Genomic DNA, 129,834 nt, shown 5'->3' with positions numbered 1-129,834 from the left:
TATGTATTACTGGAATATATATTTATCTTGTAAAGGCAATTTTTTCATGATTGAGTCCATTTAAGGCAGAGTATAGATCTACCTTAATATTCTCTTAAAACCATTTTTTCCCAATTCGAAAGAGAGTATTATATAGGTGTCCCTATAGCTATACCTAACACAGTACATTTTTGCCTTTACAATAACATGCGTGTATTCTCTTCTAGACATTGTGAAGACGTCCTAACTTAACAGGTTTCATTTTTTACATAACACTTCCTGACTGCTTCAACGCCCCAGACCTCGATCAGCGCACGCTCTACCCGTGAAACTGCGAAGACAACATTAGACTAGCCACACAAACACCGCTTGGTAATCAATACAAATAAAGCATCAATCTAATTAAAATAAAATATGAATTGGATCCAAATTCTCAATTTTAATTACATTTTTGGGGCTTTGAATATCTGAGAGAGAGGTAAACAAAACACAATGCATATTTTAAGGGAGCTAATATAATACCAAAATGTAGATAACAAGTAAAACGCAGTTTTGGGGTATACGCCACCCCTGTCGTATATGTGTGGCCTTACTCTACAACGTATATTAAATTTTGATCTAACCACAAGGGCTAAGCCCGTTTTATGGTATCACAGAGTTCGGGCCCAAAACGGGCTTAGCCCCTGTGGATCTAACATGCAATTAGAGAGTAATTTTGATGATACTGAAATTCATATGTACCGTAATAAAAGGAATGTGTCAGTTATAAGCGAAGAAACCAGCACTTGACGAAGAAATTAAAAACAAACACCCTAGTTTAATTACTGGTAAAATTTGTTGGGTATAGGTAATTGTAAGCTGATAAGCAGATTGCATGCCCTGGAGTAGAGACATTACAATTTTGGCATCCTGTATTCGACGCGTTGAACATATACATGTACACACAGGGTCTTCTCCCCCATGTGTTGTTTTGAGAACACGTGCAGCAGGGACCCAACAGGTATATAGAATGTAGGACAGAAAGTCCCAGGACAAAAAGTCACAGACAAAAAAGTCACGGACAAAATGACCATGGACAAAAAGTCACAATAAGAAATTTTATGAAAGTAGGACAAAATGTCACAGGACAAAAAGTCACAGGACAAAATGTCACAGGACAAAAAGTCACAGTTTATAAGAAAATAAAATGTATTGATTTTTCAAATATATTTGAAAACATCGTTCTTTTTGTAAAGTTTAAGAAAATATATATGCAAAATTTATATTTTCTATGAGATTTTGATAATCATAAAATTGTTATTCCTTTTATCATATTTATTGTAAAATATTATTTTGATTTTTAAAAGGAGATTAAATAAAACAAGCTTTATGATCATTTGGTTTAGTATACTACATATTAATGCTTGTCAAAACAAAATCTGATGGCAGAATTATGGTTAGTTTCCTTTCACTCCAACTTATTGTCAAAACAAGAAGTAAGTGAACTGTCATTTAATAATTGCTATATAAACAAGTTAATGATTTTCCCTTTCTTATTATCTAATAATGAACATCTAATAATGAACTGAAAGTGCTAAATGTGGCAAAACAAACACCAATAAGAATGATGACATGTATTCCCTTCTACCTCCCATCCTCTGTAAGAAATGTCTGGTGACTGAACAACAGCTTTAATGAGCATTTTTGTGACGTTTTGTCCTGAGACGTTTTGTCTTGTGACTTTTTGTCCTACGGATTTTGTGACTTTTTGTCCTGTGACTGTATGTCCGTATACATTCGATTGAAATGAGAAAACAAAAATCTTTCTTTTAGCATAATATAAAATTTACATTTTTTAAATTCTTAAAACATACAAAATAATATTTTGTTATTAATAAAGTTTTGAACCAACTCTCGAAAGTCTGCACAAACGGCATTAAAACAGACAGAACATATTAATCTTGCACTCGTATACGGTCATTTCTAGATCTATTTGTATTATTTTTTCACTGTAAAAATATTAGGACACAGGTCCTAATCCTTATCATTAAATGTAGCATAAATATACTATTTAAAAACAAAATTAAATGCTGGTTTTTTGTTTTGTTTTGGGGGCTTTTTTTTCAGAAAAAAAAAATGGAGGTGCATTAAATATGCTAAATCCTAAGGATATCTGGTTTTAGTAGGTCCCTGATTTTATTTTTCATTTTTTCTAAAATGATTTATTTAATATACCGGTATGTAATGCGAGATAGTTGTCCATAAGCAAGCCGTGCTCATTTTTTGCCGACGAATGAAATAGCTATCGTACAGTTAGTTTTTCCTAACAGGTAAATAACGGTACTTCACACCGCGGCGGTGTAAATCTGCCCCGCGATGAAATCCCGCGGAGGGGATAGCGCGGGAAGGATTAACATACCGCGGGGGGAGCGCGGTCTAATACGGGATCCGCGATGGCCGTACTGTAAATGAGCTCACCAGAAAGCTTCTTAACTTCACATCACATAGGGTCAAAATAATCTTTGAAGAGTCCACACAAGGACTATGCAGACAAGGTAGGGGAGCCCACGGAACATCATTGTCCGCCCTCAGTTTGGGGCTGTAGGGGTACCACTTGGGGTCTTCCGGGAATGGGGCCACTTTTCAGACCTTAATATGGGTGGTCAAATGAAACAAAACTGATGAGTAGATAACTATGTAGCCAAATATAGACCCCTAAAAGGGGTAATGTAGTCTGAAAGTTCTTGATATTTATCTCAAATAGGCCTAGGGTGATAATGACGGAAAACAACAACTCAATTTTTGAAGAGTCCACAAAAGAAGTGTAGATACAAGGGAGACTATCATTCCTTGCCCTCAAATAATTTTGCATGAATCGCTGTCTCCTGGGGTACTGATCTCTGTCTCCTGGGGTACTGATCTCTGTCTCCTGGGGTACTGATCTCTGTCTCCTGTCTCCTGGGGTACTGATCACTGTCTCCTGGGGTACTGATCTCTGTCTCCTGGGGTACTGATCTCTGTCTCCTGTCTCCTGGGGTACTGATCTCTGTCTCCTGGGGTACTGATCTCTGTCTCCTGTCTCCTGGGGTACTGATCTCTCTCTCCTGGGGTACTGATCTCTGTCTCCTGGGGTACTGATCTCTGTCTCCTGGGGTACTGATCACTGTCTCCTGTCTCCTGGGGTACTGATCACTGTCTCCTGGGGTACTGATCTCTGTCTCCTGTCTTCTGGGGTACTGATCTCTGTCTCCTGGGGTACTGATCACTGTCTCCTGTCTCCTGGGGTACTGATCTCTGTCTCCTGTCTCCTGGGGTACTGATCTCTGTCTCCTGTCTCCTGGGGTACTGATCTCTGTCTCCTGTCTCCTGGGGTACTGATCACTGTCTCCTGGGGTACTGATCACTGTCTCCTGGGGTACTGATCTCTGTCTCCTGTCTCCTGGGGTACTGATCTCTGTCTCCTGTCTCCTGGGGTACTGATCTCTGTCTCCTGGGGTACTGATCACTGTCTCCTGGGGTACTGATCACTGCCTCCTGGGGTACTGATCTATGTCTCCTGGGGTACTGATCACTGCCTCCTGGGGTACTGATCTCTGTCTCCTGTCTCCTGGGGTACTGATCTCTGTCTCCTGTCTCCTGGGGTACTGATCTCTGTCTCCTGTCTCCTGGGGTACTGATCTCTGTCTCCTGGGGTACTGATCACTGTCTCCTGGGGTACTGATCACTGCCTCCTGGGGTACTGATCTCTGTCTCCTGGGGTACTGATCACTGCCTCCTGGGGTACTGATCTCTGTTTCCTGGGGTACTGATCTCTGTCTCCTGGGGTACTGATCTCTGTCTCCTGGGGTACTGATCTCTGTCTCCTGGGGTACTGATCTCTGTCTCCTGTCTCCTGGGGTACTGATCTCTGTCTCCTGGGGTACTGATCTCTGTCTCCTGGGGTACTGATCTCTGTCTCCTGTCTCCTGGGGTACTGATCTCTGTCTCCTGTCTCCTGGGGTACTGATCACTGTCTCCTGTCTCCTGGGGTACTGATCACTGTCTCCTGGGGTACTGATCTCTGTCTCCTGGGGTACTGATCTCTGTCTCCTGGGGTACTGATCTCTGTCTCCTGTCTCCTGGGGTACTGATCACTGTCTCCTGGGGTACTGATCTCTGTCTCCTGGGGTACTGATCTCTGTCTCCTGTCTCCTGGGGTACTGATCACTGTCTCCTGTCTCCCGGGGGACTGATCTCTGTCTCCTGGGGTACTGATCACTGTCTCCTGGGGTACTGATCACTGTCTTCTGTCTCCTGGGGTACTGATCACTGTCTCCTGGGGTACTGATCACTGTCTCCTGTGGTACTGATCTCTGTCTCCTGGGGTACTGATCTCTGTCTCCTGGGGTACTGATCACTGTCTCCTGGGGTATTGATCTCTGTCTCCTGGGGTACTGATCTCTGTCTCCTGTCTCCTGGGGTACTGATCACTGTCTCCTGTCTCCTGGGGGACTGATCTCTGTCTCCTGGGGTACTGATCACTGTCTCCTGGGGTACTGATCACTGTCTTCTGTCTCCTGGGGTACTGATCACTGTCTCCTGGGGTACTGATCTCTGTCTCCTGGGGTACTGATCTCTGTCTCCTTGGGTACTGACCACTGTCTCCTGGGGTACTGATCTCTGTCTCCTGTCTCCTGGGGTACTGATCACTGTCTCCTGTCTCCTGGGGTACTGATTTCTGTCTCCTGGGGTACTGATTTCTGTCTCCTGGGGTACTGATCTCTGTCTCCTGGGGTACTGATCACTGTCTCCTGGGGTACTGATCGCTGTCTCCTGGGGTACTGATCTCTGTCTCCTGTCTCCTGGGGTACTGATCACTGTCTCCTGGGGTACTGATCTCTGTCTCCTGGGGTACTGATCTCTGTCTCCTGGGGTACTGATATCTGTCTCCTGTCTCCTGGGGTACTGATCACTGTCTCCTGGGGTACTGATCTCTGTCTCCTGGGGTACTGATCTCTGTCTCCTGTCTCCTGGGGTACTGATCTCTGTCTCCTGTCTCCTGGGGTACTGATCACTGTCTCCTGGGGTACTGATCTCTGTCTCCTGGGGTACTGATCTCTGTCTCCTGTCTCCTGGGGTACTGATCACTGTCTCCTGGGGTACTGATCTCTGTCTCCTGTCTCCTGGGGTACTGATCTCTGTCTCCTGTCTCCTGGGGTACTGATCTCTGTCTCCTGGGGTAATGATTGCTGTCTCCTAGACTACTATTTTTGTCCAGTCCCTTAATCAAGATGACACTTCAAATGCTTAAATTTCATGCTGCGATATATTTTTCATCGGCGCATAGATTTGTTCAGTGTGTTTACTTGTAGTGTATTTTAAACCTATCAAATGGCCATGAAAAGTACGCCTAAAGAAAATTATCTAGTATCATTAATATTGTACAACTGCTAGTTGTGAACGTGGCCAAAACACAGGGAACTAAAAAAGAGACATCACGTTTCATTACATCTATCTATCTATCTACCTACCTATCTACCTATCTATCTACCTATCTGTCTGTCTGTCTGTCTGTCTGTCTGTCTGTTTGTCTGTCTATCTATCTATCTATCTATATATCAGTCTGTCTATTTATCAATCAATCTATCTATCTATCTATCCATCTATCTATCTCTGGTGTGTCCAGGGGTCCGTGTTTGCCCAACTATCTATTTTGTATTGCTTGTAGGAGTTATGAGATTGATCACTGTTCGTTATCTTCACCTTGCCTCTATCTATCTATCTATCTATCTATCTATCTATCTATCTATCTATCTATCCATCCATATATCTATCTATCTATCATTCTATCTATCTTTCTATCTATCTATCTATCTGTCTGTCTATCTATCTAATATTTGTCTATCTATCTATCTATATATCTATCTATCTATCTAATATTTGTCTATCTATCTATATGTCTATCTATTTAATATTTGTCTCTCTCTCTCTCTCTCTCTCTCTCTCTCTCTCTCTCTCTCTCTCTCTCTCTCTATCAATCAATCTATCTATCTATCATTCTATCTATCATTCTATCTATCTATAATAATAATAATATCCTTTATTTATACAGGATTGCACAATTAGTTGTATAAACTAGTTTACATTGTGGTCCTGTCTATAACACATATACATCTATCTATCTATCTATCTATCTATCTATCTATCTATCTATCTATCTATCTATCTATCTATCTATCTATCTATCTATCTGTCTGTCTGTCTGTCTGTCTGTCTGTCTGTCTGTCTGTCTGTCTGTCTATCTATCTATCTATCTATATATATGTCTATCTATTTAATATTTCTCTCTCTCTCTCTCTCTCTCTCTCTCTCTCTCTCTCTCTCTCTTTCAATCTATCTATCTATCATTCTATCTATCTATCTATTTATCTCTCTCTCTCTCTCTCTCTCTCTCTCTCTCTCTCTCTCTCTCTCTCTCTCTCTCTCTCTCTCTCTCTCTCTCTCTCTCTCTCTATCTATCATTCTATCTATCTATCTATTTATCTATCTATCTATCTATCTATCTATCTATCTATTTATATATCTATATATATCTCTCTATCCATCTATCTATCTATCTATCAATATATTTGTTTATCTTTCTATCTATCTATCTTTCTATCTATCTGTCTGTCTGTCTGTCCGTCTGTCCGTCCGTCCGTCCGTCCGTCTGTCTGTCTATCTATCTATCTATCTATCTATCCATATATCTCTCTCTATCTATCTATCTGTCTGTCTGTCTGTCTGTCTATCTATCTATCTATCTATCTATCTATCTATCTATCTATCTATCTATCTATCTATCTATCTATCTATCTATCTGTCTATCTATCTAATATTTGTCTATCTATCTATCTATCTATCTGTCTATCTATCTAATATTTGTCTATCTATCTATCTATCTGTCTATCTATTTAATATTTGTCTATATATCTATCTATCTATCTTTCTTTCACCCATCACTTCATCCGTCCAGAAGTGTAAGTAAGTAGGTAGGCAGGGAAACCTTATGAATAGGTGGATAAGAACTTAAATTGCAATTGAGCTCAATCATTAATAATCTTTTATCATCACTATATGAAAAGTGAAGGTCGAACTTTCAGGTGAACTCGGTTACCCTCATGGGACAATGATATCCCTTTTTTGGTTTAATGGCTTCGTCTATGTTGTATTAAATCACTTGAGCAGATCAGTTTAAGTTGATCACTTGATATCTAATAGTTGTAGAGATCTCTAGAATGACCCAACTCTAAGGAGGCCCCAGGTGGTACCCCTACAGCCCCAAACACTAGGTCAGAAAATGATAGCCCTAGGGGTCCCATACCTTGCCTCCACATTCTATGTGTTGACCCTTCAAATATTGAGATTGTATTAACCTCTATTACAGAGATGTGAAAAGTGGCCCCACCACCGGGAAGCCCCAGGTGGACTCCCTACAGCTCCAAACTGAGGGCTTGGAATGATAGTCTTACCTTGCATTTATACTCCTTTCGTGGGGACCCGGGTTAGGTAGGCCCTCAGTACCCCTTGCTTGTCGTCAGAGGCGACTTAATGGGGCGGTCCTTTCGATGAGACCGGAAAAACCGAGGACCCGTGTCACAGCAGGTATGGTGCGATAAATATCCCTCTCTACTCAAAGGCCGCAAGTGCCGAGCTTAGGCCTATATTTTGCAGCCCTTCACCGGTAATGGTGACCTCTCCACATGAGTGAAAAATTCTCGAGTGGGACATTAAACAATGTACAACCAACCAACCTTTCGTGGACTCTTCAAAGATTAAGTTTCTGTTAACCTCCGTTATGACCCTATGTGCTGTAAAATTACCAATGTTTAGATGAGCTCAATTGCCCTCAAAGGCCTATATAACCCCAACCTTTTTAGGGTAATATACGTTTGACTACAATGTTCTCTATCCTTTTACCAGTTTTTATTCATGGCTGCTAGCTTCTACAGACTTATTGACTGCTAGCTTCTACAGACTTATTGACTGCTAGCTTCTACAGACTTATTGACTGCTGGTTATTGACTGCTAGCTTCTACAGACTTATTGACTGCTGGTTATTGACTGCTAGCTTCTACAGACTTATTGACTGCTAGCTTCTACAAACTTATTGACTGCTAGCTTCTACAGACTTATTGACTACTGGTTATTGACTGCTAGCTTCTACAGACTTATTGACTGCTAGCTTCTACAGACTTGTTGACTGCTGGTTAGTGACTGCTAGCTTCTACAGACTTATTGACTGCTAGCTTCTACAGACTTGTTGACTACTGGTTATTGACTGCTAGCTTCTACAGACTTATTGACTGCTAGCTTCTACAGACTTATTGACTGCTGGTTAGTGACTGCTAGCTTCCGCCTGGTTTTTTGCGACAGGGGCGATGGCGAATTTTAGCGCATGACGTCTGATGAAATAGACCGATCATGATGGAAAATGACAAGAGATTGGGTACCAGGGTTTCACACGCTGATGAAGAGCGGTTGTTAATGGGAAACGAATGAGAAAATGTAACCACAAACGAAGACAAATCATGGAAAAGCCTAGCCGACGGAACTCCTGACACCATAACGATCATTTCCAAATTAAACAATTCACTGTATTTAACCCTGATTGTAAAACTAACGGAAAAATACAAATATATTTGCATATCATCGAAGATTACACGGGTGTGCTTTTTGTAAAAAGCATGAGCCTAATTTAACTAGTATTACACTATAAATTATCTGTATCCAATCAAACACTCTGTACATTATCACATACACATTATCTATATCCAATCAAACACTCTGTACATTAACTATGAAGCCTAAGCCTAATTTTACTGGCATCGATCTTCAATACAATGGCTTGTTTCGGAAAAAAATAAGTGTGGCCAAATTCATCGACAGCGGACTTCTGGAAAAAAGGAGGGGGGGGAGAAAAATGAGCTTAAAAGTCTTACTACAGCAGAAAGGAAAAGCGGGCTGTCACAGAACGAATAGAAAAGACGAATGAACGTGAAAAACACAAAAATTCTTCAGTGACAGGGGTTCTTTACAACACATCCATTTCAGTAGAAAAATCTCGCCGGGTCTCAGGTAGATGCGTTAAACTCTCGGGAGCAGCGTGATTAGATCCCACTTGGAAGTACATGTACCTGATTTACCCTCTACTTAACACTAATAGAGAATATATCCGGAACACGTTAGTAGGGGTGTTAATTCGTACTACAAAGGATAGCAAAGGAAAACAGTCACCGAAAGAATAGAAAAAGACGAGAGAACACGAGAAATACACAAAACGCTTACGCTGCCACTTACAAATGCCATTTATCCGGATTTACACAGGGATAAGGACACACTCTATAATCTCTGTTTTCATACAGCTCATTCTCAAGTCGTTAAAATTCAGAGGGGGGGGGGGGGTCAGTTTAATAAAAGAGTTGTTTGTTTTCGCGTCCTTCGTTGGTTTTCCGTGAATTAAAAAATATGTTTTCTGAAATTTTACAAATACCCCCCTCCCCAAATATTAGATCAATCATTTCCCTTATGGTATTAAACATGGATTAAACGAACAGGAATGGTGTCATTTGGTATGTGTGTTGTATTCATTACTATAAATACACCAAGTAGGAGTTCTATACAGAATCATGATCAGCAGAAGTCCACGTAGACAGTCGTCTGACATCCGTAACGAGTTAACGCGAAACAAATTAACTCTTCATCCGTAACGAGTTAACGCGAAACAAATTAACTCTTCATCCGTAACGAGGTAACGCGAAACAAATTAACTCTTCATCCGTAACGAGGTAACGCGAAACAAATTAACTCTTCATCCGTAACGAGTTAACGCGAAACAAATTAACTCTTCATCCGTAACGAGGTAACACGAAACAAATTAACTCTTCATCCGTAACGCGTTAACGCGAAACAAATTAACTCTTCATCCGTAACGCGTTAACGCGAAACAAATTAACTCTTCATCCGTAACGCGTTAACGCGAAACAAATTAACTCTTCATCCGTAACGAGTTAACGCGAAACAAATTAACTCTTCATCCGTAACGAGTTAACGCGAAACAAATTAACTCTTCATCCGTAACGAGTTAACGCGAAACAAATTAACTCTTCATCCGTAGATTTTACGAGAGTGAAATTTTGAATTTAGATCGCTAGAAGACGAATGTTTAAATATCTAGTATGGATTTTGAGGTATAATGAGGTTGAGGGTTAATCATTAATGGCTTCCTTGAATTTGGAACCATTTTCAGAGAATCGTTGTTACATCAGTTTTCTTTATGACGTCATACAATGTTGTAAATGTTTCCAAGAACGTCTGTAAAATATCGCATACAAATTAACTGTATCGAATCAAACACTCTGTAAATTAACTGTATCGAATCAATGTATCGATGCCATGTCCTTCCCCTTCATCAGTAAACATACGTCATCCACATACAGTCAAACCTCGTTATCTCCAACTCAATGGAACCCAGAAAAAACTTCAAGATATCCGAGGATTCTAGATATCGAGGGTAAAATACCTAAATAATAAGTTGTTACTTCCGAATCACTTCTACACACGAGATTTATCACTCTTCGTCATCTTCATGTTTCATCCATGGTATTCGAGATACCGAAGTTCAATTACAGTAAGAAACCATTAACACAAACTGTTTCATTAATCTATCGCCTGTTTACAGTAAGAAACCATTAACACAAACTGTTTCATTAATCTATCGCCTGTTTACAGTAAGAAACCATTAACACAAACTGTTTCATTAATCTATCGCCTGTTTACAGTAAGAAACCATTAACACAAACTATTTCATTAATCTATCGCCTGTTTACAGTAAGAAACCATTAACACAAACTATTTCATTAATCTATCGCCTGTTTACAGTAAGAAACCATTAACACAAACTATTTCATTAATCTATCGCCTGTTTACAGTAAGAAACCATTAACACAAACTATTTCATTAATCTATCGCCTGTTTACAGTAAGAAACCATTAACACAAACTATTTCATTAATCTATCGCCTGTTTACAGTAAGAAACCATTAACACAAACTATTTCATTAATCTATCGCCTGTTTACAGTAAGAAACCATTAACACAAACTATTTCATTAATCTATCGCCTGTTTACAGTAAGAAACCATTAACACAAACTATTTCATTAATCTATCGCCTGTTTACAGTAAGAAACCATTAACACAAACTATTTCATTAATCTATCGCCTGTTTACAGTAAGAAACCATTAACACAAACTATTTCATTAATTTATCGCCTGTTTACAGTAAGAAACCATTAACACAAACTATTTCATTAATCTATCGCCTGTTTACGAGTCAAATGTTGTTTAGTTTTTTGTGATAAAAATGTTAGCGCGGTTTACTATATAACTGTGATACAAGGCACAATTATTCATCACTGTCCTCTTTATTACTATAGGTAAAGGTATATATCTTTAAAACTTTGCACAAAAACTAAAATAGTACTTACCATGTGGCTTATTGATTAATAACATGTTTGAATTATCATAACCAAGAAAATAAACACAAAAACATTGTTACGAGTTCATTCTTTTAACCTGTTCAGTGAATCACAGAGTTTTTAGCATTTTATGTGAGGGATACAGATAGGGGACATTTTATGTGAGGGATACAGATAGGAGACATTTTATGTGAGGGATACAGATAGGGGACATTTTATGTGAGGGATACAGATAGGGATATAGATAAGGGACATTTTATGTGAGGGATACAGATAGGGGACATTTTATGTGAGGGATACAGATAGGGGACATTTTATGTGAGGGATACAGACAGGAGACATTTTATGTGAGGGATACAGATAGGGGACATTTTATGTGAGGGATACAGACAGGAGACATTTTATGTGAGGGATACAGATAGGAGACATTTTATGTGAGGGATACAGACAGGAGACATTTTATGTGAGGGATACAGATAGGGGACATTTTATGTGAGGGATACAGACAGGAGACATTTTATGTGAGGGATACAGATAGGGGACATTTTATGTGAGGGATACAGACAGGAGACATTTTATATACTTTCCCCAAGTGTTCGTTATCATGGAATCATTAGAATTTGTGGTGGCTCAATTTTCGTGGAATTCGTGGGTACCCCTCACCCACAATTTACATCCTCAACGAATAAAGACAACTAGTATACAAGAATCTTACAAATATATAAATCCACGAAATTACGTCCCCACGAACCCGTAAAAATTCAGCAATCCACGAAAATTGCCCCCCACGAATTTAATGATTCTACAGTATGTTTCGCTAGCCAAATGCAAAATAATTTTACCGTTCTGCTTACCTAAGCTAAATTTTAATATTCGGCAGCAGTATAAAACAAGATGTGTTCTTGAAATACAAATGCCCCCGAAAATCCCCAAATTTATGAAAATTTTTATATAATATATAATTATTACATACGAAAGGTGAAGAAAACGAACGGTGATGAATATAAAATTTTGAAAACTGGCCAATGCTTAAACTTCTAGGGTTATCTGTGTAGAACCGTGTGGAATGTCTGGGTGTATCTGAGAAATTTTACAGAACCATATTTCATTTCATTTCATTTTATTCAGGTATGAAATATCACAGAATATCATGATTGTAAATTTAAAATAACAAATTGAAACCAGGGGCGGATCCAGGAATTGCGGATAGGGGACGCCACTTTATGAGGCAGGGGGTCTGGGGGCCGCCTTGAGGCCCCCAGTGGGTCCAGGGCAAAGCCAGAAGATCTCCTGAATTTTACAGATTTTATAGGGCTTGGAAAAAATGCAAGTTCTCTAAATAAAATTAATTCAATAAATCAAAAGATTTTGTCATTTATTTCTCAGAGAGTGAAAGAAATTATTGCTTTTTTATCGTTTACATTTTTCTAAACAGGATACCATGATTTACCTTAGATTTGAAAATCTTAGGGGGAGGGCACCGACTGCGCCCCCCTTAAATCCACCACTGGAAACCTGGGATAATCTATAGCACTATGCAGTTATAACAAGTGACTGTATGAATAACATGCCATATGTCTTATGATGATATAATAACCTTAGGATAACCCATAAAAGCTTAAATTAACTTAATTCCAATGGGGTCCTTAAACTTCTATGTATACATGTACATGTATATGAGTAATTTCACAGAACTATATTTAACTTCTATGTATATGTGAGTAATTTTACAGAGCTATATTAAACTTCTATGTATATCGTGAGTAATTTCACCGAGCTATATTAAACTTCTATGTATATGTGAGTAATTTTACAGAGCTATATTAAACTGCTGTGGCTATCTGAGAAATTTTGCAGAGCCATGTCAAATTTCTATGTATATCGGAGTAGTATTACAGAACTATATTAAACTTCTATGGCTATCTGAGTAATTTTACAGCGCTATATTAAACTTCCAGGTATATCTGAGTAATTTTACAGCGCTATATTAAACTTCTAGGTATATCTGAGTAATTTTACAGAACTATATTAAACTTCTATGTATATCGAGTAATTTTACAGAATTATATTAAACTTCTATGTATATCTGAGTAATTTTACAAAACTATATAAAACTTCTATGTACAGTATATCTGAGTAATTTTACAGAACCATATTAAACTTCTATGGCTATCTGAGTAATTGTACAGAGCTATATTAAACTTCTATGTATATCTGAGTAATTTTACAGAGCTATATTAAACTTCTATGTATATCTGAGTAATTTTACAGAGCTATATTAAACTGCTATGTATATCTGAGTAATTTTACAGAACTATATTAAACTTCTATGTATATCTGAGTAATTTTACAGAGCTATATTGAACTTCTATGGCTATGTGATTAATTTTACAGAGCTATATTAAACTTCTATGGCTATCTGAGTAATTTTACAGAGCTATATTAAACTTCTATGGCTATCTGAGTAATTTTACAGAGCTATATTAAACTTCTATGTATATCGAGTAATTTTACAGAACTATATTAAACTTCTATGTATATCGGAGTAATTTTACAGAGCTATATTGAACTTCTATGTATATCTGAGTAATTTTACAGAGCTATATTAAACTTCTATGGCTATGTGATTAATTTTACAGAGCTATATTAAACCTATGGCTGTGCGAGTAATTTTACAGAGCTATATTAAACTTCTATCCATATCTGAGTAATTTTACAGAGCTATATTAAACTTCTAGGTATATCTGAGTAATTTTACAGAACTATATTAAACTTCTATGTATATATGAGTGATTTTACAGAGGTATGTCAAACTTCTATAGCTATTTGAATAATTTCCCCTCTTTGGAACCCCCTTTGATGTTAAGTACCATTATCATAAATATGCATTTATTTCCAGTTTTCTCTTGTTTGACTCTTCAAATGTGGGACATGTGGGAAAGTTTTCATGTGCTGGTAATTGTGTTTGCAATTTTGTAATATTCTGGATAATTTTAAAAATCAATATTTGCAGAGTGGTACGAATTGGCATCATTAGTGCTGAACTTTGTTGTGTGGAATGTCACTTCGTTATGTGGAGTGTCGCTCTGTGATCATCTGAATTTTTGCTCATTGTTTATAATAATTATGAAGCATTTCAAGGTCATACGCGACGTTGCTAAATGATATGTAATTGTTCGTGATATTTCAGATACAGCCTGTCTGGAGGCCCGTGTTACCAGCTCTGATTTAGAGTTAGCGTATTCTGATAGTTCGTGATCTGTTTTAGAGTTAGCGTATTCTGATAGTCCCTGATCTGTTTTTAGTTAATGTATTTTGATAATTCCTGGTCTGTTTTAGATTTATTGTATTCTGATAGTTCGTGAGCTGTTTTAGAGTTAACGTGTTTCAATAATTCCTGATCTGTTTTAGAGTTAGTGTGTTTTAATATTTCCTGGTCATGAAAAAGGTCTGTTTTAGAGTTAGCGTATTCTGATAGTTCCTGATCTGTTTTAGAGTTAGCGTATTCTGATAGTCCCTGATCTGATTGAGAGTTAGTATATTTTGATGTTTCATTGTCGTGAAGCATATTTAAAGCCAGCTCTTCTGAGTTGATAATGATAAGTTACTGTAACAAATGAAGAGAGAGAAGGAGATCAATCAGGGGTCGGCCCATGGACCACATCGCTCACCCGAGTCACCTTGGTCCATATCAGAAGATTTTCCATATCTATTTGCATGTAAATCCGTTGTCCCTATTATGGCCCCAAACCTACCCCTGGAAGCCATGGTTTTTGCAAACTTGAATCTACACTATGTCAGAAAGCTTTCATGTAAATGTGAACTTCTTTGGTCCAATGGTTCTTGAGAAGAAGATTTTTAAAGATTTTCCCTATATATTTGTATGTAAGACTTTGATCCCCTATTGTGGCCCCATTCTACCCCAGGGGGGCATGCTTTTAACAAACCTGAATCTGCACTATATCAGAAAGCTTTCATATAAATCTCAGCTTCTCTGCCTTAGTGGTTCTGGGAATAAGATTTTTCCTATATATTTGTATGTAAAACTTTGACCCCCTATTGTGGCCCCATCCGACCCCCGGGGGCCATGATCTTAACAATTTCTAATCTGCACTATATCAGGAAGCTTTCATATAAACCTCAGCTTTTCTGGCTCAGTGGTTCTTGAGAAGAAGATTTTAAAAGATTCTTCCTATAAATTTGTATGTAAAACTTTGATGCCCCCCTTGAGGCCCCATCCAATCCCCGGGGTCCATGATTTTAACAAACTTGAATCTGCACTATATCAAAAAATAACAACAACAAAAAACCGAGAAAAAAAAAAACAAACAACAAAAAAAAAACTTTGACCCCCTATTGTGGCCCTATCCGATCCCCGGTGCCCATGATTTTAACAATTTAGAATCTGTACTATATCAGGAAGCTTTCATATAAATCTCAGCTTTTCTGGCTCAGTGGTTCTTGGGAAGAAGATTTTAAAAGATTTTTCCTATATATTTGTATGTAAACCTTTGACCCCTATTGTGGCCCCATCCGACCCCCGGGGGCCATGATTTTAACAATTTAGAATCTGTACTATATCAGGAAGCTTTCATATAAATCTCAGCTTTTCTGGCTCAGTGGTTCTTGAGAAGAAGATATAAATATTTTTCCTATATATTTGTATGTAAAACTTTGACCCCCTATTGTAGCCCCATCCGACCCCCGGGGGCCATGCTTTTAACAATTTAGAATCTGCACTATATCAGGCAGCTTTCATATAAATCTCAGCATTTCTGGCTCAGTGGTTCTTGAGAAGAAGATTCTAAAATATTTTTCCTATATACAACTGTATTTGTATGTAAAACTTTGACCCCCCCTGTTATGGCCCCATCCGACCCCCGGGGGCCATGATTTTAACAATTTAGAATTTGCACTATATCAGGCAGCTGTCATATAAATCTCAGCTTTTCTGGCTCAGTGGTTCTTGGGAAGAAGATTTTTAAAGATTTTTCCTATATATTTGTATGTAAAACTTTGACCCCCTATTGTAGCCCCATCCAACCCCCGGGGCCATGATTTTAACAATTTAGAATCTGCACTATATCAGGCAGCATTCATATAAATCTCAGTTTTTCTGGCTCATTGGTTCTTGGGAAGAAGATTTTTAAAGATTTTCCTATATATTTGTATGTAAAACTTTGACCCCCTATTGTGGCCCCATCCGACCCCGGGGGTCATGATTTTAACAATTTAGAATTTGCACTATGTCAGGAAGCTTTCATATAAATCTCAGCTTTTCTGGCTCAGTGGTTCTTGAGAAGATTTTAAAATATTTTTCCTATATATTTGTATGTAAAACTTTGACCCCCCTGTTATGGCCCCATCCGACCCCCAGGGGCCATGATTTTAACAATTTTATAATCTGCACTACCTAATAAAGCTTATCTATAAAATTCATCTTTTCTGGCCCAGTGGTTCTTGAGAAGAATATTTTTTAATGGACCCTACCCTATTTTTACCTTTTCCTGATTATCTCCCCTTGGAAGGTGGCCTGGCCCTTTATTTTAATCATTTAGAATTCCCTTTACCTAAGGATGTTTTGTGCCAACTTTGGTTGAAATTGGCCCAGTGGTTTTTGAGAAGTCAAAAATGTTAAAAGTTTACAGACGGACGGACGCCGGAATACGGGTGATCAGAATAGCTCACTTGAGCTTTTAGCTCAGGTGACAGGTGAGCTAAAAAAAAAACCCTGAAAGAAATCAAATTGATCATTGGGACAGTTCAGCCAAAGTACCATTCTAATTAAAGTTAGATCATTTGATCCGCTCCCCTAGCGATGTACGTAGAAAGTTAGATCCCTGGATCTGTGAAAAGTTGGATCCTTTGATCCGCTCCCATAGAGATATACGTGAAAAGTTAGATCCTTTGATCCGTGAAAAGTTAGATCCTTTGATCCGCTCCCCTAGCGATATGTATGAAAAGTTAGATCCTTTGATCCGCTCCCCTAGCGATACACGTGAATAGTTAGATCCTTTGATCCGCTCCCCTAGCGATATACGTGATATTATGCAATTTGGTATTATTGATTTTATCATGTAGAAAGTATAGCTAGAATAACCAATTAAATAACCTTAAAAGCCTTAAAAACCCCAGTCTATCCCCCGTCCCCTTAAAACCCTAGAACCCCCAGTCTATCCTCCGTCCCTTAGAATCCCCAGTCTATCCCCCACCCCCTAGAACCCCCAGTCTATCCCCCCACCCCCTAGAACCCCCAGTCTATCCCCCACCCCCTAGAACCCCCAGTCTATCCCCCGTCCCCTAGAATCCCCAGTCTATCCCCCACCCCCTAGAACCTCCAGTCTATCCCCCACCCCCTAGAACCTCCAGTCTATCCCCCGTCCCCTAGAACCTCCAGTCTATCTCCCGTCCCCTAGAACCCCCAGTCTATCCCCCGTCCCCTTTAATAACCCCCAGTCTATCCCCCACCCCCTAGAACCTCCAGTCTATCCCCCACCCCCTAGAATCCCCAGTCTATCCCCGTCCCCTAGAATCCCCAGTCTATCCCCCACCCCCTAGAATCCCCAGTCTATCCCCCACCCCCTAGAACCCCCAGTCTATCCCCCACCCCCTAGAACCCCCAGTCTATCCCCCACCCCCTAGAACCCCCAGTCTATCCTCCGTCCCCTAGAACCCCCAGTCTATCCCCCACCCCCTAGAACCCCCAGTCTATCCCCGTCCCCTTAAAACCCTAGAACCCCCAGTCTATCCCCCGTCCCCTTTAAATATATTCTGGATCCGCCGCTGGAATAAACCCCACTTCCCAATACCACTCCTCTACATCTACCAACACCACTCCTCTACATCTACATTTGTAGCTGCGCTCTAACGTATTATTCATTTGTTCCGTATTATATATTTACTTCCGGATTAAAAAGTTACTCACCCACATCTCAATATTGCTGGAAATATTGCTGTTTTATCCCTTCCTCTAAATCTGATACACTCTGTCTGTAAAAGTCTGACATGAAATATTTTATTCTTTCCTCTAAATCTGATACACTCTGTCTGTAAAAGTCTGACATGAAATATTTTATTCTTTCCTCTAAATCTGATACACTCTTCTCTGTAAAAGTCTGACATGAAATATTTTATTCTTTCCTCTAAATCTGATACACTCTTCTCTGTAAAAGTCTGACATGAAATATTTTATTCCTTTTCTTATAATCTGTGATCTATATCTGTGTATATACATGTATAAGTAAGGAATTTTTTCTCTCGAATTTTGGGCTTAGAATACAAAATTCCTATACATATTAGTCATAAATCATAAATGAGTGATTATCCAGAAGATAGATAAAGAAATAAAATTTACAAGTTCATGATAAATCAATTTTACTTAATAATGAACAGCTATATATGTAATTGGCAAATTTTTCAACTATATTCTCACTCATTCTCAATATAAGAGCTCAAACACCAAAAAGATTTGTTAAAAATAAAAGTTAAAAATATGAATGATACTATTATGCATAATGAAAATAAAATGTCTATAGATTTTGTCTCAAATTTTCTTTTTATCAAATCTAAATATATGAAATAATGCCAAAGTATTAAAAAAAAAAGAGGCTAATTTCATTTCAAGTATGCAAGAAAAATGTACGTTACCGTCGCTGTATCAACAAAATAGGTCTATGATTAAGAGTTTTATTGAAGAAAATTATATTTTTGGGGTTGTGTTTTAACATCAGTGAATACACCAACCTATTTTAACAAAATGATTTTTCTGAATGTAAGCGTTCAAGTATTTCCCCCCTCTTAAAATAATGGTGAATTATCGTTCAGATAAAAAGAAATATATTTTCGATATAATACTTTTATCGGTTCTTCTCATTGTGTTTGTACCGATCAGTTTGGAATACACCTGTCTTTTTATAAATGGTGAGTGTTTAACGTCTACACAATTAGCTTTTATTTTGTAATAATTAACAAATTTTACATATAGTTTGGCAATTTATATACCTGATATAAATGTAACGTATATTTCATGATTATTGTCAGTAAGAAAAACTCAAAGCATCATTAATTTTTGATTCAATATATCTGTAAACACTAGTTAATGAAAGCAAACATGTTCAAAACTACCGCAAACCCAAAAGACTAAAATGTGAAATGTCTACCGCAAACCCAAAACTACCGCAAACCCCCAAAAACTACCGCAAACCCAAAACTACTGCAAACCCAAAAGAATATACTTAAAATGTGAAATGTGATTTGGTAACGTACATTTCCAATTTTCAATAACACACAAATAAACGTCAATAAATCAACTGTAAAGAAATAAAAATCAGTTTGAAGAAATGTTTTCAGACAGTGTTAAGAAACCATAACGTTGATAGTAATATTTCGGTGATTTTTCTTTTTCAAAATTGAATGTTTGGAAACGTACATTTCGAAAAATTTAACGAAGAAAGTTAAAGCACAACGTGTGGACATTGCATGTGGAAGCACGATTTTCGTTGTCAGTAGAAGACAAGATTTTCTCTCATATCTACGTATGTAAGACACAGATATTCTATGAAAGACGTACAACTTATCTTTCATATCCCGTGATGTAATAATCAATACACAACTAGCCTGCAACTTCGCAAAACTCCTGTACAAAAAATGACAGATTGTAATGTCTCTGATATCTCCAGGTGTACAAAATGTATGTGACCAGACACAAAAATGCGCATTCCTTGAACAACTACCGCAGACTCAACAATAGTCACAAATTCCTCATATCGAAAATGCTGTCATCCGGTGCATTATGCCAGTTCACAGAAACCCAGCCCACACGGTCTACTAGTTCCAGGCCTCCACATTCACTCTGTCAACGTCTACTGTCCCTATATGTGTCTCAGGTGAAACAGGTGCCTCCAATGTCCATGAAAACGAAAGTCTAGCCATGCCCATATCCACCAACAAAAACCACTCGGAATCTCTCTTCACACACTCGTCATTAAATAACTGCTCGATTAATATCAATATCAATGCTCCTTTAAGAAGAAAGCGTGCAGTTGTGGATTCAGAGTCTGATTAGGTCTGTCAAAATGTTTCGCGCTGATGGACTGCCGAATGACGTCACTTATAACCTCTGATTTATTGATTTATTGTGTAGGCCTACTTATTCAAAGAGGAATAACTCTAATACAATTCACTTACACACTCGTCGGCCGATTTTTGTCAGCAACGTAGTTGCTTAAAAAAAGGTCGTAGAATTCGATTCTGGTGTCGCTAGGCACAAGGAAAACGGAAATCTTCTAGAAATATGAGAGAAAAATACTCTCTGAGTTGCCATGAAATATTAAGGTGATTCCACCCTAGGGTTTGCAAAAAAGCGGTAAAACCCTCGGCTAAGCCTCGGGTTTCACAGATTTTTTGCAACCCTCGGGTGGAATCACCTTATATTTCATGGCTACTCATAAGAGAGTCTTATAATCTTTTTCAAATACATGACTGAAGTCATGAGAAATGTCAACACCTCACAATTTTTGTTTTTCCTAGAATTTTATTAAGTAGCATTTTCTGTTCACAAAAATACCAATTCTATGCTGATATCACGTTATTTAACGTTTTCAAAATGACAATATTTGGGACACATCTGTAAAATTAATAGCAAAATCAACGTAACAAATTTGTAGGGTCATATGACGTCAAGTATTATGCTAACAATATTGCGTGCTAAGAAATCAATACGGAATATCGGGACCATTATTTCGCCTTCGATTCCGTCCTGGTTTTAATATTTAGTATGTTCAACGAGATCACGTTTTCTTCGTTAATTTGGGCAACTTTTCAGTAAACGAGCACATGTTACTTATGTACTAACAGAGATAGTGAATTCAGGCACATTTTCGCCCGTTTTTTAAAGTTGAGAGGTTGGAAACAAACGAAGAAAAAAAAAGTGCCGTTATATTGATATGAAAAATCTTAGTTAGCAAGAAAAGCAGTTTTGCTCAAACACGGAAATCGTAAAAAAAAAAAAGGGGGGGGGTATTCTTCAGTTCATGAGTTGAACTCATTGATCTAACCTTACATTTCCACTACCGTTCACCGCTACTATATCAAGTGACCAGCTAATGAATCGATCTTTGCATGTACTAATAACAAACTTTAATGTTGTATGTGATGATTTAACGCGATCTCAGAAGGGGGGGGGGGGCAGAAGTGTGTGGGGGAGGGGGGGGGCAGAAGTGTGTGGGGGAGGGGGGGGGCTACATGTTGCTGCATGTATATGTACGCTTCTGAAATAATTTACTGTGATTAATTATATCATTTCATAGTAGTCGGTTGTTTTAACGACTCAAGAAAATTTCATAAGGTAAACATCTAAGTGCATACGGTGTAGGAAATCGACTTTTTCTTTTATTTTATCTGCTACAAACATCAGAAATTTAATCCAATAACTCATGTTTTATTACAAGTACATTCACTTGCAACATTCTGAAAAATAATCTTTAAACCAGGCATATATTTTTATATCAGAAATGAGTCGTCTTCAGCCATCATATACAAGAGTTGCCCAAGTGACGCATAATTTTCGTAACTTCTTTTTCTGAAGAGTTCCAAAAATTTTCTAGTTCCGATATCCCGTATTACTGTCATATATAATCACTTAAAACACAAATATCTGATCTTGTATTGTTGGAAAAAGAAACATTTTATAGAAATGGTAAACATTTCAATTTCCAACAATCTGAACACCTGGTATTTATTCATTTACCATTCCGGATTAAGTTCACATTTACAAAGTCATTTTACATGGCCCTTGATTGGTGAATAAACTAGTCTGTATATGTGTATAACCCACTTTCAACACAAATATACATGAGTGAATGAATAAATGTTTGGTTAAAAAGTAATAATTTCAATCTTATTTATTACAATTTGTTTTGATTGGACAAAAATAAAGCTGAACAAGAGTTTACACATCAACAAATCCGAAAACGCGATGTATTCATACACGCCTGGAAACAAATAACATAGTGCGGGGAAACTATTCAAAATTTTGCAATTGTTAATAAAGTGAATGAATTGGAATTATAAGAATCAAACATTCTGTTTCATCCTATAACCAAATAAATATAGTCCAGTGACAATACCTATTGGCAATCTCCTACAGGATAAATCAACAGCTGATTTACGTCACAACGTCATGAGCCTTTCGTCATCAGCAGACGTCTCTTTGACAAAAACTACAGCGGGGTCCAAATTTACAACAAAAATAAAAATGGAGGTACGTTGAAATGCCCGACAGATGACAAAAATTCTCGGAAACAAAAGTATTCCAGTCCCACTACAGGAACGTTTTGTCAAATATGAGTACGCGGTGCTTTTGACTGTTCCACTGTTTTTAACAGGTTTGAAAGAGAATAATTGTCCTAGATATAAGCTATATATATGTGATCCATATGGGTGCCGCCATTTATTTTTTCATTACCTGCTTCAACAGTTATTCGTGTTTTATTTTGAATGCCAATAATAGAAGACTCTGACGTGCAATTCGTAATTTAAACACTCAGATTGTTCAAAGTGAATAGTACAATTATCATTGTTCAGCTGTTGAGGTACAGAAACGTCATGTGAATAAAAAACAACATTCAGACTGAAATGTTGTTATATACAAGTTAAGAAAACGTCATGTGAATAAAAAAAAACAGCATTCAGACTGAAATGTTGTTATGTACAAGTTAAGAAAACGTCATGTGAATAAAAAAAACAGCATTCAGACTGAAATGTTGTTATGTACAAGTTAAGAAAACGTCATGTGAATAAAAAACAACATTCAGACTGAAATGTTGTTATGTACAGGTTAAGAAAACGTCATGTGAATAAAAAACAGCATTCAGACTGAAATGTTGTTATGTACAGGTTAAGAAAACGTCATGTGAATAAAAAACAACATTCAGACTGAAATGTTGTTATGTACAAGTTAAGAAAACGTCATGTGAATAAAAAACAGCATTCAGACTGAAATGTTGTTATGTACAAGTTAAGAAAACGTCATGTGAATAAAAAACAGCATTCAGACTGAAATGTTGTTATGTACAAGTTAAGAAAACGTCATGTGAATAAAAAACAGCATTCAGACTGAAATGTTGTTATGTACAAGTTAAGAAAACGTCATGTGAATAAAAAACAGCATTCAGACTGAAATGTTGTTATGTACAAGTTAAGAAAACGTCATGTGAATAAAAAACAGCATTCAGACTGAAATGTTGTTATGTACAAGTTAAGAAAACGTCATGTGAATAAAAAACAGCATTCAGACTGAAATGTTGTTATGTACAAGTTAAGAAAACGTCATGTGAATAAAAAACAACATTCAGACTGAAATGTTGTTATGTACAAGTTAAGAAAACGTCATGTGAAAAAAAAAAAAACAACATTCAGACTGAAATGTTGTTATGTACAAGTTAAGAAAACGTCATGTGAATAAAAAAAACAGCATTCAGACTGAAATGTTGTTATGTACAAATTAAGAAAACGTCATGTGAATAAAAAAAAAACAGCATTCAGACTGAAATGTTGTTATGTACAAGTTAAGAAAACGTCATGTGAATAAAAAACAACATTCAGACTGAAATGTTGTTATGTACAAGTTACGAAAACGTCATGTGAATAAAAACAACAACATTCAGACTGAAATGTTGTAATGTACAAGTTAAGAAAACGTCATGTGAATAAAAAACAACATTCAGACTGAAATGCAGCAGAGTCACATAAGGTGTGGTGATTTGAATGTCTTTTGAAGCGTCTGAAGGAAGGTTTTACTTTGGTATGTGAGTGTTCCTTCAGAAATGTCCATCAGACGTTTATATATAGCCAGTTCTTCTCCTCTGAGACAGCCACCACGCTGCATCGAATAGATTATGTGATTAAAAAACATTCAAAATGAAATACAGCATATGGTGTTGTAATTTGAATGTTTCTTAAAGTGTTTGAAATTTTCTTTACTTTAATCTGTGTTTGTACCTTCAAAAATTTCCTTTTTTAAAAATACCGTTTAATAGTCAGTTTTCCCTCCTTTGAGATAGTGGCCACTTCACATTCAAGAAAAAGCGGCGATTTCAATGTAAGGAAGACAGACCCACCCTTCTCTCATATGATTATAGGTACAATGTTTTACAATATGACATGCAGCATAACTACCACTCATTCAGTAGTAAACAGAAATAAATGTCGGCTGTGTGTGATGATGTGCTGCTCACGCTTCCCATTTTTATTCAATTTGTGAGGAAAATGATAAAAGTTTACATCTGCACCTGTGCATTTAAAGAGATTGTTTAGATAATAACTCTTTTTACGTTTTGTAGACCTTGACCAATATAATCATTCAAGACAACATGACTTATGACAGATCTACATATGTACCCCTCACAGACAGAATTATGACTTGTGACAGATCTACAGAGGCACCACTCACAGACAGAATTATGACTTGTGACAGATCTACATATGTACCTCTCACAGACAGAGTTGTATTTTGTGACGGATCTACAGAGGCACCCCTCACAGACAGAATTGTATTTTGTGAAACCACATCTGTTCATGGATGCTGGCAAAAGAACATACAGTACTGCAGGTAGTGACAATCTGTATTTAGAGTACTGTAGGTAGCGACAGTCTGTATTTTTCACTGTATCAGAAGATGACGCGCGGAAATGAAAGGACATGTTTCGGTTTTCAACCTTTGTTGTCATGTGACCTGGAAACCGGGCCGTTAAGTTTCATTTGTGTTACTGAATATACAACACCTGCTGAACATACCGATATCACGCACAACGAGAACATCTACACAATGACCCCCAATTTTTCTCGGAATATACACAATTTTTTTTTTATTACTTTAAATGTCGATGTTAATTTGTGTTTAATAATTTAACATACATAAAACAGTGCAGTTTTCAGGTCCTACACATAAAACTTCCACAAAATAATTAGTAACTGTATTATCATCATTTGACCTCAAATGTTTGTCTCAAATTAAATTGAAATGCTGAATTATTAGAAATCTAATTTAACAGTTCCATATGAGAATTACCGGTGTGATACCTTTACACATTAGACGATCGATCCCGATGCCGGCTTATTTTGTAGAATATTGACTATACCTTTATGTATGCAGAATGTGCATTGATACAGTAGTTCATATTGTTTTTTAATTATTTTTACTACTACCCCTCCCCCAACCCTTTCAAATTTTCTGTTCCAAACTCGGCTATATCGTACTCGTTTACCAGTTAGTTAACTGAAAAGACCGTTAGATACATGTACAAAATAATAAATGTATGAGCAGTATTCATTATAAATGTACAAAATAATTGAAAACAGCAAAGCAACAACCAAATAATACAGGCACCTAGCATTGGGAGGGGAGTTACTTAATTACATTAACTTCCAAGTGCCATTGAGCATAAACATGATAAGAATGGGAACAATTTATACAGTAAATTTTAAATATATTAAAGATGATTATAAATATAGCTCTTAGCTCATGTTTATTGTTTACCTGTATATAGTTCCGACTTTAAATAAAAATTACTTACTTACTTACTTACTTTTCATACTTACATCTCTTTTGAGACGCAGCTGCATGTAACAGTTGAATAATCCAAAATTTTAAACTCCCACTTCTGACTTGCTATGCATATTGAATTTATCAACCACCTGTGAGTAATTGAATTTATCAACCACCTGTGAGTAATTGAATTTATCAACCACCTGTGAGTAATTGAATTTATCAACCACCTGTGAGTAATTGAATTTATCAACCACCTGTGAGTAATTGAATTTATCAACCACCTGTGAGTAATTGAATTTATCAACCACCTGTGAGTAATTGAATTTATCAACCACCTGTGAGTAATTGAATTTATCAACCACCTGTGAGTAATTGAATTTATCAACCACCTGTGAGTAATTGAATTTGACGACTCACCTGACCTTTGTTTCAATGTAATTATAAAACAACTCGCCTGACCTTTGTTTCAATGTAATTATAAAACAACTCGCCTGACCTTTGTTTCAATGTAATTATAAAACAACTCGCCTGACCTTTGTTTCAATGTAATTATAAAACAACTCGCCTGACCTTTGTTTCAATGTAATTATAAAACAACTCGCCTGACCTTTGTTTCAATGTAATTATAAAACAACTCGCCTGACCTTTGTTTCAATGTAATTATAAAACAACTCGCCTGACCTTTGTTTCAATGTAATTATAAAACAACTCGCCTGACCTTTGTTTCAATGTAATTATAAAACAACTCGCCTGACCTTTGTTTCAATGTAATTATAAAACAACTCGCCTGACCTTTGTTTCAATGTAATTATAAAACAACTCGCCTGACCTTTGTTTCAATGTAATTATAAAACTGGCTGGGTTTTACGTTCCTATCCTATACTATTATAAGAAAACTTTTATCCAGTCTTCTAATGCAACACTCATGAATTAAGTCATACATGTGAGATTGAATTAAAAGTTTGAGCTTAGGATTTTAAAACTAAATAAATAATCATACACCCGCTTAAATTCAAAGAATAGAAAAAAAACAAAACAAAAAACTTGCTGATGTTTTGTTCTTAACAACAAATATAAATGGATACAATCATCCAATCAGCATGGACAAAGAATGTCCTCTAACTATTTCATAACCTGTCTCTTAAATTCAGCATTCTTTAATGTTATGCAATCAAATATCTTGCAACACAACCACAGCGGCAACATCAAGATAGAAAGTTTACAAACGTGGAACCAACGTTAGCCCAACGTAATGCTCCTCTAGTTCGCACTTCAACTGTTGGGTCAACATTGGACCAACGTAATCACCCCAACTTGAAACACTTATATATAAAAGAACTCGTGCTAAAGAGAGAGAGAGAGAGAGAGAGAGAGAGAGAGAGAGAGAGAGAGAGAGAGAGAGAGAGAGAGAGAGAGAGAGAAACACTTGATATATAACAGAACTCACGCTAACATCGGGCCAACGTACTATTAACAGCTTAATTAAACATCTTTGTTAAAGATGCATTACAAACGTTGGACCAACATTGGGCCAACTTCAGAATCCCTACATCTTCGGAAAATAAAGTAAATAAGAGTTGATTTACGTTGGACCAGCGTTGGGCTAACATAGAAATCCCAACATGGTTGATAAGATTGGCATGGTAACATTGGCCCAATGTTGGTCCAACGTTGTCTACCCCACGCCTACCATACAACCATTTACCAATGTTGTCTATACCCCACGCCTACCATACAACCATTTACCAATGTTGTCTATACCCCGCGCCTACCATACAACCATTTACCAATGTTGTCTATACCCCACGCCTACCATACAACCATTTACCAATGTTGTCTATACCCCACGCCTACCATACAACCATTTACCAATGTTGGCTCAACGTAGTCATGCTATCTGTAGCGTAAATTAAATTCACTGTACTGTACTTCACAACCCAGTGGCGGATCTAGAGGGGGGTGTTACGGGGGTTGCACCCCCTTTGGATTCGCTAGAGAGAGAGAGAGAGAGAGAGAGAGAGAGAGAGAGAGAGAGAGAGAGAGAGAGAGAGAGAATGACTATAGCGTTATTAAAATCCTAGGCGATGGAAATTGTTTATACAATTGTGCGTCAACATTTCTATCAGGTGATGATAATTCAAATTATCTTTTATATAGTTTGTATCTGTAATATTTCATTTTATTTATTTAAAAAAAAATGAATTACTGAAAGTAAATCGGAATGCATTTTAAAACAGGATTCGTTTTAAAATCAACAGTGGCAGATTTACGTCTGATAACAATAACATTAATCCAAATTTGAATTTAGAAATACACATTAAGTTGTTGTTTAACTATGTTAAAGTATGTTATAACAACTCTCATTTCAGTGGCTTATTTAAGGGAGGCGCAGCCTGCGCCCCCCCCCCTAAAATTTTCATATTCAAGGTAAATCGTGGTATATTGTTTAGACAAATGTAGTAAACGATAAAAGGAGCAATAATTTCTTCCACTCCCGGAGAAATGAATGACAAAAATTGAAAATCTTTTTGATTTCTTGAATTACTTCATTAGGAGAACTTAATTTTTTCCAAAAACCCTTAAAATTTGCGTCATTTTACTAATTTCACCTTATTAAGAATGATAGAAAATAGTAAAAATGACTTAAATATGAGACATATTTTAAGCCCTATAAAATCTGTAAAATCCAGGAGCTTCCGGGGGCTTCGCCCCCTGCATGGGCCCCCACCAGGGCTTCGCCCTGGACCCACTGGGGGCCTCAAGGTGGTCCCCAAACCCTCTGCCTCATAAAGTGGCGCCCCTGTAACAGCAATTCCTAGATCCGCCCCTGCATTTCCTCTTCAACCCCCCCCCCCTTTGAAAAATTTCTAGATCCACGCCTGCAACCCCACCCCCTCCATCCCCAAACACCCACCCACACCACACCCATACCTTGCTTTCATTAATACACTTTTCTGCTATTTATTTGTTATTTACTTATGTTCTGTCAAAATACAAGCTTTGTCTTATTGATTTGTTGCTCTACTTATGATCGAATTCAAACATCACGAAATATATTTTGTACACCTTACCCAAGGACACGCAACCGGAAGTCTGTACAATTTAGCGCGCTCTTTCAAAACAATGTTGGATGATGGGTTGTGTAGCTATAGAATACGTGGTTTCCTTTAGTTCTCAGGTAAAGTGCACGTTTTAGAGGAAGGTCTTTGTAGCTTGATGGAAAACGCATTTTGATATACATTAAATCAGTAATTGGTAAATTATGGTGTGACATTAATCAGGTTGGGAACATTTCCCCAAATCTACAGATATATTGACGGTGTGCAGTGCTACCGTTTAGGCGAGCGGAGCTTCATGTATGTACATATTTGTAATGTTCATGCTTTGATCAGGTTCAATTTAAACAACGTTTATTTGCCAAATACTCATTACATGAATTTCCCCCAGGGTTTTATGTTAAAAATCATTAAAACATGTATACATGAATGTGATTGAAATATTTTTATGCTATATATACAATTTATTTCTACTGCCTCCACTATGACTGGCTTAACCATTGATACATGACCTGGTCTGCTGTATGCTCTCAGCCTCTACTTTCCTTTTTTCTAGTAAGTTTGTAAAACTATATTTATAAACAGCACTGCCTTTATTTCAATATAATGAAAATTTAAAAATGAATTGATAAATTCAACTATTGGGCATGTATATGCCCCCCCCCCCCCCCCCCCCCCCCCCACACACACACACACACACATATGCGAACCTATCTTTAAAAAGAATGAAATTCATATGACAATCCCCTTGTAGCAATGGTATGTTTCAAAAGAGAAAACTAGAACAGTTTTTATAATATTGTACATAATCCTAGTTTTAACACAATGATGAAATATTTCAGCATTCACATATAATCATTGAATAAAATTGCAACATAATTGCAGTGTGCGAAAGTAACTTTCAGGTCCTATTGACTTTCGGTCCATAGTCCAGTGATCGCGAAATGTTGAAATGTTTTACAGGACATTCGGTCTGGTAAACACAGGAACATTACCGGACCGAATCACATTTTACCAGACCGAAAAAAAGTAATATTATTTTTATATCAAAATATGAAAGACTGGTCATTGGATTTTCGTTTAAAAGGTTTACCGGGGACTGCATTACTGTTTCATTTTAATTGGAACATGTTACAGCTTTTGTATGTTTTTTTTTTTAAATAAACGGAACTGGAAGTCGAAACGTAGCAGCAATTTTTTTCTACCCACTGGTACCGGTACCCATTCAATTGGGAAAAATAGCGTCAAAATCGAACAAATTGGGAATTTTCTACCAATGTATAGGCAAATGATTTCAACTAAAAGAAAAGAAAAAAGACAACAGAACAAGAAGTATTCATCTCTTTACAAACTTTTTTACAGTAATATTTGTTGTTGTGAGACATAAGGAATCGTCGTAGTTCTACAAAACACACTGCCATGATCTGTACTTTCGATTTAATACCGGAAGTGAACATTTTAGTTAACTTGTACAACATTTCATCTCAACATTGCAGGGTTGGGCGGTTAAAACAACCAGCGGTTTTAACCGTCCCGGTCAATACTCCCTAAGTGGTCAATACTGGTCAATTGAGATTTAAACTGTCCATTTTCCAATTTTTGTATATTTTTTGCAAAGATAAATTAAGCCTTTTCATTATGATATATGGATCAATTGGTTATCAATAATTTTCATTAGATAATTAGATGTAATTTCATAAGTTTAATATATTTGGTTTGCTGAAACTGTGACCATAATATCTTCAGAACTATAAAAGAGGGTCACATATAGCAAAACTAGACAATAGGATCTTCTTATACATGTACCTGGACAGATTAAGAATAACAGGACATTAAATAAACACAGTGATTTGATATGAATTGGGTGACTGATGCTGTAGATAAACAATGTGTTGCAATGTACAGAGCAGGACATGTACCTGAGCACAGGAAACAGAGTTGACATTTGTTAATTAGCATACTCTGGGACCAGAGAGGACCAGAATACATGTTATTGTTTATGAAAACATCACCAGCACACCCCCTAAAATGTTTATTTAACAGTTAAATGAAGATTTGAAAAAATAGGTAGTTCTTGATAAACTAAAGAATTTGAACAGAAATAGAAAACACTTCCCCCATCATACTATCTATGGCTTCAACAAAACATTTTGGAATTTCTATGATATTGTTGAGGACAACAACAAGACCACAGCAAGATGTAAAGACTGCAATGCTGTTGTCAGTGCCAAAGTAATACGGCCACGAAACAGTTTTTAATTTTTACAATAAACTTTTATATCTTCCCCTATTTGATTGAGTCATTTACATTATTTATTTAATATTATGACTTACAAGTATATTATAAACTGATAGTGCATGTTATGAATTACAATATTTACCATAATGGCCACTGAAACATTTAAAATAACCAACAACACAGACTATAATGACCAAACAATTTTCAATCAACCAGTATTGACCACTATTGACCGGTTTTAACCAGTATTGACCACCGGCCCGGTCAATACTCATATTGACCACTTTTTTGCCAACCCTGCAACATTGGGAAAAATCAACGGGTTTTGGCATTGGGAATGGCACCGTTTATCGGAACCAGTTATATAAGGAAAAAACCGTTGCATAGTTTCTGAAACCGTTGCCGGAAAATCACCGGACATTCGGACCGGAAATATAATGAAGTTTACCGGACCGAGAGTCAAATTACCGGACATATCCGTCGGTCCGACGACATTTCGCTTTTATTGATAGTCATTTCATTTCCTTTTGACCACAACAAATTTCTGTAGACCGAAATTTAACATACAATATTCATTGTAATCATGGGCTTGTCACGAAATTTTTCTCTTATTAAAATTTGACATCATCTATTCTACAAAATTTACAATTAAATGTAAATATAGAATAGAGAGGGTCAACCTTTGTTGTTATTAGAAAATAAATAATGGACACAAATTCAATTCAAATATAATTTGTTCATAGTTTAATTATATTCTTTTTCAATTTCATGCACAAGCCTTTCAATTAGAATTTCATTTTCTTTTGTTCCAGCTCAGTTTCACTGTCTGATTCTTCATCTAAGTCACTTCTGCTACGTCGTTTCGTTTTCTCATTATTTTCTTCGACTTTAGCCTTGCTGGAACTTGTACTGACCACTTTCCGTTTGATTCCAGGGTGTGCACCGATTGCTTTTCAGAAATGTTTAATAAGCGGCGGATAACCAGTTTTTATACGCCCGTCTTAAGACGGGACGTATTATGGTATGGCGTTCATGTCCGTCTGTCCGTCCGTCTGTTAGCTTTTTCGTGTCCGACCCGTAAGTTAAATACAAGGCCTAGAATCATCAGACTTTGTCTGTAGATACATCTTGGGTAGAAGGTGTGTCGCACATTAAAACCAGGTCACTGTGACTTTTCATTAAGAAGATATCTGTCTGTCCATCCGTCTGTTAGCTTTTTCGTGTCCGACCCGTAACTTTATACGCCCGTCTTAAGACGGGACGTATTATGGTATGGCGTTCATGTCCGTCTGTCCGTCCGTCTGTTAGCTTTTTCGTGTCCGACCCGTAAGTTAAATACTACAAGGCCTAGAATCATCAAACTTTGTCTGTAGATACATCTTGGGTAGAAGGTGTGTCGCACATTAAAACCAGGTCACTGTGACTTTTCATTAAGAAGATATCTGTCCGTCCATCCGTCTGTTAGCTTTTTCGTGTCCGACCCGTAAGTTAAATACTACAAGGGCTAGAATCATCAAACTTTGTCTGTAGATACATCTTGGGTAGAAGGTGTGTCGCACATTAAAACCAGGTCACTGTGACTTTTCATTAAGAAGATATAGCCATATATGGCAAAAACTTGTCCGGCTCATAACTTGAAAACTATTAGACCTAGAATCACCAAAATTGGTCAACTAATGCATCTTAGGTAGAAGGTGTGTCGCATCCTACTTTAAGGTCACTGTGACATTTAATTAAGGTGATATAAAAAAAATGTTTTAATGGGTACAATCTATACTGTTAACAATATGTGACGGGCGTATCATGTGCCGTGGCGGTGCACTTTATTTTACTAAGAATTCCTATAGACAAGTCGGTCTATAGCTATTTCGATCATTACAGACCGACTCGATTTTCTATAGACATTGTCTATCGGTCCATGGTTAATTTATTCCAGCCCCTCTCCTTGTTGTGAGGATACATTAATTAAGATGATTCACAAAACTAGAATTAATTAATGATTTTTCAGTCACTAATAGCAAGTGGTATGGTTGGTTTACATGAGGGAGAGGAAGGGGGGTGTCATCGTGGTTTGCATTACCGGACACGTTAAAATGAAATGGATTTAAGCACTTATTATTTTTAGGAGTGGGAAAGAAACCAAAGATTTTTTAAAAAATGTTTTCAATCCGACTGAATTCCATCGATTTTTTGCAATTTCTTAAATAGCACTAATTCAGTACCTTTGATCCCTCACATATTCTAACAATTTTTAAAAAGTTAGTCTCCCTTTTTATGCCCCCGAGATCGAAGATCGGGGGGCATATATATTGTTTTTGTCCTGTCTGTCATTCTGTCTGAAACTTTAACCTTGCTAATGACTTTTGAACAGTAAGTGATAAAGCTTTGATATTTCACATGATTATTGCTTGTGACAAGACCTTTCCGTGGGTACCAACATTTTTGACCCCTTGACCTTGGAGTTTGGCCTACTTTTTGAAAACTTTAACCTTGCTAATAACTTTTGAACAATAAGAGATAGAGCTTTGATATTTCTTATGAGTATTCCTTGTGACAAGACCTTTCCGTGGGTACCAACATTTTTGACCCTGTGACGTTGACCTTGGAGTTTGACCTACTTTTTGAAAAGTTTATCCTTGCTAATAACTTTTGAACAGTAAGAGAGAGAGCTTTGATATTTCACATGAGTATTCCTTGTTACAAGACCTTTTTTTTTTTAAATAACACCTGTTTATAAATGATAATATTTACATGGTTCGTGGAATTTGACCTCTGTAATTGAAAGTCATGGAATTTGACCTCTGTCATGGAAAGTCAGGGTTGTGTTCTAGATGCAGAAAATTTATTTGGGACGCAAGTTTGTGAGTCCCGTGGACAGTGATGGTCACTGACTCCGAGTGAAAATCATAATTTTAAGAAGCCCTGATATTGTGTAATAATTGAAACTCGTAATAGGAAAAAATGTTAGTACGCTCTAGTGAACCGAAATAATACCATTGAGTTCACAGTGTCCCAATCTGACTTGTTTGTTTAGCGTCAGTCAATATTAGGTGCGAATTAAAATATAATATTCAGTTATTTACTCTAGACTCATCTTCAATAATTTCTAGTGACAACCCTATAACGATATTGGCGCCTAATCCTGAACTACTAAAACCGTGTTGGTTTTAATCTATCATAAAAGTGCTTGACTCATAGTAATTTCCGTTGCTGTAAGCGTATAGGTGTAAATGAATAAGATAGTGCTACAGATTATGGCACATGTACCGGTATACAGTCGGATGAGTCATGCCTGGGAAATGTGTTTATTCTTCTGAGTGGGAGCGTAAGTTTAAAGTGGGTCAGTGCTGTAAAGAGTAGTATGGCAAACATGGGGGTGAGGGCACTGACTTCACATCAACAATCAACGAAACCTGTAGGACTAAAACATGGGGGTGAGGGCACTGACTTCACATCGACAATCAACGAAACCTGTAGGCCTAAAACATGGGGGTGGGGGCACTAACTTCACATCGACGATCAACGAAACCTGTAGGCCTAAAACTTCAGAGAGAAATGGATCAATGACAGGGCTCGAAATTATGCCCGTCAGTCCGTGACTGGTTAAAAGTCTGGCTGACTGACTGACATTTGTTTTAGTCAGTCCGTGACGGGTTAAAAGTCTGGCTGACTGACTGACATTTGTTTTAGTCAGTCCGATGAGACTGACCAGTTACTTTTCTAAAGCATCATTTTGGAAAATATACATATGAAATTTACACATTTGGGCTAATCAATTTGCAACAACTTTTGAAGTGATATCTTTTAGTTTGAAAAATTCATGGACACAAAGCTTTGAGTGATGTAACGCTCCTTGACAGTGCATTTTGGATCCTATTGTTTTACTCCTTCTTGAGAATATTCACTCGCATGGAGACGTAATGAATTAGGGCTGGGACGATTCAGGGTTAGCTCAATTCGGTTCGGTTTCGATTCAGAACAGCACGGTTCGGTTATATTCGATTCAGTTCATGTTAGGTCCAATTTATCTAATGACACCACAAATTAACAATTTTAATGAGTAGAATATTTGATTTCATTCAAGTTATATAACTATATGTCGTCATTTGTAAACATATCTATTCATAATGGCATTTTATAACTTTGATAAAAAAAAGAAAACACTGACAGTCTATTAAAATTTCTTATATTAATGTGCTACATAAGTTTTGGATTTTTAAATAAATCTATAGTGAATCTAAAATGCATATGATATTGTTTTCATTGATATGCAAAAATTCAACAATTCTATCAATTGAGAGTCTTTGAAAATCTCTCCTTTATTGATTTACTTCTCTCATATTACCTGTCAAATCTGTTTCATTATCTACGATGTTGATTTTACTCCACCACTGACAGAAATGCTATATGTCATGTAGAGATAAACTGCAATGACCTTACAGACCGTATTCTGTTGGTATCTGAGTGGTGAAAATGCTAACTCTCAACACAGTAGTGATTTAAATCTCTGTTGCATAAAAAACCACATGTTTTCAACATTAATTTCATAGTCTATACAGGGTTTGACATTTACTTTTTTGAGCACTAGACCAGTCGGGCTACTTCAAATGATTTTTGCTAGACCTGACCTTAAATCCACTAGCCCCGACCAACTTTCCAGAAACTGATAGTTTCTCCATATTTTTAAAAATGTACTTAATTGAAATGACAAATATTAATTAAAGGGAACGTAGGGTATAAAAAAATATTTTCACATTTCAAACACTAAATATTTAGTAATTAAGTCCACTGGTTATTTCCATTTGATTGTAATCTGTTGTGTAGAAATCGACTATTAAATATAGCTACACATCATCTGCTGGAGGCTGCCATTTTGCAAGATAAAGTTATCGCTCTTTAAGATATTTCCCACAATCCCATCTGTTTATGACGTATACGGGGCAATTGCCTCTCGGTGAAAGCATCTGATCATGTTTGACTGCAAAGGATATCAATATGAGCCTGATTATAATGAAGAGGAATTATTAGCAGCTTCAAATGAAAACACTAGTGCATTGGGATAAATTGATGAAAATGACACTCTTAATTCTTAAACTTTTAATTTTGAATTCTTTATACAGGATTGTTCATTATCTTCACATTCTTCACTTGAACATTCCTTAGCACATATGATGGACAATGACTGGGCAATTCTATCTGTATATGTTGCAAAAAGTTGATTTATTCTTCAATATGGATTGAGAGTGGGATATTTTTGTCACTATTCATGTCTTCATTGAGCTGAAAATATAAAAATGAAATCAAACCATTACTTTATAACTTTAGTAATGAATTTTCATGAAAGTGCATGTACATTACATGTATTTCACACAACAAAGAGTTTATTTTTCATAGTAGTTTTCTCTCTTTCTGATTTATTAGTACATCTGTTTACAAGAGAATCTAACAATGTGAACCTGTATACAGCACAAATCAGTTGATTATCACTACACCCCTGCAGTAATTACCACATATTAATGTCAAGAATTGAAAGATTAACTGCAAAGGGGGAATTCAAATGACCTTGGTTGTAAAACTTTGTTAATCATTTAATAGAGAAGTGCATCAAATTACCTGTTTCCTTAGATGCTGATAGTCCAGGTTGGTCAATAGGTTCTGCATATGAGTTTTCATTGGTTTCCAAAAGAAAATGGATTAGCTGAAAAATGACTAATTAATTATATATACTTACTTCATATATACTATACTTCATATATACTATACTTCATATATACTATACAGGGGTCGAAATTAACTTTTTCTACCACAGGTTAATTTTAGCCTGTGGGTAAAAAATCCACGGGCTAAAATGTAAACCTACAAGCTAAAATAAAAATAATAAAGCAGTGCTCTTTTTATATATATATTTTTTTAAATCAATGATTTTCCCTATCATTACTGAGCCTAGTGGGTCAACAGGCATCCTTTGGACAAGACACTAAGTTACGTAAGTCATATGGTGCAATATTTAGGTCTCTTGATTATCGCACCTCTAGCAGTCTAATCCACAACTTATTTACCGCAGGTCTAGATCCAGTCTTCCACTTTCATGCCATATCAGGGTTGTCACTAGTGATTTTTTAAAGGGAATACAGGACTCATGGTTTTATAAGCAGCACGATCACGAGTCCTATGAACTTTTTTTGATAATCAACTACGTGGTGAGCAATGCACTCATGTCATCACTACAACCCAACCTCAATGTGACAATAAATTTAGATAGGACATTCTCATGATTCTGATAAAAATAACTACCGGAAGACTTGGTAAAACACACAGGCACCTGAAGTATGGATATTACTACCCCCCCCCCTTTCATAATTTTTTTTTTTGGTGGCAATAATTTCTCTGAAATGTATGAATTCCCAGTCTATCTCATCCCTCTTTCGATTCATGTAATCGTTTCACGCTTTTTGTAAGCTTTAAAGATTGGCCTTCTACCGGTATAATAAAATACACAAGGTAAGAAACAAAAATTTGTAAACAAACAGGGGGTCCCCGTTTCCGGGCACATTTTCCAAGTAATTACAGCGTTACCTAAGGAATTTTGGCGAGCGGCAGGTCGGGGAGATGTCATACTACAAGTCTCTTCAACTCAAAACCCATCTCATCTCTTTTATTTGACACAATCTTGCGTGCATTGATCGGACAGGGCTTCATCTCTTCCACTGGCAGCCAAAAAGGAGGTCACAGAGTACGAATTTATAACGTGTCGTGTGATTGGTCCGCGAATAATCCCGAGACCCTTCGGATGATCCCGAGACTAAGCAATGTCTTTGCGAACCAATCACACGGCGCGTACAACAAATTCGTACTCTGTGACCTCCTTTTTGGCTGCCAGTGGAAGAGATGAAGCCCTGTCCGATCAATGCACGCAAGATTGTGTCAAATAAAAGAGATGAGATGGGTTTTGAGTTGAAGAGACTTGTAGTATGACATCTCCCCGACCTGCCGCTCGTCAAAATTCCTTAGGTAATGCTGTAATTACTTGGAAAATGTGCCCGGAAACGGGGACCCCCTGTTTGTTTACAAATTTTTGTTTCTTACCTTGTGTATTTTATTATACCGGTAGAAGGCCAATCTTTAAAGCTTACAAAAAGCGTGAAACGATTACATGAATCGAAAGAGGGATGAGATAGACTGGGAATTCATACATTTCAGAGAAATTATTGCCACCAAAAAAAAAAAATTATGAAAGGGGGGGGGGGGGTAGTAATATCCATACTTCAGGTTCCTGTGGTAAAACATAGACTCCGATATTTTTTTTTTAGATAAATGAATAACAAAAACATCATACTTGGAAATATTCAATTTAATCCCCCCAATAGGTGAACAGGACTCGTGGCACATGTCGATATGCGATGTCCGACCTCTAAAGCATTTGTTTGACTCCGAGTTTCTTAAAAAATCATAAAAGAAAAATCCGGATAGAAACGGTTGTTGAAATCGGTAGTTCATGTAAGTGTTTGTATGATTCAAGTTAAAGAAAAGCGAATAGCGCATAACCGTATAAAACGGATACGATACGATCATAGTTTGTAAGTCACCACTCGCTAAGATTTTCGAGTGTCCGTGAATTTTACTCACTATTTTTCAAATGTACTCGCATTTTGCGAGTATTTCTCGCTAATTTCGAGCCCTGACTATACTTCATTTGTTTACTTGTACATTTTCAATTTCTTTAAAAACAATAGTATAATACAAAATGTGCTAGTGCTGTGATGATTTTTGAAAGTATTACATGTATCCTGCTTTTCCTCATCTTTTTCAGCTATTTTCTCTTATTTCTTAGGCTTGCTGTCATCAAATATTTTAGTTACTGCATCTTCTTTTTAATAGGTTTTGGTGTGTATCCCAATATCTTAACTTAAATAGATATTAATTTAACTTTGAATATTTAAAAAGCAGTGTTTACCCATCCCTTCATATTTAGCCTGTACAAAATGTTCACTGGATAAGGATAGATTAAATTAGAAAATTATTATATAAGTAAAAGTTTGTTGTAAATAAACTCTGGTTATACAAATTAAGAATTATTAGTATTTACTGAGTAAAAAGCAAATATAACTGGTACTTACCCTGATATCCTCTTTAAAAGACTCTTTCTCAAACTGCTGTTCAAAAACAAAAGATTCACTTCCAAGGTTATGTATCCAATTATTGCACAATGTTCATAGTTTTGGGGGGAGATCAGGGATGCTAAAAGGTAGATACATGTATTCCTTTTTCTTTGACCACAGTGCAAAATTTCGCTTGAACTCCAGATATTTAGATTATAGATACTCTGTAACCCATTTAGTGCTATAGGCACAGCATTACCGCATACACGTCATCAGCCGCCATGATAAGAGATTCTCCCATTCAGCTCAGTTTTCAGTGTAAATGACAGATTAAATCTTGTTATCAGCAGCAATTATTTTTTCTATGCTAGATTTTGTTGTCTGCATGGTACCAGTTTTCACATATCAAAATTTGATTTTTGACCCTACGTTCCCTTTAAGTTTGCATGAACTAAAACGTACTTAATTGTCTCCAAAAAAAGAGCTTGAGTCTCGTCATTCAATTTAATGCTTTCATTTTCAAACACATTTTCTGTTTCTTTAAATTCTACCCGGCATGGAAATTCTCTAGTCCATTTGAAATCTCAACCGTTTTTTTAATCTCTATTTCCTCCCAGCCTTTTACTTTTTTTCTCTTGGGACATTTTTCCTTGAGGACGAGAAGTCGTATTTGAATATAGAGACATTCCCGCACATATGTCAACACCGAAAAATGGCTGTTTACGACGTAATTTATTAATTTGATAAACACTTTCTTATATGTAAAACTTATACGGTACCAATTTTGATGCACCAGATGCGCATTTCGACAAATAATGTCTCTTCAGTGATGCTCAACCGAAATTTTTGAAATCCAAAATAACTATGAAGTTTTGATTCAAATAAACTGGGTTGTTTTTTTAAAAATGAAAATAAATTCATCTAAAACATAACTTTACACACATTAACATCGAGTAGATGTCGTAAAACATCACTTCCGACCGCGACTTATTTATTAGAACTAAAAATAGAGATTGTGTCATCATGCCGTTCAAAATTGCTCGCAAACTCTAGTTATTCTTTTTTAGTTAAGAATAAAATATCTTATGGTTTAAAGTAAAGTTTCTTGCTTATTTTTTCAACACGACCAGTCAGACTAGTAAATCGACATTTTACCTGACCGGACCTATCATTTAGTAGACTCAGTCGGTCGGACGTGCCTTAGTGTCAAACCCTGTCTATACAATGTATACGTCGTCCCCAACTTAGCTAGTAGCTTATATCAAGCATGACATTTTTATCATTGTATGCTGTATCCGATATTTCTTGTTTTGGTGTAAGTAAAATCTAAACCGAACCAAAATCCGGAATTTGTAATCGGTGCATTGAATCGAATGGTATGAATCGCAGTGCACCGAAATTTATACATAGTGAAACTTAAAAGTAAAGAAATACTTTTGACCCTCGAGTGTAATATGTAAGCAACATTCATTTCATAGTCTATACAATGTATACGTCGTCCCCAACTTAGCTAGTAGCTTATATCAAGCATGACATTTTTACTGGTGTATGCTGTATGCGATATCTGGTAGCTTATATCAAGCATGACATTTTTACCGGTGTATGCTGGATCCAATATCGCAGCAGTTACAGACCCTGAAACGTGCTACTACACCTTAAAAACGAACCGAACCGTTCCGTGCAAGAAACGAACCGTACCGTTTAAGAAACGTACCGTACCGTGCAAAAAACGAACCGTACCGTTCAAGAAGCGTACCGTACCGTGCAAGAAACGAACCGTACCGTTCAAGAAACGAACCGTACCGTTCAGAAAGCGTGCAGGATAATATTATGCAAACCCCGCCCCCAAAAGCCCAAAAGCGTACCGTACCGTGCAGAAAGCGTGCAATTTCTGTCACGTGACCCACTTTTTCAGCCACAGTATATTATTTTCACAATGGCGCCCGATGGGAAAGGAGGTCGTAGACTATCGCTGGCTATTCGAAGCATTATCCTCAAACATCACGAAGCTGGGTTATCAACTGTGAAAATCACCGAGATGCTTAAAACATCTTTGATATTCTTTTTTTTTTTAAATTACTTTCCGTAAATGTCACATTGTTTCAGTGCATATATGTGTGTGTATGTTATCAACAAGTACCCAAGTTTTGACTGAATTATCAGGGTCGTAAATTAACCTTCAATTTGGAGGAGGCAGGAAATTAGGCGGGGGTCTGGGGGCCGCCCAGACGCTGAGCACATTTTGTGCACACTGAACACGTTTCGTGCAAAATCCTTGATTCTAGGGCCTTCTAAGATGTTACTTGACTAACTCATTCTAAAAGAAAGATTTGGAATGCTTTTTAAGGGAGGTATCATGTTCTTAGTTATTGGAAACAACATAAATTCTAATGAACTTTAAATTTTAATTTTTTTTGGCTCAAAAGTTGGAGGAGGCAGCTGACTCCTCCGCCTCCATGTAATTTACGGCCCTGATTATGCATAAAAATTCGGTTTATACTGTGAACTGTTAACAGAAATAGACGTCAGATCACTGCACGGATTTTGCATGCATGCTTCTGCAGCCAGTCCTGTGTACTGTGGATGTATATTTCACTTGCAGACTTTTAAAGAGTGAACCAAGGGGCATTTCGTTGTTTTAACGGAATTTCTGTTTCAATCAATTCTTTTAAATTCAAGGGTGAAGTTAACTACAATACTGTAATAGTACTTACAAGTAGCCTATTTAATTTCTTCATATAATCAGGGACGTCGATGTCCCTGATAATGCTACTACACGTATGGCACAGGGCTTGCCGTAAGAAGATGAAATTGATATTTGTAGCGTTAATGTATTCAATATGTACTTTCCTACGTACAGTGTCTGAATCATATGAGAAATTTCTAGACCGATTAGAAAAATTGTCACGTTCTACACTGTAATATTTTCATTACTTTATTAGCAATAATTTTGACATATCTTTTTCTCTTCTACATTGATAACGACCCATATAGATAGATGTAGATTGGCGGATTTATTATATACACTAATAAACAATTTTTAATTACATCGACAGAGAAATAAATAGATACATACATGTGTAAAAGAATGTAAACAAGTTAAATTGATGCAAAGCATCAAATCGGCCGCAAAAAATTATTCATTTCAGCATTTTCAAGTATTTCAACAATATATAGAAAAGGTATATGAAACATTTTTATTGCAAACTATACACTTGCCTTACTTTTCTGTTAATTTTTTTTAATTCAATTTTCAGTGATGAAAAATAAAGTCAGGGAAATGAAAATCGGACTTCGCGTGATAAAGGATAGGAATATATATGTATTATCATCATTTTATTTGATTCAAAGACAAATGCAACAGATATCTAACATTATTAATTATGAATGACTGAATGCTGACAAAAAAGGACGTACAAACTTCACGTGCAGATATCCTGGATCTTTCATAATGCCGATGATAAATCACAATAAATGTGAAGTGCAGAAAATAATCATTGTGTCATTTGCGACTTTAGTGTATTCAAAACAAAATTCACTTCTTCTTAAAAACTTTTCCAATTTAGGCACTGTAATTTATATCCGGAAACTTAATACGCTTTGTTTTTACACTTACGCACGCCCATGTCGGGGAGCAGTTCATGTAACAACTTTTTATAAAATCGTAAATTAATAAATGTCTGATGAGAAATGAAAAACAAATTGAAACGTAATAACAACCATTAAGACTTAGACTTAAGCAAATTCTAAAAACTTTTATTCATAACTTTTATGTACGTTATCAATATGGAATTATTCCATCGAAGCAATCAAAAATAACGTCTCATTTCCCCATGTGCACACTCTTAACACAACCACAAATCCTGCAGCCGATAATCAAAGAGCCGAATAAGACCGATCGAGTGAAAACAAACTATCGAAACGTACAATTTATACGAAGTCAAAGCGTTCAGGCCACGCCCACCTCATTAATAAAACGTGCAAACCGTTCACAAAGCGTGCAGCTATTTTTAGCAAACCGTACCGTGCAAGAAGCGAACCGTACCGTTCAAGAAGCGTACCGTACCGTGCAAGAAACGAACCGTACCGTTCAAGAAACGAACCGTACCGTTCAGAAAACGAACCGTACCGTTCATAAAGCGTACCGAACCGTACCGTGCAACTGGGGTAGTAGCACGTTTCAGGGTCTGTATGATATATCATAATAAATAATATAATAATAAAAGTACACTTATATAGCGCCTTATCTAAAAATACTCTAAAGCGCTGTACAACATACTAAAATTTACAATAATTATTGATAATTAAAAGAAAAACCATAGAATACACAACGAATAATCCTTACACATATAAGCATGAATGCAACATTATGTCATAATGGATAAAAAGTACAAATGAAGACAATTTAAAGTATTAAATATGATGCAAGCATACAACGTCCTAAATATATGAAAAACAAACAAGTAAAGCTACGCAAAGGAATCCAAAACACAAATGTGCTCAAAATTCATTAAATTCAACAGTACATAGTTATTTAAAGGTTATAGGATTGACAGAAAAGATGAGTTTTTAACAGACATTTAAAACATTCAAGATTTTTGGCGTTTCTGAGCTGGCTAGGCAGATTGTTCCAGAGTGTGGATGCAGCCTTGTCGAATCTACGTTCACCGTAGGTCTTAGTTCTGACTGATGGTACAGTTAATAGATTTGCGGTTTCTGAACGCAGGGCTCTTGTCGGGTTGTATGGAATAATGAGTTCCGTTAGATATCCTGGAGCCAGATTGTGGAGACTTTTAAACACATAAAGGAGAATTTTGTACTGGATACGATAATCAACGGGAAGCCAATGAAGATTGATCATACCCCTTGTAATTTTCAAATTTGATAAACCCCAGCCCATTTCCCAGTATGGTAAATGTAAAAAATTTAAACTGAACTGAATAATATCAATGAAGTAGTCTTACAATTTTCGTGTAGACCATTTTGTGTAGCTTTGAAAATGATAAATATTGTTTTCTTTCAGGATGACAATTTTAAAGTGAATAATCTGATAAATAATACAGACTACAAGAAATGGCTGACCAATCCATCCGACAGATCCGGCCAATGTCAAATCACACTCCAGTTAAAAAGACCAGTGGTCATTTCATACTTAGACTTAGGTATGTATTATAGTTACACTACAGTTAGAATCATACATAGACTTAGGTATGTATTAGTTATACACTACAGTTAGAATCATACATAGACTTAGGTATGTATTATAGTTACACTACAGTTAGAATCATGCATAGACTTAGGTATGTATTATAGTTATACACTACAGTTAGAATCATACATAGACTTAGGTATGTATTATAGTTATACACTACAGTTAGAATCATACATAGACTTAGGTATGTATTATAGTTATACACTACAGTTAGAATCATACATAGACTTAGGTATGTATTATAGTTATACACTACAGTTAGAATCATACATAGACTTAGGTATGTATTATAGTTATACTACAGTTAGAATCATACATAGACTTAGGTATGTATTATAGTTATATACTACAGTTAGAATCATACATAGACTTAGGTATGTATTAGTTATACACTACAGTTAGAATCATACATAGACTTAGGTATGTATTATAGTTATACACTACAGTTAGAATCATACATAGACTTAGGTATGTATTAGTTATACACTACAGTTGGAATCATACATAGACTTAGGTATGTATTATAGTTATACTACAGTTAGAATCATACATAGACTTAGGTATGTATTATAGTTATACACTACAGTTAGAATCATACATAGACTTAGGTATGTATTATAGTTATACACTACAGTTAGAATCATACATAGACTTAGGTATGTATTATAGTTATACACTACAGTTAGAATCATACATAGACTTAGGTATGTATTAGTTATACACTACAGTTGGAATCATACATAGACTTAGGTATGTATTATAGTTATACTACAGTTAGAATCATACATAGACTTAGGTATGTATTAGTTATATACTACAGTTAGAATCATACATAGACTTAGGTATGTATTATAGTTATACACTACAGTTAGAATCATACATAGACTTAGGTATGTATTATAGTTATACTACAGTTAGAATCATACATAGACTTAGGTATGTATTAGTTATACACTACAGTTAGAATCATACATAGACTTAGGTATGTATTATAGTTATACACTACAGTTAGAATCATACATAGACTTAGATATGTATTATAGTTATACTACAGTTAGAATCATACATAGATTTAGGTATGTATTATAGTTATATACTACAGTTAGAATCATACATAGACTTAGGTATGTATTAGTTATACACTACAGTTAGAATCATACATAGACTTAGGTATGTATTATAGTTATACACTACAGTTAGAATCATACATAGACTTAGGTATGTATTATAGTTATACTACAGTTAGAATCATACATAGACTTAGGTATGTATTATAGTTATACACTACAGTTAGAATCATACATAGACTTAGGTATGTATTAGTTATACACTACAGTTAGAATCATACATAGACTTAGGTATGTATTATAGTTATACTACAGTTAGAATCATACATAGACTTAGGTATGTATTATAGTTATACACTACAGTTAGAATCATACATAGACTTAGGTATGTATTATAGTTATACACTACAGTTAGAATCATACATAGACTTAGGTATGTATTATAGTTATATACTACAGTTAGAATCATACATAGACTTAGGTATGTATTATAGTTATACTACAGTTAGAATCATACATAGACTTAGGTATGTATTAGTTATACACTACAGTTAGAATCATACATAGACTTAGGTATGTATTATAGTTATACTACAGTTAGAATCATACATAGACTTAGGTATGTATTAGTTATACACTACAGTTAGAATCATACATAGACTTAGGTATGTATTATAGTTATACTACAGTTAGAATCATACATAGACTTAGGTATGTATTATAGTTATATACTACAGTTAGAATCATACATAGACTTAGGTATGTATTAGTTATACACTACAGTTAGAATCATACATAGACTTAGGTATGTATTATAGTTATACTACAGTTAGAATCATACATAGACTTAGGTATGTATTATAGTTATACACTACAGTTAGAATCATACATAGACTTAGGTATGTATTAGTTATACACTACAGTTAGAATCATACATAGACTTAGGTATGTATTATAGTTATATACTACAGTTAGAATCATACATAGACTTAGGTATGTATTATAGTTATACACTACAGTTAGAATCATACATAGACTTAGGTATGTATTATAGTTATACTACAGTTAGAATCATACATAGACTTAGGTATGTATTATAGTTATACACTACAGTTAGAATCATACATAGACTTAGGTATGTATTATAGTTATACTACAGTTAGAATCATACTTAGACTTAGGTATGTATTAGTTATACACTACAGTTAGAATCATACATAGAGTTAGGTATGTATTATAGTTATACTACAGTTAGAATCATACATATACTTTGGTATGTATTATAGTTATACTACAGTTAGAATCATACATAGACTTAGGTATGTATTATAGTTATACACTACAGTTAGAATCATACATAGACTTAGGTATGTATTATAGTTATACTACAGTTAGAATCATACATAGACTTAGGTATGTATTAGTTATACACTACAGTTAGAATCATACATAGACTTAGGTATGTATTATAGTTATACACTACAGTTAGAATCATACATAGACTTAGGTATGTATTATAGTTATACTACAGTTAGAATCATACTTAGACTTAGGTATGTATTAGTTATACACTACAGTTAGAATCATACATAGACTTAGGTATGTATTATAGTTATACTACAGTTAGAATCATACATAGACTTAGGTATGTATTATAGGTACACTACAGTTAGAATCATACATAGACTTAGGTATGTATTATAGTTATACTACAGTTAGAATCATACATAGACTTAGGTATGTATTAGTTATACACTACAGTTAGAATCATACATAGACTTAGGTATGTATTATAGTTATACACTACAGTTAGAATCATACATAGACTTAGGTATGTACTATAGTTATACTACAGTTAGAATCATACTTAGACTTAGGTATGTATTATAGTTATATTACAGTTAGAATCATACATAGACTTAGGTATGTATTATAGTTATATACTACAGTTAGAATCATACATAGACTTAGGTATGTATTATAGTTATACACTACAGTTAGAATCATACATAGACTTAGGTATGTATTATAGTTATATACTACAGTTAGAATCATACATAGACTTAGCTATGTATTATAGTTATACACTACAGTTAGAATCATACATAGACTTAGATATGTATTATAGTTACACTACAGTTAGAATCATACATAGACTTAGGTATGTATTAGTTATACACTACAGTTAGAATCATACATAGACTTAGGTATGTATTATAGTTATACACTACAGTTAGAATCATACATAGACTTAGGTATGTATTAGTTATACACTACAGTTAGAATCATACATAGACTTAGGTATGTATTATAGTTATATACTACAGTTAGAATCATACATAGACTTAGGTATGTATTATAGTTATACACTACAGTTAGAATCATACATAGACTTAGGTATGTATTATAGTTATACTACAGTTAGAATCATACATAGACTTAGGTATGTATTATAGTTATACTACAGTTAGAATCATACATAGACTTAGGTATGTATTAGTTATACACTACAGTTAGAATCATACATAGACTTAGATATGTATTATAGTTATACTACAGTTAGAATCATACATAGACTTAGGTATGTATTATAGTTATACACTACAGTTAGAATCATACATAGACTTAGGTATGTATTATAGTTATACTACAGTTAGAATCATACATAGACTTAGGTATGTATTATAGTTATATACTACAGTTAGAATCATACATAGACTTAGGTATGTATTATAGTTATACACTACAGTTAGAATCATACATAGACTTTGGTATGTATTATAGTTATACTACAGTTAGAATCATACATAGACTTAGGTATGTATTAGTTATACACTACAGTTAGAATCATACATAGACTTAGGTATGTATTATAGTTATACTATAGTTAGAAGCATACATAGACTTAGATATGTATTATAGTTATATACTACAGTTAGAATCATACATAGACTTAGGTATGTATTAGTTATACACTACAGTTAGAATCATACATAGACTTAGATATGTATTATAGTTATACTACAGTTAGAATCATACATAGACTTAGGTATGTATTATAGTTATACACTATAGTTAGAATCATACATAGACTTAGGTATGTATTATAGTTATACTACAGTTAGAATCATACATAGACTTAGGTATGTATTATAGTTATACTACAGTTAGAATCATACATAGACTTAGATATGTATTATAGTTATATACTACAGTTAGAATCATACATAGACTTAGGTATGTATTATAGTTATACACTATAATTAAAATCATACATAGACTTAGGTATGTATTATAGTTATACTACAGTTAAAATCATACATAGACTTAGGTATGTATTATAGTTATATACTACAGTTAGAATCATACATAGACTTAGGTATGTATTATAGTTATACACTACAGTTAGAATCATACATAGACTTAGGTATGTATTATAGTTATACACTACAGTTAGAATCATACATAGACTTAGGTATGTATTATAGTTATATACTACAGTTAGAATCATACATAGACTTAGGTATGTATTATAGTTATACTACAGTTAGAATCATACATAGACTTAGGTATGTATTATAGTTATACTACAGTTAGAATCATACATAGACTTAGGTATGTATTATAGTTATATACTACAGTTAGAATCGTACATAGACTTAGGTATGTATTATAGTTATACTACAGTTAGAATCATACATAGACTTAGGTATGTATTATAGTTATACTACAGTTTGAATCATACATAGACTTAGGTATGTATTATAGTTATACACTACAGTTAGAATCATACATAGACTTTGGTATGTATTACAGTTATACACTACAGTTAGAATCATACATAGACTTAGGTATGTATTACATTTACATTACAGTTAGAATCATACATAGACTTAGGTATGTATTATAGTTATACACTACAGTTAGAATCATACGTAGACTTAGGTATGCATTATGGTTATACTACAGTTAGAATCATACATAGACTTAAGTATATATTATACCGTATTTTGCTGAATATAATACGCAGTGGTGTTTAATACGCACCCCCCACATTGAGCCTAAAAGTTGGTGAAAAAACGCACTTCGGGTGTATAATACGCAGCAAAAATTTTGACCAAGCGGTAATCTTTATTTTATACTTGGTGTTAATTTTCACTTAATATTTTTGCAGAAATAATGAATTCTAAACAACGCACAATAATTTGCAAACTTTTTGAAATGAGGTCTACATCGCGGTAATCTTCAATGAGAATCTTCAGGGAAATATCAACCCGGACAAGCCTGTTCATTTCAGCAAAGCACGAGATTTTGTAGCATTAAAGTCTTAACTGACTCGATATTTCCTTTGTTGAAACTTAAAATCAATCAAATAGCCATGTTATAAAAATAAAATTAAACAATTAAACTATCGCTTATTTTACTGTAATCAACACACCATGGTAGGTACAAAGATGCAAATTATCAACTCCTTGTTAACTACGATGACTATTAAAATGTGTGAAAAAAAATTTTGTTAGGTATTTCTATACCCGGAGGGGGTATCTAAAAAAAGCAGTGTACACAACAATGGCTTCGTAAAACACACGCTTTTACGCAAGAATAGTTATTTCAAAGATTCAAATAAGTATTTCATTAAAAATTAGGCCTATTCATAAAACTTACAGTAAACAAACTTTTAGCAGGTGACAAAATTATTTTCCAACAATTTTAGCACGTGTCAAGGCATTATTGTGTACACATGCTTTCAATAATGGCGGCATGCGATGTAATGAATAGTCAGATCCAATGCAATTTGATTGGCTGTTTGTTTCATGATAATTGAGTTATTTAGATATTGTACGTATAGATATCACATTTTTATCACATTTTCTGTAATTTTACGTTTCTGTAGTAATTTTCTTGAGGTCGAATTTTCTACTTAATAAATAGATGAACGTGAAAAGGCGTACAGTATCCGAAGCCTTGGTCTTTGAGTGAAATATTACACTACTTAATCGCCGAGTTTCATTTGGAAAAAAAGGTCAAAAACCTATTGTGGTATATAATACGCACCCCTTTCTGGCACAAAAATATTCTCTAAAAAAAGTGCGTATTATATTCGGCAAAATACGGTAGTTATACACTACAGTTAGAATCATACATAGACTTAGGTATGTATTATAGTTATACACTACAGTTAGAATCATACATAGACTTAGGTATGTATTATAGTTATATACTACAGTTAGAATCATACATAGACTTAGGTATGTATTATAGTTATACACTACAGTTAGAATCATACATAGACTTAGGTATGTATTATAGTTACACTGGAGTTAGAATCATACATAGACTTAGTTATGTATTAGTTTAATTTGTGTAAAGTCAATCAATTTATTATGTCTCCCCTCTTTTAGGGGGAGACATTGTTTTTGTACTTTCCATCCGTTGTCCGTCTGATAAAAAATCTTGTGAGCGCTTCTCGTACATTGTTATGGGATAGACTTGAAACTGCACAATACTTTATTGCCATTTGTAGATATGCATATTGGAAAATCCATTAATTTTTATACACCCGTCAAAGACGGGACATATAATTTTATGGCTCCGTCTGTCTGTCTGGACCTTTTAGGCAGGTTACAGACCGAACCGTAAGCTCCAGGATTTTACAATTTGGTATATTTGATCACCATGATGAGAGGAAGATGCTTATTGTTTTTCAACGTCAGAAGTCAAAGGTCAAGGTCATAGTTTCAATTAGTAGGAAAACCTAGTAGGAAACCCTTGTGGGCAGGATACAAGGCAAACAGTAAGCTCCAGGATATTACAACTTGAACGTATATATGATCACTATGATGAGAGGAAGATGTCTATTGTTTTTCAAAGTCAAAGGTCAAAGTCATATTATTACTTAGGAGGAAAACCTTGTAGGCAGGATATAAGCTGAACCATAAGCTCTAGAATATTACGGATATAAGCTTCAGAAATTGGTACCTTTGATCACCATGAAGAGAGGAAGTTATCTTTTGTTTTTCATGGTTAGAAGTCAAAGGCCAAGGTCATAGTATTACTTAGGAAAATCTTGTACAAACCAAACTGTAAGCTCCAGGATTTTGTACATTCGATCATCATGATGAGAGAAAGATGCCTTTTATTTTTCAAGGTTATAGGTCAAGGTCTCAGTATCACTAAGTTGGAAAATCTTATGTATAGTGCATATTACAGAAGCAAAAAATAACTTGTTCATTTTCGTTGCAGGGACAATTTGGTGTGCCACGGTACAAATCCAGGTCGGGCGGTCAGAATGGCCCCAGGATCGAGAGTTTCTGTCCCTTGTCCCCACGTCTAGCGTGATGACCCCCCAGGAGTGCAGAACAGAATCCAGCTTCATCAAAACCCGCATGTTTGGTCCAGGTACTCAACAATTAAGGGGAGTTAACTTGGTAGAATAAGATATTTGATTGGGAAAATACATCCACAAACTTGCAATTAATTATTCTAAATTTTACGAAAACTTTTTTGAGCACTGATCATTTCAGTCTATGCACCTGTGTACCAGATCACAGACACATTTACTGACCCCAAACAAACTTGAGTCTGGTGCCCTTACAGAAAAAGGTACATTTTGGGTACCTTTGTTGGGTACACTTTTGGATACATTACAGGTACAATTTGGGTACACTTTGGGTACTTTACGGGTATACTTTAGGTACACCTAAAAGTACCCGGATTGTACTCAAAAGTACCTGGAATGTACCTAAAGTGTACCTAAAAGTCTACCCTTTTTGGAACTGGACTTTGAAAATATTTCTAGCTGCAGACGGGTACTTTTTCGGGTACATTGTTCTTTCCCATGCAACTGTTAAAATTTTCCGGGGTACCTTTTGGGTAACTTATTATTTCCAACTTTCCAAGTATCAATTTTTAGGGTACCTTCTGGGTACAATATTTTTGGGTACACTAAAAAGTACCCGGAAAGTACCCAAAAGGTACCCAGAATGTACCCAAAAGTCTACCCTTTTTGGAACCGGACTTTAAAAATATTTTTAGCTGGAGGCAGGTACTTTTTCGGGTACATTTTCTTTCCCGTACAACTTTTTAAGGTTTTAATTTTTGGGGTACCTTTTAGGTACAATTTTGTCAACATTGTTGTTCCCATTTTGGGGTACCTTTTGGGTACATTTCTTTGATACATTTTCAGGGTATATTATGGGTACATTATTGATACAATCCAGGTACATTTTAGGTACTTTTCAGGTACCATTTCAGAAACTTTTCTGGTACATTTTAGGTACAATTCTGCTACTATTTTAGGTACTATTCAGGTACATTATTGGTAAAATCCAGTTACCAATTTAGACAGTTTTTAGGTACAAACTGGGTACATTATAGGTACTTTACGGGTACAATTTTAGGTACAAACCCGGTGCCATTTTAGGTATGTTTTGGGTACAAACTGGGTACATTCCGGGTACAGCATAAATGCCATTTTAGGCACTTTTCGGGTACCATTTATGGCATTTTCCAGACTTTGCTTGCCTCTCCTAAAGTATGCTTGACTAACACTTCAAATGTACTGGAGTTCTGCTAGTTTTCATGAATATTACCAACCATGTGTCCTAAAAAAAATGAAGAATCTTAATATATGAGAAATTGCATTTAATTCATACTATAAAAATTATGACAAAGCTTCTCTTCTTCGTATTCCTATTTCTCCTGCAAATAAAAAAAACAAACACACCATTTAATGAAATATAATAAAACCAAATCACAATATGAATGTAGTTTACTGCACTTTTCTTTGTCTTTAATTCAGTTGACTCGACGCTTTAAATATCTTTATTTTACACCCGTTTAGTCTCTTTTAACCTTCTAAATTAAATATACTTATATATTATATTTTCTTGAATATTGTTCCTTTATTATTAATTCGATTAAAATCTAACAAATACATGTAAATAAGTGCATAAATGAAAGAAATTAAAAAAAACATTTTCATCATAAATGATTAACACATGCAATACAATACCAAGATTGCAATGAAAATATTTTAACTTATCTAACTTTGCATTAAGTGGTTGTGCTAGATAATCATTCTTAACAGCAACATCTTTTCATAGTCAGAACAGCAACAAGTCATGAATGTGAACCATGGATGCCCCCAAACTTAACGCTTTTCAAGACAAGTATGTCAAAATTCATGTCAAGGTCAGAAGATCAAATTTGGTACCATCAGAAAGGTCAAAAGGTCATTAACGAGGTACTTATATATACAGTTTGTATATACAGTGGAACCCCGTTATTACGTTCACCCTTTATTACGTTAGTCCGCATATTACGTTGGAATTTCAAAGCACAAAACCATTTCTTAACAAACCTATATAAAATAGACCTCGTTATTACGTTGTCCTAAAATGCCGGGACTCGGTATTACGTTGTAAAAATTCCGACAAAAACGTAATAAACCCCTAATTATTCAATAGTGATTCTCAAAATAATAAGCCATTCACACCTTCACTGCCTGAGGCAGTCACCACGTAAATTTCCTGGTCTGTTTGGGGATTAGAGACGCTTGACTGATCACGCTTCGATAGATCTAGCGACATCAATACAGGTGAATACCCCGTATAGAAGCCAGTGATAAACAATTAAATAATGTTTATTTAGAAATTGTACTCTATGAAATTTACTTTATTTTTCATATTTTGATAATCAAAGAAATAATTTCTCAACCACCTGCGTGTTCAGCATAGTGTGATTACCTTCGCTATTAAAACTCTATTCACGGACAGCTTTGGTACCAAACAAGAAAGACAAAATTTATCATAGCAATGTTACAACCGCTTGGGTAACTGCTTGGAGATAGGTGACTAAAGGTGTTCAATTAAAAAAATTGTTCGTTGTTTGGACATGCAGCTTGGGTGTTCGTAAATCTCGTCCATACATACACCAATCTATCGGCCGATTTGTGCACGGCATTTACCTCAGTGAATATTTTAAAATCCCTTGATGCGCACGTGATTTTAGTACCATCATTTAGCGTTATAAATGAAATCTTCGTGCATCATTATATGTTTTTTTTAATGTGGATTGCGCTTAAATTGTTCTCTGTGCATGTTTATCGTTGGTGAGAAGTGTGCAAGTGTTGGGTATCGTGTGCGTTTTGTGTCTGTAGTTTTGTTGTTTTTTTGGGTGGGATTTTTTTTATTGTGTTGTGTATTGTGTAATTAGAGAACTTAATAAAAACGATGTTTTGTTATTTTTTAATACGAATGTTGAATACGAACCGGAACGAGTTATTGATAGAAATTTACATGAACGCATTGTTTTAAAGTTGAACAAAATGGCGGTCCAAACGAATGCAGAAAAAGCAACGTTTATCAAAACATCCGTATGTATCCTACACCGAAATAAAGAAAAGGGATAAGAACATGAAGAATTACGGACATTAAAGATAAGATGTAAATAAAACAAAGTATCATAGTCTTTTAAACAAAGAAACAGTAAAGATATATTCACACATCCCTTCACGGAGTACCAACGGACGATATACAATTTCCAAATGATATTTTTAATGGATTTAACTGGGAACGTTTATTACGTTGCCCCCGGTATTACGTTATTTTATCGTGACAAAATGGAAAACGTAATAACGGGGTTCCACTGTATATTAAAAAATATTTTCTTGTCACAAAGAATAAAAATGGCAAATATAAAATCCCTACCCATTTTAGTTAAAAAGTTTTAACTAAGTTAAAGTTATATCAATATGCCACTTATATTTCATTAGAGATCATAGGATACAAAATATTTTAACAGCAATATTACCTGCGCATTTTAAAAAGTTTCACAAAAATGTGCTGTTGATTCTCTGGATAAGTTTTTGCTCACTTTCCTTTGGGAGAACATTGATGACGTACATTCTAAAAAAAATAATAATGCAATTATTTTGTGGGCATGTTATATATCTATTTAAAATTAATAGAAACAGTTTGTATGATTTGTTCAAATTAAATCAGTGACTTGAAACTGATAGTGGAATTAAAGTCATCCCAATTTGACTTGCTGTCAAACAAATTTAAGACATATCAGGGTCATGGACTTTCCATCCACTATACATATAGGCCTAGCAGTCTCATTGGACTTACCTAAAATGTGCATGCACTGAAGTGTCATTCAGAGTAAACTCATTTTGGAACTATATAAACATTGATCCAGGTCTGCATAGTGTAATTCTCAGAATGGCATATTAAAACCAGTCTGGTCAGTGGTCACACCATATAAATTCTGTATCTATCATGAATTATATTCTGAAAGAGAAATGAAATTGTAAATAATCAAAGGATACCAAAGACCTTCCTATAACCAAATTACAGGACAATAAATAAATATTTCTAATCACTGGTCACTTGTGCTATCAACTTAAATTTTTACTTGTCAATTGATAACTCTTACTGTTCCTTCGGACCAATCCGATTAATACCAGCTCCTCGATCCGCTCCTCGTATTGCGACAACATAAAAATAAAGGAGCGGATCGAGCTGATTTTAGCATAATGCCGACGTTACTTAAGTTATTTCAGTTTGACCTGCTTTGTACATAATAAGAGAGGTGTTACAAATGAAATAGCATTGCTGTGTCTAGCGAGTAGATATCTAGTTGATGCAAATCGCGGGTTATCAAGTGCCGGGTAGAAAATGAAAATCGTCTAAGTGTCCGACAATAGATGCATTTAAACTAGTTAGCGAATTCCATTGTCCTACTTTACAAAAGACACATGAGTTACATAATTCAAGATACCTCTGACTGTTACCCTTGCTTTCTTTATATGTTATGTGCAGTGAAGATCATCAGACACAAATGTGAAAGGGATAAGAATCGGAGGAATTTCGGATTATCAGTGATCATGACTGGCATGAAGTCAAAGAATCTACAAAATACACTAGTGTGTAAATCACTTACTTAATGGTTGGGAGTGTCTTCAGGATAACACCACGAACTCCCTCGGGTCCCTGTTGAAGGCTATTCTTTGTCTGTTCATAATGTTTATGGTAGGTCACAACATCATAAACATGGCGTCTGCATGGTCTGGATGCTGACTATGCGCGTGAACTCGGAGTGCACACCCGATGCTTTTTATCAGGAACCCGATCTCAATTTACGGTTGTTAGAGCCAAGACTGTGAAGACCCGCTCTGAATTGATTGGTTAATTAATTAATAAGTTAACTAGTTTATAAAAATAATATGTTGATCTTCAATAATTTCCTTCTGCAGGGACATCTTTTGACATACAGTGTATATCAATATTAAAAAGAAAAAACACCCCCCCCCCCAAAAAAAAAATAAAAAAATAAAAAATGAAATACAGATAGATCTATATATGTATGTATAATGATATATACAGATTGTTTACCAAATATATAATTAAATTCAGTGACTGTCAGATAATTTTTTCTTATGAAATTACTGCAGACTAACAATCATGTAGCATTATCAAGTTCAAAAGACTATCTTACTACTAGGTCTCTACAATTATTTATTTTTGATTGTTATGTTTTTAAAAATGGAAAATAGCTTTCCATTTAGAGGTTTAGGGATGGATCCCTTCATGTAATCCTTCAGATTTTCTTTAATACTATAGCTACCTTAATGGCAGAACAAAAAAAACTTCTTATAGATAAATTAAAATTCATTAACATCAACAGGATTTGCACTATTTCATATATATATATATATATTTGTTTTAAAACAAAAACTGTCTACAACATACATACATCAATTATAAAAAAAAACATGCCAGATTGAAGTTGGGTACATAATGCTGGTACAATTGACTATAAAAGCTTTCTTATTTCAAAATCAGTTGTGAAATTGTTTAATGTTTATTTTCATATTATTTGTATCTGTTGTGAAATGACAAGGTTTATTTAAATGGGTACATTTCGGATACATTTTCAATAGTCACATTTAAAGTTGGTACATTACGGGTACAATTTAATTTTTTAATTTACCCAGGGTACATTTCTGGTAAACATTTCAACATTAATATTTTTGTTGGGTACATTTCGGGTACATTTCAACTTAGTAACTTTAAAGTGGGTACATATCGAATACATTTTAACTTCCTTAATTGATACCCTGGGTACAATTCGGGTACATTTGAACATTTATATTTTTCTGTTGGGTACATTTCAGGTACATTTTAACTTTTCAATTTTTAATCTGGGTACATTTTGGGTACTTTTTACAATAGTCGGGTACGTTCCGGGTACTGTCGAAAAATGGCTAATTTTTTTGCGGGTACTTTTTGGGTACATTTTTCAATGAAAAAGTTGCTTCGGGTACCTTACAGATACATTTTGGGTACCTTTCGGGTACATCTCATTTCTGTAAGGGTGACCTAATGCTTTCTGTTGTCACATATCACAAAGAAATTTACTGACCCCAAATAAACTTGAGTCAGGTGACCTATTGTTTACAGTTGTGCGTTGTTAACTTTTTTGAACATTTTCTTCTCCTTTCCTGGAATGGCTGAACAAATTTCAAACAAAGTTGGTATATAACATCTATTGATAAAGGGAAGCAAATAATGTGTCTCCATACCAAACCATAATATACAAGATAAATTTCATATCCTAGTTTGTTTTTAACCTGTCAGAGACTATGATGCAACAAGGATTGGATTATTCTGTTTTATTTTAGCTGACTTTTCATCAGACATTGTCAGAGTATAATACAACAAGGATTGGATTATTCTGTTTTATTTTAACCTGTCAGAGTATAATACAATAAGGATTGGATTATTTTGTTTTATTTTAGCTGACTTCATCAGACATTGTCAGAGTATAATACAACAAGGATTGGATTATTTTGTTTTATTTTAGCTGACTTCATCAGACATTGTCAGAGTATAATACAACAAGGATTGGATTATTCTGTTTTATTTTAACCTGTCAGAGTATAATACAATAAGGATTGGATTATTCTGTTTTATTTTAGCTGACTTTTCATCAGACATTGTCTGTTTTATTTTAGTTGACTTTTCATCAGACATTGTCAGAGTATAATACAATAAGGATTGGATTATTCTGTTTTATTTTAGCTGACTTTTCATCAGACATTGTCAAGCAGAAATGGGACAGAGTGAGGATCATTGGTCGTCAGCCATTCAGAAGAAACATACAGATGGGTCTGTCCTTTGTTCGTATTAAGATTCCAGATAGTGGTGGATCTAGTTCTGAGAAAGTCAACACTCCCAAGTCTGTCAAGTCTATCCAAAAACACTTCTTTGGGAAATTATCATCCAGGTAAACTTGGTAGAGGGTTCGGAATTATCATCCAGGTAACTTGGTAGAGTCAAGGATTATTTGGAACCTGATAAATTTGGATCGAGTCTTTCCTTGATTTTTATACCCCCACAACTTGGGGGGGGGGGGGGTATACTGGAATCGGGTTGTCCGTCTGTCTGCCCGTCCGTCCGTCTGTAGACGCAATGGTTTCCGGGCTCTAAAGCATTATCCTTTCCACCTACCGTCACCATATCATATATATGGACTACCCATGGGATGAAGATGTTCCCTATCGATTTTGGGGTCAAAAGGTCAAAGGTCACGTGCACTGGACATCAAAGTAGCAATATGGTTTCCATTTAAATTCTTTAACGACTTTTTTCATCACATGGAGATGCTGTGTTCCTAGATACCTTTTGGATCATAATACTGAAGTTTTAACTATTACCAACACCCTTTGGGAGATTGGGGTAAGCGGGGGGTATTCTTAGTGAGCTTTGCTCACAGTACATCTTGTTCACCTTGTCACTTGTCTGTTATTAGCCCCTACTGGTTTCTAAAACCGAAGGGGACTATAGCTTTCTTCTCCATCTGTCTGTCTGTCCCTCTGTCTGTCAGTCTGTCCCATTGGTTTTCCAGACTTTTTTCCGTTATGCTTGCATGGATTCATTTAAAACTTGCAATGTAGTGCCAAACTACAGATCAAATTTGAATTTCATAACGTTTGATGGACAAGTTTTTAAAGAAAATTATTTTTATATTTTACATTTTTTATTCATCTCAATCGGGATTGTGTTCTGATGGAAATGTAGATAACATCGAGTAGAGGCAGTCGACGAGCTTCACTTGCTGATTTTGTAAAAAAAATTATTCATTAGTTTTACATTTCAAGCTCATTAATCACAAAAGGAACATATCAACGAAAATATATATCAAATCTGTTAATTACGCTAGTATTTTTGTGTACTCGGTAAACGAAATCTGAGGCATCAGCTGTTCTCAATTTACCGCATTCCTGCAGTCGCGAGTATTCAAAATTGGCCTTCAAACAGTTGATAGTAAGTAGTTTTTTGAAGTCCTTTATAGGTATTTAACATACAGATATGAATGCTATATCAGTGTGTTGTTTTGTGTCACACGATTATTTAAATATTTCCCCCACGTATTTTGTGCAAAGGCTAATATTTCATCCCTGCAGGATAAAAACCGCATGCGTCAACCGCATGAACAAAACACTAAATCAATTCGGTACCGGTAAACATGGTGATATCAGGTCACAGTTCACGGTTAAACAACATCAAATGTACATTTCCTCGTCAGTTAATGGGGGCGCCGTTAGGAGACATGTATTTTCAGAATGACTTGTCTATATTCGTGTTAAGAGATAATGTCAGTAGACATAGAAAATTATATTTATATCTTTCTGTTATTCTTGAACAGTGACGGGAAAACCAGTGAACTGAAATCAAAGTTGATGAAAATTTCTGGATCAGGAGAAGATGGGATTGAACAGGAACATTGCCTGAACAGAAACGCCAAACTGGTTCTGGCTGCAACAGGAAGTGTGGACCGTTCCTCAGTCCCGCCCCCGATAGCATCACCTGAGGGGAGGTCCAAATTCTACTCCATGCGCATCGCTCAGCAAACATCTCCCAAGGTTTGTTACAGAAAATTAGAAATTCAGAAAAGTCAGGTGCAATCCATCCCTTGATAATTTTAGTATAAGTCAGATGCAATCGCCACACATCAACACCCCCCTCTCAAAATTAGTTCCCTACCGACGAAGTCAAAGGGGACTTTAGGTTTGCACTCTGTCAGTCCTGTAAATCAGTTTTCCGCACTTTTTTCTCTCTTCTTCCACGTATATATCATATTTGGTGCCATAACAAGTTATAGATATATTTTGAATTTGGTTTTGGTCGGTTCACTTTGTATTCAGTTATAGTTATATTTTGAATTTGGTTTTGGTCGGTTCATTTTGTATTCAGTTATAGATATATTTTGAATTTGGTTTTGGTGGGTTCATTTTGTATTCAGTTACAGATATATTTTGAATTTGGTTTTGGTCGGTTCACTTTGTATTCAGTTATAGATATATTTTGAATTTGGTTTTGGTCGGTTCATTTTGTATTAAGTTATAGGCGAGTATATACAGTAAGTTGGGGCTCTTGTAGCAGAGCTGCCAACCCTCACGATTTTGGCGTAACCCATACCGAAATGAGTTATAACTAAGTTATAACTAAAGTATAACTTAATTATACCTAGGCCTTGAGGTACAAAAGTTATAACTAAAAAGTAACTTTTCTGGACTTAACCATTTTCATGTATAACTAAAGTGTAACTTTTTGAACTTTGTCATTTTCATGTATACCTAAAATGTAACTTTTCTGGACTGTGTCATTTTCATGTATAACTAAAGTGTAACTTTTTGAACTTTGTCATTTTCATGTATAACTAAAATGTAACTTTTCTGGACTTAGCCATTTTCAAGCATATCCAATATTTATGTACCAGTTTTGGGACTTTGTCATTTGAGGGTGGGGGTTACCAATACTTTTTGACACTTTCATAGTAATTAACTGAATGTTAAAGACCTATCTCATGACCCTTTGGTCTGTGAAAATGTAGGTGGAGCCCAATCTAAACAGATGTTATTTACCTGGAGTGGCCAGGGTCTACCAAGGTGTTAATTGCTATATCCCATGACACTCTAAGAAATACAGACAAAACATGGTAGAAATCTACCTGTCCATGCTGTCTTGATATACACAGGACCTGTCTCAGGGACCTCTGCAGAGTTTCTGTGGTCATAGTGTAGGTTGTATTCCTACATGTAAGGGTAGATGACACACATTCTACACCCACCCCCTCTCTCTCAGTCATTGACTCAATGAATAATTTCTGTTATAAATATAGAGGTATAAAAAATTCATGACATAAATTATTTCAATAAGTTATAAGTTTTAGAAATTATTGTGCAAATTATTGTTTGATTTCTGATTGTGTAATTTATAATACATGTATATAAAGGGGGAAAAAATACTATTGAAATTCCAGTGTTCAGAGGTCTTTTTAAAAACAATTGAATTACAAGAAAATAGCAGTTGTGGACAGGTCAATGCTATCAAAACTCTGGTATACTGGGCTTCCTCAAGATCTAAAGAATGCCTGTAGATACTGGCTGTTATTGTTATCAAAACACCTCTCTGGGGTAGCTGGAGACCAGTGTCTGCAGATGTCCCTCCACCTGAGATCTATTGTTAAATGTTTGATTGACAGGCAGTTTACAATTTTGGGGCATTATCTTAAAATTGGGTCTTTAACTGGATTGACTTCTGTAAATTTTTAGTGATTATTCACTTTCAAACACTTCAGTGAACTGTGTCATTTCTTATTTTGCCACAAAAAAGCTAGTCAGAGGGAAATTTCAATGTTGAATTTTTAAATCTTTTTCTTTTGGGGGGATGATTAAGGAATTGATCAGAAATTGCATGGAAAAATTACAAAATCCAGGATCCTTACTTATAGAATAATAAATGCATTGTACGATCAATAAAACATTCTATATATTATATTTTTAATGAACTTTATACGCTGATACAACCCGTGAGAATTCAAAACACCATGTATGATGATTGTTGATCAATTACCACTAGGTGCTATTTATGGAGAATGGCAGGTCAAATTGTTTAATTGAAACGAATAATGAACTGAACACATGTATGAGATATGTCACAGTATTTATTAAAAATAAGTCCATATGGACTTCTGTTCCATGTTAAAAGAGACACTATTCATCAATTTAGGTATGCATAGTCTATCAAAATCAAATTAAGGCATATATATAAAAACGTCTTTTCCAAAAAAGTATCAAAAAATATTTCTATATTCAAATCTCATTGGTAAATGTGACACAAAACAAGGTATGACTGTTAAATGATGTCTCTGTTCTGGACACTGAACATGTTCATGTTATATTCCTGTTCAATCCTGTTAGGAACTGTGAAAACAAAACAAAGTTTTTCATTTGTAGTCATGTCCTGTTACTTTAACAAAAGTTTCTAATCTCCCAATGAACGTTTCCTTGAATTTTGTTGTCTCAACCTGTTCGTCCACAAGTAGTCTTTTGAAGAAAACCACACGGACCTACTCTCCAGCTAAGGTCAAAAGGACTGCTTGTTCCTCAGATTTCAAAGGTCTTTTACATAGGCTCCAATAACAGCAACCCTGTCTGTTCCCTTTCACTGCTGTCAAACTTCAGAGCTTGGGACAACGTCAGTAGCTGCTGATGAACACAAACCGCAAATGCTATTTGGGTTTCAATATGTTGGATGCCATGGAAAAGGCATCTCAATTATCCATTACAATCCTCAAAATAGAAACAAGATGAGCACCAAAGTGGTCCAAGATCCTCAACTTTTTCTGTCAGGTGTAGGATCATATATCAAACTCTTTGTCTCATTCTGAATCTCCGTCAACATATATGATATGGCAAGAAAGCAGGTTCTTCAGCAACATCTTGAAGCAACTAAAAACAAAACAAATATTGTAAAAGTACATAAATAGCACAAATGTTTCCATATAATGTTCGGTGCAACATGTCATTTGATAGGCTATTATATATATCGATCATATAACCTATGATATCTATAAATCACAACGTGACTGATGACGTAAAAAAGAAATAAGTAAATAAATCTGTTTGACATTGCATTTAAACATTTTACAATTTGAAGTCATTTCTGAGGGGAAATAAAAATTCACAAATAAAATGTAATAAATAAAATAATGCCTACATGCCGGGTTTGTAACTTACGATTATGAATATTGGATCATTTACAAGCATCAGAATATAATGCATAAAACGAAATCTAGGAACTTGTTACCTTTCAACTACATCAACAGTTACGGTACACAATCGTAACGAAAACTAACCTGGTTAAATGATTTCTCATGAAAGGCATCGATAATCATAATGGCGACAGGGCCAGCAGTTTCACACGCCACACTTCGATTGTCGAAATTTTCTGATGAAATGTTGTCTTTTCCTTGTTGCATTCGCCAAAGGGATACTTTGAGTGTTGGATTAGACTTATCGGCATGGAAAACCTGGTAGCTACCACGTTTGTGAGGGTACATAGCTTCGGAGCAGTGACGAGTGTTTCGCTTTTAATTTTATTTCAATCTTTGTTTTTAAAATGGCGCCTTCTTCGTTTACATCCGGAATAACCGGAAGTGTGCGAATCGGGTATTTACGTAAAAATAAAAATACGTTTGATTGTTCCTGATCAATTTCAGCAAAACTGATGAATAACTAAAAAAAATCTCACGTATATACTTTACGATTTTTAATCATTTGAAGTCATAAAGGTTTTGAATTCCTTGATTCCGGTATTTCCTCTAATCGCTGATTGGTCAAATCGGCTCCGCTCTCCATTTTCAAACAAGATAGCGTCGGTTCAAGAAGGTGAAAGTTGAAAGGTTCTATTATTACTTTGTTCAACGAACCATGTATGCCCTTATGGAGTGGATAGAGGAAGAAAAGGTCAGCATCATAACCATATCACGCATCAAAGATCCAAGAAAGGAGTTTTGCCAGTATAAAGTTGGGGATTTGGTGAAAGCCAGCTGCCATGGCTTTTCTGGCGTGCATCCCGCCAAGATCTTAGGTAGGCCTTTTCAAGCAAGTTTCTGTTTACAATATTTACACAAATTTTGTCAGAATGTATTAAGTTTATTTTAACTTGAGGATAATTAAAACTGCAGTTGGACTATACAGTCCTACATATTAGCCCTTCTTGATTCCCTCCATTTTGTTGACAAAATACATATTCTTATGTGGACAAACATTTTTAAATAATAAAAGTACGATTATGAAAATTTACATGATTTAGAAATAAGAAAATGTGTTTATAATAGTATAGAATTTCCCTTCCCTAAAACTGAAAAAAATATTTATTTCTTTAAGAAAATATTTGCTTGCCCTCTAGGCCTCTCCCGACTAGGGATAAAAAGGGTCGAGTAGGAAAGTAGGGAGAAAATTCTTTTTTATTCACATGAAGTTAAAAAAGCTATAAATTAGATAAGAAAATTTCGGAATGAGTAATAAAAAAAATGTTAACTGGAGGTTAAAAAAGTTTTTGAGTCTTTTTTTTTTAAAATTTTTAATAATAATAATAAAGCTTTGAAATAAATGGATTGTGATTTTCTTTTATCTTGGCTTCTTTTTCTTATTCTAGATGATGGAGCTGATGCCTGGTAGTGGGATCTACATTTATCCCAAAGATATACAAGCTTTATATAAGCCAAAAAAAAACCCAACAAGTGGAACTTTTCAGGAAGGGGAACCTAACTGGTGCAAATGAAAAGACCATTTTAAACACTATTCCTGGTAAGAGATTATAATCTAATTAATAAATTCTTTATATAACACTAATAACAAATTGTTTAACTTCGAATAAGAATAATCAGTCGCCCACATTTCTTTCAATTTGTGAAGATGTATTTAAAAGGTGAAAACAAAAAAACTTGTAATTTCTGACATCCATCTTTTAAATTGGAGAATCAATGACAGTTAGTTACTAGAGTATTTTCTTTTTTATTTAAAGACGATGCCGGGATTCAGAGGCCATTGTCAAGTTTTCGATGAGGACCAAGATTAGTTCCCAAGTCAGCCTCCAGAACATGAAACAGACCTAGCTTTTATACATTCAGTAATGTGAGATATATATATATATATATATATATATATATATATATATATATATATATGGGATTCCCTTCATAAGGGATTGTCCAATTTTTAATGTGATAATATGTACAAAGAGTTAGTGATGAATATTTTATTTATATTTTTGTGCCAAACTTTATAAATGATTGATTGTTTGATGTTTTCCGCCACGCTCAACAATTTTTCAGTTATCTGGTGGCACCCAGTTTTTATTGGTGGAAGAGAGAACCCAGATACAATGTACCTTGGAAGAGACCACCGACCTTCCGAAAGTAAACTGGGAAACTTTCTCACTTACCGGCGCGAGCGGGATTCGAACCCGCGCCGACAGAGGTGAGAGGCCATGTGATTTGGAGCGCGATGCTCTAACCACTCGGCCACCTTTATAAATGAAATTAATATACCAATAATAGTCGCTGTTTATAATCGGTAATGTCTTATTATCCCCATCTTTTTTGTAACTTTTCCATAACTTTTGTCGGGTATAACTTTTTTGTAACTTTTCCATAACTTTTGTCGGGTATAACTTTTATGTAACTTTCTCCATAACTTTTGTTGGGTATAACTTTTTTGTAACTTTTCCATAACTTTTGTCGGGTATAACTTTTTTGTAACTTTTCCATAACTTTTGTCGGGTATAACTTTTTTGTAACTTTTCCATAACTTTTGTCGGGTATAACTTTTATGTAACTTTCTCCATAACTTTTGTTGGGTATAACTTTTTTGTAACTTTTCCATAACTTTTGTCAGGTATAACTTTTTTGTAACTTTTCCACAATTTTTGTTGGGTATAACTTTTTTGTAACTTTTCCATAACTTAAGTATAACTTTTTGATAACTTTTGTGAAGTATAACTTTTTTGAAGTATAACTTTTTGATAACTTTTATGCACTTGTTGTATTCATGTTGAAATAAAAGATGATAACTTATACATGAGTATAACTTTTTTGTACCCGAGTTATAAGTAAAGTATAACTTTATTTGAAGAAGTGGTTCCAAACTCCGATAACTTAGTTATAACTTTTTTGTAACTTTTCTTAGTTACAAAGTTATAACTTAGTTATAGTTTTTTTCGGTATGGGAAGGCTTACGATTTTAGGGCCAAAAATACGCTTTACGATTTCACTGTATATCTTCCGATTTTCGCTTATTTGACATTTCGAAATTTTTAGAGCTGTCCATCATTGGTTTTTACTTTTATAATAAGCAAGCTATAGTCGTTGCTACGTTTGTTTGCACAGTCTATATCTATATAGAGTCTCAATCATTTTAATGCTTTAAAATAAACAATATGGCAGCTGCTACTAAACGTAAAGCATGTGTTGATGGAAATAACAACAATACTTCCCCAAAGGAGAAAACCTAATGGAGATAGAAATTCAAAGAACAATATACAAGTACACTGTAAACATCTATTCATTTCAAAGTCAGAAAGGGGGAGTTTGTATAAGTGTACAATCTGTTTGACAAACTTCAACATTTCTCACGGCGGCGAAAATGACATAAAAAAAAACCTTACCAGAATAACTGATTCAGTAACTAAAATTATATAATATATATAAAAACTTGTCAGAATAACTGACACAGTAACTGTAAAATTATGCAATATACTAATGTAACATTATTTTTTACACAAGTTTTAGAAAGTAAAATCAATAAAAGATGTATTTGATCTTTTGCATTTGTAAAATGTATAACAATTAGTATGTATAAATTCATTAAATTTGGAATTGAAATATGCCTAAAATTGCTCAGGTTACATGTTTATTCATAAAAAAAAAAACTCCAGCGGCAGGGGGTCTAGGCGGCCCCCTGACCCCCACCTTACTATTTTCCATTTTATAATGTTGGCAGCTCTGTTGTAGATATTCTTTTGATATTTGGTACATTGCTTTGCCTTAACAAGTTACTGATCAAATTTGAAGTTTGTGATTTTTCGCTGAGCTACGACCCTTTGAATTCAAAAAATAGTGTGAATTACAGTATAATTTATCCAAACCGGCCTCGGAGTACTCCGGCGCTCTGTCAATTCCGGCCACAAAATATAGTCCCTAACATTTCTTTAACAAATCCTTTATTAATAATTAGTGATGAAACGATTGTCGCCGATGATCGATTGTCGGTCGTTCAGAGACCTACGATGCTACTAATCGATTACAAAATAAAAGTCGCCGACATCGTTGACCAAATAAAATCCGGATATCACTTCAACTTTGTTCAAATTTTATTTTCTGTATGTCAAACCCGATCGAAAATAAGCATAGAAAATGGCGGGAGATATGAAGGACGGTAACAACAATAACATTCAACAGTCAAATAAAGGAGCCTATCTCTGATATCTGTGATACATTGAGATTATAGATAAATTCCATTACTTGATATATTGGAATTCTGATTTATATACCAGTGAATAAATGAAACAAAGAAGAATTCAAATGTTGTTCCATACATTTAATGATTCTGTTACATCTAATTTGAGGGGAAAACACTTAAATGCCAATTCCGATTATAATCGATTACATGCGTCCGATTATTGCCGATAATCGATTGTGGTATTAGGTCCGATTGCCCATCACTATTAATAATTCCCTGTACTCCAGATACTGCGTATTCTGTATATCGGCCGGCTTGCACAGTCCCAACTGCTATCAATTAACTTTAATTATCCTGTGTAAACCGGTCCCTCGATGATACACCACCCTAATCGTTGCGGTCAATTGTATTCGGTGTACACTAGGTCCCAACTGCTCGTAATTAGCTCTAATTATCGCATTTAAACCAGCCGCCCCATGATGACCAACCTGTCGGTATTCGGTCAATCACACGTGGTGTACACAAAGGGTGTCTCAAGGGAAGCCACAAGTAAGTAAAAGAGTGCAACTGGCGATGAGTCGCGATCAGTTTAAAATAAAACCTGATTTTTAGGGGTGCACTTTTCAATTATGACAGCACCACGCACGAAGTAATGGCGCCCCCTAATGACAGAGACGAGAACTGACATTAAAAGACAAAGTTCAATTAATCGATGTATTCAATACATTCTTGGAATGAAACAAAATCGGCAACAATACCGTTATGTTTTCCAAAAGCAGGGTTTCCCTTCGTGGACTTCTCAGAGCTCTACGGCGAGTCAGTCAGTGATGATATGCAGTTAGTTAGCACAACTCGCCATGTCCGGTCGATCACTCGGCATTACATTAGTTTCCGTTTCACAAATTGAGACAGTTGAAAGCGATACATTTACAATGAAAGCTGGAAAAGACAAATTTTAAACGAACACAACACAAACTTGACGAACGTACATAATGTAGCACTTGATAACGGTGATGATGTAGACGAAATCGACAATTTACCAACAGAAAATTGCGCAAATAATTCGCAGATTTTAAACTGTTTAATGAAAATTGAATTTTTTTTTTAATGAGCACGACAATAAAACACTGACATTTATATTTTGAATTCTTTTGTGATATATTACAACGTTAGCAATCATTACACACGTATGCATAGATAATGAATACAAGGGAAGCAACTCTCATTCTTGTCAACATTCTGCACTACGGACTCTGTGCAAACCGGCCAATTTCTTTGGAACCACACATAGCCGGTTTAGACAGATTATACTGTATCAGTTTTTAGCTCACCTGAGCTGAAAGCTCAAGTGAACTTTTCTGATCACTTTTTGTCTGTCGTCTGTCTGTCCGTCTGTCTGTTAAACTTTTCACATTTTCGACTTCTTCTCCAGAACCACTGGGCCAATTTCAACCAAACATGGTCAAAAGCATCCTTGGGTGAAGGGCTTTCAAGTTTGTTCAAATGAAGGGCCATGTCCCTTTCAAAGGGGAGATAATCACAAAAATGCAAAAATAGGGTGGGGTCATTTAAAAATCTTCTTCTCAAGAACCACTGGGCCAGAAGAGCTGAAATTTACCTGAAAGCTTCCTGACATATTACAGATTCAAGTTTGTTCAAATCATGGCCCCCGGTGGTAGGATGGGGCCACAAGGGGGAATAAAAATTTTACATATAAATATATAGGAAAAATCTTCTCAAGAACCACCAGTCTTCGACGTTAACCAGAGGCCCGAGGCCAGTAAAATTGGGATCGGGCTTCTAAAAATGTTCAACCCAGGAGTCCGGTGGGCCTGTAAATGTTTTATTGTATGTGTTGTATATATTACAAATAAAGCGCGAGATTGACTCAGACTTTCGCATCGAAAAACGATCAACCATGCTGCCTTTTCTGAAGTATAATGAGGCACAGGCACTGGAAGTTAATGTAAATATATAGTATGTGCATGTATAAAAAATACATGCACATACTATATATTTACATTAACTTTCAGTGCCCGTGTTGGGAGGCCCCGTGGCTCGTCCGTGAAATTCAAAACCTCACAAGCATATTTCGCAATCACAACCATCAGATCCAAATAAAAAAAACGGTCGTACAAGGAGAAAAGAGAATGAAAATCCATGCCCCATTGGACTGAGGGTGGGCCTTTGCTAAGATTTAATTCTGGAGAAAACTACCGGTAAATGTTTTGTACATGGTACAAAACAAAGTAGATTCTGAACATGAGCTGCTAATGTCATCTGCGAGATTAATATGTTGAAAAATAAAATAAGATATGTAATCTTTTTAATGTCAGTTGTGTATTTTCCTACAGTAGAACATACATGTATCTATAGTGTAGAATCAGCATGCAACACCTTGCAAAGGACAAGTGGTCAAATTAGAACAAAATATTTTGGGCCATTAAAATATTGTTTGGGCTTGCAAAATTATTATACTGGGAAGCCCGAAGGGCCTGTGCTTCACACAGTTTTTCATGAAGACTGACCACTAAGCCAGAAAAGCTGATTTTTACATGAAAACTTTCTGACATAGTGCAGATTCAAGTTTGTTCAAATCATGACCCCCGGGGGTAAGGTGGGGCCACAATGGGGAATCAAAGTTTTACATACAAATATATATTTAAAATCTTTTTCTCAATAACCACTGAGTCAGAAAAGCTGATTTTTACATGAAAACTTTCTGACATAGTGCAAATTCAAGTTTGTTCAAATCATGGCCCCCGGGGGTAGGATGGGGCCACAAGGGGGGATCAAAGTTTTACATACAAATATATAGGGGGAAAACTTTAAAAATCTTCTTCTCAAGAACCACTAAGCTAGGAAAGCTGAGATTTACATGAAAGTTTCCTGGCATAATGCAGATTCAAGTTTGTTCAAATCATGGGCTCCGGGGCTTGGATGGGGCCACAATAGGGGATCAAAGTTTTACATGCAAATCCATAAGAAAAATCTTCTCAAGAACCACTGAGCCAGAAAAGCTGATTTTTACATGAAAACTTTCTGACATAGAGCAGATTCAAGTTTGTTCAAATCAAAACTCGGTCGGTATTTATTTGTACATGGTAGTTAATCATGCTGCATTGGCATTTAAACATAACTTCTCAGAAAATACATGAACAATGGCAAATAAAACTTCAAATTACTTGCCCTTAACGGTGGCGCACGATCCGTTAACGTCCAAGGCGTTTCTTACCTCAAGTTTAAGAGAGCGTCGGAAGGACATGTTTAGATTAGAAAGTTGTTGAATATTTAGTAATGATGGCGGATTACTGTTCGTAGGACCTCAGTGCGCTTAGAGACGAACTTAGAAAACGCATTACAAGACTCTCTGGGCGGAAAGGAAAATCACGTTGATAGTTTCAGCTGCAACCGAATTTTCTCTGTCACATCGATTAAATAAAGACATTCAATACACATTGGATGTTTTTCATTACAAACTACTTCATAATTAAGTTTACATACTTAAACAGTAGTTTAAGTTGAATATATAATATACAGTACATCATAATTCTTTATAAGTTGTTGAATTGCATATGTTTAAAACAATAAGATGCGGACACCCCCCTCTCTCTCTCTCTCTCTCTCTCTCTCTCTCTCTCTCTCTCTCTCTCTCTCTCTCTCTCTCGAGGATTAAGAATATCAATTATTAAATATATCCATATATCTCTGAATTTCTATTATTAAGCTGTTAAAATGTGTAGTAATAGTGAATGTATTATGTATAACTTCTCTTTATGAAATAAAATTCACGATAGAGAAGGCACATGTATACAGAGTACATATATCATACCCCTTAACTTCACATTTAACAGTTTATTTGCGTGTTTTGACTTATATCACTTACGTGATGACGTCACGGTAGGTAAACAGTCCTTGCGATTAACTTTTTTTATTAGTCCATAGGGCAAGCGAGAGCATAAAAATTGGCAGGTCAAATAAATTTTACTACCCCATATGCTAGCTGTACAATAATGATTCAAAATTTCGAGTTTCTACATTTTAATTGAATATTACAATTGTGATTGCAAGTTTAAGGTAGTACTCTACATTGTCATAATGGCTGACTTTCTTTAAAAACATGGATGAAAAAATCGATATCAGCAATATTTGACTTTTCCTTTTCCAGTTAGATACCTAGCCGAGTAGCTCAGTAGGTTAGAATACCGACTGCTGACCTGTAGGTCGCAGGTTGGAGTCCAACAGGGGTTTTAATTTTTTTTCAGATTATCTTCTACTAAAACTGTATTTTTTGACAAATAAAGTAAATTTGAAAATTTTTAACTTCAAAATATTTTTGTACATATCCTCCACTTTTCATCTACATCAAATTTCTCTGGTGCAGCACACCTCCTTAAGACGGAAGTTCAAGCTTTCTTTCAACTTCTAAATTCACCCCTCCATCCATATACTATGATCGATATACTAAGAGTTGTTTGTATTCTGCGTGAATTTAAAGCACGACTGTACCCTGCGTAAAGGAATGGTTGTATCCAAATGACATTTGTCCATGGTGTTGCAGGAAACTGATGTAGGCCTACATAATTTGACCCGTGTTTACTTTCATGGTTAAGGATTTATCATGTTTATATGTACCATGACAGTTCATGATATGAATGATTTAATACTAAAATACATCACTTAACAAATGAAGTACACTTTTCAATTTAAAGGTCAATTTGAATGTTCATACTTCAGATTGAAATCGAATTTTAAGTTACAAGTGAATATTGAAAAACGTAATGCAATGATTTTTAAAAATAAAAACCACAATGAACAATAGGCCTATGTGTGTCTTTTATATAAACACAACATTGTATTTATGACAGTGAAATTTGTATTTACTTCACTTGGATAAATTTATAGCTTTACGAATTTGCATTTAATTTTGATAACAGTAGATATGATTCAAACTTTATTTCTAAAAATTTCAGAAATATCTTAATCTCTTGAGATGCATTTTTCTTCTGGTTTGCGTCAACAGTTAAAATAGGCTAGGACTGGTATTCATTTCTTTGATGTATTGGACTATACTTCCGTGGGTCAGTTGATAAAACATGACATAACAACATAACTATGATAATGCAAACTTTGATAAGTTATGAAAGTTTGACAATTTCATCTCATATTTTGATTAATTTCATATGTATTGACTATTGAAGAATCCAGACTCGTTTTCCCTGAAATTCAAACAATATTTTACAACACTTTTTGAATTCTAACAAAATTAACAATGAAAGTAAACTTTTAATTTACAATCCAGTCATCAGAAACGAAAACAAGACCTAGGAATATTCACTGCCTTACAGTTACAGTCTGATTATAGCCACCCCTCCATTACAGTCGCTTCCTCGTACCGAGGGAGGGGGGGGGGGTGCTGTTAGCAATCGCGTTCATTCATATTTTGACGACCTTGGTTAACTCTAAAATTAATTTTTAAATGACATCTGAAATATATTTTTGTACCATACTTCGTTTAAATATTAATGACTCAAATTTCCCCTGTTCGATTATTGATCTAGTCTAGGGGAGGGGGGGGGGGGGGGGTTGAGAGTCATCATAGAATTATAAGATCATTGATGACTGTGTCATTAAGTATAGATAAAATTTCAGCATAAAACATTCATGCAGAATATTATGATCTACAGAGCAAGTGTTTAACCCCACGTTAATACTTTCTGCAACAAAGTTGTCATCTGATATCTGTGAAGTCGGACTGAACTGAAGACTGAAGTTTATAGCGCACGACGCTGAGTGGAACTTAAAACGATCGTTGTCGCTGTCACATTCGATGACAATGAACCAATTGAATTTTTTAAAAGCTTCATATCTCGGGAATTCTACCCCCGCTCCCTATTTGCACAACAAAAACTTTACACTCTCTTATAAATCTTATGTACACCGGAAGTCAACAAGGACGTAAACGAGTCTTGCGCCACCTATGTTTGAAATAGGGGAAACAACTGACAAATATTCGCAATTTCCCTCCCTTTTACATTATTACATAATTTTACTGCTAGCCCACAATTTGTAACACACAATATTACATAATTTTACTGCAAGCCCACAATTTGTAACACACAATATTACATAATTTTACTGCGAGCCCACAATTTGTAACACACAATATTACATAATTTTACTGCAAGCCCACGATTTGTAACACACAATATTACATAATTTTACTGCAAGCCCACAATTTGTAACACACAATATTACATAATTTTACTGCGAGCCCACAATTTGTAACACACAATATTACATAATTTTACTGCAAGTCCACAATTTGTAATGCACAAGTAAATATCAATTTGAAAATGTATTTTATTTTCAGTTAGAGGAAGAAGCATTGTCATTTTTAAATAGCATTGAATTCAAAAAAGAAGACCTGGATAAAATCACCATAGCAGGTCAGTGCAAACCAATTAAAAGAGGATTACAGGTAAATTATAGACTGTTAATCAAGAATTACAGATTAATTATAGACGTTAATTAAGAATTACAGGTAAATTATAGACAGATGAGTTTACCATTGCAATTGGTTGTCGTCTGTCGTGTGTTTTTAACTTCTTGATAACTACTATTCTAATTCTTTTCAAATTTGGTATGAAGCATCTTTGGGGCAAGGGGGACATCAATGTCAATTTCAGGACTCCTGCACCCCTGGGGCCCTAGGGGTTGGGCGAAAACTGTCCAAAATTGACCAATTTTCAAAAACCTTGTTCTCTTGAACCATACATGTGCAAGGAAAACTAAATGCATAGTTATGTAGAGCAGGAAAGACTCTACCAAAATTGTAAATTTCTTGATCCCTGGGGTAGGGGTTTAAACCCCAGGGCGGGCCAGATTTATTATATAGGGTTTATATGTAAAACACTTAGATAACATCTTCTTTAGTGCTATTGATACTAAATTGAAACTAAATGGATATTTAGAAAGAGCAGGTAGTTCTTTACCAAAATTGTAAATTTGATGATCCTAGGGGTAAGGGTTTTGGTATCAGGGTGAGGCCAAAATTGTCAGTTATTAAATATGTGAACAATAGACATTTTTAACGGGCGACAAATGATATTTTTTTGTGTGGGTGGTCGTATTTTTTCATATTTTATTTGGTCCGTGGTTGGACTGTTAAAAAAATATTTATTATGGGTAGTGGGTAGTTTCTATTGTTTTATTTTGTGCCACGTGGGTGTTGAGTTTTCAGAATATTTTTATTGTCGCTCTTGTCGTGTTGGTTACAAAACGTCGGAGGGAAAATTGAAAACGTGCTTTCGAAATTGGAAGTAACATAGAACTATTCGAGTTGTCGCTCTTTGTAGCGCATAACTTTCTATTTCCATTACCGCACTCTTCAAATTAGAGGCTCGTTTAGTAGGGTCCCTTGGGACGTGATGGTGGCGAACTCTGTGCTGTAGATTATTACAGTTTACAGTGCATCGATTTTGGGAATATTTTGAAACCAATAGGTATTCCGTTTTCTAATAAAAATAGGCAAACCTTGGTTGATTTATGCGAGGGTACCGATGCGTTATATTTATCAGTCAGTGTGATGGTGATATAGAGGCATCCATTAGAAGACGAACGATTCGTGGAAAAACATATCCATACCCATTTCATGATAATAGCATCGCTTGGACTCCCAATCTTTCCAACATTCCTGCCATAGATGCCTTTGATTGTTGATGTGACATCGTTTCTTCAGAACTACTGTGATACAATGTCGCACAGGCATTACCGCGTCATTGACCAATATGTTGACGGTGCTAACGTTTGAGCGAGCGCAGCTTCATATATGTACATATTTTGTAATGTTCATGCTTTGATCACGTTCAATTTAAACAATATCTATTTGCAAAATACTCATTACATGAATTTTCTCTCAGGGCTTTATATTAAAAATCATTAAAACATGTATACATGAATGTGATTTAAATATTTTTATGCTATATCTACATTTTATTTCTGCTGCCTTCACACTGTGACTTGCTTAAACTTTGATGCACGACCTGTTCTGAACTGACGATACTGTATGTTCTCAACCTCTACTTCCTTTTTTCTACTCTCAATCTTTTCAAGTTACTAATTGTATGATAAAAATGCCCAAACCTTTCAAGTTTGTAAAACTGTTTAAACAGCACTGTCTTTGAACACAAAACGCATTTCAATATATCATGAAAATTTAAAAATAAATCGATAAATTCAACTATTTGGCATGTATATGCCCCCCCCCCCTTCCAAACCTATCTAATTAGAAAAATAAAATTCATATGATAATCCCCTTGTAGCAATGGTATGTTCCAAAAGAGAAAATTAGAACAAGTTTTATAATATTGTACATAATCCTAGTTGTAACACAATGAAGAAATATTTCAGCATTCACATATAATCATTGAATAAAATTGCAACAGCATTGATTTTAGTCCCTCTCCTGGAATGCTGTTGTTATGAGGGTACATTGATTAAGATCAATTTACAAAACTAGAATTAAGGATTTTTCAGTCGTTAATTTATTTAGCAAGTGGCATGGGGTTGGTTATCATAGGGGGGGAGGGGGGGGGGGGTCATCGTGGTTTGCATTAACGGACATGTTAAAAGGAAATGGATTGAAGCACTTGTTATTTTTAGTCGCGGGAAAAAAACCAAAGATTTTAAAAAAATGTTTTCAATCCGATCAATTTTTTGTAATTTTTTGAATAGCACTAATTCAGTACCTGTGATCCCTCACATATTCTAACAATTTTTAAGAAGTTAGTCTCCCTTTTTTTTGTTTTTTTTTTGTTAGAATAATAAATTCCTATTGAGAATTTAGTATTTTAATCAATTACGTATGCCTAATGTTCACGTAATAATAATGTCCCGGTAGTATGACTTATAACAAGTACATATTTAGATCCGCCACTGTCTGTCTTATTATGACGTACGTCAAAACGTAGACATGACGTTACACATCATCTTAGCCTGCCTTTCATAAACATTGCACTCTGTTAAACATTTCGCCTAATGGTGCACTAAATTTTGGAGCTAGGAGTCCACAAGATTAGGATGATATTCCGCATGAGTTCACAATCATATTCCAAGGTGTGACTTGGCTAGATCTCAGGGACTTCTGGGATTGGCCTCAAAAAATTTTCCTTGTTAGAGGTTGAGATCTAGCTAGGATTATTTCCCGCGCTCTAGTCATTAGAGCTCGCAGTACGAGCCAGCGCTCGCTACTAGAATGTTTGTCCCGAAAACCTCGCGAGATTTGTACTGTTTTCATTTTAAAAAATATTTTTGTGGTTTTTATGGCGTCGAGCCTTGCTCGAACGGCATCTAGTCAGCGTGTACGACTGAATCAGCTGAAAAGTTTATGCGACCGAAGGTGTCAGACTATCGATGCTTCCGCGGAAAAATCCCGCGCTTTATGTAATGGCGTATGAATATCTGTACTGTTTAATGATTTACGACATTTTAAAGTTGTTAATGAGAAACAAATGAAAATTATCACATTGATTTAGTTTAACATATAAAAACTTTCACAAAAAATAAAAACAAATCAAATAAAAATTCCAATTTCAATGCGAACTACATTTGCAAAGTCACGTGATGTTTGAAACGATAGTGTGTCTAGACGAAAGATAGCGTGGGCTTTGTTTGTAAACATTGCGTGCTGTTGGCGAAATTTAAACTGAGAAATAGTGTATCGCGGATTATTTATGGTCATTATATTTTAGTGTAGGTAATGTTTATTTGACTGTATCATTCTCAGTAGGGTATTAACGCATCTGTAGGTTTGCAAATCATTGGTCAACTCGGTATATAAACACTGGCACGTGTTAATGTTATTGTAAACAAACCAAGCGCGGAAGCATTCATTATTATAAGGCTTTCAAGTAAAGGTTTTTGTGGAGGTAAAAGTTACTGAATTAACAAAAAAAATTTTTAATCTGACTAGATTTTCATCGCTTGAGATGCTAGCAGTGATATATACTACAAATGGTCCATAGTTGTTTACATTGTTGCACATATTTCTTATTAAAATTTTGGTTTAAAACTTATTTCTTGTTTTTATTATGTTATCAACAAGTACATGCAATGCTGCCCATTACAACTATTAAAAGGAGAGTTCTCACAACAGTTTACTTTTTCACTAAATATCTTAATGCCCAAATTTTCAGTTCTTTGTGAATTACATCTGTGCCAAGGATTGTAGAGTACTCCCTTGGCTAGCAAAGATATGTGAATAATTGAGAACAATGGTTGATCACAAAAATCTTCATTATTTAATAACATTAGATATTGTAAATAATCCTTTGAAAAATATTCTGAAGAAACGAATAGAATTGTAAAAAAAAATATATCTGTAATTGAATTTTTTTGTGAAAAGAGCTACTGTACAGATGTATTAGAAGCATTATTCCTGTATGAAGGATAAATATTCTTGGTATTGCTTGAATTCAAAGCTGTATGTGTGTTTTTAATACATGTACAGCTAATCTTCGTTATCGGGAATATGTAAATAGAGTTGCCAGTCCAAACCACTTCTTTTTTGTGTGTGTGTTATCCTTGTTATCGCAAATCCTTGGATATCTCAAATTTAATTTCAGTCCTGTTGAATTTGCAATAACAAGGTGTGACTGTAGTCAATGGCATCAAAATATTCACAGGTAGAAGACTCTCCATTGAGATTTATATAAAGCTATATCTACTCTGTGTACATACAATAAGGGATGAAGCATTGATAAACTGGACAGTACATAGTTTCATTATAATCTTTGCTTTCTTAGCACAACGCCATTGTGGCCCTTCAGGCCTTTGATTTTTTCAATTAGATGGGTCATTGTAAAATGAGTTTTATTAATTTGATGGGTCATGGGGCAATTTTTTTTTTTTTTTTTATGGGTGCTTGGTATATACAAAAAGTGCCTCCCTACCTCAGTGTATGCCCTTTTAAGAGCATTAAAGATTTAAGAACACATCTTGTTTTATACTGTTGCTGAACATTAGAATTTAGCTTAGTTATTCAGAACAGGAAATTTTTCTAGATTTCATAGCCCTTAGGAGTAGTGATACTTTTCACTAGTATTCAGGTGACCAGTAAGGCCTGTGGGCCTCTCGTTAATGAAGATTTGTGATATTTATCAATCATACATTTAGAATGTTTCATATCTAATAAATACCAGTACTGTGACAGTGTTCACTGTGCCAAAAACACTATCAGATTTTCATCACCAGAAGTAAGGTGTACACGATATAAAATTGTGTTTAGATAAGTCATGGAAGGAATTTTCAGAATTTACGATTGGGAATTTTTTGGTCAGATTTTGGGAAAATTCAGAGAATTTTTGATTTGGACTGGGGCTGAATACTGGCCCCAAATCAGCCCCTTTCCCCCTCCAAAAAACCCCCACAAAAAACAATGGTGTTTGTACCTCTCAATTGATTTGATACACAAGAGGTTGTTCTACATATGATCAGTTTTTAAATCGAGGCAGGCTACTGACAAACAAGTTGATAATACCGGGGTTTTAACAGTCTCGTTTAAAGTTGGCATTTCACAAATTCTATGATTGTTAAAACGATTTAGATTGCCAGTAAAACCTGTCATTGGGATAAAAAATGCTGTCTGATGTGTTTCATACCAATTGTTAGGCCATTCTTTACACACTGATTATGACTAAGGTTTTACTCTGTTTACCTGATCAAGGTATAGGGCTCATAGTGGATGTGACCATTTGAGAGGGATGGTTACTCTTGCATGGGTCCATGTTTACCCAACTCTAAATTTTGTTATATTTTCCTTATAGGGAGTTATGAGATTATCACTGTTTGTTATATTCATCTTTTCATTTGCAAAATGCATCAATTTAATTTTATGTGTCATAGACTTGATGCTCTAATTGTGATGTCATTTTTCACCAGATATTAGACACAAGTTTGAGAAAAGAATAAAACGAAAGTTAACATCAGAAGAGAAGAAGACATTTATGAAGCTATGCAGTGACTATATCTGTGAAATTTTCATGACATCTGTGAACCTCAACACAAAGTGTTCCAGCTCCTGTAACGGAGGTCCTTTTGTAGAGAAAGACGTGAATAGCATGAATCAGAAACGTGATAGTTCATCAGTTCACGAGAGTCCCAGGACAGCTGGACCAGCTCACGATAGTCCCAAGATGAGGCAAAGTTCTTTTGCAAGCAAATGTTTTACCAAACAAGCAATGAACTCTCTACCGACTCCTTCAACAGAGGACCAATGGCTGAACACCTCAACTCACGCTAGCAACGGAAAGCGAAAACGACAGTCAGATGGAACACAAATGGGGGAAAGATTGAACAGAGGAGCTAAGCGTCAACTGCTGGAAGAGGAAGAGAGGAGATGGCTAGGGATGGAGAGGGTGGAGACAGGGAGGGTGTCTACTGCTGTCAGTCCCAGGTCCCGGCTAGGGTTGGAGGGGGTGGAGACAGGGAGTGTATCCAATGGTGTCAGTCCCAGAGAAGGAACCAGTGGAAAAAAAACAGGGTAAGAAATTTGGCATCATAACTAAATTCTATCTAGTTTTGACCTATTTCATGAAAAATACAATCATTTGAATGCAAAAACCAGGTAGTTTGCAACATTTCAAGGACATAAGATCCCTTAAGAAAATTTGTAATAGAATTTTGTAAATCTATGTATAAATGTCTGAATATTGCTAAAAACCCATGTTTACATCAAAATTTTCCCATGAAACCACCTTCATTTGTGCATTATTCACAAATCTCAAACAAGTGGATTTTAATGATGCATTTTATGTATTGATGACTGATTTATTATACCCCAGGCCCATGCAATGAAGTTGTAGAGGGTATAATGTTTTTGACCCGTCTGTCAGTCTTGTCGGTGCAACTCCTCTGAGACCGCTCAACAGAATTTTTTGAAACTTTGTAGTTAATAAAGACACACTCTGTAGATATGCATATTCCCAGGAAATTCTGATTCAGTCATTTTTATAGGAATTATGCTGCTATTGAACTTGGAATTTCGAGCCTGTCTGTCCTGTTCTTGCAGTAATGCATAGCATTACCATTCATTATGTGAGGCATTGTCAAGCAATGTTGGAGCGTCGGGTATGTGAGCTTGCTCACCTCTGCTTTCTTTCATTTTGTTTGATCAAATAATAGAAAACCTCACATTTTAAGTCGGTTGAGGACAATTATCTAATAACAGTTTTTAGGTCACCTGAGTAAACTCGTCCGTCATCGTGTGTTAACAATTGAACATTTTTTAATTTCTTCTTGATAACTACTATTCCAATTCTTTTCAGATTTGATATGAAGTAAGGGGGACATGAATTGTAAATTTCAGGACTCCTGCACCCCTGGGGCCTTAGGGGCGGGGCAAAAACTGCCACAAAATGACCAATTTTCAAAATATCTTCTACAACCACACGTGTAAAAAAAAATAATGAATAAATAAAATAAATGCATGGTGATGTAGAACAGGAAGACCTGTACCTAAATTGTGAATTTGTAAACCTCACAGGTACAAGACAATAGAAAACACACACACCCTCACAAGTACAAGACAATAGAAATCACACACACCCTCACAGGTACCAGACAATAGAAATACACACACCATCACAGGTACAAAACTATAGAAAATACACACGCTCTCACAGGTACAAGACAATAGAAATACACACACCCTCACAGGTACAAAACTATAGAAAATACACACGCTCTCACAGGTACAAGACAATAGAAAATACACACGCTCTCACAGGCACAAGACAATAGAAAATACACACACTCTCACAGGTACAAGACAATAGAAAAACACACACCCTCACAGGTACAAGACAATAGAAAAACACACACCCTCACAGGTACAAGACAATAGAAATACACACACCCTGAAAGGTAAAGGACAATAGAAAATACACACCCTCACAGGTAAAAGACAATAGAAAATTCACACACCCTCACAAGTACAAGATAATAGAAATCACACACACCCTCACAGGTACAAGATAATAGAAAACACACACCTGCACAGGTACAAGATAATAGAAAATACACACACCCGCACAAGTACAAGATAATAGAAATCAGACACACCCTCACAGGTACAAAAGAATAGAAAATACACACACCCTCACAAGTACAAGACAATAGAAAATACACACACCCTCACAGGTACCAGATAACAGAAATCACACACGCTCTCACAGGTACAAGACAATAGAAAATACACACACGCTCTCACAGGTACAAGACAATAGAAAATACACACACCCTCACAGGTACAAGACAATAGAAAAACACACAGCCTCACAGGTACAAGACAATAGAAAAACACACACCCGCACAGGTACAAGACAAGCATGAAAAGGTGAAAATAATGAACAATGCTTTTCATCGTGGCCAGTATTACCCATGTAGACACATATTATTTACCAGCTGTGTATGATGATGTCCCGTTTATTGGGATGAAATACCACATTAAGATGATGTCCCATTCATTGTGATGAAATACCACATTAAGATGATGTCCTGTTAATTGGGATGAAATACCACATTAAGATGATGTCCTGTTTATTGGGATGAAATACCGCATTAAGATGATGTCCTGTTTATTGGGATGAAATACCACATTAAGATGGTGTCCCGTTTATTGTGATGAAATACCACATTAAGATGATGTCCCATTCATTGTGATGAAATACCACATTAAGATGATGTCCTGTTAATTGGGATGAAATACCACATTAAGATGATGTCCTGTTTATTGGGATGAAATACCGCATTAAGATGATGTCCTGTTTATTGTGATGAAATACCACATTAAGATGATGTCCTGTTTATTGTGATGAAATACCACATTAAGATGGTGTCCTGTTTATTGTGATGAAATACCACATTAAGATGATGTCCTGTTTATTGTGATGAAATACCACATTAAGATGATGTCGCGTTTATTGGGATGAAATACCGCATTAAGATGATATCCCGTTTATTGTGATGAAATACCACATTAAGATGATGTCCTGTTTATTGGGATGAAATACCGCATTAAGATGATGTCCTGTTTATTGGGATGAAATACCGCATTAAGATGATGTCCTGTTTATTGTGATGAAATGCCACATTAAGATGATGTCCTGTTTATTGGGATGAAATACCGCATTAAGATGATGTCCTGTTTATTGTGATGAAATACTGCATTAAGATGGTGTCCCGTTTATTGTGATGAAATACCACATTATGATGATGTCCTGTTTATTGGGATGAAATACCACATTAAGATGGTGTCCTGTTTATTGTGATGAAATACCACATTATGATGATGTCCTGTTTATTGTGATGAAATGCCACATTAAGATGATGTCCCGTTTATTGTGATGAAATGCCACATTAAGATGATTTCCTGTTTATTGTGATGAAATACCACATTAAGATGATGTCCTGTTTATTGGGATGAAATACCGCATTAATATGATATCCCGTTTCTGGGGATGAAATACCACATTAAGATGGTGTTTTGTTTATTGTGATGAAATACCACATGAAGATGATGTCCTGTTTATTGTGATGAAATACCACATTAAGATGATGTGCTGTTTATTGTGATGAAATACCACATGAAGATGATGTCCTGTTTATTGTGATGAAATACCACATTAAGATGATGTGCTGTTTATTGTGATGAAATACCACATTCAGATGGTGTCCTGTTAATTGTGATGAAATACCACATTAAGATGATGTCCTGTTTATTGTTATGAAATACCACATTAAGATTATGTCCTGTTAATTGTGATGAAATACCACATGAAGATGATATCCTGTTTATTGGGATGAAATACCACATTAAGATGATGTCCTGTTAATTGGGATGAAATACCATATTAAGATGGTGTCTTGTTTATTGTGATGAAATACCACATTAAGATGGTGTTTTGTTTATTGTGATGAAATGCCACATTAAGATGATGTCCTGTTAATTGGGATGAAATACCGCATTAAGATGATGTCCCGTTTATTGTGATGAAATACCACATTAAGATGATTTATTGTTTATTGTGATGATATACCACATGAAGATGATGTCCTGTTTATTGGGATGAAATACCGCATTAAGATGATGTCCCGTTTATTGTGATGAAATACCACATTAAGATGATTTATTGTTTATTGTGATGAAATACCGCATTAAGATGATTTATTGTTTATTGTGATGAAATACCGCATTAAGATGATGTCCCGTTTATTGTGATGAAATGCCACATTAAGATGGTATCCCATTTATTGTGATGAAATTCTTCATTAAGATGATTTATTGTTTATTGTGATGAAATACCGCATTAAGATGATTTATTGTTTATTGTGATGAAATACCGCATTAAGATGATGTCCCGTTTATTGTGATGAAATGCCACATTAAGATGATTTCCTGTTTATTGTGATGAAATACCACATTAAGATGATGTCCTGTTTATTGTGATGAAATACCACATTAAGATGATATCCCATTTATTGTGATGAAATTCTTCATTAAGATGATTTATTGTTTATTGTGATGAAATACCACATTAAAATGATGTCTTGTTTATTGTGATGAAATACCACATTAAGATGATTTATTGTTTATTGTGATGAAATACCGCATTAAGATGATGTCCCGTTTATTGTGATGAAATGCCACATTAAGATGATTTCCTGTTTATTGTGATGAAATACCACATTAAGATGATGTCCTGTTTATTGTGATGAAATACCACATTAAGATGATATCCCATTTATTGTGATGAAATTCTTCATTAAGATGATTTATTGTTTATTGTGATGAAATACCACATTAAAATGATGTCTTGTTTATTGTGATGAAATACCACATTAAGATGATGTCCCGTTTATGGTGATGAAATACAACATTAAAATGATATCCTGTTTATTGTGATGAAATACCACATGAAGATGATGTCCTGTTTATTGGGATGAAATACCATATTAAGATGATGTCCTGTTTATTGTGATGAAACACCACATTAAGATGATTTGGGATGAAACACCACATTAAGATGATGTCCTGTTTATTGTGATGAAATACTACATTAAGATGGTTTTACTGGGCCAACTTATCACATTGATTTCTGTTTTGTAGAAAAGAGAGGACAAATAAAGCTAAATTACCAACAGCTGACGCAAAACACAAACCTTCACATAAAGGTAAGAAAGTCGAGGGGTAGGTCAGAGAATTATTCACTTAAGAATTATTCACTTAACGGTAAGAAATTTTCAAATACAACCTCGCATTGGGTAAAATGCTGTCTGACGTGTTTCATACCGATTGTTAAGCCGTTCTTGGCACACTGATTTTGACTGCGGATGACTCCGTTTACCTGATCAGGATATGGGGCTCACGGCGGGTGTGACCGGTCAACAGGGGATGCTTACTCCTCCTAGGCACCTGATCCCGCCTCTGGTGTGTCCAGGGATCCGTGTTTGCCCAACTATCTATTTTGTATTGCTTGTAGGAGTTATGAGATTGATCAATGTTCGTTATCTTCACCTTGCATTAAGGTGAGAAAGTCGAGGGGTAGCTTAAACAGAGAATTATTCATGTATCTGTAAGAAAGTGGAGGGGTAGCTCAAACAGAGAATTATTCACATTAAGGTGAGAAAGTCGAGGGGTAGCTCAAACAGAGAATTATTCACATAAAGGTAAGAAAGTCGAGGGGTAGCTCAAACAGAGAATTATTCACATTAAGATGAGAAAGTCGAGGGGTAGCTTAAACAGAGAATTATTCATGTAACGGTAAGAAAGTCGAGGGGTAGCTTAAACAGAGAATTATTCATGTAATGGTAAGAAAGTTGAGGGGTAGCTCAAACAGAGAATTACTCATGTAACTGTAAGAAAGTCGAGGGGTAGCTCAAACAGAGAATTAGTCACATAATTGTAAGAAAGCCGAGGGGTAGCTCAAACAGAGAATTACTCATGTAACTGTAAGAAAGTCGAGGGGTAGCTCAAACAGAGAATTAGTCACATAATTGTAAGAAAGCCGAGGGGTAGCTCAAACAGAATTATTCACTTAACGGTAAGGGAAGGTGAAAGTGGAGGGGTAGCTCAAACAGAGAATTAGTCACATAATGGTAAGAAAGTCGAGGGGTAGCTCAAACAGAGAATTATTCACATAACATTAAGGGAAGGTGAAAGTCGAGGGGTAGGTTAAACAGAAAATTATTCACATAACGGTAAGGAAGTCGAGGGGTAGCTCAAACAGAATTATTCACATAACATTAAGGGAAGGTGAAAGTCAAGGGGTAGCTCAAACAGAGAATTCTTCACTTAACAGTAAGAAAGTTGAGGGGTAGCTAGTGGGTGGGGGGGGGGGGGATTCAAAACCGTCCTGTATACTCGATTCAGGGCTTTTAACAGACAAACCATTTGTATAGTCATGATTAGCTGAGATGCATTTAAGATTATTTCAAAATTCTTGTCCCTGGGTAAGGATTTCTGGTGATACTAGACAGTGCATTAATGCTCACCTAGTAAAGTGCATGTGTACAGGTAACTCTCGAATTATCGCCACTCAATTCATCGCCATTTTCGTTATAACGCCGCATTTTTCTTGGAACATTTTTCCTGTTACTTAAAACTCTCGTTAAAACGCCAAATTCGCTATCGCCATTTGCCACAGTGTTTTCATTACAAAAGTCTATTTCAACGTGTTAATTATCTCAATAAACCGCCACGGCACCCGTGGTCAGTGAAGCAGTAAATTGGTCATTATCAATCTCCGGCGTAAACCTGGACAGAAGGATCCTAGTAATTGCTGTATTGAATAAACAAGAAAAATACTCGAGATGAACTGTAGTCAAGTTGTTTATACAATTTAGCTATGGCTTCACCACGAAAGAGGGTCCTGTTAAATTTCGATGAGAAAAAGAAAATCATTACGTACCAAGGACATCATAAAAAATGTACCCATCAGGATATTGCAAATCATGTTTCTGTTTTATGGGAAAAGGCTATATAAAAAGAAGCACAGTGGGCGACATCTTAGCAGCAAAGGATCGCTCACTTACATGTATTGTAAATAGAGGAAAGATAACTCTTACATATAAAAGAACGGTAACTCTATTTCTTCAAGATGGCAGTAATTCTATTCATCGCCAAATTCGTTATAATGCCATAATTTCATAAGAACAAAAGGTGGCGGTTTATCGAGAGTTGACTGTAATTTTTAGCTCACCTGAACTGAAGGCTCAAGTGAGCTTTTCTGATCACATTTTGTCCTCCGTCTGTCTGTAAACTTTTTACATTTTCGACTTCTTCAGAACCACTGGGCCAATTTCAACCAAATTTGGCCAAAAGCATCCTTGGGGAAGGGCTTTCAAGTTTGTTTTAATGAAGGGCCATGTCCCTTTCAAAGGGGAGATAATCACAAAAATGCAAAAATAGGGTGGGGTCATTTAAAAATCTTCTTCTCAAGAACCACTGGGCCAGAAGAGCTGAACTTTACCTGAAAGCTTCCTGACATATTGCAGATTCAAGTTTGTTCAAATCATGGCCCCCGGGGGTAGGATGGGGCCACAAGGGGGGATCAAAGTTTTACATACAAATATATAGGGAAAAGCTTTAAAAATCTTCTCAAGAACCACCAAGCCAGAAAAGCTGAGATTTACATGAAAGCTTTCTGACATAATGCAGATTCAAGTTTGTTCAAATCATGGGCCCCGGGGGTTGGATGGGGCCACAATAGGGAATCAAAGTTTTACATACAAATATATAGGAAAAATCTTTAGAAATTTTCTTCTCAAGAACCACTGAGCCAGAAAAGCTGATTTTTACATGAAAACTTTCTGACATAGTGCAGATTCAAGTTTGTTCAAATCATGGCCCCCTGGGGTAGGATGGGGCCACAAGGGGGATCAAAGTTTTACATACAAATATATAGTTAAAATATTCTCAATAACCACCGAGTCAGAAAAGCTGATATTTACAAGAAAACTTTCTGACATAGTGCAGATTAAAGTTTGTTCAAATCATGGCCCCCGGAGGGTAGGATGGGGCCACAAGTGGGGGGGGGGTCAAAGTTTTACGTACAAATATATAGGGAAAGTCTTTAAAAATCTTTTTCTCAAGAACCATTGGGCGAAAGAAGTTGACATTTACATGAAAGCTTTCTGATGTAGTGTATATTCAAGTTTGCAAAATTTGTGGCCTCCAGGGGTAGTTGGAGCCATAATAGGGACTAAGGTTTTACATGCAAATAAATATGGAAAGTCTTCAGATATGGGCCAAGGTGAGTGATGTGGCCCATGGGTCTCTTGTTTTAAATATCTTCTGGAGGATATCAGGATATCTACTCCAAATCTATTTAGTTTACATTTATTTCAATACCAAAGAGATGTTTAACATTATTATACCCCCGTGAACGAAGTTCAGGGGGGTATATAAGAATCACTGTCCGTCCGTCCGTCCGTCCGTTTGTCTGTCTGTGCAGATTCGTTTCCGGGCCATAACTTCTTTGTTCTTTGACATAGGCATACCATGTTTAGCACACAGGTGGATCACCATGAGACGATGTGTCGAGTAACTTCATGACCTCTATATGACCTTGACCTCAGGTCAAAATTAAAGGTTTTTTTTACAATGGATCCATGCCCGGGCCATACCTTCTTTGTTCTTTGACATAGGCATACCATATTTGACACATGAGTGTATCACCATGAGGCGATGTGTCGGGTACCTTCACGACCTCCATATGACCTTGACTTCAAGGTCAAAATTAAAGGTTTTTACAATGGATTCGTGTCAGGGCCATGACTTCTTTGTTCTTTGAATTAGGCATACGATATTTTACACATGAGTGTATCACCATGAGATGATGTGTCAGGTACCTTCATGACCTATATATGACCTTGAACTTTGACCTCAAGGTCAAAATTGATTATAGGGTTTATAGTCATACCATAAGACATTGGTGTATCACCATGAGACTATATGTCATGTACATTCATGACCTTTATCACCTTGAATTTTAATCTAAAGGTCAAAATTATAGGTTTATAACATGGCTTTGTGTTCGGACTATATCTTCCATTTTCTTCTACAAAGGCATACAATATTTTTACACTCAAGAAAGAGGTAATTTATACCTATTAACAACACCCTTTGGGAGATCGGGGTAAGTGGGGGTGGGGGAGGGGGGGGGGTATTCTTAGTGAGCATTGCTCACAGTACATCTTGTTATCTCGTGTTTATCTGTTTAATGAGATGTTTCACATTATTATCTCCTGTTTATCTGTTTAATGAGATGTTTCACATTATTATCTCCTGTTTAATGAGATGTTTCACATTATTATCTCCTGTTTAATGAGATGTTTCACATTAGTATCTCCTGTGTATCTGTTCAATGAGATGTTTCACATTATTATCTCCTGTTTAATGAGATGTTTCACATTATTATCTCCTGTTTAACGAGATGTTTCACATTATTATCTCCTGTTTATCTGTTTAATGAGATGTTTCACATTATTATCTCCTGTTTAACGAGATGTTTCACATTATTATCTCCTGTTTATCTGTTTAACGAGATGTTTCACATTATTATTTCCTGTTTATCTGTTTACTGAGATGTTTCACATTATTATCTCCTGTTTATCTGTTTAATGAGATGTTTCACATTATTATCTCCTGTTTATCTATTTGATGAGATGTTTCACATTATTATCTTCTGTTTATCTGTTTGATGAGATGTTTCACATTATTATCTCCTGTTTATCTGTTTGATGAGATGTTTCACATTATTATCTCCTGTTTATCTGTTTGATGAGATGTTTCACATTATTATCTCCTGTTTATCTGTTTAATGAGATGTTTCACATTATTATCTCCTGTGTATCTGTTTAATGAGATGTTTCACATTATTATCTCCTGTTTATCTGTTTAATGAGATGTTTCACATTATTATCTCCTGTTTATCTGTTTAATGAGATGTTTCACATTATTATCTCCTGTGTATCTGTTTAATGAGATGTTTCACATTATTATCTCCTGTTTATCTGTTTGATGAGATGTTTCACATTATTATCTTCTGTTTATCTGTTTAATGAGATGTTTCACATTATTATCTCCTGTTTATTTGTTTAATGAGATGTTTCACATTATTATCTCCTGTGTATCTGTTTAATGAGATTTTTCACATTATTATCTCCTGTGTATCTGTTTAATGAGATGTTTCACATTATTATCTCCTGTTTATCTGTTTAACGAGATGTTTCACATTATTATCTCCTGTTTATCTGTTTAATGAGATGTTTCACATTATTATCTCCTGTGTATCTGTTTAAGGAGATGTTTCACATTATTATCTCCTGTTTATGTGTTTAATGAGATGTTTCACATTAGTATCTCCTGTGTATCTGTTTAATGAGATGTTTCACATTATTATCTCCTGTGTATCTGTTTAATGAGATGTTTCACATTATTATCTCCTGTTTATCTGATTAATGAGATGTGTCACATTATTATCTCCTGTTTATCTGTTTAACGAGATGTTTCACATTATTATCTCCCGTGTATCTATTTAATGAGGTGTTTCACATTATTATCTCCTGTTTATCTGTTTAATGAGATGTTTCACATTATTATCTCCTGTTTATCTGTTTAACGAGATGTTTCACATTATTATCTTCTGTTTATCTGTTTACTGAGATGTTTCACATTATTATCTCCTGTGTATCTGTTTAATGAGATGTTTCACATTATTATCTCCTGTTTATCTGTTTACTGAGATGTTTCACATTATTATCTCCTGTGTATCTGTTTAATGAGATGTTTCACATTATCTCCTGTTTATCTGTTTGATGAGATGTTTCACATTATTATCTCCTGTTTAATGAGATGTTTCACATTATTATCTCCTGTGTATCTGTTTAATGAGATGTTTCACATTATTATCTCCTGTGTATCTGTTTAATGAGATGTTTCACATTATCTCCTGTTTATCTGTTTGATGAGATGTTTCACATTATTATCTTCTGTTTATCTGTTTGATGAGATGTTTCACATTATTATCTCCTGTTTATCTGTTTAATGAGATGTTTCACATTATTATCTCCTGTGTATCTGTTTAATGAGATGTTTCACATTATTATCTCCTGTTTATCTGTTTAATGAGATGTGTCACATTATTATCTCCTGTTTATCTGTTTAATGAGATGTGTCACATTATTATCTCCTGTTTATCTATTTAATGAGGTGTTTCACATTATTATCTCCTGTTTATCTGTTTAATGAGATGTTTCACATTATTATCTCCTGTTTATCTGTTTAACGAGATGTTTCACATTATTATCTCCTGTTTATCTGTTTACTGAGATGTTTCACATTATTATCTCCTGTGTATCTGTTTAATGAGATGTTTCACATTATTATCTCCTGTTTATCTGTTTACTGAGATGTTTCACATTATTATCTCCTGTGTATCTGTTTAATGAGATGTTTCACATTATCTCCTGTTTATCTGTTTGATGAGATGTTTCACATTATTATCTCCTGTTTAATGAGATGTTTCACATTATTATCTCCTGTGTATCTGTTTAATGAGATGTTTCACATTATTATCTCCTGTGTATCTGTTTAATGAGATGTTTCACATTATCTCCTGTTTATCTGTTTGATGAGATGTTTCACATTATTATCTTCTGTTTATCTGTTTGATGAGATGTTTCACATTATTATCTCCTGTGTATCTGTTTAATGAGATGTTTCACATTATTATCTCCTGTTTATCTGTTTACTGAGATGTTTCACATTATTATCTCCTGTTTATCTGTTTAATGAGATGTTTCACATTATTATCTCCTGTTTATCTGTTTAATGAGATGTTTCACATTATTATTTCCTGTGTATCTGTTTAATGAGATGTTTCACATTATTATCTCCTGTTTATCTGTTTAATGAGATGTTTCACATTATTATCTCCTGTTTAACGAGATGTTTCACTTTATTTGTTTAAAGCCTCACTGAGTGGTGGAAGGGATGAATTTGAGGAATACAGCCTGGATTCACCGACATCCTTTGTGGAGTGCCCGATGTGTGGAGACATGTTCCCACAGGAATCCATTGAGGTCCACGCTGCGGTGTGTGTGGATATGTCCTCCGCTGTGTATTGACAATGCTTAGACTCGCACGAGACATGTAGAGTGATTGTTGGAGATGTCCTCCGCTGTGTATTGACAATGCTTAGACTCGAACGAGACATGTAGAGTGATTGTTGGAGATGTCCTTTACTGTGTATTGACAATGCTTAGACTCGCACGAGACATCTAGAGTGATTGTTGGAGATGTCCTTTACTGTTTATTGATGATTCTTGAACTCGTATAAGAAATCTAGAGTGGTCGCTCAGCCTCTGACTTTGTGAATTTTACAGCTGACAATTTCCGTGACAACTTTCATTAAGTGGAGTCAACTGTTGTTTTGTTTTGTGTGTATTTTATTTTGCAAAAGGGTTTGATGTCATTTCATTCATCGTAGTAAATATTTTCCTAAACTGGGAATTTACTAGTCTGTTATTAAATAAACATACCCAAAAAAACATAGTTACGTAATATAGTGGTTATGTATTGTGACAGCCCTGGTCAAAATGTTGTTGTCGGTTCCTTTTCATTTCCGTGTAGATGTACGGGTATTGTCCACACTAGTGGGCCCCCTTCCAGGTATCTGTCTAGCTGCACACATGGAAGATCTTGCCTCAGATCTCCATTTTTTCCGGTCATGAGGGTCAGCAGTAGAGAACTTCCATTCTCTACGATCTTTCTCCGTCAGCTCTCTCTATGATAGCATTGGCCGACCAACTCTACGTCTCCCAGGAACTTGTATGTTTAGAGCGGACTTGACTGCACTGCTGGATCTGACAACTTGGCCATACCAGCGGAGTCTCCTTTCCCTTAAGATGAGGTCGAGGTCATCGATACCAAGCCGCCCCAGCAATTCAATTGAACCTACAGTGGCCATATCTTCAGGCTTGATGTTACAGATCTGTCTTATCATGGCCCTGTCATTGCGTAGTGGGTGATGAAGATTTGGCTTGGTCAGTGCCCAGGTCTCACTGGCATGGAGCATAGTGCTCCGTACACAGGTGTTATACACTCGACCACGGGTCTTATACGACAGGTGGCGTGATGTCAGGACTGGTAACATCTCCTTGAACTTCTTCCAAGCAGTCTTCACGCACGTAGCGGTCGCAAGGTCACAGCCACCAGCTGTGGAAAGCACGTCTCCGAGGTAGTAGAAGAAACCTACAACCTCTAACTTGTCCAGACTAACTTGGACATCACTCTGCAGTCAAGAGGGCGAGCCATCCCCCTCCATCATTATGTGTCCCTTTTTATACACTTGTTTAAGACGATACGTATTCGGTTATGACAATCATGTCTGTCCTTCTGTCCAACTTCGCTTCTGGCTCATAAAGTAAATACTATGTGACCTAGAATCATTAAACTTTGTTAGGTCACTGTGACCTTTGATTAAGACAACATGGCCTAATATGGCAAAATCCTGTCCGACTCATCACTCTACAATTATTTGGTCTAGAATCATCGAACTTGGTAAGTAAGAGGTGTGTCAAGCTCTGATTTAATGTCACTGTGACCTATAATAAATGATTCAATGTCACTGTGCCATAATAAATGATTTAATGTCACTGTGACATAATAAATGATTTAATGTCACTGTGACCTATAATAAATGATTTAATGTCACTGTGACCTATAATAAATGATTCAATGTCACTGTGATCTATAATAAATGATTCAATGTCACTGTGACCTATAATAAATGATTTAATGTCACTGTGATCTATAATAAAGGATTCAATGTCACTGTGAGCTATAATAAATGATTTAATGTCACTGTGACCTATAATAAATGATTCAATGTCACTGTGACCTAAAATAAATGATTCAATGTCACTGTGACCTATAATAAATGATTCAATGTCACTGTGACCTATAATAAATGATTTAATGTCACTGTGACCTATAATAAATGATTCAATGTCACTGTGACCTATAATAAATGATTTAATGTTACTGTGACCTATAATAAATGATTTAATGTCACTGTGACCTATAATAAATGATTCAATGTCACTGTGATCTATAATAAATGATTCAATGTCACTGTGATCTATAATAAATGATTTAATGTCACTGTAACCTATAATAAATGATTCAATGTCACTGTGACCTATATTAAATGATTTAATGTCAATGTGACCTATAATAAATTATTTAATGTCACTGTGACCTATAATAAATGATTCAATGTCACTGTGACCTATAATAAATGATTCAATGTCACTGTGACCTATAATAAATGATTTAATGTCACTGTGACCTGTAATAAATGATTTAATGTCACTGTGACCTATAATAAATGATTTAATGTCACTGACCTATAATAAATGATTCAATGTCACTGTGACATAATAAATGATTCAATGTCACTGTGACCTATAATAAATGATTCAATGTAGCTGTGACCTATAATAAATGATTCAATGTCACTGTGACCTAAAATAAATGATTTAATGTCACTGTGACCTATAATAAATGATTTAATGTCACTGTGACCTATAATAAATGATTCAATGTCACTGTGACCTATAATAAATGATTCAATGTCACTGTGACATAATAAATGATTTAATGTCACTGTGACCTAAAATAAATGATTCAATGTAGCTGTGACCTATAATAAATGATTTAATGTCACTGTGACCTATAATAAATGATTCAATGTCACTGTGAGCTATAATAAATGATTCAATGTCACTGTGACCTATAATAAATGATTTAATGTCACTGTGACCTGTAATAAATGATTTAATGTCACTGTGACCTATAATAAATGATTTAATGTCACTGTGACCTATAATAAATGATTTAATGTCACTGTGACCTATAATAAATGATTCAATGTCACTGTGAGCTATAATAAATGATTCAATGTCACTGTGAGCTATAATAAATGATTTAATGTCACTGTGACATAATAAAGATGGAATTACCCTTTTTGGGCTCTTGTAGATTTTAATCAACAAACGCATTGTGGTATGGCGTTGTCCGTCTGTCTGTCCGGACCTCGTGGTCCTTTAGAAAAATTCAAAAGGATCCAGTGCTGCTTGAAAAAAAAATTAATAAAACAATTTAAGAACGCTGCCAGTGGAATAAAAACTTTCTTTTGGCCTGCAATGTTCCCTCTCACAGGTTCTTACAGACTCGTTCCAAATCTGATATAGATTCTATATTGGGTGCACAGGCACTTGTTTCTGTAAATGACTTATGACCTCTGTATACTAATAACAACACAAGGTGCCTAGCTTCAAATGACACAGAATGGTACCCCCTGAGAATGTCGGCCTTTTGAGCCTCCAGAGAATATGTGATGCTAATGTATTTACTACCGTTGTATTGTACAATCATTCAACTTAAAAACCATGTATGACATGACTGCATTCATTGCCTCTTATCGCCGAAAACTGCAACAAAACATGGATTTTCCGTTTTATACCACGAAGCGTTGTTATTAGTATACAGAGGTCGTAAGTCATTTACAGAAACAAGTGCCTGCGATTGCGTGGTCTGGGTCGGGCGTGAGGATTGGCGCTTCTAATTATGGGCGTTGCTCTCTGGTGAGTAGTAGTGAAGATAGAGAGAGTGAAAAATTGTTAACAACAAAGATATTAGGAGTATTTAGAGTATAATGCTATATATTCAATAGAACCGACATATTTATTTCACAAAAGCATTAAAGTAGTTTTAATTTTATCAATGTACATATAAAACTATCATAATAGCACATTGTTACAACATTTCTGTCAGATTTAAAGCTAATGATACCTTAAAAAGGGTGATGACCAATATATTTCTTTTTATCACTTATCATTTTTAACTTTGATAATTATAACACTTTCTAAACTTTTATCTGTTAATAGTCCGAGTATAGATTTACTTTAGGCAGGGTAGATAATATTTATAAAATTGGAAAAGAAATAATAAGATGTCATGTAATATTTTCTAGCAAACATACCCTCCCTTTCGGTCTGAATTTCCTCTGTATCCATTTCCCTGTCACATTCATTGTGGAAGGCTTCACTTCTGGAGCTCTCATTTCCGCTTTTCTTGGTACGGCAGAATGACCGAAGTAGGAGAGAATCCCCATAACCTCTTCCTTGCTGTACATCCTATTCTCGAAGTGTCTTGGGATAAAGAAGAGTCTGGTTCCAAACTCTTCATGGGCGTCCCTATTTATATCCAGTGATTCTTTAATCATGTTGTTTCTCTCTGTGGTATACTCGGGGCCTTTCTTACATTCTGACACGTGTCTGGCCATTGATAAAGGCTATTATTATTATTATTATTATTATTATTGCGTCCCGTCTACTGCTCACATAGCTGGAATAAGAGAAGAATGTTAATAGAGTTGTATGCATTAATACAAACAAGCACAATAATTTTACTTTAAATCGCTCGTCATTATATAATTAATGCTTACTCAAAACAAAATGTGCATGTGAACCACACGCCTCCTCTTCTGTCCCTGGTTTCCATGGTTACCGGGAAAGTTTGCAGATTTGTCCTGACCACGGGTTCCGGTTTCTTCATTTCTCTCGGAGTGGAGGCCGTTTTTGGTGGTTTGGTTGCCGGTTTCGTCATTTCCCTCGGAGTGGAGGCCGTTCTTGGTGGTTTGGTTGCCGGTTTCCTCATTTCCTCGGAGTGGAGGCCGTTCCTGATGGTTTGGTTGCCGGTTTCGTCATTTTCCTCGGAGTGGGGGCCGTTCTTGTTGGTATGTCAACTGATGATAGTCCAGTGTGGTCACAGTCTTATACTTTCACGGTGAATCAAATACTTACCGTCTCAAGGACCAATCGGTAGGTACGGGGGTACTACTCGGAATAAAACGCACGGTTCATCAAACAATTTCACTTTAGAATATTTGTTAAACTGCAGACAGGTATGGAGGTGCAATTAAATGTCAACCGTACTGTCTACACCTTTTCCATGAGACTTATTTTTCATGCCCTGTCCAGATATATGTCTTACGGAGAAATACAACATGAATTTCAGGTTTAATATCCCTTCATTATAAAATCATTTTTTATAGATCTTTCAAATTGATATCAAAATCCCAGTGTTTCCACATTTTATTTTTCTGAATAAAAGCAATTTTTATAAATCGCCAAATATTGTTAAGGTAGGTAAATACTATTAGAAATTTCTGTCAATCAAATTTTTTTTTCATTTAAATAACTTTAACAACTTATAAACTAACTTAAAGCCCATATAAGACATACCTTTGCAGGTTTATTTTTATACTACTGTATGTGCTACAGTGCACATATACCCCCAAATGCAAAAGCCAAATTCTAACACAAGAATGCATTATCTCATGTTTTATTAAAAATATGCACCAAAGCACATCATATTAAGCTATAATATATAAAAACCAATAGCTATTCATTTACTGAGAGAATTTTTAAAGATATTCAATTGAAAACATACACAATTGCTGTTTAATCTGCTCACATCCTTCAGAAAAAAAATCACAGAATATCGCAATTTTGAAAAATTCTCAAAATCTAAATTGTTTACATGTCAGTTTTTCTTTAAAAATATTTAGAATTATATCTAAGGTTAACAAAAAAACATATTTTACCATAGTTGACCAGAGATATTTTGCAAAATGGTCTCTTGAATATGTAAACCCCCATTTTTAAATTTAAATTTTACAATTATTCTTTGCACACTTTGAAAATAGTAAATTGTAACAGCAAATACAGTCTTAAAAATCAAGATTAACAGAATATGACAATATATATATATGTAAAACATACTGAAAATTTTGTCCTACCAGACAATTAGAACACAGGGGGGGGGGGGGGGCTATCAATCATATAATACATAAAAATACATACATGCTATCTCATACTTATAGAAAAAATAAATATAGTGTAACATATATGTAGATTCTAGCAACTACAGCTCATCTACAAATAATTTTGTTTCTTGAAAGTACTTGTGAAGAAGAGTTCAAATATTCAACAACTTTGCTGATGATTTTCTGAGGATTTATAATTCTGGGTTTCTTTGAACCAAATACACTCCCTAAAATTCAGTGTGAATTCCACTGTGATGATCACGCCTATGTATGATTTTTAACTTGTTCAGGCTTAGATTGCTAGCTATGAGCCTTTTAAGCCAATGAGCCTTTCAATGTAGATATTGCTTTGTACCATTGGAACTAGTGAGGACTTCACACTATAATAATTCATGGTAAATATATCTAAGATTCACATTTGAATGCTAAATTTGACTCGTACAGTTCTCATAAACTACAAACATCAAACAAAGAAGTTTTAACTGGAACTTTCTAATCGGTGTTTAAAATTTAAAACCGGATATGTAAAAGCACGGACTTTCCTTAAGTCCAAATCATACAGGTTTTGGGCATGGAATATTCATTATTCATTCTAGAATATTGTGGTTTACATATTCTTTCTCGTCTTGATGAGGCGAAAAAAATATAAAGAACACCAAGATATGAGAATAAATTTTAAAAAATCAGCCCCTACTAGCATTATAGTCACTGAACAAAAACGACTTAAGTCCAAATTACAAAAAGTTTTGGGCATAATATATTTATTTTTTTATCCTAGAATATTTTGGTTTACATATTCTTTCTCGTCTTGATGTGGCAAACACATGGCATGAATTAGGGTTAGCCCTCAGTGATTTATTTTTCATCCTATTTTTTTCCCCATAGTCTTTTTCCTTACATTGAGACGAAAATGGTATAAATCCCAATTTCATAGCTTAAGAGCTTGTCTACGAGAAAACCATGCAAATATATAAAAATGAAGGAAATGGTGGTCATCAATATCATTTCTAATCATTTATATCATTGGAGTATATGGTTGGAATAATCATAATTTGAGGTCAATATATTGATAGGTCGTTTCTATTTTTAGTAACAGCGCATTCTGTATTTACACGTGGATTAGTGTTTGAACACAAGAAAAATCCTTAAATATTAGGGTTTTATTTTTTCAAAAATGCAAATCAATTCTGAAGACTTATGAAAAGAATGGATTTTTTATGATATTTCCATGTAAACCACTTATATAGAAATCATGTTTCACATCATAAGTGTCCATATAGAGATTACATGGAGCCTGTAATTTGGCATTGTGCCAAACTTCTGAAGACTTATGAAAAGAATGGATTTTTTATGATATTTCCATGTAAACCACTTATATAGAAATCATGTTTCACATCATAAGTGTCCATATAGAGATTACATGGAGCCTGTAATTTGGCATTGTGCCAAACTTATTCATTTTGTGGTATATGGTCAATTTTGAAATAATTTTATTTTGGGACTTTTGGCCATTCATTTGCAATTAAAATTTAAAAACTGACAAAAATGAATAGTTTTAAGCATTGGAAATCATCTTTTAAAAGGTTAAAGATTTAAAATTTGTGATATTAGATGCATACATTGTTTGGAAATTTAAGTTTATTTATAGATTTAACATTTTCTAATAAATCAATCCCAGTAATCTACTATTTTATATGAAAAAGGGGGTATTTTAATGAAATAGACCTGTTGCTGGAATTACCTCCCCTTTGATGCACTCTTCATACGTAGAAGGTACAAAATATTTCACTCATATGGAGTCGTCACCAAAACCGGAAGCAATATCATGGAATGTTATGATTCCAACTTGAAATGGGATTTGAGAATGTGTACATCATGTTTATGTGATATCTGCAGTGAAAGACAACAGTATCTGTGAATGTAATCCAGAAATTTCTAAATATTGGTATGGTTTAAAAAGTATCCGGTACTTCGTCCTGTTATACTGCAAACTAGTACCAGTGGTCAGGCATTTTGTCATTGAAGAATTGAAAGCGTTCTTTCCTTGATAATTCATGCATTAATTGAGAATGCTTAGATGTTATGTGGAGGAAATCAAAGAAAATATGCACCAGTCCAGATGGAGCATGTGAGGATTTAGTGCAGCCCCCCTCCTCCCTGAATTTGCAAAATGTATTTACCATCATGATTGATGAAAAAAATTGGTTATTAGTTTACATATATGCACTAAGTAATGAGGACAGGACAAAATAACAAAAGTGTGAAATAACGTGTTCTCAATCTGTATACTGTAACAGTTTGCTCGGTATCTTTCTTCCTTCGTCAGTGCTCAATGTACCAATATGACAAACTCAATGTTTACTCATAGGTTACGATTCAACATGCAAAAATTTACACCTTTCTCTATTTTACCTGGATCCGGGTTAGAATAGGTCCTCAGTACCCCCTTGCTTGTCGTAAGAGGCGACGAAGTGGGGTGGTCCTTCGGATGAGACCGCAAAAACAGACGCAGGTGTGGCACGATAAAGAACCCTTCCTGCTCAATGGCCATAAGTGCCGAGCATAGGCCTAAATTTTGCAGCCCTTCACCGGCAGTGGTGACGTCTCCATATGAGTGAAATATTCTCGAGAGGGACGTAAAACAATAATCAATCTATTTTATCAACAACAATCTTTTAATGGTATTACGTATATGTATATATATGCTAATGTAGTGTCTTAAAGTCATTGATGTAGGTAGAGTTTGGATCCTCACTACTTTCTTCATCATGAGAAATTGATCGGGGAAAATTTTGGGAAAATCATTCATCTGACAGGGAAACCAAAGATTACATCGATCAGGTCTCTTTAACTAAATCACCCCGCCCCCTCTACTTTTTTATGACAATCAATAAACAATTGAAATGGAAGCTTGGACTGATGAATTAAATCCTTGGAACCACCACCCCCCCCCACCCCCGCATTATTATCATTATCAAGGATTTTGAGCTTTGGGTTGTGTAATAAACTAATTTTCAGGGAGGTTGGGGGTTCTATCAAAAAATTGCCACCCACCCATACCCTCCGCCCTGGTGATGAGTGCGAACTACGGGGCCTCTCCACCTACACTGTACGTGTTTAGACAGGACTATACCAGTCAGGTATAAACAATACATTTCATTACAAATTATATTTCCAATTATTACAAGCGAACGTCTTTACTTTTGTGCGAATTCGGGCGTTATTATCATCTGGGGTTCAATTTATGTGATTACTGTCAGTATTTAAGGTATATTTCATACGTACGTGTAATGGTGTTAGGAGTGGAGTACGAATGCAAAGAATATGTCTCTAAAACTTCATTGTTATTTGGGATTTCAAACATGTCGGTTGAGCATCACTTAAGAGACATTATTTGCCCAAATGCGCATCATGTGCATCCAAATTGGTACCGTACAATTTTTTTTACATTATGATCCCTGGGTCGAGGCCTCTGCTGGTGGACTGGACTGTTAGTCCCCGAGGGTCTCTACAGCCCAGTAGCTAAGTACTTCGTTACTAGCTTGAAAATACGAATGTATATTTAATTGCTGTTATAAAATTTAGAAATTCATTTCAAAGGTCGAGAGGTTAGATTCGTTACTAGCTTGAAAATACGGATGTATATTTAATTGCTGTTATAAAATTTAGAAATTCATTTCAAAGGTCGAGAGGTTAGAGCGTTCGCCCCGCATGTGGAAGGCCCGGAGTTCGAATCCCGGCCGCGACATACCTAAGTCGTTAAAAACAGGTGGTGACAGTTCCATCACCAAACGCTCGGCATCAGATGTGAATGTCACGGGTCCTCGGAGAAGACCTTAAAAACGGATGACTCGTGTCACAGTAGGTGTGGCACGCTAAAAAACCCTCACTACTCCATGACCGTAAGCGCCGAATATAGGCTTAAATTTGAAGCCCTTCACCGGTCTTGTTGACGACTCCATATGAGTGAAAAATTCTCAAGTGAAACTTTAAGCAAGATACAATCAATCAAAATTCAGGATTATCTCCCTCATGGGTAGCTCTTATTCTTAGACGAATTTGACTCCACTCTTTTTGGCTATAATAGGTCTAAAACTTCATTGTTATTTGGGATTTCAAACATGTCGTTGAGCATCACTTAAAAGACATTATTTGCGCATCTTGTGCATCCAAATTGGTACCTTACAATTTTTTTTACATTATGACCCCTGGGTCGAGGTCTCTGCTGGTGGACTGTTAGTCCCGGAGGGTCTCTACAGCCCAGTAGCTACAATGTAAGTACTTCGTTACTAGCTTGAAAATACGGATGTATATTTAATTGCTGTTATAAAATTTAGAAATTCATTTCAAAGGTCGAGAGGTTAGAGCGTTCGCCCCGCATGTGGAAGGCCCGGAGTTCGAATCCCGGCCGCGACACACCTAAGTCGTTAAAAACAGGTGGTGACAGTTCCATCGCCAAACGCTCGGCATCAGATGTGAATGTCACGGGTTCTCGGAGAAGACCTTAAAAACGGATGACTCGTGTCACAGTAGGTGTGGCACGCTAAAAAAAACCCTCACTACTCAATGACCGTAAGCGCCGAATATAGGCTTAAATTTGAAGCCCTTCACCGGTCTTGGTGACGACTCCATATGAGTGAAAAATTCTCGAGTGAGATACAATCAATCAAAATTCAGGATTATCTCCCTCATGGGTAGCTCTTATCCTTAGACGAATTTGACTCACTCTTTTTGGCACGCTACTTTTTTTGGCTAGAATAGGTCTAAAACTTCATTGTTATTTAGGATTTCAAACATGTCGGTTGAGCATCACTTAAGAGACATTATTTGCCCAAATGCGCATCTTGTGCATCCAAATTGGTACCTTACAATTTTTTTTTTACATTATAACCCCATGGTTGAGGCCTCTGCTGTTGGACTGTTAGTCCCCGAGGGTCTCTACAGCCCAGTAGCTAAGTACTTGACCACTGATGAAAGCCAAAGAATTGCTATTTAAGCGATTGATGACTTTGAGGCCTAAGTGTGTGAAAATGTCGGAGGGCAGGCCCAAGTGCCATATATCATAATTACCGACCGTGTCAGGAGCCCACGATGGAGGGGTCGAATCAAGGTTACGCCAACCTATAGACGCCCTACATGCTTAGGTAACATAAAGTCGAATATGCCTTTAGGGTGTGACCTTGGATGCAGGATTCCGGCTACCCCCCGAAGCATGTTATGTCCGAACATTAAAATAAAATTGAGTTTGGGGGTTACTTCAACCTGCAATATGTCCAAAAATGGTAGTCAAGCAAAGTCCTAGAAAGTGTAGACATTGTTGCCCCAACTGTATGGAAGGTGAAAATAACGAACAGTGATCAATCTCATAACTCCTACAAGCAATACAAAATAGATAGTTGGGCAAACACGGATCCCTGGACACACCAGAGGTGGGATCAGGTGCCTAGGAGGAGTAAGCATCCCCTGTTGACCGGCCACACCCGTCGTGAGCCCCATATCCTGATCAGGTAAACAGAGTCATCCGCAGTCAAAATCAGTGATCCAAGAACGGCTTAACAATCGGTATGAAACACGTCAGACAGCAATGAGTTGAAATTTTGCCTCTACAGAACTTCTACCAATCTTGTCCTAAGAGTCATAACTATAATATTTGAAATAGTTAAGGGACCAAACTTGCCAGAAAGTTTCTTTAGGGACCCCTTAGGAGATCCCCACCCTTCTCGGACCCAACTCCTTCAACTTTTTTCAAGATCGATTTTTTCTACACTGGACTTGGCTTTGGCTTTTTCGAGATTCTGCACGATATCCAAACGCCCATAACTTTTTTATTTACAGGAGTTACCGACCACACCAACTACCTAAATACTTGTCTGGACCCGGACGACACATTGCAGACTTCCATTTTACCCTTGGGATCAGAGTGTGTTCGTCACGCTGGAAATGGCGTTATGTTACCTACGCGATTGACCCCTTTCATTCCAGACTATCTTACAAACCATGATAGCTAGATAAAATCCGATGAGTGCAAACAACGCAGCTTGCCGAGGCAATTTTAACGATACCTGGATGATAACTCTAGTAGAAAGATAGAATTTTTGCTTGACCACTGATGGAAGCCAAGTATTTGTTACCTAAGCATTTGGTGATTTTAAAGTCTAAGTGTGAGAACAGCTGAAAGTATGCCCAAGTCTTGCCTATGAGAGTGACTGGCCGGGCAGGCGCGTAACATGCACCGGTCGGGTCGAGCTTACGTCGACCTTCAGACGGCCTTGGGGCTTAGGTAGCGTTAAGTCCAAAACCCCTTTACGGGGTGACCTTGGACCCCAGATTCCGGGTACCCCGCGAAGCATGTTATGCCCGAACACTAAAAAATAGTCATTGGCGGTTACTTTGTACTTGATTATGTCCAAAAATCATAAACAGACTTAGTCCCTAAGAAGGGTAGATTATCTTACCCCTACCAACTGAGGAGAAATTTTGCCTCTATACAACTTGTGATACTCTTGTCCTAAGAGTCATAACTATAATATTTATAGTAGTTAAGAAGCCAAACTTGGCAGAAAGTTTCTCTAGGGACCCCTCAAGAGATTCCCACCTTCCTCGGACCCAACTCCTTCTACTTTTTTCAAGATCGATTTTCTCTACCCTGGAGTTGGCGTTTTAAACATACTGCACGATTTTCAAACCCCCATAACGTTTTTATTTACAGGAGTAACCGACCACACCAACTACCTAAATACTCGTCTGGACCGGGCCCACACACTGGCCCCTTGCAATTTACCCTTGGGGTCAGGGTGTGTTCGTCACGCTGGAAATGGCGTTTTGCGACCTAAGCGATGGACCCACTTCATTCCGGATTTTCTCACGAACCATAGCTAGATCAAATCTGATGGGTGCAAACGACGCAGCTCGGCGAGACAATTTTATCGATACCTGAGTTTTTGCTCTAGTAGCATGATTGAATTTTTTGCCACGCACTTGAACTTCTTAGGTAAGAATGCCAAATTTCGGGTCCAACTTATTGTTACGTGAGCGCCAGGAATTGTTACCTAAGCGTGCAAAGTATGTTTTTGTCATTGTTACCTAAGCCCAATTAGAGCTCAATTAGAGCCTCTAGCTCGGTCCCCGACGGCCGGTTGTTGGACTTGGTCTTTTTAATTGAAGGATGAAAGTTGGCCGAGGACCGATCGAGGGGAAAATGTACTGGCTTCCCTCGATTTCTGCCGGCGGTGACTTCTTTGTCTGTTGATGAAAGTTGGCCGAGGGTGATCGAAGGGAAATGTACTGGCTTTCCTCGACGACCGTCGGCGGCGACCTGAAAAGTATGTTTGGCATTGTTACCTAAGCGATTGGACTTAGTCGTTTTCAGAGATTTTCGGACTTTGTCATTTTTTAAGATCTTTTGATATAAAAAGTCCCCCACACCAGCAGACCGGTGCAGAGGACAAGTTCAAAACTGTTTGATAAAAAAGTCCCCCACACCAGCGTACTGGTGCAGAGGACAAGATAAGCGAAATGACCGTCTGAAGCGGCCAAATCGACTGAGACACAAGCAATCTCAGAGTGAGAAACTTTCAGCAAGTCCACTTGGGGACCAGTAACCAGGTTGCGGCACGTGGAGCCGGCCTCTCGTTGCAGCCCGCCCATACCTCCTCCAACCCTAACCCACCAGCAACCCCTACCTACCAAACTTAAAATGCATACCTATCCAAAATGAAACTAAAGTAGGGACTACTCTTCCAACCCATACCACCCCCGACGGATAGAAAACAAGCATAAAGAGCAACGAACCCGCTGCCATCCGTCACCCACAAAACGAGAACCTATCTCCTACCCAATTCCCCGTAAACTAGGCCTTAACAAATTGACTTTAACCTCCAATATAACCATCTACACCCGTCCATTCCTAGCCCCTACATTTAGCCCCCATACTTCTAACCTTGTATGGGTGACTAAAGATCCCCAGTCACTAGAGACCAGAGGATTTGCGGTGACATGCCCAGGCTCAAGCGGCTTGCTGCCCGAACCGCCTTTGCACCAGTTGCCACCGGAAAGACACCGTAGATGGGGACAATAAATTAGGACACCTCTATGTACATATATACAAAAAAAATTTCTTACGCTTTTGGTCCGTGTTTGCGGCTATATTTGCTTTTTTTGTATTTTCCCTGTATGTACAACATGTAAATAGACAATCAGTGAGATGGAAACGCCGACCTGATGCGATGCTAACCTTGGCCGCCCTCGGACAGGCGACTAATTGGAGGCAGCTCTTTTCCGCCCCTTAGTTATTTCATAGCGTACTCTCTCGGTCAAGACTTTTGCTTCGAATTGGCCAAGAATCTCTCGGAACTCATTCTCGCCCTGCAAAATTCGCTCCAGATCATATTGCGAGATCTTTAGGCTTACATCTTCCACCCTCGCGTGGATGTAATCCCCAAAGACGACCTTAAGCGCCTCCTCCTGCCGGACTGAAAATCGGCGCTTCCACGTCCTTGGAGCTTTTGGTAGTGGGGGAAGGACTCGGCCCTCTCCCACTGGCGAGTCGGCCCTTGGCGGGGTGGGAGGAACCACTTCCTCTTCCGACTCGCTCTCTTCAACCCTCGACGGTGGAGGCTGCCTGTCCGGCTCCTCGTCAGAACCCGATGACTGGTTCCCAGAGCCTCCGCAAAAGACGTGTGGATTTGACTACTCTCAGTCTTCCTTGAGTAGTATTATAGTACTACTCGGCAGTACTTCGGTCATGTGCCATGAGCAGGGCGAGATCATGTTCCTCCTCTACAGTCGATCCAGCGCCTCCGTGCAGAGAAACGCAGACTTTTCTGATGACGGTTGTGGTAAGCATGGGCAGGGTCTTACCGATTTCCTGTCCGTACAACTCCCACTGCACATTAAGGAACGTGACGACGTCGCTGGGTGTCAATTTATTACCTCTCGGGTTAACAAACACGTAAGTCCGTGGCGAAAGCGAAGGCGTTTCTGGCTTAAACACTGACCGTTCTTAACAGACACGTGAAGACATTCGGAGTCATAGCCAAAAGACAAGCTTTTGACATCACTTTATGTTTAGCAATACGAACGATATGTTGACCGTCGATTGCTTTAGCACTGGCTAGCTCTGCCAGGCGCAAGTTGCAAAGGTCCCCCCGCCCGCTTGGCATTTGTGAAACACAATTCCAAGAAAAGGTGAGAGATTACTCTGCTATAACTTGAGGTGTCATACTCCCGTTCACGGTTTAAGACCCGTATCATTTCTTTCGCAGTTTCACTCGAGAAATATTTTTTGACGTCGTCCACCTCGGGAAGATCGTCCTCTAACACTGTTCTTGGACGATCTTCAGGGACAACTTGCCGCCTTTCTTTGGACATACTCAACTTTAACTGTTGAGTATAGGCGGCAAGCTGAAGGAAGTCCTCCTTCGAGCCCCAGGGCTTCACCAATGCCCAGTCGTGACTGAGAAACTCCGAAAACTTCCCGGCCGATATGGCATAGTTGGACATCGTGTCCAGACTAAGACCATACCTCTTTTCAATCTTTGCAAGGAGCCCGTTCCTGTCTCCGAGGGTGTTCAGCATCAACAGCGTGGCCGGTACTAAAATCACGCTTCCGCTCAACTCAACCATCAATGAAAGTATTCTATTGACATGGGAGACCGCCGCCGATGCAATGGCTTCTGGAGCATTGGCACCCCCACGGCTGGTCAGCCAGGTTTTAAACTTGGCTAGGAGACTCTCTTGATATCGGACTGATTTAATGGGGCTGCCTAGGCCCGCAGGAGCACGTTTGGCGCACTGAATCTCAGCTTTAGTTGTGCTCCATCCAGCGAATGTACAGTCTTTAGGTGTCTGTCTAGCCTTTTGTAGGCTCTGTTACAAATTGGACAGCTCACCAGTCTTGATAGAGATCCCCCAGCCTCATTCTCAACCACGGCTGCCCCCGCTATCCTCTTACGACCAGCTTTACCGACAAGTTGGTTCATTCTCCAGATGTCTGCGAATGTTAACGATTTTCGCTGGACAACCCTCGAGCGGGCAGTCCATTTTGCGTCGTTTCGTCTGAGCAGTTAAAGCATGAATTCTGATTTTTCCCGCCATCGCTAGACCCCCTCGCTGGGCCTTTCGGGGCGCCCTCTGCACCGGGCCAGTTCTCTCCTCCGCGTCGTCACCATCCTCGACGCGGTGGTCCTCGCTCTTTACCGCAGAACTCTCTCCCTCCTCTCCTGAGGGAACCCAATCTGTATCGGGACCCGAGTCGTCAGGCAACGACTCGCGTTCCGACCCCTCAGGCATGACGGCTTGAGGATTCCTAGCAGCCCTAGTTGACAGCCGATCTTTCGCCATCTTAGGTTCAACCGAAGTCTCTTCCGGTACACTGACCTCCACCCTTGCGGGCTTCACCTGGTCCCCTTCCGAGTCTGTGGTCGGCAATGGGCCAATCACATCCTCAGTCATCCCATCAGACAGCTCCATTTCAACTGCACCACTGCTGCCTAGCACCTCTTCCCCGTCAACCGAACTGCCCTCCAAGTCATCAGGCATGTCCGGAAATGGCGGCGGCAGTACTGATCGCCGTCTCCGTCCTCCCAACTCCCTCTCAGACAACCCGGGTAGTCTGGGATTGGGTGCACAGTGGCCTCAGTCAGCAGTTGTGTCCCCGCCATAGGTCTGACCGAAGTCTCTTCCGGTACACCGACCTCCACCCTTGCGGGCTTCACCCGGTCCCCTTCCGAGCCTCTGATCGACCACTTGTCAACCGCATCCTCAGCCATTCCGCCCGACGGTTTCATATCCATTGGACCACCGAGACTAACCCGTTCCCCAGAACCATCCGCCCCTCCAACCGTCATCTTCTCTGTCTCAGCGGTGCCCACTTCCGGGAACAAAAAGTTCCCTTCTGCGTCTGTGATCGGCATAGCGACCAGCTGGCCAACGACATCCACATCCATAGGCTCCACGTCTGACATGCCCGAGTCGTGATCAGAGTGAGCATCATCAGAATCGAATCTCGTATATGTCTATTTGCAGACTTGGGTAGATCTCTTAAGGACCGCTGGTCGACTGTCTCCTCAATCGCATGCGTATCATTAGCATAACTCCACGTAACTATCGGCCCCAACTTCGGCAGCTGAAGATCGAAGGTTCCAGTATCGGGATCAAATAGAGCATCGTATACCAGGTCAGACTGTCTCGCCCGCCACACATCTTGATGGAAAGCAGCCACGCGTTCCCCATTCATTGGATTAATGCAATATCCTACTGCATGGCCCAAGAGGCGGTGGGTAGCTAGGCATTCTACTTTTGGCTGCCCCTTGAACCACGATTTTGGCTGACACCGCCCATCCACTATAACAGTTTTGCAGCCTGCCTTGCTATATAACACAGGGCTGCCGGGCGGCGTCGGTCCTTCCGGTTTAGGATCGATATAGAGTCGCGGACGCTTTTTGTTTCCAACAGATGCGGACGTTTGAGATGTCCCCATCTCACACTCCAACAAATCCGACATACTTGTCTGTTTTGACTAACAACACGAAGAACTCGTCTGTAGTCTTATCGCTGTTCTGCAGAATTTAGTTTCGCACTATAAAACCACTTGTTTTTTAACCCTTTCTCTACCGGCACATTTTAGAGGTTTTTAAAGACTAAATGACAGTATTTTTAAATCGATTTAAATCTGCATGGATCACGATTTGGGGTAGGCATATGACATGTAATTTTGTTAGGAATTGGACAGGGAACAATTTCTTATAAAATTTGTCAATGTATCCCATGACCTCAAATAGGTCTACGGGGTCAAAGGTCATATAAGTGCACATTTTTGCAATCTTTTTTCTCTGAAATATATATATTACGACCCCTCTCACTAGATTAGAGTCAAAAATAAGAAATTCTAAATGTTTGAGCTAATGTGCCGTTTAATATACTACAAAAAGAACAAAATCAAACTAATCAATTTTATTGACAAACAAATATTTTTGGTTGCTAAGTAACAACACTCATAGTACAATTTTGACCATAATTTGCCTTTCTGCATCCATTCGACACAATTTAAACGTAATTACAATCCATGATGATTAGTAAATGTCACATTATTTTAAAAATATAATCTTTAAATAGATTTTAATCATTTGAAAAGGTTTTTAACAAAAATATGATGAAGAGAATTAAGGTCAAAGGTCATCAAATGGAAACTTCGTACTTTATATACTTGTCCATCATTTTTTAATAATATGACGTTTTGCCATTATGTTCCATTAAATAGAATAAGTATTGCAACATTAAAACAAAGATCTTTCAATTATTGTTAATCTAAAAATAATCTATTTTTTTATTCAATTATATTTGGTTGCTAAGCAACAACACCTTATCAAATGTTATCAAAAAGTACTAACCATTTTTCCTCTCCAAGTTCAACATATACGAATGTTCAAGTACTTACTTTCAATCACTAGATTTAAATGTACTTGCATCATATTTAACAAAAATGTTCTTATATTCAACCTCTTGAAACCTATTTCTAGACATTATTCTTGATAATGAGTTGTTCCGACATGGGCATGCGTTGACCAATATCTGTCTATCGACTGGAACTTCACAGCTGGCGTGTATAAGATAATGCACAAAAATCTGGAAAAAAGTATTTCTTAATACTTAGTCCTAAATACTAATGTATTGTCAAAGCTTTTGAATACTCAATTGGCTCTGTAAATGTTTTTGATAATCAAGGCCCTCTGAAAAGTATGCATTTAATTACTTATGAAATTTTATCAGAGGTAATTGTAGTACACATTTAATAAATGAGTTACATCCACAGCCAGATTAATTTTGGTAAAGGTAATCTTTTTACTATGCATTTTATTATTCTTTTTAAACTGGAAATCACTGCCACAATATCGGTTTTTAAAACTTGTAATACCTGTACAGTTCCTCTTCAGTGAGAGTCTGCAAACTTCCTTGGGAAGTATATGGCAACCCTTCCCCCTAGATATGACCATCTCAGCATAATGGTTGGTGGCAACACAGATGGAGAAAACCAAATCTTCTGTCAAAGACAGCTTCATAAAATCTGCAGTTCTCCGAATAATAGGGTCCCATATCTGAAAGAAAACTGCAAATAAAATCAGTATTGGCCACCATACCTTAAAACGTGTCATACCTTATAATTAGAAACTAATTAGAAATTGTTTTGTCTCATTTTGTATGTATACGATCCCTAGTTATGCAACAACAACAAAAAAAACACACAAACAAACAAAACAGTAAAATGGTACACACATATCAGTGTACCATAATGCCATGATTCCAATTGTGAATGTATGATCTGGATTTATTTGAATGTTAATCAAATTTATACTGATTTAACCCTATATTCAACCTCAAAGAGTCATACCAACTGAAAGCCAGGTTGTCACCCCGAATGAAATGCCACAGTTCTGGGATCAGGTGTTCCTGTGTCCTCCACATCAGCATCCTTCCAATGCATGTCTGGATTTGCCAGTAGACTGTCGCTAGCGGATGATACCTGGGAACTTCTCACTAAATATTGGGGTGTCAATACCCTTTTTAAAGCTGAAAAGAAATTACAATTACGAATTGTTGGTTTATGTTTAAAAAGCAAAATCTAAGTTTCACGGTAGCATGGAACAGTTTCGCACTTAAATTTATTTACTCAAATTTATTTAAAGATAATGTAAGGGATTGCATACATGCGTTAGAAATGAATCGAATATTTTATTATACATTGCGAGAGTAGCAGAGTGGGTAATGAAAAGAAAAAAAATATGTATTATGTAGGTATCTGCATTATGCCTAGCATATATTATACACGAGGGCAAATACTGAAGAAATTCAGGTTAAAACCTACAGGGTCCAGCGAAAATACTGAAACTCTGAGGGAAAGTGAATGAACCCAGATATAAAAGTTGAATTGAATTGCTTCTTAATGGCACCCAGTGTCTAAATCCCATTGCATGGTACTCTTATGGGCTGTGGATTTAGTCGAAATTAGAGAAAATCTAGGCAAGAAGGGGATTGATTGATTGATGTTTTCTGCTAAACTCAACAATTTTTCAGTTATCTGGTGGCACCCAGTTTTTTTTATTGGTGGAAGAGAGAACCCAGATACCTAGGGAGAGACCACCGATCTTTCGAAAGTAAATTGGGAAAACTTTCTCACTTACCGGCGCGAACGGGATTCGAACCCGCGCCGACAGAGGTGAGAGGCCGTGTGATTTTGAGCGCAACGCTCTAACCACTCGGCCACGGAGGAGGCCGGCAAGAAGGGGTCAAGTGCCCATCAGCTCATAGCATACAAGTACCAGCATGCATGGATCACATGTAATTCATGGTCATAAAGCTACTAAGTGTATATAAAATACGTGCATTTGGATAAAAGAGAAATCAATATGATTTTTCATTAGCCTGTCATAATTAGACTTTGATTGATGTTAATCCACCCCCATTTTGGCCCAAACACACATTTTTTTTATATTTCTGTTACAGAATAAAGAAAATAATTCAAATTTTGATAATAAATTCTAACATTACAATAATGCAAAGTGTGTTTTCCTAACAGATAGTGTTTTCTTTTCATAGAAAGATAATTTCTTTTATAAACATGGAAAAACCTTGGAAAATAGCCTTCTCACCAACGGTCGTGAATGCCCAGTCTGATTAAAACCACCCCATCCCATTATACACTAAATACACCCCCTTCTTACACTCGCGCGTCAAGTAAGGAGATAATCTGGGGAAAAGGGGGGGGGGGGTGGATGTTAATCAAACTGCTGGACCCGGACAGGGTGTTATTCACTTGGTTTAGGTATCATAAAATATAAATATTTTCTTTCATGAAACGACAAATCATGGCATCAAATCGCGGTTAATTAATCGTGAATTTTTCATAACATGACAAAACCGCAATTTTTTTTTCTTTTTAGTCGGCCTATGTGGCTACATCAACTTACATGTACGTATTTTATACTGAATACATGATCGTTTGAGTCATCCTGCATCAGGAGATCCAGGGCATCTTCTTCTTCTGACATCAGGTCGTTTTAAAGATGTAAAATACAAGCGTTCGCTGTGACAGTCACGGTGAAGCTGTGTTGTTTTCGTTGAAACGGAAACACGTGTGTTCTCCGTGCACATTTTCAGAAAATCCCGCGAGGCCCGCGATCCGGATCACGGAAAAATAAAAGTATACAGGCTATATATAGGCGAACTTCTTTTTTGTTTTCTTTCTTTGGCAGAGAAAAAAATTATTACTATTCCGAACAAATATAACGTTTATATCTGAATTTGAAGTACTTTATATATCTTTTTTTAAATTCAATCTGCCGATGTAACATTCTCAATAGGTGTTTTATGAAGTTGCATGTAGGTTGTGCAACTGTTATAAACCAATATTGGTTTTATGCTTTTTAAAAAAAGCAGAGATACCTGGCTGATTATTTCATACATGTATGTATGTTGTTTTAGTGTATCAACAGGTACTGAATTTACTAAAAGAGGGCAATACAAATAGTTTTCACTACTTTATTGTGCGACGCGCGTCGATTGCTGAAGTAGCGACATCGATTTGTCGCCAATGTTTAAGAAAACCGCGCAGCATGTCCCAATTTCATTTTATCGTAATATAAAAACTACCGAGAATTATAATATGAATAAGGGTCCATCAAAGAGAACATTTCCTCTACTTTTACAGGATGTATTTACTTTTCCCTATTTCCATATATAAATATAGATAAAACGCCGATCTGTTTAAACATTGAGAAATAAAATCGTAAAACAACGTATATGTGCAAAACATTGCTATTTTCTTATAACTTTGCCAGGCATTAACAATAATTTTTATATGTACTGAAAGCAGGGAATATATGCTTTTCAAAAATATAAAAAATATTGCATTCATAGGGAAAATAAAAAAAATCATAGCGACAAAGCATTGCGTCATATTTAGACGAAGTCATCTTTCATTTTAAATGCTTTTTTTTAATTTAATGGCTTTATTTATTCAATTGATTTTTGCATAGTTAAATAATATAGAAAATTTCCAAAAATATGATATATAAAACATATATATTACGTCCGTAGTTTCAAAGATTTATAGACACTCTTTTTGCGTAGCCCTGTTTTTACGCGCTATCGGTCATATTGACCGATACGGTAGAGAGAGGGTTAAGCTACTTATCCGTACACCAATCGTAAAGGTATCTGCTATGTCCGGGTCTTAGAAATTTTGGTCAAGTTTGTGAGTCCGCCTACCAGCTGCTTCATCGGCGGAAAGATCAAGACCGGCGCTTATTTGGCCGTCGTCGAGTTTCGCTCAAGTGAATTGACTCATTTGACGACTCCAAGCTGGGATATACCTACCCGTCGATGCAGTGTACTCGGATTCGCTCAAGACGAACTGGGCAGATCCAAGCTAGCGTGAAGTGTTATAGAATACCACAGCGAGCATGAACGGGTGTGGGCTACCCAGGCCAACTTCTGCGTCATCTACAAGTACATTCGCTAAAGCAAAAAATCATCACGACATGGCTTGTTGCCTTTTAAGCAACGATACATGACCACTCACTGTAGTGACCAGAGACAGGTTTGTCTGTATTTAAGGCGACGGAGCCTGTTCGGCTACGACTGCCCAAGGCACCGTCATCAAGACGGCGATCTCATATAGGTATATCACAGGCTGTCTGAATCACCTGATTTTGATCAGAAAACGACTAAGTCCAATCGCTTAGGTAACAATGCCAAACATACTTTTCAGCCCGCCGCCGACCGTCGTCGAGGGAAGTCCGTGCTCGTCCCTCGACCGATCCTCGGCCGACTGTGATCAAAAAGCGACTAAGTCCAATCGCTTAGGTAACAATGCCAAACATACTTTTCAGCCCGCCGCCGACCGTCGTCGAGGGAAGTCCATGCTCTTCCCTCGATAGCTCCTCGGCCAACTTTGATCAAAACACGACTAAGTCCAATCGCTTAGGTAACAATTCCAAACATACTTCTCGGCCAACCGCCGACTAATCGCCCAGTCTCGACCAATAGTCCTGGTTACAGCTTAGGTAACAAAAGCCAAACATACTTTCCAGGCCGACCTAGCACCAACACCAACAAACGACTAAGTCCCATCGCTTAGGTAACAATGCCAAATAGCCCAACATACTTTTCGCCAGGTCCGGAGGTACCAATGCCAATACCGTCGTGTAGAACCTACTTCGGCCCCGGGTAACAAAGGCCAACTCATCGTGCAAAGTATGTTAAAGTATGTTTGCACGCTTAGGTAACGAAAACCTGGCGTTAAGCTTAAGTAACAAAGTTGGCGCTTAAGTAACAAAGATTGGCGCTTAAGTTACAATTGTTGGCGCTTGCATGCTTAGGTAACAAAAACCTGGCGCTTAGGTAACAAAAACCTGGCAGAATTTAGTGCCAGGCACTTGAAACTCTCAGGTAACAATGCCAATATTAGCCTTTAAGACTTTGTTACGTAAGCGCCAGAAATTGTTACCTAAGTGTGACAAGTATGTTTTTGGCATTGTTACCTAAGAGCAACTAGAGGGACTAACTCGGTTCACGAGGGCCGTCGAGAGCCCGACCTCGACGGCGGTGGTCGAGGGCCGGACGAGCTCGGCTCTGAGCGGCTGGAGAGATTGGACTTAAGAGAAGCTGTCAGTAATCATCGAGAATTTTTTGGAAAGTGCAAAAAAAAATTCTTGAAAAATTCTACAATTTTATACAGCGTGATTGATAAAATCATTCAAAACGCATGTGTAAGTCACTTGAACTCAAATAACACAAGAGTTATTGATCACTTTGTTGTTACCATGGTAACAAGGACAAAGTCCTTGAAAAAACAGGGAAATACACTTCTTTAAAGTCCAAAATAAATACAATTAAGATAAAAAGATGCATATTTTTTTAGTTTAAGGTAAATGAAAAAGGCTTATATAAACTTTTGTTGAAATAAGAAATTTAAATATCTCATCAAAAAATGGTTCCCATGGCAACCAACATACCTTGCATTGTATACAGTCAAAAATTCAATAAAACAATATATTTTTGAGCTAACTTTTTTCAGAAACGCAACACAACCATGCAAGGTCTTTCATATAAAAAGAAATAACAAATTTTAGATTTTTATTCAAAAAAATAAAATCAGTTAAACAACTTTTAGTTTTTTGTTACTGACCTTACCATAAACACCATTTTTTTTTTCATGTTCAGCTACATTTTCGAAAATCTATCTAATTACTAGGCTAATGATCTACATTTGTAATTTAGGTCAATAACATTTGCCTTCTGGGTTCATGAATTACTTTCTAATGACATGCTAAATTCTACTGAACCTTGTAAATGACCTTGTCCTACAATCTCAAGGTCACATACATTAACCAATGACCTTCATATTTAATCAGTTGACCTAAACTGCATTTGGATTTCATTTAAACTTGTATGTATATCTTTATCTACTAACGAACCTGTCTATTTTTTTTTAAATCGCATATTGCTGTGGTTTATATATATTATAGTTTATATATGATTGCGCCCATGACAAATGGTCCGTATGGCATATTCAAGAGAACAAAGAAATAACGTCATGTAGTGGTCCTGGAGCTGCTAGGCACGAATTGCCCTGCCACCTCCGATTACGTAGTACACTGATCACACGCCTGCTGTGACGTGTACAGCTCCTCGCTCTCTCTTGTCTGTTAACTGTCGACTAGGACAGACGTGTTTCTGTCAGCTTACTATTGTATTGTATATTGTAATTGCGGGCACTGTAATAAATGGGGATTATTTTACCATAGTGTTTCTCTGTTCCGCCATCACCGCACTTGGGTTTAAGTTAATGTAGAGAAACGCTATATTGGCGCTGCGAGCAGGGTAGTTTAGTTTAACAGCGGGGTCAAACCTAGCCTGCACGTGGTAGTGCCCGTCGCCATCTTGGATTTCCGAGATGTAAGACAGTATCATTTATTTGTATTTAATTTTGTACATACGTTTAGTACTTGTGTTTGTTGTTAAGCGGATTAGCCGCTGCATGTAAATTTATATTTTGCCGTTTTGTGGTTGCCGGGCTAAATGGACCGAGATTTCAGTTCCTTTGGTTTGGGGAGGGGGACTCTGAGGCCTAGTGGGGACTGGGACGCTCGAGTTGGGGGAAATGACCAAGAGGGTCTGGGGAGTACCCCAGGAGGGCGCAGTCCGCGGGAAGTCCCGCCTTCCGGAAGCGTGAGGTTTGCTCCGGATGTGTGTAGCACACCGATGCCCCAAGGGGAGGATGCCCCCGATATGGGGGCGGAGACATGTCGCTTACACGGGGAGCTGATTTTGATGGGTCTGGGGAGACGCCCGGTTTCCAGCAATTTTATTCCCTGCTCCGGGAACGACAGACTACCCTGGAGGGGGCCGTTGACCGCATTCAAGGGGAAATGGGTCAAATTCGAGGAAATATTACCTAAGTTCAGGGTGACCTTGGTGCGGTAAACAGCAGGGTAGACAGCCTTGGTCAGGATGTTGGAGCTCTGCGTGGAGATATAGGCTCATTAGAAGCCAATGCTACATCTCAGATGGGAATTTTGAGAACTGATGTGACCTCTCAAATGGGTTCCATGGAAACTAATATGGGCACTCAGTTAGGCGAGATTACTCAAATGCTTGCGGGCATGCTGAGGTCTGACAAGCCTCAGTCAGCTACTAAACCACAACAGGTCAAGGTCACTGTCAGTCAGCCAGTAGGGACTAGTAGCCAGGGGAGTCCCTGGGTCCCTAGTTCAGTACCAGAGCAGAGCCTGCCTTTTGAGCAGCCTGTAGCTAGTGTGCGGAGTCCCAGGTCTGTTTCTGATCATAATCCTGAGGTGACGTCTGTTTCCGCGGCTCAAGGTCAGCCACTTTCTTCGATGGGCTACAGTAGTATGGGTTCGGGTTTACCGAGTACAATTGCACATGGCTCATTCTTATCGGGGAATACACTTAGTGGGGGGTATCGCATACATCCCAGTATGGGCCAACCCGTTCCAGGTCATTTTGCTGGGGGTATGGGCATGCCTGTGACAGCGCCCACTGCATCTGTGTATTCTAGTGTAGCTAACTTGGGTTGTCAGAGCTCTGGCTACCATGGTGGGTTGGTTGAGCAGTCAGCGGCACTAGGAGGTGGACAATCATTTGCACCCGGAATAGGGGGTTGGTCTTGTGTACCTCAAGGTCACACATTAATGACGACTGCAGATACATCCCAATTTCCGAGTTTAATTCCTCCTGGTACTCGGAATAGCATGAGCCGGAATATTCCAGCTGAAGTAAAATGGATGAAGTAAAATGGGGATGTAGAATGGGGACCATTCTATTCAAAATTCTCCACAATCGCTGAATACCATCAGTGGAGTGACCCCGATCGTCTGTTCGCCTTATGTTTGACATTGGAGGGGGCAGCGCTTAAATACTTCGATATCCTGCGTCACAGGGGCGCTATGTTAAGTTTCCGGGAAGTCGTTCTGCGGATGGAGGAGAGGTTTGGGAAAAGTTCCCTAAGGGCAGCCTCTCAGCTGGAATTTAGTTCAAAAGCCAGAAGAAACAATAGAACAGTGGGCGGATAGAGTCATGGGCACTGCCCAGAAAGCGTTTGGTAGTGGAACATCGCCTGAAATATTCCAAGAACAGCTTATTGTGAGATTTCCTCTTGGCTGCAGTGATGGTGAAGCGGGGCAACAGTTAATCAATAACCCCATGTACTCTGGCAGAGGCCATAAAACGAGTAAAAACTTACCAGTTAAGTCGCCAAGCAGTGGTCCGTCGTCCACGCGCTGTTATGTCTGTTTCCTCAGAGCGAGACAGTGAAGGGCGGAGAGATTCTCGCTCGCCCCTGCTCACAGGCGTAAGCTCTCGGACTACGAGTGCCGAGACAAGTCAGAGGAGCGGAAAACTAGTTCCCTTTGTGACTCCCGGGAGAGTAATAGGGGCCGAAGCCCAACGCATAGCCCTATGAGGGGGAAATTGCGAGCTCAGGGCGCTCAAAGAGTTCAGGGTCAGTAGTGTGTTATGACTGTAAGGAACCGGGACACATACGGCGGAATTGCCCGCGCAGGAGCAACCCGGAGTCCCTGTGCTCTTGTCTTAAAAAATCTTATGAGATTACGTCCAGGAGGCGTTCGTTTAATTCTGCTAATAGGGTGACCTTTTCTGACACCCCAAATATCAAGGCCACCTATATTATTCCCTCTATAAGGTCGGGGAGCCAGAGTCTTAGCGCAGGTGCGTGGCGTATCCCTTTAACGATAGGAGGCCAACAAGTTAAGGCTACAATCGATACAGCAGCCGACATTACTATTATCTCGGGACAAGTTTATAGGTCGCTGAGACCACAGCCCGAGGTTGTTAAAGACACTAATGTTAGGTTAGCTGGCGAGGGAGCAGGAATGATGGCTCAGTACCTCGGAAGTCTTAATTTGAGAATCGGGGATTATGATTTCGTACACCCGACATATGTTGGCCCCTTACAAGATGAAATGTTACTAGGGATAGATTTCCTGCGTGTACATGGTGCCGAAGTTTCGTGTGAAGCGGGAACGCTCAAGGTCAAGGGCATAGACAAAGCCTTTGAGCTGAGTACTGAAGCGTCAGTGCCAGTACTCGATGCGGTTTCAGCCCGCAGAGTGCGAGTTCCTCCGCACACTGCGCAAGTGATCGAGTGTGACTTGAGCGCAGATATGCCAGAATTTATACTGGAGCCTACTAGTATTTTTCCGCCTGGCATAGTAGCTTCGCGGACATACAATGCCGCAGGAAATAAAGCCAAGTTATGTATCTTAAACCTGACTGACAGGAGTCATATTATTAAGACAGGTACCAAAGTAGGAGAGACAACCCCTGCTGTTTCGGTTGAAAGTACCGACCCCACAGTGCACCGTATGTCAGTATGTGGGGAAAACAGTCATCAGCATATTGCCCCACTCCTAGCGCAGTTAGGTAAGAGCGCGCCTGTGGAGGTCGAGTCCCAGGCTGTAGAGCTAGTTAAGGAATTTGCTGACGTCTTTGCTGTGAATGACCTGGATCTAGGAATTTTTTCCGAGATCAAGCATCGGATAGATACTGGTGATGCACTTCCCGTTAAGCAGCGGATACGCCGCACTCTGCTGTGTTTCAGGGGGAGGAAGAGGGTCATTTAGACAAGATGCTAGAGGCCGGAGTCATCCAGCCATCTTCCTCGGACTGGTCGTCAACGCCAGTTCTAGTCAGGAAGAAGGATGGCAATGTCCGCTGGTGTGTGGATTACAGGGCTTTAAATAAAGTTACTGTTAAAGATACTTACCCTTTGCCACTCATCGAGGAGTGTATGGACACACTAGCGGGCAACCGCTGGTTCTCTAAGGTACACGCCAATGCGGCCTATTGGCAGATTAAATTAGCTCCGGAAGAAAACAGCCTTCATTACAAAGTATGGGCTGTTTGAGTTTACTAGAATGGGATTTGGTCTGTGCAATGCCCCCGCTACTCAACTTAGTGTTGCACAGACTGAACTGGAAAATAGTTCTAGCATTCCTGGATGATGTGTTAGTGCTGGGGGTTTCAGCACAAGCTCATTTAGATAACCTACGACAGGTATTTGAGCGATTCCAAGCGTATGGTCTCAAACTCAAGCCTCGGAAGTGCGAGCTCTTTAAAACTAAAGTTGAGTTCTTAGACAGAACAGTGAGTGAGCAAGGAGTCGAGATGGGGGACCAGTACATAGAGGCAGTACGTGACTGGCCTGTGCCATGTGATGTGAAAGGTGTCGAGCGATTTCTAGGCTTTGCCAATTACCATCGCAGTTTTATTCCCCAGTTTTCTCGGATTGCCGCGCCGCTGTATGCGGTGACCGGAAAGAGTGGTTTCCGGTGGGAAGAAGAGCAACAAGATGCCTTTGAAGAACTCCTTAAGTTAATGACTAAACTCCCAGTGCTAGCTATCCCAAATAGTACAGGACACTTCATACTGGATACTGATGCCTCGGATTATGCCGTAGGCGGGGAATTAAGCCAAATCCAGAACGGGAAGGAGAGAACAATTGGTTTTGGCAGCACAGTGTTATCAGCAGAGCAGCGTAGGTACTGTACTACCCGGAAAGAGCTGCTGGCGGTTATTAAGTTCACCAGACAATTCCGCCATTACCTGCTGGGCAGCGAGTTCACAGTAAGGACAGACCATCATAGTCTGGTCTGGCTGATGAATTTTAAGCATCCGCAGAATCAGATTGCTCGCTGGTTGGAAGAGCTGAGTCAGTACAATATGCGGTTTGTTCACCGACCAGGGAAGAAGCATTTGAACGCTGATGCGCTATCCCGAGACGTACCTGATGATTGCCATAGTTACTCTACTAAAGTCAGACTAGAAGATTTGCCATGCGGTGGGTGTAGGTACTGCACTCGAGCACATGAACGCTGGCATGACTTTAACACCGAAATTGACGATGTTATACCTTTATCCCAGCTCTTTCAGGAATCGCCTGTGAGCGCGGAGAGCCAGTCCGCTCAGGGGAGTAGCTGTGAAATGTTAGATCCTACTCTTCGTCAGGCCATTGTGACGGGCACTTGGGAAGATGTTCCGTTGACAGCAGGTGCCTCTGATTTACCGAGTTTCGAGATCGTTGTCAATGGAGTGTCGAGTTTGAATCCCGAGATTGAGGAAGTTGAGCCTCGGATTTGTCAGGTATCTCAAGGTGACACTGCAAGGATTTCCCCATCATCATACAGTCCTGCAGAAATGGCTAGTAAACAAAAGTCAGATGATGCCATTGTATACCTGAGACAATATTTAGAGTCTGGGATTTTACCTACTGAAAGTGACATGATTATCTGTAGTCCAGAGGAGAAATGTTATCTTCTGGAAAGAGACTGTTTTTATCTAGACGAGACTGGAGTTATTTGGCGAGAACCTGAGGACTCGGACATGCCTCGTCGGTTATTAGTACCGAGGAGTCTTAGGTCCGAGGTCATGCACTTATGTCATGACATCCCGTCATCTGGTCACCAAGGTATCCAGAGAACCAAAGAAAAGCTCAAACAAGAGTTCTACTGGTGGCGGATGGTCAAGGACATCAAGTTATATGTCAGAATTTGTGATGTGTGCGCCCGGAACAAGAGAGGTTCTTTGCCGAATAGATTGGAATTGAAAAGTTATCAGGCCGGAAGCCCGACGGAGAGAGTACACTTAGACTTTCTCGAGCCGTTACCCCGAACTGACAGGGGGAATGAGTATATACTCATGATGGTAGATAACTTTACCAAATGGGTCGAGTGTATTCCACTCCCATCTCAGACAGCGGGAATAACAGCTCAAGCAGCCATTAACGACTTTTTCTCCAGATTTGGCTATCCTTACGAGATCTTTACATATCAGGGCCGCAACTTCGAAAGTGAGCTATTCTGTAAGATCTGTACCATGTTGGGAATTCATAAGGCTAGAACAATGCCTTACAGGCCTTCAGGAAATGGCCAAGTGGAACGGTACAACCGCACCCTGATGGACGCGGTCCGTTGCTACATAGACGGTCAGCCCAAGCCATGGGATAAGTACTTAGGTCCATTAGCTGGAGCATTGCGGTCGGCGGTGAATCGCCACACCGGATATACCCCAAATCGGTTAATGCTGGGTAGAGAAGTTAACATACCAGCAACTTGATGTTTGCCCCAACCCCTTCGGGTTCTTTTCAAAATGGGGAGGAGGGTGAGGTAGACAGATACGTGCGAGATCTAGAGCAGAATGTTCAGAGCGCGCATGACATTGCACGCCAGAAGTTAAAATCTGCGCAGAAGGCAATGAAGAGAGCTCATGATCTTAAGGTCCGCATCCGTAAGTTTAAGGTCGGAGATTTGGTGTATTGGCGTCGCAATGCGGGAAAGAAAGTAGAGTCTATCTGGAAGGGCACAGGTATCATTATTGAAGCCAAATCCGACACAGTATTTGTCGTTAAATCTCGGAGAAAAGTCAAGGTCATGCACCATGACACGCTTAAAACATGCGAGTCTAGGCAACTTCCGAAATGGTTAATCACATATCATCGTAAGTTGTCTGGAGAACCAGCAGACCGAGACAGTGATAGTACTCCTGTGTGTTGTAGCTGAGCCGCTGGGGGCCACGGGTTCAGGGTAAATCCTGGGGACCCGGGGAGTAAGCAAAAACTAGAGTAGAACCGAAGTCAGCGGAACGAGAAGGTCCTTACATGGGTACCCGGAAACGAGTGAGGGAAAGGTTAAGTAAACCGAACAAACCTAGTACACCTAAGAGACCTAAAGCTACTAAGGGAGGTAAATCTAAGCAAAACTGTTTATGTTTGCAGACTAAACCCAAGGGGTTAATGGTGCAATGTGATAGCTGCCGGGACTGGTTTCATCCTGGGTGTGTGGGTATAAGTGAGGCTTATGCAAAGTCCGTTCCCCAGTATACATGTCCTGAATGTAGTCCCGTCAGTGTCAGCAGTCACTAGATTAGGGGATAGGGTCCCGCAAGGATGCGGAGCCATGTGGAATTGTAAATATTAATTAGTTCTTACTGCTAGGGAAGCAGGTATCTTTTTCTATACAGGGATTTTGCCCTGATCGTGATGTCCATTCAGAATTGTGATTATCGGTGATCTAGTTCTGTCGATTTATTTACCCGTGATGTCCACACTTAGATGTTCTCAGGAGGAGAAAAGGCAGAGCTTACCAGTTCCAGGATGGAGCGTTCGCGACGAAGTCGTGGACGTATGTCACGTTAGACATCATGTCTGTCCTGGGTTGTTATGTCCATGTCCGGAGGCGAGAATGGTGGATGTTGTCGGGGGACCACTTGGTGAGAGGGAGTCGACGATGCACCTAGTGGTGGACCTGAGAGGACTCGAACGAGGGACGACCAGGGACTAATGTGATATATCATCTTGTGAACTATAGTATTGACTGTTAATATTATAAAAATGTATTATGGACATTAATGTGTAATTGATAATGTATATGTTTTCATGTGGTAGGCCCTGCTAGGTTTTAAGTGTATTTATATGTTTGTATATTATAGTTTGTCCTAATGTATTACGGGCTGGGACGCCCTTTCTCAAAATGGGGAGGAGTGTAGTGGTCCTGGAGGTGCTAGGCACGAATTGCCCTGCCACCTCCGATTACGTAGTACACTGATCACACACCTGCTGTGACGTGTACAGCTCCTCGCTCTCTTGTCTGTTAACTGTCGACTAGGACATACGTGTTTCTGTCAGCTTACTATTGTATTGTATATTGTAATTGCGGGCACTGTAATAAATGGGGATTATTTTACCGTAGTGTTTCTCTGTTCCGCCATCACCGCACTTGGGTTTAAGTTAATGTAGAGAAACGCTATATGAGCTTCAAATGTACGAAAGCCATATGTAAACACGTAGTAGACGGTGCATTAATTTCTTTCCAATGTTTTTATATATTCTAATAGCCCTGGTTTCACAGATGTGCGGAAACTTTACCGAATGAAAATATGCAAAGTATTTTAGAAGATAATGCCAGCTCAAGGAGTCTATATCATCAGTTTGAGAGTAGCATTTTTGTCGAGATTGGTCCATTCCGGCCAGGTTTTTCAATATATCTCATTAATTCATTTCCAATCTTTTTATATATTCTAATAGTCCTGCCTTCACAGATGTGCGGAAACTATACCGAAATAAAATACTCAAAGTATTTTAGGAGATAGTGCCAGTTCAACGAGTCTATTCCATCAGTTTTAGAGTAGTATTTTTGTCGAGATTGGTCCATTCCGGCCAGGTTTTTCAATATACCTCATTAATTTATTTCCAATCTTTTGATATATTCTAATAGCCCTGGTTTCACAGATGTGCGGAAACTATACCGGAAAAAAATACTTAAAGGATTTTAGGAGATAGTGCCAGTTCAACGAATTTATTCCATCACTTTTAGAGTAGTATTTTTATCGAGATTGGTTCATTCCAGCCAGGTTTTTCAATATACCTCATTAATTTTTTCCCCATCTTTTTATATATTCTAATAGCCCCGGTTTTACAGATGTGCGGAAACTATACCGAAATAAAATACTCAAAGTATTTTAGGAGATAGTGCCAGTTCAACGAGTCTATTCCATCACTTTTAGAGTAGTATTTTTATCGAGATTGGTCCATTCCGGCCAGGTTTTACAATATACCTCATTAATTTATTTCCAATCTTTTGATATATTCTAATGGCCCTGGTTTCACACATGTGCGGAAACTTTACGGAATGAAAATACTTAAAGGATTCTAGGAGATAGTGCCAGTTCAACGAGTCTATTTCATCACTTTTAGAGTAGTACTTTTGTTGAGATTGGTCCATTCCGGCCAGGTTTTACAATATACCTCAATAATTTATTTCCAATCTTTTGATATATTCTAATGGGCCTGGTTTCACACATGTGCGGAAACTTTACCGAATGAAAATACTTAAAGGATTTTAGGAGATAGTGCCAGTTCAATGAGTCTATTCCATCACTTTTAGAGTAGTATTTTTATCGAGATTGGTCCATTCCGGCCAGGTTTTACAATATACCTCATTAATTTATTTCCAATCTTTTGATATATTCTAATGGGCCTGGTTTCACACATGTGCGGAAACTTTACCGAATGAAAATACTTAAAGGATTTTAGGAGATAGTGCCAGTTCAACGAGTCTATTCCATCACTTTTAGAGTAGTATTTTTGTCGATCTCGGTCCATTCCGGCTAGGTTTTTCAATATATCGCATTAATTTATTTCCCATATTTGTATATATTCTAATAGCCCTGGTTTCACAGATGTGCGGAAACTTTAAAGAATGAAAATATGCAAAGTATTTTAGGAGATAGTGCCAGTTCAACGAGTCTATTCCATCACTTTTAGAGTAGTATATTTATCGAGATTGGTCCATTCCGGCCAGGTTTTAGAGTATATTTTTTATCGAGATTGGTCCATTCCGGCCAGGTTTTACAATATACCTCATTAATTAATTTCCAATCTTTTGATATATTCTAATGGCCCTGGTTTCACACATGTGCGGAAACTTTACCGAATAAAAATACTTAAAGGATTTTAGGAGATAGTGCCAGTTCAACGAGTCTATTTCATCACTTTTAGAGTAGTATTTTTGTTGAGATTTGTCCATTCCGGCCAGGTTTTTCAATATACCTCATTAATTTATTTCCAATCTTTTAATATATTCTAATAGCTCTGGTTTCACAGATGTGCGGAAACTTTAAAGAATGAAAATATGCAAAGTATTTTAGGAGATAGTGCCAGTTCAACGAGTCTATTCCATCACTTTTAGAGTAGTATATTTATCGAGATTGGTCCATTCCGGCCAGGTTTTAGAGTATATTTTTATCGAGATTGGTCCATTCCGGCCAGGTTTTACAATATACCTCATTAATTAATTTCCAATCTTTTGATATATTCTAATGGGCCTGGTTTCACACATGTGCGGAAACTTTACCGAATGAAAATACTTAAAGGATTTTAGGAGATAGTGCCAGTTCAACGAGTCTATTCCATCACTTTTAGAGTAGTATTTTTGTCGAGCTCGGTCCATTCCGGCTAGGTTTTTCAATATATCGCATTAATTTATTTCCCATATTTGTATATATTCTAATAGCCCTGGTTTCACAGATGTGCGGAAACTTTAAAGAATGAAAATATGCAAAGTATTTTAGGAGATAGTGCCAGTTCAACGAGTCTATTTCATCAGTTTTAGAGTAGTATTTTTGTCGATCTCGGTCCATTCCGGCTAGGTTTTTCAATATATCGCATTAATTTATTTCCCATATTTGTATATATTCTAATAGCCCTGGTTTCACAGATGTGCGGAAACTTTAAAGAATGAAAATATGCAAAGTATTTAAGGAGATAATGCCAGTTCAACGAGTCTATTCCATCACTTTTAGAGTAGTATATTTATCGAGATTGGTCCATTCCGGCCAGGTTTTAGAGTATATTTTTATCGAGATTGGTCCATTCCTGTCAGGTTTTTTAATATACCTCATTAATTTATTTCCAATATTTTTTATATATCCTAATAGCCCTGGTTTCACAGATGTGCGGAAACTTTACCGAATGAAAATACTAAGAATTTTAGGAGATAGTGCCAGTTCAACGAATTTATTCCATCACTTTTAGAGTAGTATTTTTGTCGAGATTGGTCCATTCCGGCCAGGTTTTTTAATATACCTCATTAATTTATTTCCAATATTTTTTATATATCCTTATAGCCCTGGTTTCACAGATGTGCGGAAACTTTACCGAATGAAAATACTTAAAGAATTTTAGGAGATAGTGCCAGTTCAACGAGTCTATTCCATCAGTTTTAGAGTAGTATTTTTCTCGAGCTCGGTCCATTCCGGCTAGGTTTTTCAATATATCGCATTAATTTATATCCCATATATGTATATATTTTAATAGCCCTGGTTTCACAGATGTGCGGAAACTTTAAAGAATGAAAATATGCAAAGTATTTTAGGAGATAGTGCCAGTTCAACGAGTCTATTCCATCACTTTTAGAGTAGTATTTTTATCGAGATTGGTCCATTCCGGCCAGGTTTTACAATATACCTCATTAATTTATTTCCAATCTTTTTATATATTCTAATAGCCCTGGTTTCACAGATGTGCGGAAACTTTACCAAAGGAAAATACTCAAAGTATTTTAGGAGATAGTGCCAGTTGAACGAGTCTTTTTCATCAGTTTTAGAGTAGTATTTTTGTCGAGATCGGTCCATTCCGGCCAGGGTTTTCAATATACCTCATTAATTTCAAATATTTTCTTCTTGCCTATAACGGAATAAAAGCTACTTTAATGCAAGCCAAATTCTAGTTTGTAAGGATACATTTATGACTGAATTCTTTTCTGTTGCTGGAAGACGGATATACAGAAACGTAGAGTTTGTCAAAAGGAAGAATGATGAAATTAATAATGATTTGATATGAAGTATCAAATTACTGAAATATTTTCAGATTTGCACCACATCTCTCTCCGAAACTAAACTTGTAACGGAATAAATGTATCCTTACACACTAGAATTTGGCTTGCAGGAATGTACCTTTTATCCCGTTATAGGCAAGAAGAAAAGTATCTTTAGAATAAAGTGTAAGATTTATTTTTCTTTTAGTAAGAGTTATTTGCTCTTTGAATTTGGTTTATTCCGTTAAATTACTATAGGAATACGCAAATTTTCAAACATTTGCATATGGCACAGGTGAAAGAAGTATAAATGAAACGAACCTTGTGGTGGTGGTGGGTTATAATTACGGAATAAACTGTATATTTAAGATCTGCTAAAATAATTCGTCCCGCGGAGACAATAAGATGATTATGCCACAGGAGTATATATAGAGAGAAGATGATGAGGAAAATGTACACTTTCTTGTGAGCTTCAAATGTACGAAAGCCATATGTAAACACGTAGTAGACGGTGCATTCATTTCTTTCCAATCTTTTTATATATTCTAATAGCCCTGGTTTCACAGATGTGCGGAAACTTTACCGAATGAAAATATGCAAAGTATTTTAGAAGATAATGCCAGCTCAACGAGTCTATATCATCAGTTTTAGAGAAGCATTTTTGTCGAGATCGGTTCATTTCCGCCAGATTTTACAATATATCTCATTAATTGATTTCCAATCTTTTGATATATTGTAATAGCCCTGGTTTCACAGATGTGCGGAAACTATACTGAAATAAAATATTCAATGTATTTTAGGAGATAGTGCCAGTTCAACGAGTCTATTTCATCACTTTTAGAGTAGTATTTTTGTTGAGATTGGTCCATTCCGGCCAGGTTTTTCAATATACCTCATTAATTTATTTCCAATATTTTTATATATCCTAATAGCCCTGGTTTCACAGATGTGCGGAAACTTTACCGAATGAATATACTTAAAGGATTCTAGGAGATAGTGCCAGTTCAACGAGTCTATTTCATCACTTTTAGAGTAGTACTTTTGTTGAGATTGGTCCATTCCGGCCAGGTTTTACAATATACCTCAATAATTTATTTCCAATCTTTTGATATATTCTAATGGGCCTGGTTTCACACATGTGCGGAAACTTTACCGAATGAAAATACTTAAAGGATTTTAGGAGATAGTGCCAGTTCAATGAGTCTATTCCATCACTTTTAGAGTAGTATTTTTATCGAGATTGGTCCATTCCGGCCAGGTTTTACAATATACCTCATTAATTTATTTCCAATCTTTTGATATATTCTAATGGGCCTGGTTTCACACATGTGCGGAAACTTTACCGAATGAAAATACTTAAAGGATTTTAGGAGATAGTGCCAGTTCAACGAGTCTATTCCATCACTTTTAGAGTAGTATTTTTGTCGATCTCGGTCCATTCCGGCTAGGTTTTTCAATATATCGCATTAATTTATTTCCCATATTTGTATATATTCTAATAGCCCTGGTTTCACAGATGTGCGGAAACTTTAAAGAATGAAAATATGCAAAGTATTTTAGGAGATAGTGCCAGTTCAACGAGTCTATTCCATCACTTTTAGAGTAGTATATTTATCGAGATTGGTCCATTCCGGCCAGGTTTTAGAGTATATTTTTTATCGAGATTGGTCCATTCCGGCCAGGTTTTACAATATACCTCATTAATTAATTTCCAATCTTTTGATATATTCTAATGGCCCTGGTTTCACACATGTGCGGAAACTTTACCGAATAAAAATACTTAAAGGATTTTAGGAGATAGTGCCAGTTCAACGAGTCTATTTCATCACTTATAGAGTAGTATTTTTGTTGAGATTTGTCCATTCCGGCCAGGTTTTTCAATATACCTCATTAATTTATTTCCAATCTTTTAATATATTCTAATAGCTCTGGTTTCACAGATGTGCGGAAACTTTAAAGAATGAAAATATGCAAAGTAT

General features: G+C 36.9%; 1 protein-coding gene and 4 long non-coding RNA genes across 5 annotated transcripts; 2 read left to right on the top strand and 3 right to left on the bottom strand.

Moving 5' to 3' along the window:
* Positions 1-29,069: 29,069 nt before the first annotated feature.
* Positions 29,070-92,608, top strand: LOC125682408 (uncharacterized). Its single transcript, XM_056151610.1, has 9 exons — positions 29,070-29,179; positions 44,419-44,557; positions 51,918-52,073; positions 58,763-58,967; positions 60,390-60,606; positions 74,366-74,441; positions 79,933-80,533; positions 85,160-85,224; positions 92,027-92,608. The coding sequence occupies exons 1-9, from the start codon at positions 29,132-29,134 to the stop codon at positions 92,179-92,181; spliced, it is 1,662 nt and encodes a 553-aa protein (XP_056007585.1). The 5' UTR covers positions 29,070-29,131; the 3' UTR covers positions 92,182-92,608.
* On the bottom strand, positions 36,379-36,999 carry LOC130050853 (uncharacterized). The gene is made up of 2 exons (XR_008799173.1): positions 36,910-36,999; positions 36,379-36,576 (listed from the first exon to the last, which is right to left on the bottom strand). It is a non-coding gene; the product is annotated as an uncharacterized LOC130050853 (long non-coding RNA).
* Positions 62,673-65,189, bottom strand: LOC130050843 (uncharacterized). The gene is made up of 2 exons (XR_008799136.1): positions 63,885-65,189; positions 62,673-63,477 (listed from the first exon to the last, which is right to left on the bottom strand). It is a non-coding gene; the product is annotated as an uncharacterized LOC130050843 (long non-coding RNA).
* LOC125652359 (uncharacterized) lies at positions 64,481-66,610 on the top strand. The gene is made up of 3 exons (XR_008799156.1): positions 64,481-64,618; positions 65,189-65,340; positions 65,558-66,610. It is a non-coding gene; the product is annotated as an uncharacterized LOC125652359 (long non-coding RNA).
* A 17,278-nt stretch (positions 92,609-109,886) lies between the features above and the next one.
* LOC130050851 (uncharacterized) lies at positions 109,887-111,493 on the bottom strand. The gene is made up of 3 exons (XR_008799170.1): positions 111,337-111,493; positions 110,863-111,043; positions 109,887-110,573 (listed from the first exon to the last, which is right to left on the bottom strand). It is a non-coding gene; the product is annotated as an uncharacterized LOC130050851 (long non-coding RNA).
* Positions 111,494-129,834: the final 18,341 nt, after the last annotated feature.

This window comes from Ostrea edulis, chromosome 10 (assembly GCF_947568905.1).
Source record: "Ostrea edulis chromosome 10, xbOstEdul1.1, whole genome shotgun sequence".
NCBI lineage: Eukaryota > Metazoa > Mollusca > Bivalvia > Ostreida > Ostreidae > Ostrea > Ostrea edulis.
This window is presented reverse-complemented; position numbering and strand designations above follow the sequence as displayed.

Excerpts from the sequence above, each read along its gene's own strand:
- LOC125682408 (XM_056151610.1), top strand. The coding sequence starts at position 29,132 with ATGATGGGTTGTGTAGCTATAGAATACGTGGTTTCCTTTAGTTCTCAG. Across the intron at positions 52,074-58,762 it reads AACCCGCATGTTTGGTCCAG|CTGACTTTTCATCAGACATT; the intron begins GTACTCAACAAT and ends GTTTTATTTTAG. Across the intron at positions 60,607-74,365 it reads CTCAGCAAACATCTCCCAAG|TTAGAGGAAGAAGCATTGTC; the intron begins GTTTGTTACAGA and ends TTTTATTTTCAG.